At 50.7% G+C, this 134,152-nt stretch overlaps 1 protein-coding gene across 1 annotated transcript; it reads left to right on the top strand.

Moving 5' to 3' along the window:
- Positions 1–12,695: 12,695 nt before the first annotated feature.
- Positions 12,696–74,740, top strand: LOC122373618 (basic proline-rich protein-like). The gene is made up of 6 exons (XM_043351868.1): positions 12,696–12,885; positions 32,778–33,051; positions 56,671–56,779; positions 58,694–58,716; positions 62,026–63,204; positions 74,058–74,740. Exons 1-5 carry the CDS (start codon positions 12,850–12,852, stop codon positions 62,850–62,852), a joined length of 1,269 nt encoding a protein of 422 aa, XP_043207803.1. The 5' UTR covers positions 12,696–12,849; the 3' UTR covers positions 62,853–63,204; positions 74,058–74,740.
- Positions 74,741–134,152: the final 59,412 nt, after the last annotated feature.

Here is a 134,152-nt window from a genome sequence, read left to right as displayed (position 1 = left end):
ATAGGATTATTCCACGCAAATACTGACAAACAATTCAGAAAATATCAATCGTCTTTTTGACAACAAGAACAGCTACACAAATCAGATTCCATGTCGCCTGCTTCGTAGTTGTCCGCTTCGACACTTTCCATTTCCTCATCGGAAATTTTTCGGCGGAATCGCACCCTGTTCTTATTTTGGTAGTCATCTGGAAACAGTCCAGGTAAAAGGTGAGAATCACTATTGCTTGTGTGCTCCCTGACACAAAACAATGTAGTACAACGTCTTAAATGTACAATAAGATTTAAAGTGGTGCATTATTTTTATAAATTAGTTTGTTCATATGTTACAGGATGGGTTTACTAGGAATTTACAAAAGGTATAGGTAATTAGGCAGGTAGATAGGCAGGTAAGTATGCATGCATCGGTATACACAGGTAAATAGGGTAAATAAAAAACGATAAAATATTTGACGGACTGTAGTATCTGACAGCTCGGTAGTGCATAAAAATAAAAAGGTGACTTACATTTGCGAAGGTCGTCTATGAGGGACTGTATTGATAGAATAATCAATGTAACAGAGAGCAATCTTTCGTAAGTCTTATCTTCGTGTGTCTCGTATGCTGTCGCTGATTGGTAATCCATCTTGTCGATTTGCGGTATCGCTTAATTGCCTGTTGTTATAGATGGTGCAAGAAGTGGAAGTTTTTTGTTTAAATCGAAAAACTGTAGGTACTGGAAATTTAAAAGGAAAGGTATTACGAAAGAAATAACAAATCAAAAAGCGACTCCGGCAACTCGATGTACGATTTTGGAATCTGAGCCCGGCAAAGCACGTTTAATAATTAGGAACCACCGATTTAGGAAACCGTTTTTCTTCATTGATTTAAAATTAAAGGAAGAACTTACGGCATTTTCCAGCTTTCTGCGCCAAGGAGCTGAGCGAGCGCGGAACGGGTCTTGTCTATACACCGGAAATATTAGTCCTGCTACTCATCTAACTACCTAATGAGCAGCCTAGTCTTTCTCAACCCAAACTGTGGGCAAATGCCTTTGAGCTGTTATTTCTTCGCAAATCTCCGTTTGGCAAACGGTCTTCTCGGTTTGGAGGTACGATTGTCATCCTTTGAACCTCTAAATGGTCTACTGTTGATGTGTTTTGGTGACCGTCATACGTACCGCCCACATGCTTTGCTACGTTTGTCAAACTGGTCAAAGCTTGAGTACATTGTATTTTGCCAATGACTGAGCGTGTACTACGCTGAGTCTTAGCCCCATCGGTGGGCACCCACCGGACGATGTATTTTCATGTGTCGCCATTGAGTTTCTTCTCTTTCATCTGTAGAACATCTTGAACGATTGGTTCAAAGCGGGCACACTACATATACCCGATACCGGCTATGTTGACGTGGTTCATCACGCAGAACTCACAGGCCTTGGTATGCGAGTACGCATGTGCTTGTGCATAGCCCACTAACTACGCACTCTCACGATGGTAGTTCCAGAGACGAAATTCTTAAAAACTTGCCTTTCCCTGGTAGAAGCATTCGGCTTGCTTCAGGATGTTTGTTAAAAAAGTTATAAGGCATTGATAATTATCATTTAAATTTTATGATCAGCTTCCTAAGTAGGTACTTTTGATCGATGGCAGTGAAATATTATGTGAGATCAAGTGAACATTCAGTTATCTACTTCATGTGACTCAATGTAGGAAACTATAGGTTTACCGACTGTATTCACATTATTACAAGCGGTCAGAAAGAATGTAGATGGCAAATTATGTTTCTTGCCTATAATCAAACCGCACTGATTTGTTGATCAGCAATCGTAATTAATCAGGATTATTTTAGGATCTTTATGACCCGGGTCTTCACCGATTTAACCACTAACAAGCAGTAGGTTCGCATACATAGCGGCTCGGAACAATTTTTCCTATCGTTAACTGCAAACATGGCAGACCATCACTTTTTTACATTCCGCGTCCTTGTCGCCAAACTAATCCCGGCTGTTTTCCTGACTGCGGTCAATCGAACACGTTTTGGGGACGGGCCTGGCGCTCTATTGGCGGAGCGCCGAGGGGGGCGGAGTCTGCGATGCCACTGAGTGTGGCGGCTTAGGGCGCAGATAAGGCGACTCCCGTTTAATACGACACGGGCCGAGTGATAGGGCCATCACTCAAATCCCACCGGGCGCGCCGGCGCCGAGCGGCGGGCCTCGGCTGCGGTCGCTGAGACTGACAGCTGAATCGGCGGCGGCCGCCCGCACCGGCCGGATAATACCCCCCCCCCCCCTACCAGACCCCCCCTGCACCACGGCTCGGACAGATCCATCACATGGAGCCGCGGCCGGGCCGCTAGCGTCGGCTCTTTTCGCCGGCAGCCCGTCGGCTTTTCGCCCCCAGCCGGCGCAATTTGTCAGCGCGCCGGATAATCGACCATTGATGCGTTGTAGCAGTGTCTCGGGTGCTTACAAGTGCCCTCGCCGCTACACAGATCGACGTCCAAACTAAGAATGAAGGTTTATTTTGCGCATGATGAAAGACAGAGGATATCTTTGGCTGTCCTCATAAGCATGCGTTGTTTGCTGCAGACCGATGTCATGAAAGACGTAATTTATTAGAATATTTTTGTTTTTGCAATGACTGCAGTCATTTATGTGGGCCCAGCCTATTGCAGCACCCTAAAAAAGTCCCTTTCCGACCTGAATGCCTCCGACTGTAGCGATATGTCCGTCATTATTTAGTCTTCTCTGCTGCACTTCTATTTCTCGTCTAACTTAGGTATGTACCGGCTCGGTGCACCCGGTACAGTCGTGTACAGGTTGATGGTCCCCTACTCTTTATCCACCGGGTTCCTATGGCTCAGCATTGGCAGCAGCCGCCTGGTACCGGTAGGCTGTGCCGCATGACCCGAGAGTGAAGCGGCACAGTCTACCCACGCTGTTTGACATCGGCTCGGGTCGCCGGGTGGAGCGCTTTGTAGACCAGCTGTCGCGTCAGACCAGCGCGGGGGGAGGGGCTCGTCTCGGTGGTTGGTGTGGGCTGGCGAGTGGTGTGGGGCGTGTTGGTGGACCATGGGGGCTGGGCGGGTGTGTGTGGTCACTTGCTGCATTGCACATTTTGCGTCGCTTAACAATTGCATTCCTGTTTTTGCTAAGCACAATGCACGGAAGACCCAGCTAATATAATTTACTTGTGCATTGTGCAAAACGTGATTTGGAACGGTATCAAGGCAACCATAGGTCTTGTGCCACATGCATGATATTTAGGCAATACGCTTATGAAAATGGTAGATTGATCGGATTGATCCTGGATGTCAATTCGTATGCTAAATGTCGACATGTATTAAATGAACGAATGAATGAATCAATCAATCAATCGACAATCGACATGTAGATATAACACCGTATAAATGGCTCGCAACCACTAAAATCAAACCAGATCCTAACTCGGAAAAGTAGCCGGAGCCCCGATGAGGCTCGAACCGGGACTCCACGTTGAAAGTTTTGCCAATGATCCATCATCATTCCACCAAGCTAGAGCGACCGGCACCCGAAACCACAAAAAAAAACATTCATTGACTTTGCTGCCGACCTCCCGGCCCCGCCGCCCGCCCGGCCAGACTTTGCCCCGGCCGTGGCCACCATCCGGTGTAGCTCAGCGTAGGAGTGCTAGACTGGCAAACTGACTGGTAGTGAGAGGCCCGGTTCGAGACGCTTCGCATGCTGGATGTTTATTTCTGTGTCCGAGGCTATGCGATTAGTCCACTTTTCAGAAAGATTATCTGCTGACAGGTCTGTTTTCTTTCTTTGCTGCAATTCATGAGGAGACCGTATGGACCCTTACCTGTCCTTCCGCACCCCACTTGGGAGATGGGTGTTTGAACCCCCCCCCCCCTGGGTTTTGTGAATATCTCTAAAGCGAATTTTTGGAGGGTGGATTACGATCGGTTCTACGCGACAAGTGACCACTCACACCCAGCCCCAGGTCCGCTCACTCCCTCCCCACATCACCCCCGCCCCACACCACACTCCAGCCCGCCTCATCCACCGAGCCGAGCCAAATAGACAGGCCTGACCCTTACCCCCCCCCCCCCCTCCCCCAGCCGGTGTAACGCAGCGTCCGGTCAAATCGCTCTACCAGGCGACCCGAGCCGGTGTCATACAGTGTGGGTAGGCTGTGCCGCTTCACTCTCGGGTCATGCGGCACAGCCTACCGGTACCAGGCGGCTGCTGCCAATGCTGAGCCATAGGAACCCGGTGGATAAAGAGTAGGGGACCATCAACCTGTACACGACTGTACCCGGTCAGATAGTGCACTAGCAGACCGGGTGCGCCGAGCCACAATGACCCAACTATAGTGCCGTTGGGGAGCCTTATAGCCCCCAAGGTCAAATGGATTCGTGTACTTAGGACTGTCTTCTGTCTTCTGCCTTCAATTGTCTTCTTCTGAATGAAAACGAGGAACTCTGTCGGGAATACACGCTTGCAATCACAGCAAACCCGAAACTGTGGCCGAAGACTGTTACGGTGGCGGAGAAGAGCGGAGCACTGGGGATACTGCCTAGGACATCTTGCCTAGGACGACTCGTCAGGACCGCGACCTGTATGTGCCCTGGTCACGTGCCGAAAGGGGTAAAGCGTCCCTTGTTATTCCTAAGAATAAAAATGTTAATGGCCGTTTAACGATTCCCTGGAAACTGTGATTCAGGGGGTTCAGGGGGTGCCGAAGAGAAACCTTTAGTTGGTCCTGATTGCATTTGCTAAGATAATGGATGTTTGCATGATATTTATTTAAATAATGATGCATGCACTATGCATTGAATGAGCGAAACCGCCCTAATATACCAGCGTTCAGCCGGTTAGGGTGGGCCCCGCCCAACATGATAGGTAGTGCTTCCAATTCCATCAGATAACTGAAGCAGACATGACTTGTGACAGAGCAGGCGTTTTATTGATAAGCAGACTCGCAAAAACAAGCCATGACAGGATAAGAGAGACGGCTAACAAAAAGCGCTAATTAAACAGAGGCTGGCGCGACGCGTCTTATCAGCTGATGGCACCGGTTATGCCTCAGTGGTGACGGGCAGTCGACCGGCAACGGTGACCTTGCCTGAAAGGTGACCTCCCCCAGTTGGATGGTGGTGAGTAATAGGTGGAAATGTCCGCCGATCGAGGTGAAAAAATTATTCAACGCAAACGTCAAACGAAATCAAACTTAAAACAATTTTGATTTGTATGCCATCAGAACCGCTTTTTGCTGCAGAACACAGCGACCACAGGGAAGTCGTCAGCCAGAGCTGGGAATGTTGAACGACAGTTAGGCAATGAGATTTCAAGCTTTACATAGTGTTTCACACATACATTCGCGCTGTCTTTCTCCCTGTCTAGTCTTTCCCTTTTTCTATTTTTGTCTGGCTTCCTCTGGGTCACCAAATTATTAGCTTAGCTGTTAGCTCAGCTGCTCCATAAGTCGTCTTTTTATCTAACGGTGAACACTGAATGCCTCGGAAACCGTGGATGGTGAGTAAAACCATCCACAACAGTCTGCCTTTGTGACACACTCATAGAAGAACACGCTCTCAGTCGTGCCATTTCGCCATTTTTCCATCCGCTCGGCAGCCTGTTTACATCCAATCCGACAGGGCTCTCGGCACCGGTCAACATTCTTATGCTAATCAAATTATGCATATTTCCGATTAACTACGTCCGTATAGGCAGTGGATGTGCACATGTGCCTGCTAAGGGCGCGTTTACGCCTATGGACGGGGTAGTTGGTCAGCCGTACGTCGTCCGGCACTGCAGTCGGGCTTTCTTCAGGTTTACTTAATGACGTCATTGGCCCATTAGTTACGGGCGTCGCCTTCTGAACGAGATGGAGAATGGGTCCTTTGGGCTTTTCAATTACCTGGCTCCTACCGGCGTAAATTGTCGATATGGTCCCCGGCACACACTCTGCTTAATTATGATGCCCTCCAACGGAGCGGTCCCGCTGCACATGCATGGATATCTAGCCAGGCTGCCGCTGCCGCCGCCGCCGCCGCTGCTGGTGAGCTGCTGCTGCTGCTGCTGCTGGTGCTGCTGCTGGTGCTGGTGCTGCTGCTGGTGCTGGTGCTGCTGCTGCCAGGGCATATTTTAACAAATTTTTACTGCGTCCCAAAGTTGAGCAGAGTGCAGGTGCTACGACTAAGGGCACAGGGCAAGGAACAGAGTAGGGCACTGAGGAGGGCAGAAAGTAGGGTACGGCAGGTTACAGGGCATGGCACAGGACATTTTAGAGGGAAGGGTACAGGTCAGGGCACACAGCAGGGCACAGGTCAGGGAACCGGATAGGGCACTGGGCAGGGATGCAGTGGGTCAGATCAGCAGGGGGTTACGTCCCAAGGCGAGGGGGCTGTGTCCCAGAATGGGACGCAGTAAGTGCCTTAAAATATGCCCTGGCTGCTGCTGCTGGTGCTGGTGCTGCTGGAGTTTCCGTTGGTGGATATCAAACGTATCACTGTTGAATACAGATCAACTTTTGAGCTCTGAAAAAGTATATAAGAAGTCTGCTTTAGACTAAGCAAAGTTTTCAAATAATTGCGAATGAAGCATATAGGCTCAATTAACATGCTTAAACCTTAATCATACGCAGGCACCGCATACCAATGCTGCTTAATTTTAATGGTATCCCAGGCACACAGGATCTGTGGCTAAGCATTATTTGTGTATGAGACTATTTATTTCCCACGCTGCCATTCAACATCATAAGGTATCCACTACCCAGTACCCACACTGTCAACTGACCTAAGCTATGGCTAAACCATACTATACTTTCACCGAATCCAGCACTACATACATTCATACTCGCAAAGTGCAGCTGGGGTGCTAGTGTCTTGTGCGGGAACGCAGTCACCGGTATCCGCCTGCGGTGGTATGTTGTACCGCCGTACACGAGACTGCGTGAAAAGCACGGGAGACTGCATTACAGCGTAGGACACTATCCCTTCTTTACCGCCCTTGATCCCAAACTGGTGATATACGTACAGGAAGTTCGACGTTATTTGTCATCATGGGAGGAGGATGAAAGGTGAATTTGTAAAACCATGCCCAAAGTAAACCTTATTCTTAGGCGTTTTTACGGTTCAGATAGCACATTTGTCGAGGCACGGCAACATATCTGGAAGTGGAGACGAATCTTTGCCCGTATTTATGTGGCTCTGGTGTCCACTTATCAGACTTGGATGGCCAGTTCATTACTTCCATGTGCCCTGGGAGGCTAAGTAATCGCAAGTACTGTGTCTAACAAGGTACTCAGTGAGGTACTACCAGCAACTGCGGGCGACATCGACACTGGCCGTGTAATGTTCTCCCACGAACACCAACAGCACACCCTATCTCCCATATCCGATGAACCTCGCCAGAGCTATGCACGTTTGCGGTGCATAATTAATTGCGATCTCTCACAAAACACGGTGACGTCATCGCCTTTGGGATGCGGACCATGCGGACAATGAAGCCATCAGGCGGTCGGATGGTGCACTCTGGTACACTCGCTGACAAAGTGCCCCGTGATCGGGACGGCGCATTTTGTTGTAACCCGGTACGCTCTTCTATGTCAGAGGTTGTACCTTATCATCAGTGTTATTGGCTACCAAACGTCTGGTGATAGCTTCTGTTGCACTGCAAGCCCGGATGAGTCGGTATATTCAATGGAAAATATCATGGAGCTTGACCGGACGTTATGCTTAGGCCCTGCCATGCACAACGTAATTCGCCTGCATCGCTGCTGTCCATAAGGCGGCTTGCTAAAAGACGAACATTTGTCACCAGAATAAAAGGCAGACACGAGTGTCGAGTCGTGAAGGAGCTTCGTTTTACGATCGCGACTTCATATGCCACGAATATCCTTCCCTCGCCTGATCTCTGAAGCATCATTTGTCACTTATTTAAAGCCGGCTATCGCTGCGACTTCTGAGCACTCGTCCTGTCTGCTGGCGCCGGCAATGGAGCCACCGTTTGATCATAGTGTTTAATGGCCGCGGCCTCTGGGTGCATATAGGGACCAGTGTGGCGACGGCAGTCGCAGCGGGGTGTCACCGCATCGGGGTTTTATGACACGGTGATTTTTGCCTCCTTATGCCGTTTGATGGCACGCGATGAATAGGATTCCTGTTAAAGATAGTCATAACATAAAATTCACTCAAAGTTTACTGTTGCAATAAATTGAAATCAAAGAAGTGCACATAACCCAACAATAAAACGCATCGGAGCTTGTCACGGAGTTCATTTTAGCCTGCAATTTGACAAGAGCCGGTCGGCCGGTTAACAAACAATCATACGTGAATGAGATTAAAGGTGTGATGTGGCATGCGGCACTGTCCACCCAGGCATCAACAACTCTTTGGTCGAAGGCAGCGTCAGTCGCAGGACAGTCGACAGTGCCGACAGTGCCGACAGTGCAGTGGTAGTCGACAATGCGACAGTGCCGGTCCTGGCAAACCTGGCTGTCCCAAATCCAAACACCAGATGCAGACGTCAGATAGTGAAGCTGGTACTTAAAATATTTCCTAGGACAGTTTCATCCATCCAGGGAAATAATAGAAGGCGAAACCATTCCGATCAAGAGATGTTTGAAAATATTTTTGTTGTTCGTGTTGTTACTGATGTTCGTCACTAATGTGTAACTGTAAACAGTACATTTTCCCACTATTGTTTAGCGTCAAAGTACACATATTTATTTGATGGTGTAACGAGGCGCCAGGAAAAAATGACTCTGTGCGCTCTTTTGCCATGTGTTACATTAAGGATAACAGTTTCATGCAAATATTAAAGCACACATTATCGCCCATGCAAGAGTTTTGAAAAGTGGCAAGCTCATAACTGTGCAGCGTGCACCAATCGCAACAGACAATTTGCTAGTTGACAGGATAGAAAAAAGTTGGAGGAGTAACTTTCCGGTGTTTTTTTCAGTTTCGTAAAGCACATATTACTACTGTACATTACTGAACCATGCGCTGCTTTAAATGCATTATTAAATTTTCCAGCTCTTTTCAATTTCCATATAATGCCTTAGTTTATTAAATTTATCGCGTGCAAACTTCATACAACAAGCTAGAGTGTTGGTACCAAATTGAATAAAGTCGGTATTAAAAATGGAAGTGTCTAAACGTTGCTTATATTCCTTCCGATACTGGAGCACTATTCTAACAATCTGTTAAATGCCTTATGTTACCTTTAGTGGAATTTTGTCCTTCCCTCACGACACCTGACACATACCTAGATAGTCCATAACCGTCTGACAAATTGTGATTATTGTAAACGTATGTCAGCATGATAAGGAATCTACCAAATTAACGTTGCACCACCATCAGCACGCGAACGTGCTGATACAAATGCCAAGCAAACATATCAGGCCTGTAACAGTTAGATGCTAATGTGTCCTGGTGTGCTGTTGATGCATCGCTCAAACATTTCAACATCTTTCGTTGAATTAGCCAGAAACAAGTGTACCGATAGCTGTCCCTGGCACCAAATGTCTAGCCATCGACCCATCTGAGACCCTTTTTTTAGGGATCTCGCTTACTGCCGCCCCCATCTCCTCACGCTATATGAACGGATGTGTCCCCACCTCGGACACCGATACGCCAACTGTGGACGGCCGGCCGTTGAATCATTCATACTAGCCTATCGCCGTTTCATTAGGCGCCAACAGGTGCTCACGCCGGGGCCGGACAGGTAGGCTCCTGTCGCGTCCGTCGCGTGAGACCGGCGCGACGATAGGCTCATTTACACGGTCCCGCTCCGCGCCGGCGACCGGCCGAAAAACGCCTGTCGCCGCGCGGCGTCAGCGGTTATGTCGGATGGCGCGGCCATTGTGGCTGGCGTGCTGTCTTTCCTGGTGTGCATGCATGCTGAATAGGTGTTCTTACCTGTGTCAGATCTCGACCTTGGGATGCATTAGGGGTGGCGTCTGATCGACGACACGCAACTGCTTCGAACACGGTCCGGCCATAGCGTGGACATTGACGATTAATGTCGGCTGAAATTTTGAAGAGGTGACTACATAATAATCGTTTGTCAAACTTGCGTGAGACAAATCTGTTCACGGTCTTGTTTTCTGTTCTCGTGCATGTGAGTTCTATTGGTTCCATGTAGTTGCAGACCTTGATAACATTGTCTTTAGTTCAGAAAGGGTGTTGGCAGCCGGGCAATGAAGTGTCGCTGTGCTGATCGTTCAAGCGACGTTGTTGAGCTTGCAGCCTAACTACCTGCTACCCTGTGTATCAATGAGGTAGTGACTAATGCCCACCAATCTAATAAACACTTTAAAAACATGGTATACCGGCATGGAAGTCATGCAATTTGATTTTAAAATGATCTGTAATGCTGTGCTGTTATTCACTTTTGAATAAAAACCTAGCTATTGGCGCCTTTATTTATCAGGATCGGGTTATCGTAGCCCGTGTTTGCGCTTGATCCGTCTTCACGCCTATAAAATATAATTTGATCAATGAATTGCGCCCGGGAATATCTTTTAACCCTCACGTCAGCAGTTCTATGGATTTATTCAATTTTTGCAGAACATTATACCTATGCATCTTGGTGATCAATGATATTGATCACCAATTGATCAATGTCATTGATCTCACCCCAGTCATCCCAGATGATGACTTCAGGTATATAAGGAGAGAGAGAGAGAGAGAGAGAGAGAGAGAGAGAGAGAGAGAGAGAGAGAGAGAGAGAGAGAGAGAGAGAGAGAGAGAGAGAGAGAGAGAGAGAGAGAGAGAGAGAGAAATGTTTTTTTTTAATTAACATTCGCATTGGTAGGTACAGCATAACACACACGCAATGACGTAAAAGCGCGTTGAGTGCTTAACATGCGCCGTGCTGGTGGCAAAAATTGACCTCAGGTCCGGCAAGGTTCATGCTGCATATCAGTCGATCCGTATCGTCGAGCTGAATACATCTGACATGTTTTCGCCGCTCTAGCACGTCTCTATCAAAAGTTATAGTAACAAAAACTGCTGGTGACCTTTCATGACCTGAGATGACCTCAGGGGCACACAGAGGAGTCACAGATGATATTTTATGATTCAGTGTGTCATATTTACCCATGAACCGACGTTTGAGAGGGTTTAGAACGACATTTGTCCAAAAGAGGTGGATTTCAATTTTCACACATTGATTTGGAGAGGTCGCAAATATGACCTGACCTTAGGTCACAGATATCAAAAATGTGAGGTAAACATTTTATGCATACTCTTACCAATCGCTGAAAGTTTCAAAGTGATCATTCAGTCGGTGTAGCTACAGCCAGCCTTTGAACTTTTTCTGAGGTAAAGTTACCTGACATGATTTGGTGACCTGACCTTGAACGACCCGGGTCTGATATTACGACATGTGCGGAAAAATGCATAAACAGGTAACCAAAACGGTGGTGCTGCGCTCCGCCGTTTTTTCCCCCCAGCACGGCGCGGGCGAATATAAGACGCCGTTTGCTACCCTATAGGCAGAGGCACACATTATAACACAAACTATAAACTACGCTTCACACACCAAAAGACGCACCACCGTGACATAGGTGTCAAACAAAGTTAATCGGACTCTCACCTCTTACCACTTGAAGACATTTTTAAGAAGGAATCGAAATTTATGAAGCTTCGACATAAGCACGACTGCAACATACCAATCAACATAGCTATAAGGAAGTTTCCAAAATTTCCAAAATTAAATGTTTGATGTCAGAAGCAGCAAGCCGCATAATTTGTCACGATAACCACTAACCAGGCATCATTCCGGCATGCAGATCATGTCATAAACATTTGGTAAATGACTCGCTGTTACACCATTCCTGCACATTCGTTTCCTTCGTGACATGAACCACGAGCATTCTTCCACTGTCCGTGCGGTTTGACATTTACTGCTGAGCTTGTGTTTGTGCTAATGCTGGTTCATCAATGTCGCTTAAAATGCTCTCGGAGCAGGAACATTTTCCTTTACAAAACGTTTTTACGGCTGTAAGTTCGCTTAAGCATAGGCACTCCATAGTCTCCTAAAGTATGCATGCTTGGAAAGCAGCAATAAATTATGGGAAGACCACGACTTTGCCGGATGAGTGTTTCGTTGGTACCTACAGTTACCATGAATAGCAAAGGATACCTACTCGTTATATAACACAATATACTGAACTAATTGCTTTAATTAACTGTTTATGATTTCGACAAAAACAGAGCATACTCGTATGCCCGTCTAGACAGCCTCTACTCCATACTAACTCAATTTCGAAAGTAAATACATCAAATGGATACGCCTCGGGTTTGGTAACTGATGACTGCTAGCAACTTGTTTGCTCGATACCGTATTTCTCCGCTACCGTGCGCACCAATGCTACGAATACGCCCCATACCACAGACACCGTTAACGGCGCTCCCTGTCGGCCATCTTCACCGACTATCAAATCTCCAGCATCTCAACCCATTCCTAAATCCGTGCGTGCCGCCGACGGCCGTCCCACCGTCCCTGTTGGCTCACACCGGAGCGACTGGGGAGCGGGTTTTGCAGGGACTACCCGGCTCGGAATGTCAGTCGGCCCGCCGTCTGCCGGGGATCCGCCGACGGACGAGCCGTCGCCTCCGCCGCGCGGCGGCCGGTGACTTTTTACCTGCCTGGCGGTGCTGCCACCTGTAGACCGCCGCCGCCGCCGAGCCGGGCCGGTCGGCAGTGGGGCGGCGGGACCTGCAGTCTGCCGGCGATCAGCGGTGGGGAGGTGCAGGTGTGCAGTGACCGGCAGTAGCGTGGAGTGACCGACCCGGTGACTGAGAGAGCGAGACAGGGCCGCGGGGAGGGGAGTGAGGTGACAGTGGGAGCCGACATGCGAAGGCTGCGGCTGTGATGCGTTCATCACGGAGACACAGGATCCTGGCAATGGTGAGTGACCGTACGAGCTGACCCGTCGAGCGCGGCAGGGGGTGGGCGGGCGGCAGCGGCACGAAAGGCCGGCGCATCGGGACTAGCGGCCACCGGCCGGGCCGTGGCCGGGCGCCCTGTTGCTCGCTCTATTGGGGGTCAGATTTGTTCGCGTGCCGTGTCAACTTTAAACAATCATAATTTTCACTTGTTTATTTGTTTTTAGTTTTTGTCCGAAAAGTCAAATTGTTACACAAATAGTATGAGTGACTATCAGGAGTCAACTTCTTATAGCTTCTGACTGACTTGGAAAAGGCAATAGCGAAATTTCTCAGTGAAATTCGCGACTTGTCTAGTGAAGAAGCGCGGAGGCGACACGGATACCTCGCCGACTGTGCTCTTACCCCATAGCCGTTATCGAATGCTCGGCACGAAGGAAGGGATTAAAAATGCATTAATTTGAAACATAAAACCCAACTTTCAGAGTCCCACTATGTCGGAACCCGGATGTCGTTAAATGCCGCGATCATTTGCTTGTCCATAACGGTATGTAAATGCAACATCACCGGCTTGTTTTTGCTGAAGCGTTGTTGGACCTGCGATACGCAAGGTCAGCTACATTCACAACGATATACCTACCCCGGCTGAGTATGTTAATGGGCATAGTACTTTCCCACGGATGCTTGAAGACAAATTAAGTAAACCGTTCATAATACGCGTAAAAATTTCAAGCAGTGCGACTAATGAGAATATCTACAATATACATTCAAGAAAAATATCAATCTTATTCAAGGAGGCATGTAACGACTTTCTCTGGTAATGGGAGGAAATCAGAACAAATTATTCAGCTTTTTATGCAATCAACAGCATGACTAGAGAGCCGACAAATGGCGATGGCCGGCATGTCACCGCGCACCATAACCGCATCCAAACTCTGGCTTGCTGACAGGTTGCAATTATATTTCGCTACATTACCGGTGTTTCTTAGTAAGTAAACATGCCATGCAAACAAAAGAATACAGCCTCCTTGAAAATAGGTGGAAACTCTGACACATTGGACAGCTGAATACTGCTATGGATGTTGCAATATGTTACACCTCTCTTGTTTGTCAGCAGCGATAGAAGTACACCCGCCATGGGAGTATTTTCTGCTGCAGTATATCCGGGACACTGGCGGTCGCTCGGGCCGGACCGGCTGTCTGTCCGTGAGACGTCAGACGGCTGTAATTATTTATCGCCACGGCATGACTGCAGCCGGCACCGGTGGAGGGAGCACGACCCTCGTCGGCCGAGAGGCGGCCGGTCGAGACACGGTCCCGATACGGGGCGGGGGGCTAGCAGACCACAGCGGCCGATCGGTGGATCAGAGCGGCCGATCAGAGGATCACAGCAGCGGATCAGAGCGAACGATTAACGGATCAGCGGATCACAACGGCTGATCAGTGGATCGAAGCGGCTAATCAGAGGCTCACAGCGGCCGATTAGCAAATCGGTGGATCTCAGCTGTAGCGCAGGGCGCAGCGTGCAATACGGCATATCCCAGCTGCCGGGTTCGGTTGAGCTGACAGTGCTCGCCCGGGCATATAGGGCCTTGCTCGCCTGGGTGGGTGGCTCGGCAGTTCGGCTCGGATGACCGAATAGATGGTTGGTATCATCACATTAGTTAACAGCCCACTGCATCAGGCCTAAGATGGAAAGTTGGGAAGGTCGGCCGAAGTTTGTCTCTTACATGGTGATTGTTGGTGCTATAAAAAGCTGCCGCGACGAACAGAGTGGCTGTTCCTGACCAGCTGATGTGAGCCCACCATCCGCAGACCGCCCCCTGCCGATCCATGTTGTCAGGGACGGCTCGGCAGAGCGTCCGCACGACCTTCACAGCCTGCAGAGGCGGCAGATCTCCGCGGCCGGGGGATGGAGGGGAACGTCAGCCGGTATCGGCTCCGTCTGAGCCGAGAATAGCATCTCTGGGCACTACCGATATGGTCACTGAATGACAGAAAAGCTTGGTAGTGGGTACGAAGAACTAAAAAGCTTGATTTGGGGCTCGAATAGAGTGAGCGGAGGATGGCCAGCACGAGGAGGGAGGGAGGGGCAGAGGGGTGGGAGGAGACCCGAGTCGTGGCGCGCGGTTTGACGGCCCGGGTCCAGGGACGGGGAGGGGACCGGGCCGCGGCCGAGGCGAGATAAGGCACACACAGTAGGTACACACGGGGAGGGAGGGATCTGCCGCAAAACAGGTCAGGCAGTCAAAGACGCGAGCTCAGAGGCGGCGGACAGTGCAGAAGGGTGGAAACCAAGCGACAGGCTGTGGAAAATGGTCGTGGTCTCGGAGGCAACGGGCAGTCGAGAGAGTGGAAATCGAGCGAATGACTGTGTGATATGAGCGAGCAGTGGGCGAGGACGGGAGACAGGTTTGTGGCACGACAAAGTAGCTGGTGCTCAGCAGAGGGAGCACAAGGGAAACATACATGGCCGGTAAGTCAGGCTAGCGTGCTAGCGAGACTAGTGATAAGGGACCTGCATGGTTGACCCGCTCAAGAGTCAAACGAATGGAATATGCCGTGAACGAACCCAGACCATTGTGCAGAGACGCACTTGGCAAGTGAGTGTACGTATGTATGTATATGTTAACAGGAAAGCCGCAAGGCACATACGAGACTCTAGGCATCAGGAAAATAACGAATCGGCTCGGCTGATATGACATGTGCAGCGATGATACGCACTCTGGCTGGCAGAGTGCGCCGGGGTAGAGCGAGCTCAGCTGGCTATGTGTGCCGAGTTGATCGTATTTTAAGTGTCGAGAGAGAGAGAGAGAGAGAGAGAGAGAGAGAGAGAGAGAGAGAGAGAGAGAGAGAGAGAGAGAGAGAGAGAGAGAGAGAGAGAGGGAGAGAGAGAGAAAACATAGTGGCCCTCGGCTGGGTGTGTTCGCCGGGGTAGGATCGCGATCGGCTGGCTAGGTGAGCCGAGTAGATTGACATGGTATCCCGGCTAGCTGTGTTCGCCGGGTGGTCCCGCTCGGCTGGATGTGTTCGCCGAGTGGTTAGATTTCGTGGGTTTCCCGGCTTGCTGTGTGCGCCGGGTGGTCCCGCTCGGCTGGATGTGTTCGCTGAGTGGTTATTTCTCGTGGGTCTCCCGGCTAGCTGTGTGCGCCGGGTGATCCCGCTCGGCTGGATGTGTTCGCCGAGTAGTTAGATCTCGTGAGTACCCAGGCTGGCTGTGTGCGCCGGGTGGTCCCGCTCGGCTGGATGTGTTCGCTGAGTGGTTAGATTTCGTGGGTTTCCCGGCTTGCTGTGTGCGCCGGGTGGTCCCGCTCGGCTGGATGTGTTCGCCGAGTGGTTAGATTTCGTGGGTTTCCCGGCTAGCTGTGTGCGCCGGGTGGTCCCGCTCGGCTGGATGTGTTCGCTGAGTGGTTAGTTCTCGTGGGTCTCCCGGCTGGATGTGTTCGCCGGGTGGTCCCGCTCGGCTGGATGTGTTCGCCGAGTGGTTAGATTTCGTGGGTTTCCCGGCTTGCTGTGTGCGCCGGGTGGTCCCGCTCGGCTGGATGTGTTCGCTGAGTGGTAAGTTTTCGTGGGTTTCCCGGCTAGCTGTGTGCGCCGGGTGATCCCGCTCGGCTGGATGTGTTCGCCGAGTAGTTAGACCTCGTGAGTACCCAGGCTGGCTGTGTGCGCCGGGTGGTCCCGCTCGGCTGGATGTGTTCGCCGAATGGTTAGATTTCGTGGGTTTCCCGGCTTGCTGTGTGCGCCGGGTGGTCCCGCTCGGCTGGATGTGTTCGCTGAGTGGTAAGTTTTCGTGGGTTTCCCGGCTTGCTGTGTGCGCCGGGTGGTCCGGCTCGGCTGGATGTGTTCGCTGAGTGGTAAGTTTTCGTGGGTTTCCCGGCTAGCTGTGTGCGCCGGGTGGTCCCGCTCGGCTGGATGTGTTCGCTGAGTGGTAAGTTTTCGTGGGTTTCCCGGCTTGCTGTGTGCGCCGGGTGGTCCCGCTCGGCTGGATGTGTTCGCTGAGTGGTAAGTTTTCGTGGGTTTCCCGGCTAGCTGTGTGCGCCGGGTGGTCCCGCTCGGCTGGATGTGTTCGCCGAGTAGTTAGATCGCGTGAGTACCCAGGCTGGCTGTGTGCGCCGGGTGGTCCCGCTCGGCTGGATGTGTTCGCCGAGTGGTTAGATTTCGTGGGTTTCCCGGCTTGCTGTGTGCGCCGGGTGGTCCCGCTCGGCTGGATGTGTTCGCTGAGTGGTTATTTCTCGTGGGTTTCCCGGCTAGCTGTGTGCGCCGGGTGGTCCCGCTCGGCTGGATGTGTTCGCCGAGTAGTTAGATCGCGTGAGTACCCAGGCTGGCTGTGTGCGCCGGGTGGTCCCGCTCGGTTGGATGTGTTCGCCGAGTGGTTAGATTTCGTGGGTTTTCCGGCTTGCCGTGTGCGCCGAATTCCGGTCGGCTGAATGTGTTCGCTGAGTGGTTATTTCTCGTGGGTCTCCCGGCTAGCTGTGTGCGCCGGGTGATCCCGCTCGGCTGGATGTGTTCGCCGAGTAGTTAGATCTCGTGAGTACCCAGGCTGGCTGTGTGCGCCAGGTGGTCCCGCTCGGCTGGATGTGTTCGCTGAGTGGTTAGATTTCGTGGGTTTCCCGGCTTGCTGTGTGCGCCGGGTGGTCCCGCTCGGCTGGATGTGTTCGCTGAGTGGTAAGTATTCGTGGGTTTCCCGGCTAGCTGTGTGCGCCGGGTGGTCCCGCTCGGCTGGCTGTGGGCGCCGAGTAGATAGATCTCGTGGGTATCCCGGCCGGTTGTGTGCGCCGGCCGGGTGGTTCCGCTCGGCTGGATGTGTTCGCCGAGTGGTTAGATCTCGTGGGTCTCCCGGCTAGCTGTGTGCGCCAGGTGGTCCCGCTCGGCTGGATGTGTTAGCCGAGTGATTAGTTCTCGTGGGTACCTCGGCCGGCTGTGTGGTTCAGGTAGTCCCGCTCGGCTGGATGTGTTCGCCGAGTGGTTAGACCTCGTGGATCACCCGGCTAGCTGTGTGCGCCGGGTGAGGGAAGCACATCTGCTTTCGGCTGGTTGTGTGCGCCGGGGTAGATCGAGCTCGGCTGGCTATGTGTGCCGAATAGATAAAGCTAGCAAGTGTCACACTGTCGTGCGGCTATGGTATCCCGGCTGGTTGTGTGCGCCGGGTTGATCGAGCTCGGCTGGCTATGGGTGCCGAATAGAAAAAGCTAGTAAGTGTCACACTGTCGTACCGTGCGGCGATGGTATCCCGGCTGGTTGTGTGCGCCGGGGTAGATCGGATAGTCAGCGTCACGCTGATGTGAAGCCGGAAGCGTCATAGTTCATTAACTAAGTTCAATAAGTTTATCGTTAGTTCATCAAATGCATCATACTGCAAACCCTCCGACTCGGCTGATCGCAGGGAGCGCTGTGGCACCATTTTGAAGCCATTTTGAAGCGCACACACAGTCTTATTGCGTGCAAAGTTATTGGTTGAAAAAAAAAAATGTAGTCTGACCTCATTTGACCCGACCTTAGTGGTTGAAGCATAGGTACAAATCACGTGTTGATGTAACTGAGGTGGTGCAACATAGAAGAGCTGAATTGGAACATATATCTTTCATATGTATAATTTGCAACATTCTTGCAAAATTTCTTCGAATGCGTCAGGTCGCTGGATGACCTCAGGTCAACCGAATTTGGAAAGTGGAATGCATGTAACGGCACTCGAGGAATTTAGCGTGTCCTGGGAGTTTGAATCAAATCGATGAACAACTCTGGTTTTCATGGAAATGGTGTTTTCAGTGCCATTTTGACGATGTACCGTTTTGTGAACTGGTGACCTGACCTGAGGCCAGCGGAACTCAAACTCCCAGGGCAAATGGCAAATGAATGCCCCTGAGTTGAGTCTCAATTTGGTGGCGCTGCGTGCCACGGCACTCGCGCTATTAACGGAAACTCTGTTATGCCGTTGCCGCTAAAACAGTCCAATTTTACCCTGAGTCCGGTTTTGGGACCGGGTGAGCTGACATGGATGACGGAGACCTGAATTTTCAGGAAGGGTGCCGGGAGGTGGCCACGGAGGATATGCAAATTTGGCGGCGCCTTTTTTGCGCTATTCGCAAAAGAAAACCCTTGGGGATGTATCAACCCCTTCTCCGGTCGAGGTCTAAGAATGGCTGACTGTGTACGACGAGTAATTCGACCAAGAAAGTGTCACGCTGCTGTGCAGAGACGTTTGCCGGCTGGCCGTGCGCTCTGGGCGTTTCGACCTGGGCTGGCAGATAGCGGGCTGTGAGCGCCAGGTAGTCGAACTTGGCTGGACATGTGCGTCGGGTAGATCGAAATAGTCAGTGTCACGCTGCGGTGCAGTGATGGATTCCAGGCTGGGTGTGTGCGCAGAACAGACCGCCCCAGTCAGTGTCACGCCGCTGTGCAGAGATGTATTGTATGCCGGCTAGCCGGGTGCGCTGGGCGCCCCGAGTTCGGCTGGCTTTGAGCGCTGGGCGGATTGACATGGTGAGTGTCACGCTGGCGTGCCGCTGTGGTTCCCGGCTGGCTGTGTCGACTGCGGTCTTCCCCAGGGCACGTATCAACAAGACGGTTCAGGTTAGACCGTTTCCAACGCTAAGTCGGAATGTATAACTGCACAACTGCAGGTCGTCACTGTCCCGTCGCGGCGGCGGCCGCCGCTTGTGATCCTGATGGGTCAGGCTTTCGAATGAGCCTGATCCGTCCACCTATCATATCCCTCGCCCGTGTGCGGCGTTCTGTTGTGTCTAACGTGTGGGTAGGGGGCCGGTTGGACCCCCTCCCCCTGCCGTTCGGCTCCTGATTGGGCTGGATATTTGCGGAGGGAGAGAGCGTGCTGCCCGTAACGAGAGACACCGATGACGTCATCAGAGTCCGTTAATGGTTAAGAGATAGGGACTAAGCTAGTCCCACTCTGCACCTGAAGGGAATAAATTTCTTCAACACCGAAGATGCGGGGGTTGCGACCATGATAGATGGTGGTTTCTTAACCTGGCCGCAAACTTGGCTAATTCAACTCAAACTAATGCTAAAGTGGGATGGTCATTTCAAAACTGCTTCGTGACTGTTCTTATTGATGCAAAATTCGACATCAGCTCCAAAACTACCCTGGAAGCATGTAAAACTCGTAAAGCGAACCCAGGTCATCAGACCAGTTTCGGTCGCCAATGGGACGTCATTAGGCTCCGCCCACGCGAGCCTCAGGGACGTCACCCCAAACGGCCGACTCGTCTCGTCTCGTCTCGGCCGACGCCGGCTCTCCCCCAGCAAGACATTGAACGCGACGGTTAGTGTATGCATAGGTTGGACCACCGGCTGGTTTGACTGGATCCGGTTATACTTTGACCACGTGGTGTGGGCGTCACATTTCTGTTGGTTTAGACCCGGCGTCGGCAAGGCGGTCTAGAGGACGTTAACAGGGTCAACATGTCGCCAACTGGTCGGTGCGTGTGCATGTCAGCGCGGCCTCGGTATGGTATCGATATATAACTGGCGCAATAGCGGCGCCTGCCAGTCATGCCAAGTTCCACACGTATAGCCCAGCAGAAAAGCAGCGCGGCAAACTCGCTGACTAGTGCTCGCGTCAAACGCGAAAGCCGGAGATGAGGGGAATCTGTGGACACAGTGGTGCTATTTGCTTACGGCCTGGACGGCCGTAGCGGTGAAACAAGCTACACCGCCGACAAACCGACAAACAAGGGACTAGGGAGGGACCATGGCCTGGGACGGACGGAGAGGAGAGGAGAAGAGAGGAGAGGACAGGAGAGGGAGACAGAGAGGAGAGGGAGGAAGAGAGAGAGAGAGAGGAGGGAGAGGAAGAGAGAGAGAGAGAGAGAAAGAGAGAGAAAGAGAGAGAGAGAGAGAGAGAGAGAGAGAGAGAGAGAGAGAGAGAGAGAGAGAGAGAGAGAGAGAGAGAGAGAGAGAGAGAGAGAGAGAGAGAGAGAGAGAGAGAGAAAGAGAGAGAGAGAGGGGGGTGCGGCGACATGGATAAGGGAACGTGCGGCCGAGCGGGCGGACGCGCGAAAAAACGACCTGGCGTGGCTCATAACGCACACCGCGGCGCCGGCGCGGCGGCCCGGTCAGGCAAGTGCAAACAGCAGATAGCCCGGCACGGCAGGCTGTGGTACTGCGATTAAACAATCTTAGGCGTGACTTCGGGGGCGTATTCATAACTAGACTCGTACATGATCTTACGCAGTCATAGGCTGGAAACACCTATATAACCACATGTACGTACATTCTGCTCCGTTGGCGAGTTTGGCGTCTTGTTATCGATCGTGATATGAACGATAACACGATTTGGGTGCAGACGGCCATTAACAGCCAATACTGGACAACAGATTTGGGGAGCGAACGGTATGAGACACTCAAATCAGTAATAGGGTCCACCTATAAGCTTGATTTGGGGCTCGAATAGAGTGAGCGGAGGATGGCCAGCACGAGGAGGGAGGGAGGGGCAGAGGGGTGGGAGGAGACCCGAGTCGTGGCGCGCGGTTTGACGGCCCGGGTCCAGGGACGGGGAGGGGACCGGGCCGCGAGTTTCCTAAGTGTAGAACTATTCATACCGTCGCCCGTTCGAGTGACGTCATCACTCGGCGCTGGCGGCTAGGTGCATGGATTGGCGGGTCCTTAACTTGGCGAAGAGGCGGAGCCAGTTATCCTGCGTAAATATTTAGTCAGTCTTAATTTTAGCGAGTTCCCTAGCTAGAGAAGTAACTTGTTCTACGTGAATATATAACCGGTGTTATTTCAGTTATCGTTCGTGCATTCGCCCACCTTGGAAGCATATCTCCTACGAGGTGCTTGAGTTTTGACGGTGTGGTTTGTGCACTGCGTTCCGCTTCAGCATTGAGCAAATGTCTTCAGTATTACGGCTGGTGATACTGCCTATCGGCGTTGAATGATGTTTGACACCAATAGGACATAATTTAGCAGGTAGTGCGAATTTATTATTAGCATATTTATTAGCGAGATTATTAGCAGATTTATTAGCGGATTTATTATTTATTTTATTAGCAGGTAGTGCGGAACTATAGTGCGGATAGTGAGTGACGCCATCTGGACCGATGCTGGAGATGGTAGCGCCACCTGCCGCCACTTAACTGCTCGCTACTTGTAACAGTGCCTGGCTGGTGCTTTGTGTTGATTGTTTGAAGCGTAGTGTAGTACCTTATGACGCATAATATAAGGTCACTTTGCAAAATGTGAGGAGCATGGACGAATTAATTTTTCAGACGTTGACGCCTTAGTAATACATAATTGTTCCCAACACAAGCTATGCATTAGATTTTAATGTAATTGCTCAACTTCCCATAATAACACCAGGGGCGCTAGTGCCGCGCGCCGCTAGCCTATCATCGTGCAGCGATTGGTCAGCCGACTGTGAGCCATGACGTCACAGCCTGTAACGTCATCTCGGCGAAGCTTGCGCCAATCATGGACCTTAGGTATGGGCAGTTCCACACTTAGGAAACTCGCGACCGGGCCGCGGCCGAGGCGAGATAAGGCACACACAGTAGGTACACACGGGGAGGGAGGGATCTGCCGCAAAACAGGTCAGGCAGTCAAAGACGCGAGCTCAGAGGCGGCGGACAGTGCAGAAGGGTGGAAACCAAGCGACAGGCTGTGGAAAATGAGACCGCCCCCTGCCGATCCATGTTGTCAGGGACGGCTCGGCAGAGCGTCCGCACGACCTTCACAGCCTGCAGAGGCGGCAGATCTCCGCGGCCGGGGGATGGAGGGGAACGTCAGCCGGTATCGGCTCCGTCTGAGCCGAGAATAGCATCTCTGGGCACTACCGATATGGTCACTGAATGACAGAAAAGCTTGGTAGTGGGTACGAAGAACTAAAACAACCAACACGGAATGGGTAGCAACTGTAAATTATTTAAATGGAACGGCGGCATTGAAGCTGATCCATCACCCCTCGCGACGTCGACAGTTCATTCATCACGGCGCATTGCACCACAGCTGCGTCCTTTGCATGAATTCCTCCGGTGACGTCATTCGCCACTCATCCCCACCAGTGACGTCGGTTGCCGGCACTCGGGTCCGAGATCGAACATCGCACTGCTTTGCATTATCCGCGGCCGACCACAGGGCTCTCCTTCCGGGCGGGCGCTGCAGTCAGGAACGGTTCCCGGGCAACCGCGCGGCGACGCCCGCCATTGCATGCCGGCGGCGAGTTTGCAGGAACGAGGCGGTATCTTCTGCGGAAAGTCCAGGGCAGAGTGTACCATGTGAGAGCGCTAAGAGCCGCAGCGGCCGGCCGGATGAGGCGCCGTCTCATGGCGTGTGTATGTGTGTCTGTCTGTCGGGCAGGGAATTATCTTGCCGGCCTGTTTAGCTACCGCTCGCTCCCGCAGCGCCGAGGGAATTAGCAAACCAGGTCATCATGACAGATTGAGAGAGGAAGACCGACGCAAGCCTGCCTGTCCGAAAACACCAATTAGTAAACCAATTAGCGCGCTATTAGACACCAAATAGCCACCACCAGGGTGCCTTATGTCCGTCACATTAACCAACACGTTAGAGGCGCACTAAAGCATCAATCACCGTCGTTACCACACCCAATCAAGGGCCAGATGGCTGAGCCCCAGTGAGATTCAGATTCCAGACCCCGGCGCGGTGGTTTGGGACAGCTTTGCTTCCTCTCAAACCAAACACGGCAGACACGCTGTCGTTGACTGTCTATGGGTAGAGCCCTACACAGTAGCGGCGGAACACCTTCAATTAAGGGGTGGGGGGGGGGGGGGGGCACCGCCGACTTTTGGTCCCATTCTTTCCATGCAACGCCCATAGGGCTAATGTTAAAATGCCTAAATCAAAGGGGGCACGGTACCCCGGTGCCCTCTCCGTTCCGCCGCCTATGGCCCTACATCCCTTTCTAACGCGTGTGTCTATTCTGTTTCCGTCAGTTCTGTCCAGTCACGTTGTATGTGTCTCGTGGAGCGGAGGCCAATGTTTTCAGATAAGCCCTTGTCCTATTGCTGAAGGAATGATGTGGGAATAATGAAGAGCCAGAGCGACACATCACATGGGTGAGAGACGCCGTTGTGTGGCTAGCGGAACGGCGATGGCGTGCATGTGGTATGTCTAACTGAGGCGCTTTTAGTCAATGGTTGTGTCTGAAAGTGTTCTGAAAGAAATGACCTTCATAGCTCATTGAGCAGGCAACCGGTTTTCGTCCGACGGACGTCTCAATGTCGGACAGACACTCGGCCTAGCTGAGGGCCAGATGCGGCCACTGGGACAGTGTGCTGCAGTCAGAGCAGTCGAGATGGCGCTCTCCCGATACAGTGTCGTCATTCTGACGTCACTTGATCGGTGTAATTGTCCGTATTGCGCCAGTCACGATGCAAACAGACGGAAACTAAGGAACTTTTCCCTTGCTCTCGGGCTAAGCAGCGAGTGTTTCTGAAGACAGCACCTATGTAGAAAAGGTGAAATTTGTTGCCTCCTATTGTTCGGATATTGTCGACTAGGTCCACCAAATTGATAACTGTGCGAAATGATATCAAACCACTTGCGTCCGTCGGTCGCATTTAATGGCTTAATGATGCGTTAACTCGCGACAGCTGACCGGGAAGGAACAATGCAGCACCCTGGCGCTGCAACCGTTGTTCGCATGCATGTTCGCATGCACTATATGACTTGCATGCGCGCGTATACCGGGCTGTTGCATACATCAGCATGGACACCCCGTCATGAGGCCCTTACACCGAGCTCCGCGCATGTAAACAAGCTTTTCATGCACCTCATAAACAATGTATTAGAATGCAGACCGCGTTTGATATCGGCCTTCAGTGTTTTGGCGATTTTATTGCACGGAATTTGAATTGGTAAGCGCGGCATTGGTCTTCACGAACCGGCGAGCACCGTTCGAGAAGATATACAGCCATCGGCAGACCAGCGGTCCGGCGCGGCGGGGCGGGGCGGGGCTGGGACGGGCGGCGGGGCGCAGGTCGAGGGGTGCAGGCAGCGGGCAGCGGGCGCCGGCCGACCGGACGGCCGGTGGCTGCTCGTCCCTCCCCTAAATATCGAGCCTGGCCGCGCACCTGCCGAACACACAATGGGTGACACAATCGCTGCGGAGACGTCGCCTGCCGTAACTCCGGCCCGAGGCCAGCAAATGACGCTCTCTGATCCGGTTGGAGGCTGCCGCTCCCTGCCTTCCGCCCTCCACCTTCAACTGCACCACCCGCCGCTCCCTCCCGCCCGCTACCCTCCGTGGCCTGCTGCCGGACGTCCCAGCCAGCCCGGCCCGGCCCGGCCCGCTGGGCTGCTCTCCAGCACTGTGCAGCGCCGGCGCGCCGCCCGACCGAGCCGACAGGCTGAGCGGAGGTGGGGTCCGTTTACTGAGCGCTGACCTGGGATTGACGACCGAGCCTCCCCGGCGGGAGCAGAGCACGCGGATCAGCTGAACTGGGACGCCGGCATACAGAGTGACAGCGGTCGAGACTGACACAGATGTTTGTTGACCAGAGCTGTCGATGGCATGTGATGGTTAGAGAACTGGTCCAATCACTGTCTACAAAAGCATTACAGTAAACGAATTTTCTGCCTCCCAAATGGGGTCCATATGAGATCACTCCTTGGTTCACAGTTCAGCTGCTCTTTGATAAGTACAGATGAAAAACGGCACCTGATACAGAGCCACTTCAGTGCAAGACATCGAAAGTGACAGTAAAGATTACACCTAACCGGGATTCCACATTTTCACTTTTAACTTTGACACTCCGTTATCTGTTCGAGTGGTATGTCCCGACCCAACCGTGCAGGCCAGCCCGTCTTGGTGACAAGGACGCGGCCCAAATCCTCCCGATACGTGGCAGCCGGCTAGAAAGTCCGCGCAGTCCGGAGGTCCGAGAAAAGCTGACACTATTCTTTTTACACCTGACGCCGGACAGCACTGCGGTGGGCGAAAAAGCTATTTTGCTGATGGGGCGGCAGCCACCAAGGGCAGCGGGTGTCTTTGGAAGGTGCCGCCGCTCACACAAACAATGCGGCAATAAAAATTGGCGGACATCTTTGTTCCTGTGTATCTCGTGAGTCTTGGCGCAGCCGAGAAGCTAACAAGTCTTATTTATACATCTCCGGTACAATTAGGTACAGGAAGAAGTTAACCCTCGCCCGTAAACGGCGATCTGCCACCTTCGCCCATGCAGGGGGGGGGGGGTTGGTGCGACCCCCCCCCTTGGCGTTTGAAAACGGAGCGTCGTAGAGCTTAGCGGAAAAGACCAACGGATTGCTCTCGCCGAGATCTCGCGATTGGTGGTATATTTTTTGGTCCTAGGTCAACATTTGACCTACTTTTGACCGGTCAAAGGTCAAATTTTCGGAAAAATAGACTTTTTTCAACTTTCCGCGGCGATTGCGGCAAAACGGTGGGAGATATCGACTTGAAACCTTCACTGTCGTGTTCCTTGATCAATTCTCTATCGTTTGGTATGTATTTCGTTTCCCTAGCTCTAAAAATGGCGCGTTGGGAGCGCCGGAAGTCGGCAAGGTCACAGTCGGCGGCAGAAATTCGAAAAATCAAAATTTAAATTTTTGAAATCTGATTATATTTTTGGATTTGGAAGGTCCATTTGCTCCCTATAGAAGCTAATATTGCTGCATATTCCCATTGAGGTGACAAGAATTCGCAAAATAGTGGTTCGGGCGCTTTTCAAAAATAGTACCGGACGCTGTTCCTCTTGTGACGTCATAGCTCCGTGACCTGACCTGACCCGGTCAAGTTTCTTATACCATATGATAGCCAATACTTGCCCCAACATGCATGGGAAGTTTCATCACGATCCATCAACCGATGTCCGTACTACCGGCAGGAAACCTCGGGCGTTGGCACTCAGTTTGTGAAAATCCGGCCGGAGGCTGTTCCCTTTGTGACGTCATAACTCCGTGACCTGACATGACCCGGTCAAATTTTTTTATCAAAAGATGCGCAAGGTTTGCCCCATAAGGTACCCAAAATTTGGCGGCGCTGCGCGCCGCCGTTTTTGCACTATTTCCGAAAAACCTCAGGGGGGGGGGTTGCACCAACCCCCCCCCCTACATGGGCGAGGGTTAATATGCAAAATACATTGTGTAATGCTGGTGGAATATAATGTACGGTACGATTTGACCGCGGAACAAGCTATATATTATAGTATGACGCATAAATGATGCAACCAAATCGTCACAATCAAGAATGCGTGACATTTTATGTGCCCGTTGTTTCAAAGGAAGACAGTTTTTTTCTTTTATATAGCAAAGTTTATTCATCTACCATCAATAAACTAACAACAATTTTTCCATGAAAACAGCGTCACAGTGTCGTTCCGTTAAATAATACTCCTCTTCATTCATGAAGTCCTGGATTTTGACCTACCACATTGCATAAACACATGTAAAAGCCAGCACCTGGGTGTCTCGTACTCAAAGGCCTGGTTATTTCTGCCAGTTTCGCCTTCAATGCTATCCCACTCCCACCAAACCACGGACAAGCCTGCATGGCGACACGGTCTCTCATGTAATCTGACTCCGGGGGGGGGGGGGGTGAGCCCTAAGCCGCCGAGCAGGCCGCCCCGTCTCAGACCGTGAACAGAGCTGCGAACACATGTGCCGCCACCATTGTCGGCGTGTAAACGATGCCGATGACAGTGGGATCACGGACAGGCCGACTGGAGAGGCCTGTCACACGGGTCGCCAGTACCCCGAGCGGCACTCACGAGCCGAGGACGCGTGTTCCGGGAACGGTGACGCGTGAGCCGGGACCGCCGCTCCGTCATGTAGCATTTATGTCGGCGATGACAGCGCCGAGGGCGCAGTGAGCCTGCAATGGAAGGAAAACCGCGTGCTTCACACAGTTTTACATTGTTCTCGAGGGTGTCGGTTGACGGTTGTCACGTTGTTAGACCGTAAAGATGACAGTGACACCGAGGAATTCTAGAAGCGAACCGGACCCTTGAACTCTGCTGCTCGCGTGTTCACGTAGCCTCATCAAATTAGCACGGTTGGCCGGGCTCACCTTTTTTCTATAGCCCCGAGATCCCCGAGGGATAATTATCTGAAGCTGAATTTTTCACAAAACATGAAAGATATGTGGTGGATTCGTCTTCTTTATGATGAGTTTCTCGGATCAGCTGTATACTTTCAGCTAGTCTACATATATAGCTCCTATTTGGTCAGCATGAAATAACCAAACCATTTTCCATGTTTATTTCTGCACGGCATATTTCTCTAAGCTTAGCTGTTCCCTGAGGGCAAAACGTCAACGTCTATTTTCAGTTTCTGATTGACAATGTGATCTTGTCGACCACCTCAGGGTTTGCAACTTTCACTAGTCACCACAAACGTCTTCGGTTGCACTTCACCTACCCCGTCACTGTGGTCAGAACATCTTGCTTCTGCTGTTACACTGACAGAACTGTCAACAGCTTTCACCTGATATCTCAAAATATTTTGACCACAGATTTCACTAGATTTTATCCAAGATTTTCAACCCAACTTCTATGGAGCTCACGGCGGAGCCACTTAAAATATTTATGTAAAAAGCTCAACAGATATCAGCGCTGGGTTGAAATATTTTGTCGGACATTCCCTTTCTCAGCTTAGCAGTCACGGGTTTGAAACTTTTATTGAGCGTAACGAGAGTTCCAAATCCATATTTGTGTTGGATTAGCTGGATGAAAGTGGACACTTTTGATATTGTTTTTGTATGAGTGGAAGCGACACTGTTAGGGCCGCTGGAACTTCGATCTAGACTTCGATCTAGACATAGATTGAGATTTTGTAGTTGACGAGCACTGCACAGTGCACATTCACACGAAGACATCCACTTCGGTCGTGAAGGAAACTGATAACAACATAAGAATCGGATGGAATGCTGTTTACCCATGATAAACAACAATGACAACCGTATCAAAGGCAAATACTTATGTGTCACATTTAACCGAACAAAGAGAAGGACAATAGTTGTCATTTATTCATTATGTTTAGCAAGCTGTAAATTGCACTCAAGGGTCAAAAACGTGATTCCGTTTCTGTTTAATTATTGAGAGAACAAGTATTGTTCACATTTTCGGCACAGAGCATAAAGCACAGGTGCAGCAAACGACTACCCATCAACGCTCCATTCAACTATTTGACCGGTTTGAATAATGAAGTTGAATCATTTGTTCTGTACGTGATGTGACCATGCTTGTGTGGTTTTATCCGCATAACTTTGGCTTGAAGCATGGCCGCGGCATGTTTGATCGCCAGACCAGCTAGATAAAACCGAGTGGAATTGCGAACGGATGAGAACAGGGATTATCATTGATACAAGCTCCCGCCAGGTTTCCGGCTGAAGGCGAGCGCTGCCAATGCTGCAGCACGGTGCTATTTTACATCGTGATCTAGTTCTTTCCATACGAGACGGGGTCTGATTTTACCGGCGCTGGAACGCCACCGAGCCCATCAACAGGGGCTTATGGAGAATACCGCGGGCTCGCCGCGGAATGGGACGTGCTGGGGGCAGGGACGGTCCGCAGCGGCGGTGGTATTCTACTCGGGTCAGACGCAGACCAGACAGCGGGGTTGGTCTGGATGGCTTCAGGTCCTTGTCTGATGGTGCCCGACGTTCGTTTGTCCAACGCTTTTTGGGTATTCTGACCAGGCAGTCCTAGCATGATTTGTCAGAATGGGAAGTGAGAAATTCATTGTTTTGTAAGCGCTTGTAACAATTTATATAAAGATAATTTGTCTGCTTCTCTAGAAAACAAAACTCATGTTTTGCCCTTTTAATCGATTTTGGCACATTTTTACCCCTATTCCAAATATTGGTCATCAGCTGAAACTGCCCTTTTAATGATATAACTACGCACGTAGCTAATTGCTGATTACCATTTCAAGTGATATCTTTTTCGCGTTTTCTTTTTTATACACACACTGACAACCATACACACACGAATGGACGGTGGCGATGACATGCAGCTGATGACATACGGCACATGGCTAAGCATGACCGAACTGACATTCCCCAACTGTATTTTTCAATGTCGCGTGACATAGACTACACACTACACAGTACACACTCTCAACCGTAACATATACCTTTAGCCTTTGCCTTTCATACCTCCCAGTGATGTTGCCTGAGTAAGCATGCTCAATTTACCGGCACGATATAACCTTTCCTGATCAGCCTGTCTGCTATGCGGAAAGTTGTATGCACCAGGGATAAAACAAATCCTATTTAGGATGACTCCGTGCACGTGTTTAGAAACAGAGCATCAAATGCCCCTAGCAAATGATTGCTTGGGATGATCTGAACAAGTCAAATAGGCGGTATGGACATTTTCATTTCTTTTCATCATCTACACCTGTCATTTAGGCGCAGCGTCGGGCCCATGGACCCAAGACAATTTTCAATTCTGGGCGCCTTCCATGTCAATCGAAATTCCGGTTCAAAATCAGTCTATTCAAAACGGTCGAATTCGTCGGTATCAGCTGAACAAAACACGAGTAAAACAGGCGTCAGCTCCGTTTGGGCTGTCAGCAAACTGTCCCCACGAGCTGGCGTCACTGATCGGCGCCCTGGCGGGACTTTTTGACCGGACTACTGTCGCATTATCGCCCCAGTGCATCTGTTTTCCTTGTGTTCTGGGCCTTACGGTATACCCTCAGTGCACGACGTCTGTTCAATACATTCCTGGTGGGGTTTGGGTAGGGGCTGTGGCAAGAGCACGGGACTGCACTGGGGAAAGTGCTGGGACTGGGATGGGCTGAGGATAAATTAACTGGCTGGTATTAGGGCTCAGGCCGGAACTGAGGCAGATTTTATCTTCAAATGCCTAAACATTTCAATGCCAGCTTCATAACCCAGCTTCACTGAATCAGCTGTGATTGACTGAGAAGTGCATGGTATCCTTCCGTGCAGTTTATTTGTTTTATTATGATTATTTTCGCTCAAGCCTGTGGTTGGTCTCCCCAGCCACAGAGCTGTCCGCTCCAGATTCCCCTGTCGCTCAGTCGGTCTGAGCTCGGAGAAGCTGCGGCTCAGACCGCTACTGAGTGCAGCTCTGTGATATGGCTAGGTGCAGCTCTGTGAGCTGGTTCAGCACAGCTCTGAAAGCTGGCTCAGCCCGGCACTCCCAGTCCCATGGCCAAATCACTGCCGTTTTCTGGTGCAGTACCAGTAGCGGATGCGATCGCCCCGGTCACTGAGGCGTCCTCCGATACAAAGAACCAACAGCCACGTGTGGTGCGCCGACCGGCATAACGGTATCATCAACAGTGCACACGACCTCCTTATGTCGATTGGTGGTATATCGGGCCGGTGCCCTGCTCCGGGCGTCGCCGTTTGATTGGGTCTACACCCTGATCGCGTGCATCAAACATGTGTTCGATGTGCATTAAGTGCTGATTCCGACAGGCGAAGGCATGCCAAGGTTAAACAAGGGACTTGCCGATAAATTTGTCGCGATGACTGTGCTACATGGGCAACATGACCGCATTGCACGATTGGCATAGGCTTGCAAATGTCACACAATAATTTCAACTGGCAGCCAACTTGACACATCAAACAACATTCCCACTCGAGTAGAGGACACTGGACAAAGCTTCCACCAGAGCGACACGCTTCCATGCCATCCTGTTAACCATTCCACCAAATAGACCAGCCACTGCACGATCCCCAATCTGCGATTTTTCGCCTCCAGATCGATATCACTGGCGTTCGCCGGCAGGACAACCGGCCATCGAGTTCTGTGGAAGAACTGCTGGAAGTCGCCCGCTCCATGGAGCCGATCATCCGCGGATCAGCCGTCCGAGGAATGCTGGCCCTCAGACCGCTTTTCCCCGTATATCGATGGGCGACTGAGCGCCGGACAATTTTTGGCGGCGTCACCGCACGTGAGCGTTGCGGAGAATTTGCAAACGATTCCTCGCTTCCGGTTTGATAAGGGAGAGTCTCATAAGAAGTCCCCAAAATATGCAGGTGATCGTTTAGAATACAGCTCAAGCCATTACCCGAAACGAGTTGTGCTAAAAATAGGCAGAAAAATTATCCACATGCACTGAAGGTTATGTGCAAATTACGATGGTCAACTATCGGAATCTGCACAATGAGCTCCAAGCCTGCAAAAGCACATGTCCAATTTGAAAACACTATTAGGTTTCGGTGTCTACATTTTGCTACATCATTACTGTATTTGACGACCTTGAATTCACCTCGTTACTGGATATTTCAACTCATCCTCAAAGGATAGCTCGTACTGACTCTGAGACTTGAGAGACAGCAAATCGACTTTTACACTTCAGCTTCGGCGGTTGGCAGGGGTGGTCAATGGTCACACCATCACCTGAATTAGCGGTTTTTGAAACCAAAAATTAGAACACCGTGTGTCTCTGGACGCCCTGAGTGACCAATCGAACAGTGACGCTCCGATGAATGTTATCTTCGCCAGCACGCTGCACTGTTCGCCCGGTCAGCAAAAATTGTCCGCGAACGTCTGATTTTGCAACTGTCTGTGTCTGTGTGCAGAAGCGGCGCGGCAGCCGGCCGGGTGGCGTGTTTTGACGCCGACTTTATAAATGCCGCCGCTCTAATCCGCCGTAACAAGGACTGCCCTGCCGAGATGGCCGGGGAGATATCTCGGCAGACGCTGGGACTGACAGCCGGACAGACAGCGGTCGCAGACTGCAGACTGAACGGACTGCGGTCACAGACTGCACTCTGGACAGACTGTGGTCACAGACTGACGGCCGGACAGATCGGACAGATTGCAGGTCGGAAAGACTGTCATGTGCCATATTACATGACAGGATGAGCGTGGAAAGAGTAAATTTGTGCAGAACGAATGCCACTGCGGCTCGTCCTCTGACCCCTCACGTAGGCCTGAGGTTCTCATCATGCCGTGACCCCCTCTCTAACCTGACCCCTCCCCCCCCTCCCCGCAGGGTCCGGCCGCGCTGTGGCTCGGCTCGCTGGCCGCCGCAGCCGCCGATGACGTCACCGGTGACCCTGATGACGTCACGGGCGGGTCGGCGGCGGCGGCGGCGTGCGCGGGCGACTGGAGCTGCGAGCCGCCGCCCGACTTCCGTCTGCTGGTGCCGCCGCCGCCGGTACCGGAGTACATGCAGGAGTACGTGGAGCGGCTGCACCAGGCCAGTGGCGAGTGTCTGCTCTGCACGTGGGCGGCCGCCAACGACTCGGACCCGCTCACCGGACCCGGTGAGTCGCCCAGCTCAGCGGGCGGAGGGATAGTGACACAACTAGCGAGTCGGAATGTGAGAAGGGTACTTATAGCTACAGGTTTTGGTGTTCAAAGTGTGACAGAACAATTAACACGGCGGAATCTATCTCACGTGGCCATCGAGCTAGATAGTCACAGAGTTGGCTCACGGGGCCACGGAGTCAGTGAGTCATTTCCAGAACAAGACCAGTTTCCTTAGCTCGCATTAAAGTATTCTAGATAATTCTCTCCTAATCAGTAAGGAGGATCATGCATCTCGTAATATGGAAGCTTTACTGGAGAACTCGCTTTCATGCCATATAAGCTGCGTTTACCAAGCTCAGACCAGTGAGAATTCCTTTCTTTTTGTTGGAGGGGGAGTAGGATAAGCCTCTGACTCATTCGGATCTGGTGTTTCCACTGCTATTTTCATCCGCTAGTCGTCCAGTGAGGTTTGTCCGTCCATTCATGTCCGTAGGTCTAATCCGTCCAACTGTCCAGCCTCTCCAGCCATGCAGCTGTGTTCGCCGGTTCGGCCGTCCAGCATAGTCTTTAGTTCAGGTATCCAGCCAAGTCCCAGAGTGCTCGTCTCGTCGGTCCAGTCTTTTCAGCTACGTGGCCATCTGACTAACCTTCAAGCCTTGCCCATGCCTTCGAGCCAGTGTCTGTGCACTGTGGTCCACCGTCCGCCGTGTGGCGGCCCTCCAGCAGGGTCTGTCAGTCCAGCCGCCCGTCTACTGTGGGCCGTCGTGCTGCCGTGTGACGGCCCTTCAGCAGGCAGGCTGCAGCACCATCGATCCTATCGGTGGCTACCAGGCAGCCGGCGGGCGGCTCCACCCCGGCGCGGCGCTGCCCCGACATGCACACCGCGCCGTCCCGACATGCACCCAGAAAACAGGCGAAAAATAGGCGCCGCGCCGTGCCAGGTCCACCACCGGCCCACGCCCGCGCGGTAGAATTCCGTGTCGCCCCCGGTAACACCTCGCGCCGCCCCCGGTAACACCTCGCGCCGCCCGCGGTAGCACCTCGTGCCGGCCGCACAGCGCAGCGGGGCAGCTCACCGGACCCGACGGTGTCTCTGTGACAGTTTCGACGGCTGATGGCGATTGCGGTACGCCACTGTCGCTACTAACGGCTGCCGTTCAGATCGCAGCGCCAGATTGGCCGCGCGCCGCGACACTGCGGCGTGCATGGCGCTCTGGCGGCGGAGGTGGCAGGGCGCGCGTTGCACGGCGGGCGGCGGGCGGCGGGCGGCGGGCGGGCGGGAGGGCGGCGGACTGCGGCTACTGTGCAGCTGGCCAGTGCGGAGCAGCACTGTCAGATCAGACCGGCAGATGCCATCTGTGACGGCCAGCGGTGGCACCGATCGTAATGCTGCTGCATTGCGACACATCGCCCGAGATGAGGTCCCGGCTCCCTATTAGATCTGGAGAATTTCGCACAAATAGACTGCCGCATCAATGGGGAGGGATATAAATTAAAGATAAAAATTCTAGCCAGCTATTCATCAACTGTGTCACACCCCCTAACACTTCTCCCAAGGGTAAAAGTCGCATCATATTTGCGACCAGGCGAGGGTCATGTGAGTTCTACCCGCTCGAGTGCCTCCCTCGGCGGAGTGGGCCGCCGGAGCTCCAGCTGCAGACACGGAGAGCCAGCCGCCTCCCCGAGCCTCCCGGCGCCGCCGGCCCTCACCAGCCGTCGACAATTGCCGTGTAATTGTGCCGCCCGGCCATTGTTCATACATGCAGCCGGGCTAATGGTGGCGTTATTACGGCGCTGCATGCCGTGTCACAGCCTGACGGGACGCCCGGCTCGTCGGTGATGAAATGCTCATCTGGTGACGATTACACACCCCCGGCCGGGCCGCAGGCGGATCAGCCAGTGCGTGCGCGCCGGCACGCGCGCTACAAGACGAATGGCGCTGCTTGATGCAGTCCTTAGAGGAAAGTGGGCGTCCACTACGGCGACAATTTGAATATTTATTTCAGCCGGGGATTAGTCGGACATGAGACTGATGTCATTGCACTACCAACACCGGAGCCTTTTAGTGGTGTTCCGCCTACAGGGCCCGGTCGGATTAGCGGCCTGGGTGAGAGCGAGCGTCCTCGCGTGTTGTGCAAGCATTCCTCCGACACCGCCGCGGCAGCTCGGCAGGCCGGCAGTCCGGTCCTCGTGAGGGCCAGACTGGCCCGCTGTGGTCTGTTCAGAGCTCACTCTCGACCGGACCAGGCCACTGCTGGTCTTGAAATCCCCGGTCTAGAGAGACCAGCTGCTGTGGTCTGTTCTACCTCCATCTCTGGCCCCGGTTAAATCAGCCCGCTGGGGTCTGTTGGAACCGCGGTTTAGCCACGCTCCAGTCCAACACGGCGTGTCATACCACCCGACCACGCTGGCGTCGGCCCTGTGGACTGGTCCGTGCCGTATCAGCATCAGACGACACTTTATTTGGACGGCGAGGAAAGTGAAAAGACACCGGTCCGGCTGGTCGGACGGTGACGAGCCGGGCACGTCCGAGGCGGTGGTGGTGTAGGTGACGGTGGCACACAGTCCAGCATGGTCGGCAGCTGACAGGTCTGGTGATGACTGCAACACATGGAGAAGGCGGAAGCTCTTGTTTTCACCCGTAAAAGCTGCAGATTGATTCTAGAACTCAGAGTCAAATGTATTGTATACCGTTGTTATCTGTTGCAATCGCAAACGACCCAGGGTAACCTGGTAACATGCCTTACGGTGGACAAGACAAGATGGATCCTGAACGGTTCTTAACAGGATCGGCCACGGCCTGTTTCAATACCAAATTACCTCCCGTTCCAAACCCTTCAAAACGTGACCGGTCTTCTTCCTCAGTCCATCCACTCCTCAGCGAGAATAAGCCACAGACAGACAGCGCCCACCTCAAAACAGGAAAACGACCGCATATTTTCGGTGGCGGATTATCGCCGAACCGCGGATGAATTCAAAGCGGACGCCTGCGGTGGCTTTCCGTGCCTCACCACCCAGTCCTACACCGGCACATCCGCGAGGGCCCGCCGATGATTGGCAGCGGAGGAAAGACTGGCGACGGCCCGGCGTCGGAGCCGGCACCTCTGTCAGGAAAGTGACGGTGACGGCGCTCCGATGACTGTCCGACCGCCGGGGGTGCCGCCCCGCCCCCTGTGACGTCATACCTGTCACCGGGCGGACCAGGTGGTCATCTGCAGCCAGGGACGGCGCAGTGGAAGGGAGGGGGGGGGGGGGGGGCAGTCGGTTCGGATGACGAATCTGACCAGAGCAACCACAGCCAGCTCGTTAAATTTAATGACATATTTGTCCGGTTAGGCACCGTCTGGTGGACAGATTTTTGACAGTCCGACGCTGGAACATGTACTGATTGCTACTAAAAGGCACAAAGCACATGTGGTATTTTCTCACGAGTTTGTTTTAAAAAGAGAAAGCAAATTGCGTGATGTGCTTACACAGAGGCTGCCGTGGAAATGGCAGCAAAGTGGCACTACTTCAGGAGTATGGTGTCATGAATTTCATCTTAAGTTCGTCAGCGGAGCCTAATCCGATCAGGGGCCGGTAGATGCTGCAGCGATGGGCCATTCGTTTGAGAGTTATTACTGTCTGAAGGATGGCTTAACATTTTCTGATCCGCAGAAACGTGCATACAAAAGTGTTTGCAGCGTTCACTACTCAAAATAAATGTTCGTTTGTCCAATTAAGCGGCATTTAAATCTGACGGGAAAAGTGTAAGCTCCATTGATTACATTTTTCCCCAGATGCTATCAAAGGTGATTTATTGGGAAATTCTGGTGATTGATTATCCAAAACATCTTGAGACCCTCTCGGCCGCACTGTTACGATGCAGCACGAGATAAGGAACTGACATCTTTACACCTGTACTGTCACGCACACAGAGTCACTGTCAGAATTACGTTTCAATGCTCCTCTGACGGCTGCACGTGTGCGGTGGGCGCGTGTTGCAGCGCTCCCCGCACGTTCCGCCCATCAATCAGGACTGGGGCCGATGGCCCGGTGTCCCGGGTCCTCGGTAAGACGCTGGAGACGGTGGGAGGTCCGAACGACGCGTGCTGGCGGCTCCCGCCCCCGACACCGTCCCCTGGACACCCGGCGTCGTGTGGGACACGCAGTGATCGGAGATTCACCATCGAGATACCGACCGGCGCGGTGGCTAGGCTTGAACCACTGTCATCTCAGCTGGATGGAACTGGTCAGATATCGGGGCAGGTGACACTGCTGAAATCAGCTGGTCGTGTCTTGCGAAAGGAATGTGCTAGGATCTGGAGAAATCACGCTGATGGTTAATTTGAAACTCAGTTGAGACGGCTCAAAATCCTGTCCAAGCGCACACATAAACAGCAAATGTACAGATTTGCGACAAGGGCATCGCTTTATCGCCAGCGTCTGAGGTACCATCGTCAAGCAAACCGACTGTGGAGGAGTATGCGGCCTGCGCGTAACTCCAGACTCCAAAACACTCAGCGTATCAGCTCCATCCTGGCCGCAGATCTGCCTGTCTGTCACCACAGGCCGTCACGGCGTCACACTGTGAGTGGACACCTCAGCTGTGTCTCACTGTGCGACAATGGCCGCCCGCCCGGCCGGAACTCGCTGCCACAAACCTGTATCGGGCGTCCACCGCAGCCGGTCCGACGGCACACAGGCATGTCGGGGAGACTCTGTGCGGGGCAAACAGAGCGACACATTCCTTCGTACTAGGGCTTAGAATACAGCACAGAGGAGCCGTTGGCTGTCGCAATGTGGCAAAGAGACTGAGACGGACAGCAATGAGGGGATGGCGAGCTCTTCAGATGAATTTGGCTCGAAGCCACTGATCTTTCCATTTTTCCCGCACACAGAGAGGCATACGTGTGAGTCAATAAAGCTGAAAATCAACACAAAAGTTTAATAGGAACGATGGTATTAAGGACAGGGCACTGTGTTTATTGGTGGTCCTAACAGTACTCAACCAAGTCCTGTTGCACAGTTTTGCACTATGGAATGAATAGTGAAGTGGCTTATACGTCACGGTATGGAGACTGCAGTTTCGCATAACATCTAACACCATAATCGGACAAAATTTGATCGGCCAACGCTGGATTAATAGTTATAAGCACGGCGGAACGCCGCTGAAAAACTAGGGTTGAAGATCCATCTCGTCAACCCAAGACATTTCCCAGCTCTATTTATCACGCGCTTCCATCTTTTGATCCGCTGCCACCCACGGATCCTGGTACAACTGCAGCCCGCTCCTCCGCCGTCCGACCGTCCAACCCCAGCGACCGACCGCCCGGCCCGGCCCGGCCCGGCGGCCGATCGGCGGCCATCATCGGTCGCCGGGCCGATTTACCGACCGGCTGCTAACGAGCCGCGGTCACGTGACCTGTGGGTCAGGGGTCAACGATGCGCGGCGCACGGATTATAAACATCTTCATCAATACGGTGCGGGTCCGGAGCCGGGCTGGAGTAGGCGGCCGGGCGGAGGGCAGCGGGCGGCGGGCGGCGGTGTCTGTATCGTTAGCAAGGGGAGGCGGTTCGGACTTCTCTGGGAGTCTGTGATCGACATTCCGTGCCGTTATCGTTCCCACGGAATACTGGCACGATTTAAATTTCAGGCCCGTGCCGGTCTCTCTCGCAATGATAAAACGACAATCGAGATAAATGTTTTCGGGCCTCTCATTTGTCTCTGCTGGTAAGACCATTTGTCTGGTTGGCTTCTAATGTATTCAAACTTCGGTTAAGGATAATCATGTGATTTGATCTTACCGGCGCACATGTTTGGCAATGCAGTTTTGAAGCCGAGAATGCCGATGTTTACAAATTTTAAAAGCATTGTGGGTGGATACTTCCATTTGGCGTCTAGCTAGACGCGAAATGGAGGTCTCCACCCTATTGTTTTAAGCAAAGGGAAATTTAATGTCGTCTCGTATTAGGCTAGCTGAATTCCCAACAAGCTAAAATATTTGGTGCTGTAATGGCCAATGTGGTTGCAGAATCTCTTCCCTTTAATATTTACATCGCTGGCTAGTGAACTCTGGGCAACCCACATGGGCGTAATAAAAGATAATGGCATTGCTCTGATGCATTGCCAAGGAAGCCATATCACGTTTTATAGCCAATAGCTGAAATGTGTTCGCACCCAGCTTGATCGCTCTCTGGCTGTTTTCCGGTCACTGATTCCGTTTGCAATGGGTGCAATTTCATGGTTGATTGGTTTGATATTCGTATTTGTGGATGAAAGCTACACGAGGCACTTCGTCACGTCTGAACACTCAAACACTGACATGAGGTGGCGTAGAGTAGCTTCCGTATTTATTCGTTCTTTACCCCCTCTTCTTATCTAGCTTATCCCTTTTAGGGGATATTGATGCACAGTGTTTTTCCCTGCAATATTTGCAGATAAAACAAGAAATATAAGTATCCAAATAGAGTAAAACATATTTGAGCGTTTTGTCATTTTGACATTAGATGTAGGATAAAGGTAATAAAAAAATAATGTCGGGCCAAGATTCGACAAACTGCTATCTGTTCCTAAGAAGCATATCATATTTCACATCACAAGAAAGTAACCTTCAAGTTGATTTTAATTTCAATCATATAATATTTCTTTTATTTATGTTCACCTTTGTTTTATTTGAGCAGATATTTCAATGTCTTATGTTACTTTCACATGTGCACAATAAAAAATAATGGCATTGCTGAGCATATACCAAGCATGTGCTTTTTGAGGTAATCGTACGAAACCTCAATCCTCTTCCCTGATTCCCCTTAGTACCACTTCTCTCCATTTCCAGCGCATCACGAGACATCTCCATCCTCCCGTCTGCCCTGCCCGCGATCCCTGACCCGCCGGTCTCTCTGACAGATCCATTGGCCGCTCGCCGGACCGCTGACAGCCGTGGCGGCCCGCCGGACTCGGTGACACCCATCCGCTCATTGATGCCCGTTTTATCGTGTCGTTCGGCCGTCTGAGACGAGCCAGGTGCCAGCTGTGACCAGCCTGGCGGCCGTTCGCAGCCCGCCAGCCGTTTGCCGCGCTCCAGCTGCTCCAGAGCTGACTGGTTAACTCACAGTAGCTCCAGGCAGCGTCCAGTCTCCTATACCAGCTGTTCACTGCAGACTGTCTCTGAGGTCACAGCTCAATTCGGGACTCGGTGACAGGGGCTGGGGAGATTTTCACACCCTCGCTGCCCCGAGGGCACGGTCATCCCACCGAGCTGGCTCAATGGACGGCTTAGCCGGCTGCCAGGCCGCACAATGGACCGCCTTGTCCGACCAAACGATGTGGCTCTTTACGAGGCCGTTTTTGGTCCTGAAGCGCCAGTAAAAACGGTAATCACTCGCTCTGCGGATGTGGAAATTACTCAATCTGTGTGTGCGCGCGCGCGGCGCCGGGTCGTAAAACACCGACTGTCTGCTCGGGGCTGTACTGACGGGCCGCAGCCGCGTCTGAACAGTGCGTGCTGTCGCCGGCGGCGGCCGGGTCGGCGCGGGGAGGTTTTTCTGACGTCCGCCCGCCACTGGTGGCGTGTGACGCGCGTGCCACCGTGACCGCCGTGACCGTGACGTCCGTCACGACTGTCACACGTGACCGTCACGCGCCTGCTGTTCTCACTGCTCCCATGTGTCAGCTGCCAGTGTGACGCCCATCGTGTGGTGTGTGATGTCACATCATCTAACCACAGTCAGCCTGTGATGATGACCCCCAATGACCGCACATGTCACATCACTATACACAGGCCGGTATTCGGTTAATATTCGTGACGGTACTTGAATAATGCACATTATTCGTCCCATTACCGAGTCGGTATCGCTGATAGCTGTCCAGCTCGGACAGGAACATGGCGTATTCCGCCGCCAATGCACCGGACAGACGATCGATTATTCAACGAGGTAAATTGATGAAAAATTCAGAAATGGTTCCTGTCAGAGGGAGACGCATCCTGGATCGGAGGCCAGTGTCTGTTGTATCAGCATGGAGGCCAGGCCCTTGTTTTTATTTTTATTAGGTCTAACGTATACGTTCGTCTTGTGGCTCTGAGAAAGGGACACAACTTTATGCTCAATGACTCAAGCGTGTATTTCTTGTGGCCGTCACGAGCAAGTTACCATGGCAGCGCTAAATACGACTGAAAAACAGCTTCCTTTGAGAACTCTCACGTGTAATACAACCGCCAGTTTGTTGCCAAGGCGACAGCGGCAGACACTGGGCGCTGGACAATCACTCAGGCGTATGACCGGTGACAGTTATGGCCCGTCGCGGACGCGTCTGTCTCGTACTGAGCAGATCACCTACATCACTTATACCACCGATCCTCCCTCAGTATCGCACGACGGAGACGCCCCGGCCCTCTGAACTACGGCCACTTAATGCAAACGTGCGCGCCGGTTACACGCATATATTTCATGGCCGTGCTTTATTGCCGATAAGCGCGCCGCTGCGGCAGTTTTGACAACACTGCGCCGCTTAAATCACAGCGTTGGATGTGCCGTGGCGGGTGGACCGGGCCGAGGCCAAATCAGATGCAAGACGTCATCGGCTGTGCGCCGCGTCCGTGTGCAAAATGTAAATAGCGGCGGTACTAATCCATCGCAGTGTCCGGGTGACGCCGATAGTGTCTGGTCGACCGGGACTCGTGCTTCAATTGACCAGAGAGAAGGGGCTGACCGAGCGGGGCTGGAGCTGATTAGTGGCACCAAAATGTGCATCTCGACAACTTCCTGCGACACTCTGACGGCTGTGTAAATATACGGTTCGTTTTTATGGCCGAGCCGACTCCAAATAAGCCGTGTGCCGCTGACGATATAATAGCTCATGGCGAAAAATATGGAGACCGTTTACGATGCGTTGGTTTTGTTATTCAAATTCAGCGCTTAAAGTCTTATGATTCACAATTTAGCACACATCTAAATGGGACATGGATGTGTGCATTTCTCTATTTTGCATTTTCCTGATGTAAAATATTGTCAGAACAAAACCGGAATCACAACTATTTTTACTTGCAAAATAACATTTTAAAATTAAACATTGATTTTATTGCAAAGTAATTGTGAAGGAAATGACACAATGAATTCATGTCCTACATACATGGCGCCTTTCGATGGTGAACTGCTCGTTTCACCGCGTGGCTATGTGGCATCTTAGGAAAAGGTTTGTGATTACTGATTGACTTTTTACGATAATCGATACCGATTTACCTGTTGACCTGGACTCTACCTACTGGATCAGTAAGGTCAAGACTGGAATGATCTATGCTGTTGGGTCTGCGTAATTCCTTCATCCTGTTGGCACTTAAAAAGTTTCGCGCTGTCCCCGCGGAGTCGAGCCATCATCTATTCGCTGGACGCTGAACTTGGTGCGCGGCAAGTTCGTAAAGTTCGTCAAAGTTTGCTCAAGCTCGTACCGCGTGCACCGGTTGCGGAAGCTGCGGTCGGGTGGTAGTTCTACGCAACACGCTTTGGATTGCAAATACCGCTGCAAACCATGCATTGGGCCGTTTTGGTAAAATGTCTTAAAATACTCGTATTTGCCACAATATGTACCTACTCGCTTCTAGATTTTGTCATCTATTCATCAACATCATAAGCTGTGGTTATTTTTGGAAGTGTTTCTTCGTTCTGCAATCGGTTGGAGAGTTTGAAGGATTAAATTTCACCCAACCATAAACCACAAACAAACGACTAATTGGATTATGTCATTTTCCAAACACAATAGGTTCTTAACCTTTGTACTAAACAGGGCGAATGGTTTTCCTCATACCTACTGCTTTTTTTGTCAGCGATGCACTATGCCATCTGAAATTGGTACTATTGGTCTCAAGATAAGGGCCCAGGTGACCTGTAGTTTTGATGCGGTGAATACCATTGCCCTCGCCACAACTCGGGCCGAGTGCACCCCTCCTCCCAGCCAGCGCCACCCCCACTCGAGTTGTGGCGAGGGTGAGGGCATTCACCGCATCAAAACTACAGGTCGCCTGGGCCCTTATCTTGAGACCAATAGTACAAGTATAATAGCACTTATTTAGCATCATGTCATATTGCTTAGATTACGTCATCATTATACCTACATGACGGTAGACGTACCTATAGGTATACCTTCTGACTTTCTCAGCAGCATCATAGAGCTCTTTACGACCGTCATGCATTCATGTTATATGAGCCTGGTCCTACCTTGTCTAAAATCCGTGACGTGTCCCCTGTCCTACCTCAGCCTTAGCATCCAGCATCGACTACCGATCTTACCTCACCTCTCATGTCCACCCCTCCCCAACTCTCCCCACAGCATCCCTCCCTCTCTCTCCCCTGTATAGGAGCTGCACCCACCCGATGCTGGACCATCTCTCCCAGTCCTGTGCAGCTTTGTACTGCTTCCAATGGCGCCTGGGCGGCGGCGGGCGCGCTGTGGCGGTGAGAGGAAATCACACCTCGTCGATCCGTGAGCCTCTCAGATGAACCTCTAGCCTTTCCCCTCGGGTATATTATACACTATGCCCTCCTGGATTTTTTCCGCCGCTGTGCTGTCCCTCTTAAGCTCTGAACAGTTGTCTTAATTGTCTCCCTTGCATTATACCTTCGATTCCAAGACCCTCTAAAATCTAAATCCTCGGTTATGCTTGTCCAAGACTATCTCTCTGGATACCTGGCTATGACCGTCCAAGACTGTCCGTCTGGCAGTCCTTAGCGACTGGAGCGTCGCTGGCGTCGCCGGGCTGCCGCTGAACCGGCCCGGCCACCTGAACCGGGCTGGACCGGGTCGAACAAACATGACCGCATCAATCGTCCGTCCCCGGCGCCCTTTGATGCGCCGCTGCGGCTCCGCGGCTCGCCGCTGCACCGTCCACACAGCACACTTCCACGTGTGCAGCACACAAGGGCACATAACGCCGGCCGCTTTTTACCCGCAACTGCCGATGCCGAGAAATTAATCACGAAGCTCAATAGGCGCATCCGGAAAGTATGTGAATCTACTGCGGGACACAGTCCAGCCGGATGCTTGTCCCAGCGACCGGCCTCACGGCGAGCCGGAGACTCCGCACAACTATTTATGTGAGCGTATTATTATTGAGGGAGATGCATTGCAAATATCCAGGGGCGTAGGCAGGGGGGGGGCCACTGGGCCATGCCCCCCCCCCCTTGGGCGCCGAAGGCGCCCTTTGCGATTGGAGGGCGCCGAAGGCGCCCTCCAATCGCAAATGCAATTGTGATTTAATCGAATCGAAAAACAATCGCGACTGGAGGGCGCCCTCCAATCGCGAATGTGTTTACAGGGAAAATACAGATGGAGGGCGCCCTCGGAGGACGCCCATTCCAAATACGCCCTCCAAATACGGTTGGAGGGCTCCCTCGGGCGCCCTCCAACCACATTTGTAGGCTGTAGCTCTCTAAGCGTAACGGTGGTCGCCTATGTAAGCCGCTGTCCCGTAAATAAGCGCCCTCTCACCCGAAGGCGCCCTCCTGTAGGTCGCCACCCTGCTACATATTGCCGCCCTTCTGCTGATCGGCGTCCTCATAATTATTGGCGCTCTCCTACCTATTGCGCCCTCATGTGAAATTTTCAAGGCCGCCTTTCTCCTTTTTGGCACCCTATTGTTCAGTGCCGCCCTCCTACCTATTGGTTCCCTAGTCCTTCCTGTTGAATGTTAATCGGGGCCCTTCTCTTATTGGCGCCCTCGTGTTGATCGCCGCCCTCCTAACCACTCGCACCCTCCTGTTGATCACCGCCCTCCTATCCACTGGTACCTTCCTGTTGACCAGCGCCCTCCGCACAGACGCCCTCCTGTTCGTGTCATCCTCTTGAGCAAAGGCGCCCTCCTCACCATTGCCACCCCCATTTTAATCGTCACCCTTCCGCTCATTAACGACTTCCAGTTGATGACCGCCCTCCCACCTATTGGCGACCTCTTGTTGATCGCCACCCTCCTATTGGTGCTCTCCTGTTCCTCGCCACCCTCTTACCTGGTGGCGCCCTCCTGTTGATTGTTGATCGGGGCCCTCCTACCTATTGGTGCCCTCCTGTTGATCGCTGCCCTTCTATCCATTGGCGCCCTCCTGCTGCTCGCCAACTTCCTACCTATCGGTGCCCTACTATCGAAACTCGGGATGTTGATCGGGGCTCTCCTACCTATTAGCGCCCTCCTGTGGATCGCAGCCCTTCTACCTATTGGCAACATCCGTTGATCGCTGCCCTCTTATCATTTATTTACTCCTTTGGCATGTTTTTCAACTTAGTCGTTCTATTGCGCATAGTTGATGTCTTGCCTGTGAAAACTGCCACAAATGAACGTGCATTCAGCACAATGAATGAAGTACCTATACCTACCAAAACTATCTACGCTCTACGATGCATAAAACACGTCTTTGGTCTTAACGGATTGATCCTACTTTACGTGCATCATGGCATCTATATGGATTACGATTAAGTATTGTCAACAGGTTCGGCCGCAACAGCAGGCATCTGAAGTTTCGGTGATTGAAACTGGTTATGTGGGTACACTGTATGCATCTGTGAGAAGGCTATGAAGGCTGGTCTGAGGTAATTTGGATGATGTTTACGCATCTCGCGCTCCGGTATCAATCCGATACGGTGATCTGGTGCGTAGATATGCCACCGCCAATAAACTTTTATACATCGACACCCATGAGCCAAGCTTTCTATAAAGTTTGTGTGGCAGCGGCCCGACCAAACCTTTGGTATTTTTTACACCTTCAAATTTGGTAAAAGAGCGAGAGGAGCTTTGAACGGTGATCGTATAAAAGGCGTGCCTAAAAAGCGGAGGAAAAGGTTGTTTTCAAAAATTTCGCGCGCCTTCGGCGCAGCATTTCAAGAACACTTGACCTTTTGTGACCTGGAGTATAAAGAATACACACGATGCAAAATCAATGCAGCACGACCTATACGAGGTTACGCAAAAAAAAACTGGTGGCATGGTAAAAAACGCCTCCCAACCCCCCCCCCCCACCCCGCTGAGCGATTTTTTATCTCGCGACCGTATGGCGCCCTCCTTGGGTGAGGTGGCGCCCTCCAAACCCTTGGCCCCCCCCTTCGCGATTTTCTAAATACGCCGCTGCAAATATCGGCTGGGTCCGCGGCTCGCGGCGCGTCCTTGGAGCGCGGCCGCTGCTCGATGACAGCCGGTCCGGAGCGCAGCGCGCGGCGCCCGGATGCCATCTATTAGCCGTGATATCGACATTCCCCGCTGACCGGTGCCGACCAGCTGAGTAGCCGGGCTTATGCAGCCGAGGCGGACCGGCTCCGGACGGACGGCGCGGCGGGCAGCGGGCGGGAGGGTGGGTGGGGTGCAGGGAACCAAGGGGCTGTGGCTCTGAACTACGAGCCGAGGGGCTGTGGATGGTAGGGCAGGATGGCCGATCGGTGGATGCGTCCAGCGACTAGAGTTTCCGTGGGTGTCATGCTTCTTTTCCTGCTGGTCGTTATTAGCCTAAATAGCTGGAAAACTGCAAAAGATAAAGCGTCCATGCTGAGCCACTGGGCAGTTGGCATCACGCTCTCTGGGAGTGACTCGACCACTTTCAGGGACCCATATGATCCGTAGGTCACCGCACGACCTGCCCAGTGTCCATCCCTGTCACCCGGTGACCAGGTGCGCCGTTCGGACTGCACCTCGCCATGCGACCTCCCCCGCGGAGCGCAGTGGACTGTTCCGACCGGTCGGACGGCCGACCGCCTGCAAAACCCGGCGACAGACCGACCGCATCCAGCCGGCCGCGTCCAGCGCCGCGCCGCGCCGGGCAGACGGCTCGCCTCGCGCCGCGCGGGCGTTGCGCAATGCACAGTGCAAAATCGTCCCCGTCTCTGTCCGGAAAGGCCGCCAGGTACGAGGCCCAGTGCGTTATGACGAAAGGCGAATGGTGAATGTTAGGGTCCGTCTGGGGTGCGGAGTCAGTCAAAGAATAGTCCGTGCCGCCGAGGGGAAACCTGAAGGATAGGTGTCAGATAGCTGGTAGCTTTATGGAAAGTGTCACCGATTGTCATTTGCCATCATTCGATATCTGCGCTACTCTACGACCATATTTTATCTAGATAGGTAACAGTTAAGTCGGTCAGCTCGCTCATAACATTTAATAAAAGATTGAACGTGGACCAGCTTGCATTCAGTATAGCGTGCGGCTGCGGCGGCGAGTCCAGGCTACAATTAACCGCACACATCGTATTTTTGACGTTCACAGTAACAACAACCAATTCATTCCAAGTATCCGAAGCCATCCAACAATGCCTACTTCCTTCAATGCTGCCAACATACATGCGATTCGTGGACGGACGGCGTTCAAAAGAAGTTCGCGCTTGGCCTACACACACTCCACTCTTGACAAGGTCGTTTCGTTGAAACCACACGGAACAGTAGGTGTTTGGTCGTACTTTGCTGTCAGGCCAGGCCACGCAACGTCTTCTGTCGAACTGCCGTTTATCGTGGCCACTTCTGCCTAGATTTACGAGCTCTCACGAAGACACGTCGTGACAGCCTCGCTCGGTCGTGTTTTGATGTTCAAGCTATCGCTACTTTACGTACTTTTGTTTGGAACGATTGACGTTGGTCTTCCATGAAATGTTTCAAGTGTGTACACACTTCCGACATAGCACACTAACCTGAAAGCGGTAAAAAATCGCAGCACGATATCTGTGTCTCATTGGTCATTTGTTAATCGTCAACTATCATGTCTTGGTAAAGGAAACATTTGCCTGTCGGAATCCCGGTCGATAAACAGGCAGAGGCGCAAATGGCAGAGGGCTCACTCGTCGCGAGATGACGTCCACCTGGCCAAATTTAATGGTCGCGTCCTCTCAGTCCCAATGTGCGGTTAGTACCGGATCAAGGTTATTAGCGCACTATCACTCTTGAATAGAAAGTTGGCCCACTGCAGTCTCAGCGGCTGCTGTTGGTTTCAATGCTTTACGATCTGAGGTGTCGTTAAATTGAAGGTCGTGCTAATTTGCGGTGAAGATAACACGGCTTTTCAATAATTGCTGTTGGAAGTAACTACCTGCATTGTTACAGGTGGAATATAAAAATGCGTAACGTCTTATATTCCTATGGGATTTACCCACAAACAGGGTTGGAATTGACTGATAAGATATCGTTGTGAGTTGAAGATGCGAGTTGCGACTTTGACTTCCTGATCAAGGGGAAACTTGCATGAATAGGTAGATTGCTGTTTTTCATAGCAGTACATTTTTGTAAGAATCAATAACTTCTGGAAATTGCTAGTAAGCTGCTTTTTCAAAAGCTACGAGCAATGCAAAGAATGTGTAGAAACAAGTGAATGGCATCCGTTCGATACAACATTTGACAGACGTTAATGGCTATCCTCAGTCAGAATGCCGCCCACAATCGCCAGAACTATTGCAACATGATAACGCACACAAGATTGATGGATAGAAGGTAGGCCGTACCAAATCCTTTTGACGCTTAGATGTTCTCCCCGTCAGCAGGCTGGCATTAAAATTAGACTTTAGCTATAAAATTATCTTAATTCATGTAGCTACCAGTTTAGGTATATTGGAACAATCACTCTCTCTCTCTCTCTCTCTCTCTCTCTCTCTCTCTCTCTCTCTCTCTCTCTCTCTCTCTCTCTCTCTCTCTCTCACTCTCTCACTCTCTCTCTCTCTCTCTCTCTCTCTCTCTCTCTCTCTCTCTCTCTCTCTCTCTCTCTCTCTCTCTCTCTCTCTCTCTCTCTCTCTCTCTCTGCCATCCGGTTTCACACCGTCCTTAGGTATGTCATCTATTATCATATGGGTTGTGGCTGCCTCCACATTCGCGATGAAAGCTTTAGGAAACATCTGCAACCATATAAGTTATCAAGATGTCACAGGAAAAGAGAAATCACCACCCAACTCCTTATTTAAAGCCACAGCTCAGTGTCTGCTGGGTCTTCAATCACTCCCCAAAAGGCAGCAGCCGCCAGGCATTTTTTCACAGGTCGATTCCGTCAAGATGCCACAGGCGTCGGCCAGTCTATTGTTTACCACCGAGATGTTGGAGGAATACTGTTTCACGACATTGCAGCCCCGTCTATGAATCGAGAGGTTGTCTGTCGTCCTGTGATGTCGATTTGTTTCGCCTCTGTTCATCTCGGTCCGAGAACCTGACTGGTGAATCCTCTGAACTCGTCCGTTCATTCAGAACAGATGAGATCTGTTGGCTTCCGTTCATCAATAACCCTGCCTTCTTAACTAGAATGCAACATCTTCGAGGGCACCTACCCGCTCCCAGAACGTGGAACTTCCAGAGCAGTATCCCCCCCCCCCTCCCACCGATCCTTATTTGAGATAGCATCACCGTGGGGCGTCAGTTCCTGTACTCCGACCGCTGCGACCGGGGCCTCCGACATCCACCGCAGCATTTCTCGAGTAACGGGACTGCGGGACGCGTCCCGAGCCACCGTCGGCTCCTCACAGCTGACCGGGCCTCGGTGGCTGGGACCACTACCCGGCCGGAAGGGTTTGTTTACTGTGCGCTATTTGTTGGCGATTACCGGACGGGCGGCGCCGGCCGAGGCCTTGTAATGCGAGATAAGCTGCAAGTCTAATGAACGTACGGGACCGCTGCATCGTAAATAGGCCGCCCGGCTCCGGGAGAGGCTATGACTGGACGGAGCGTTCCACGGAGTCCTTGTGGGGTACATAGCTGCGGTCGGGATGCCCCTTTGACAGCGGCCGCAGACCGCGGTTGGACACTGGACAGTTCCTCTGTTGTCCTTGTTTATCGCATCATAGACAGCGGTTGTTTCCGGTTAAGCTGAGGTAATCTCTCGTCCTAGGAATGGGTAGGCGGTTAGGAGAATCGCTATCTGCCTGCACCAATTTATTGGACACGTTGGCAGATGTAGCAGCCATGTAACAGTGCTCACAGAACAGACCACTCCGGGAGTTCCGACCGTCGCGAATATACGTTTCAATGGCCATCTTTATGTTATGGGTCACCACCACGTCATCATCGAGTACCACCATCTGTTTGTGCAGCGTGCTATTTCTGTGACCAACTCCTGCGCTCCGTCACGCACATGACATACCCCCTGTAGCCCATCTCTCAAGAGTTCGTCCCCACGCTCAGTCCCTGCAACTCATCCCGTTGACCCAGCACTGCGTCCCGGTCTGGTTCAGGACCCCTATAGCGTCTACCATCCGCTACCGACCGGAATACAGCACGGGCCTATCGAGACGGCCGATCGGACGGCGGCGGCCCGGCCGGCCGCGCCGTCCCGGATCTGGGACTTCGGCGGTACACCACGTCAACCGCCGCGCGCGCTGACCGCAGCGCGCTGTCCGGGGTGGGGGACTGAACTCACCATGCAGCATGATGTCCGGGATGGGGGACCAAGACAGCTAAAGCAGTGCTGACTGGCTTGGGGGACCGAGACTGGACGGCACCACGGCAGCGCTGACTGGGGTGGGAGGAATGGGGACCGAGACAGGAGTCGGTATCTGCAATAGCGCTGTCCTGAGCACAATGATTTACACTTGGACAACAAAAGTACCCATTGACCGACGATAGATATAACCGCGCTTGTATGCAGCCGTTGAGTCTATGTGTCACTCCTCAGATCTCTTGATCTACCCTCACATGACCCCACATGGCCCCACGATCTCATCCCGTTCCTGCCCACGGCCACCAGCTCGTCAAACGGTCTGTCTGGACCGCGGTCCTCCAGCGCGGCCCTATCTCTCCCCGGGATCACAGCTGGCTGGGCGGCGAGGTGTCACATTACGCCCCGTCAGGTCCCGGCGGCTGACCGTCTCAGACACCGTCGGAGGGCTCCGGAGATAAGCGGAGGATGACGCGTGGCTGGGTGACTCCTCGGTGGTTCTAGCTAATGACCGGGACAGCGCCGGGGAAACGACAATTAGGACGATGTGTAATGTACAAGGAATTAATCGATAAACCTGTGGTCGTGCTTAGAAAGACTGGCGGTGAGGTAATGACACCGTCTCGTTGATAGTGGCGCGAGTTGAAAAGTGCGAGGTCAGTTACGTCATGTGTTGCGCAGTTACAGTTCAGCGCAGCAGACGGTCCGACCGGAGCCCATCCTCTAGCCCATGTCTGCAGCGGACAGCCCTGTCAGTGGCCCTCTGAGCCGTCCTGGCATCTCGCCGGATCCGCCGGCATTGTTCGATCGGTGACAGACAGGCGCGTGGCGGTTCGGCGCCGGCCGCGCTGCCCGACCTCTCTGTCCTGTCGGCAGGGACAGGTCCCAGACAGGCGCGTGGCCGGCTGACCCCGGCCGCGCCGTGCTGACAGCGCCGGCTGCAGCTGGGGAGACGGCGCCGCGGGGTCAGCCGGCCGCGGTGACGGTGTCAGCAGCCGGGTCAGCGGTCTGGCTGCACCGTCAGCGGCCGGTCAGCGCGGCGCGCCGCCAGGTGGGACGACTGACCGGCCGGCCGACCGGCCGCGTCAGCCATCGGCCGCGCTTTATGGCACATCTCGGAACCGATCCGACCCCGGCAGACGAGGAACAGGTGATGTACAGCCACTGCAGCAGGGTGGCGATTGGTCCTGGTTTTACATCGGCACAGAATAGCGCCCTGGCACTGTGCATTTAGTCCATTCTCCTTTCAGCGATAACATACATCAATAGCTCGATAATTGCAGTTGGCCTGCAGCACTGTCTGCAAGAGTTGAACCACATCTCGGCGCGGCACTGCACCGCTGCTTCTCCCCCACATCCGCCGCTGAGAGCCGGGCGACGCCGGGCTCCGGGGGAAGGTGGGGGCGGGGGCGGGGCCGGACGGGGACCCAGCCGGGCCACTCCTCAGCAGAGGGGCCAGCGGCTCTCTCCAACAGATACACGTCTGCTGCTTCGATGATTTGTTGCACGACGCTGCAGTTTAGCATGGATTGAGTGCTAATTATACCGATCGTCTTGCATGTCGGCGCCTCCTCACTCTTCTAACTAGACGGTTATTGTCTGAAAATTTGGCATCGGCCTGCACACGGTGTTGCATGTCCTCCGCCACTTTCGCTTGCTCTGAGTGAGCGCGGATTCATCACGCCTTTGTTTGAGGTGACCGCAGGATGGTCGGTTTGGGCCGCCGTTTACTCGTGCGTACCGGCCTGGGGCGCCGTCAGTTTCCGGAGGAGTTGCGGCGCCGCCTGGCACCTGTTGGGCTGTTACATCCAGTTAGTGACCAACAGAGGATGTTACAGGGATAATGCCGTGAGTCACATGGGTAAAGTCGGCCGCGGGTTGTCTGAGACGAGGCTCAACAGAGCTTGTCCAGGTGCTGCTCACTGAGGACATTCCGATGTGATCATCGCGGAGAGACCGCAGGTGGTCGGTCTCTCTCTCTCTCTCTCTCTCTCTCTCTCTCTCTCTCTCTCTCTCTCTCTCTCTCTCTCTCTCTCTCTCTCTCTCTCTATCTCTCTCTCTCTCTCTCTCTCTCTCTCTCTCTCTCTCTCTCTCTCTCTCTCTCTCTCTCTCTCTCTCTCTCTCTCTCTCTCTCGAAGAATGCCTCGCTTTGCCCTAATCATCTCAGTCTTGGGTACCGACATCAGCCGCTACCCCTACACCATCAGCCCATCAGCCTCACTTCTGGCGCTGGACGGAGTCGGTTCAACCACGGACCGGCGACGGTCTGCACGACAAGGGGCGGCACCGGCGGCATTCCTTCCGACACGGCAGGCGCTATTGAGCAGAAATCCACCGTGCCGGCCCGCCCAAACAGTCGTAACGCCCCCGCATACCGTAGGCCGGCTTGCAGAGCCGCGGTCTATCACCGGCACAGGGGTCAGGAATCCATGGCGCAAGGGCAGTGACATGTATTTCCGACATCGTTCCACCATCACATCATGACACCTCAGCCGACTGGGTGACAGTGGCTGATGCTCCTCATCGCAGGACAGATGTACGGACCGTGATACGTGAAGCTGCTCAAGAAGAGGAAGAATAAATGACTGGAGATGTCTGACTTAGAGTGCCTAGCACTACAGTCGCGTTCGGACGGTCTTAAATCTATATTTCCGTATTTTGTACAAATATTATTTATTGTTAATGTTAGCGAGGATTAGAAGATTTTAACATTGCTATTCCCGTCTACCAGACATGACTGGGTCGTTAGTCACAGATGCTGTAAAAAATAATAGCTGATGTTAACATTCTGCACTGTGGAATGTCAATGGTCTAAAAGAAATGCATATAAACTATGTTATATCAACTATGCACTAATGAACCTGACTGACGATCCCTGAAACGAGCAGATCGGCATGCCTTAGTAAAACCCAAGACATCACCTATTGTCCTGAATAAGGCCGTGGCTAAAACAACCATTGCATACCTGATACCCACTTAATTTTTAAAAAATATCGGTGTCAACCGCGGCCAAATTCATGACAGAATCGGACAGAAACTTGCTTGATCAAGAGTTTCAGCCTTTCGATGAAGTCTGAGCTGTGATAAGCTGCCAGCATATGCCGTTCCAATCAATCCTCGTCAGTAGCGGTCTGGTGTGACCTTGTCTCATTAGGAACAGGAGACATTTTGCAGCACTCTGTGGGTGGGCGATCTATGAGTCTTATCGTGCTGACCGCAGCTCTCGTCAGCGACTGTTCAGCGTCCGCGCCCCGTACCGATAATATCGGCTAATCGTTACCAGAGTCCGGCCACCAGCGCCGCCGGCGCAAATGGCGCTCCCGTCTCACACATGGGCGCAGACATTTTTGATGGTCCTCTATTACATTTTTAGGGACGGCTAAGTGTGTAGTTGATGGTGGTAATCTGCCGATCTGACAGGTCTGTGAACGGACGGCATATCTGGTGTCGCTGACGCATTAGGTGCACCGGCAGCGGTTTTTGAAGGGCCCCGTTCGTGACATGTCGCATCTTCTAATGACGAACGGCATATTTGTACGGTCGTTGGGCGGCTGGTTGGACTGTGCGATTCGCCGCTCGTATGTCGCGACAGCTGTGATACCAAGCTCCTATTTTGACCTGATCTTCCATCGCGGCGACGACAGGGCGTCACCGTTGGTCCCTCAGCCGTGAACAAATGCCATTTGTGAGATAATAGGGTTCATTCATTCTTAGCGGAGTGTGATGGCTATGTGGGCAGCCGACAAGACTGATCATTTCCCGCATCACTTGACAAAGAGCGCCAATACCACTAATTATACATTGAAACTGAAATTTCATTTCGGGTGTGCTTAGACCCACCTTTTACTCAAGCTCTCCAGTCCGCTACGACCAGCCAGCACGCCTCACGCCTTCTCTCAAAACCCTTTCTCTCGCCATCGCCATCGCCGAGTCTCCTATCGTGGTCCCCTCTCCCTCTCGCCTCTATCAGTCGAAGTGTTCCGTGCTGTGCATGAGAAGCCGACGGCAGCTCCGTGCCGGTGCCGGAGAGTCTCACCGATCACCGGACAGCCGACAGTGCGGCACTATTAATCACACTCACACTGCACTGGTGCGGGACGGTCACCACCCGGCGGGGTACAGGTCTCGCGGGTTTTAGCGGTAGGTTTTGCACCTAGAAAATTTAGTGTACTTCAGGCTATATCTTCGTCGTCTTAAGCTTTTAAGTGTTGAAGATGCGTTCGACTTGTTGGGTAACAAGCCGGCCATGATCGTGTAAAATGGCTTCATCGTAGATCGATTAGTTTCTGAGATATAACCGGAAATGTAAAAGTGCAAAACCTACCGCTTAATCTCGCGAGACCTGTACCTCACGGTACAGAAGGGTACCCCGAGGTATGGAGGGTACCGCGGGGTACTACAGAGGGTGGGTACTGTGGAGGGTACAGAGGGCACCGTGAGGCAAGGAAGGTGCCGCGGGGGTACAAAACACATTTTCAGCCTTACAGTATCCTCACGCAATATACGCCTACTTTGTGCTCACAAGTCACAGGTAAATAAAGTGAGTGAGGAAAGTGAGTGAGTCCCAAATGCACTGGTAGAGTGTATAAGTCCCACCATGAAGTAGTGACTGACCATGCTGCGAATCTCACAGCAACGAAGATCGGACTTAAAAATGCAATGCTAAAATAGTACCTCAGACACGTGAGTTAATTCGCCAGTAGCGAAACCCCAGGTGTTGCAGATAAGCGAGATTTATCAGACCGGGTATAAGCCGTGACAGCGCTGTCGTTATGATCAAACAATGCAATATGCAGGTATCCATAGCCCAGCTGCATGCATGATGAGGATTGTTATCATGCGCTGGGGGAATAGGCAGCCGTTTGAGTTACGTACCCGGTCGTTAAACCGTTATGCACGCGGCGTCTGAACTGGCACGTGTCTGTCCCGGTCGTCTGTCCCGTTTGGGGAGCGGTGAGTCCATTGTCTGGCGACAGTAGCCGGTCCGGAGTCGTGCCGTCCCTGGAGAGCCATGGCTCTCGACACCGGCCGCCGCCGGGGTCATCCGTTTCACGGCCGGCGCGCCCTGAGAGCGGTGTGAAGTCAGTGCACGTGGCGGACCGTCTCACCGGTGGAGACAGCTGTGACCGAGCCGGCAGTGACCTCAGCCGCCCGTCCCCTCCACAGGGGCGCAGAGGGGACACACACCTGACGTGAAACGTGTCCGGTCTACCCCGGTGGCCACCCAGGCAGCGGCCCGATCTGACCCGCCGGCAGGGGTCGGACCAGCCGGTAGGGCCGCCGAACGACAGCGCTCACTGCTCAGACAGGCACACATTTGAATTTTCGACACTATCAGATATCGCGCTCCCTGGAAGTCATCCAAGAGATCTGCCCGCCAGAAAAGGCAGCGAATGGGTTGTCACGGATGAATAGTGGAATCTTAACGTATCAGATTGGTCAAATAATGTGTGTCATCAATTTCAATGGTTTCTATCCAAAAACGGCTTATCTTGGAGTTAATACTGTAAGATATAACTTTGATCGTTTCAAGTATTCTGTATAAACTTACTGAATTTTGCGGAGACTAAACCTGCAACTGAGTATTTTCATCCAGGACAGTTGAGATCAAACGGACATCGGTAAGCTCGCAGTTGGCAAATGAGGTCCGCAACACAACTCAGAACGTATGTAGATGAACTACCGAGCTGAACCATATAAATCGACCGCTGTCTCGCTCAGACCCTACCCTGCATGAAAGAACGTGTTTATTTCGGGGGAACCGGGAACGCGGACGGGGTGAACGCTCCCGCTCAAGGTAAACACGTGCAACCGCCCGGTATTCCGGAGCGGAGCGGCGCGCAGTGGCCCGACCCGGCGCTCGGGGAGCCTGTTCTTCTGCCGCTCGGTCAGAGGCCGGCATCAGTCACTGTCGCCGCTCGCCGCCAATCGCGGTCGGCATCGGAAGTCGGACACAATTAGCGTCAGTTTTTCCGGGGGCGCGGGCCAGTGTTCGTCTTTGGAGTCCCGCTCATTAGTGGATGCAGCGGACAGCGGCGGCAGCGGACAGCGGGAGACAATAGCGGACAGCAAGCAGAGAGCAGCAGCAAGTGGAGTTGGACAGCACTGGCCGGACAGTGGGGGATGGAAAGCATAGCCTGCTTTCAGCATGAAGGAATAGCGGCAGCGGCAGAGCTGGGTCGCCTGCTGACATCCTCCAGCCCCCTGACTGTATGCTCCAGCCCACTGACTGTATCATCCAGCTGTATGCCCCAGTCCACTGACATCGCGTTTCCCCCTCTGTCCCTCAGAGGAGGCGGCCGGCGGCTCGTCCTCGTGGATCCCCGTGCTGGTGGCCGTGGCGCTCCTCTCGGCTCTAGTCGGCGCCGTGGTCATGGTAGTGCTCATCCGGTGTCGCAGGTGAGGTCAAAGGTCAGGGCGGGGTCAGGGGTCGCCGGGTGACGGCAAGGGCCAGACCTGGAGATGGTCGAGAGGTCAGGATCCAGGGGTAGAGGTTAGATGACCAGTGATAGTCACGTCAGAAGCTAGGTTCGGGGTCAGCCGGTCAGATAAGCTTGTAAACTTATGATGTAAGGTCAACACTAGCTTTCATGTTACGGGATCTGCTGAGCTGATAGGCTCGTTTTTTGAATAGGATGACATATTTCTGCTAGTTTGTTCCGCTCACCTTTGATAGTGCTATAATTATTCATTTCGTACACCATTTTAGTTATATCCAATCCCATGTTTGAGTCTCATTTTAAACCTCACTTTCCAAACTAAAGTCATGGCAATGCTCACTGCAAAACATCATTAACGACCATTGAATGTGCTGGGACTATTCCTAGACGAATCAAACTGCTTCAAGCTTGCAAAAACATGAATGAAACCATATTTAAGTATTGCGGTAGAAGGAGGCAGCTTCGCATAGATTCTACCCGACATGTGTCCCATACTGCCCAAACGCAGCCTTTGGTACAGTGCCGGCACCACACCAGGCAAATCGAAGACACACCGGGCACCGCTCGACCTCCCAAACATGTAACCACACTTTAGCGTCGTCACGGCGGGCTGCAGCTACAGCCCGATACATCACAGGAACCGGCGGGGCGGGCCTATCAGAGAGACGGCCACACAGGCCGAGCGAGCAGCTGGGGGAGGGAATGCAATGTGGGGTCGAGTCGGGGCCGAGTCTGGGGCACCGCTGGACCGAATCTGAGTCGAATATGAGAGCTAATCTGAGTTGAATCAGGGCTGAGCTTGTTGACGATGCTGGGTAGGAGGAGGTGCTCGGGATAGCCTTCCCTCACCACTGCAACAAATTCCCAGGGTTCCTGGTTCAGCTGTATTCCCGATTGACAGAAGCGACAGAATCGGATGCATCAACGCTTCCAGTCCCTGCTGGTGACAGGAGTTGCTGAGCTGCTTGGCCTGTTCTACACCGCTGACAGCATGGCTCAGCGCTGTTAGATGGCCGATATTGGAAATTTACAACTGAAAACGGTTGGAGAACTCGGCTCACCGGTGTTCAAAGTGATACGTCTGCTCAATATGATGGGCAGAGTTAGGCCATCTGGCTACACCTGCATGACCTGCCAGACTACTGGATAGCTGCAGACGATTTAGACCTTGATGATACCCTTTTGAAAGAGCACAGCACCTCATTACTCATTGCTAGCTGCTTTTGCCAAAGGAGCCAAAAATTCACATCATGGAAATTAGTGGATATAATTTCCACTCGCCCCAATTTTTGCAGAGCGGACAAACCGGACTCTACATATAAAGAAAAATTGATGGATTCATTTTTGAATTCGAGTTCCGATTGACACCCACACCAGCATCATCTGAAGGTGGCCCCTTCAGCATCGAACAAAGCCCGCTGTGAGCTGCCGTCAGCTCTCGGCACCCCTCGGAATGCGCCGATGACCGCGGTGTCCGGCTGGTGGCCGGCCATTTTTACGCCGCCGGTGATCGCTCCTCAGCTCTCGGCCAGCTTTGACGAGGGCTCCCTTTCCTGTGGGTGGGGTGGCGTCTCACACACACCACAGACAAACGTCAGCGGCCTGGCCTTGCCGGGAAACAACAATACACCACTACCGCAGCTTACCGCGAATTCCCAAATGCTGCCTCCTCCGCTGAGTAGGATTAGAGGTCTGAATCAGCCGGAGCCGGAGCTGCCGAATGGCGACAGGGTGTCCGGCAAATTAAATGATTTCAAGGCTGACCGTAAATAACCGGCTGGCAGTAGGACAATCCGATGTCCCGTCTACATGTTGGCTGCGGTATTTTGCACGTCCACACTGATGATATATTTTGACCGATCCTCTGTTCCAGATGGCGGGTACTTCCATCAAAAGGTAAGCGTATTTCAACAAAGGACCGTCTTCACTGCAGATATTTTGTGGTGCCTAATGAATGAACAAAGCCTACATGTGTAACTCCATGCATAGTTAACCAGCTTTTTCTTCGATTGGAATCGATTTTGCATTGTCATTTCACCTAATGAATGCAGTCTGTAATTCAATGCTGGTATTGCAAAGTCTTTTAAGGCAATGGAATACCTGACCGTTGTAGTAATTTGTAACTGTATAGCTCGCATTCCTTCACTGGCCTCTGCGATTTCACCGACAGACCTGACGACCCGCGGGTGGCCCATCAAACCAGCCACTGTCGTAGCTCAGTGAGGTCGGGTAGGGACGAGGGACTGTGCTGGAAGCACATACCCTCGGCGCCAGTAGCGGTTACAGTCGGCAATTTAATTCATTAAACGATCGGGGCGGTTGGGTGTTGATACCCAGTTCCATGTGGGTGTTGAAACCTACCCATCCTGAAACAGTTGGAGTGATATAATCAGACGCTTCCCAGTTTACAAACAGGATATAGACTCCCACAATTACAGCAGCGGTCCTGCAGGGTTAGCCCGGATGCTACTGGAACATTTTTTTGGACCGCGAGGTCATTTGATGACTCGTGACCAGGCGTGACAGAGGGTGGCCGGCCCGGGTTCTCTACATATGTAGATGGTCCAAAGACCTCGATGTGCCGTCCAAAAAAAAAAAAAACCTCCGCCAATCTACGCCGTTAGTCCCTTACTTTGTCAGTATCTTCTGTCGGTCAGTATGCGGTAACAGTGAGCGGACCTGTTCTGACCAGGTGTGTGGGACGCTCACCCCTGCACCGGCGCCCGCTGGCGTGCCGAAGTGTCTTCCACCGCCGCCGCCGCCCCCACCCCCCTGGGGCCGGCCAGGCGGCGTCTGTACCGAGTGCAGCTCACCAGCACCGGAGCTGCTCGCATTCGTCAGCTGAAAACGAGCGGCAGCTAAATTGGGTGTCGCGCCGCGCCGGCCGGCTTATCCCAGTCGGCTCATAAATACTCTGATTTAGTGTCGATTCGGCCATTTTTATGCTAATTCGAGCGGGCGGCTCGTCGGGCGGACGGCCCGCTGCGCGGAGCCAGAGCTGCGGCCGGTAATGCGGCTCGGGCGCTGCAAACCGCTGGACGGCCGCTGTCCGGGGACACAGTGTCCCGACCCTCTCCGGCAGTCCATCAGCGGCTCATGGCCGGTCCCTCCTCCGCCAGCCGGACCTCTGACATACAGCTACTGAGTGGAGACTCGGAGCTGCTCAGTGGCGAGCGCTGCAGGCTGGCTGCTGCAAACGACTCGGGACTGTCATATGGAGCTTCACTCCGCGCCGGCGCTGGACCGTTTGACCTCGTCTTGTGACCGCATTCCTCGCATCACATACTCGCACCCTGTGACTGCACCCGTGTCTTTGTTCTGCACCAATTGGTTCTGTATCTGTCTCCCATGCCTTCGTCTCTCACCTCGTCATACATTCCGTCCTTGAGTTCATGGCTGTGAGTTACCATCGATGCCTATGCCTAGCTCCTCTGCTGTTCCGTGTATCCTTACCCATGTCACTGGCATGGGACACTGGTTGGAGACTGTTCGCTCTTTGTTGGCGACTCCTGTTGTTCGTTCCATGCTGGCCGTTCTTTCTCCGCTGCCCTTCGACTGTTGTCCGTCCCCATCTGGCTGTTGCCTGCAACGTCGGTCCGCTTCTGATCGTTCGCTCCTGCCTTCTGACCGTCCGCTTCTGACCGTTCCCTGCCAGCCGTTCCGTATTTTTCTTTCCATACCGAGCGTTCCCTACCGACTGTCTTCTCCTAACCATCCAATCCTGTCTGTTCTCTGCAGTCCGTCCGTCTACCTCTAACCGTCCTCTCGCTGGCCGTTCGGCGCCGTCTTTGGCGGCCACTGAGCCGGCCGAAATCGCCACTCTCGGCGGGCGACCGACACAAACACGGGTGTGCCGGACGGTAACTCAGGCGCTCCGGCCGGCGCCTCCCTGACCCCGCCGAGGTCAGACGACGCTCAGAACGACCGAGCTGACCTCAGAGGACGTCTGGGGACCTAAATGTCCTCGTGGGACGTCCAACGTGACCGCGGTACCCTAAAAAGTGTGCAAGAGGGACCTGCAAGAGGGTCTCTCCTATTTTTCGGAAAATTTAGAGAAGCACCTCATCAAAAGGGACTCTATCCCCAGATAAGACATGTAACAGGTAACTGTCTCAGAAAGGACCTAAGCTGGTTGCCAGAAACACGCAGTCCATGGAAGAAGTGACTACATCATGTGATGACTCCACTCGACTCCATACGATGACCCTCGGCTCCACCGGCCCTATCCCACCGCTGCACCGCCTCGTCCCTGTCCTGTCTCGGCCCCGTCTCAGCTCTGTCTCGGTAATCCGGTGCGACGAATTGACGCCACTGGCGGTCGGTCGAACGCAGGTGACGTCTTTATTGCCTCGCTCTGGGAGCGCCACGGACCGCCCTCTGTCCGGTGCATACCGTGCGGAGGGCCACTCCTGACGACCTGTCACGGGGGAGATAGGGGGAGGGAAGGCATGCGGCGGGGTCACACGGTGGAACGCATAGATGATGATACTGCTGGGAGACTTATGTATTTATGCATTTTTTTAATGAGCCGTCGGTTAAATGCTAGGTGTTAACTAGTCATATGCGTTTCATTTACTTCTTTGCGCCTTTTCTTGATACTAAAATGATTCATTCATTTGATTAACGTTTCTGGAAACAGAAACGGAAACCTGAGTAGCTTTTTATTCGTTTAAATAGACACGCCCTGCCCAATAAGTCGTTCACAATGGAAAAAAAGACCTAAAAACGATCATCATCGAAGACTGGACCATCTAAATCATACCAATCCCCAGTGCGGGCCGTCCTAGTCTGTAAATACCTCAGCTCGGCCCTCCGAAACCCGTCCGGACCGGCCGGCTGCGGCCGGTGCCGGCTCGGGAGCGGGTCCCGGCCGGACCAAATATCGTGTCCGCCGGCCGATAACCGGCCACGAATACAGCCGCCTAATTAAACGATGATTAACTCCGGGAGACAAAATGGCCGGATGATTAGGGACTGGTTTGGTGCGGCCGGGGAGGCGCGGACCGCTCCCTCCCTGCCCGGCGCGGCCGGCCGATCAGACACCGATCGTTGATCAATGTCCGATGATCGCCAGCCGCGCCGCACTGTGCACTCCGTGGCCAAGGTGCGGGCTCCTCTCCCCTCCCTCCCCGGCGGCTGCAGCCCGGCCGCCCACGAGCGTCTCTCTGCAGCGCCGCGCGCCACTAATCGTCTCTGTTTCGGCAGGTCTGTGCCCGCTGGACTCTGCTGACCAGGCCAAGGAGAGCCCGCCGCCGCCGCCCGCCTCCAAGCCGCCCGACGACGGCTCGGCGGTGGCCGGGGCGGGGGCGGGGGCGGCGCCGGGCGGCTGGGCGATGCCCTGGCGGCGCTCCGAGCGGCGGCCGCCGGCGCCCGGTGAGCACGGTTTCGGCGGCGGCCCGTACTCGATGCCCGACCAGGACAGTGTGGTGTACGCCGAGCTGAACAGTGTGGGCGCCAGCCGCGCGGCCGCCCAGCAGCCCTACCTGCTCAACACGTACAGCGAGATCGGTGAGCCGCGCCGGCTGATGCCCGACGGCACGTACGAGAACGCCGGCTACCTGGTGGACGGCCCGGCCGGCGGCGAGTCGGCCGGCTCCGACCCCAGCAGCGCCTACTACTCGGACGCATCGGGCGGCGAGCCGACGCGCCTCAGTCGACGGGGCCGACCGCGCGCCGGCGCCGCGCCCCCGGCGGCCGTGCGCCGGCGGCTGCCGCTGGCCACGCGGCCGGCCGAGCCGCCGCTGCAGCCGCTGCCGCCCGACGACCCGCGTCTCCTACACGCGGCCATCGTCGAGCCGACGTGCAGCTACGACGTGCCGGCCGAGGCGGCGCCGGACGCCGACTCCGGACCGCGATCGGGGGACTCCGGGAACCGCTCGGGCTCGGAGCCGGCCAGTCCCGAGCGGCGCCGGCCTCCGCGGCTACCGCTGCCCCGGCTGCCGGGACGGCGGCCGCGGCCCGCCCCCAAGCGCACCTCTCCGGACCGGCCGCCGCCGCCGCCGCCGCAGCTCTACTGCTCCGAGTACGTGTGACGCCGCCAGGGGTGCAGTAGGAGGACGGGACACCGTGGTGCGGACGCCCAGACGCCCCCAGGGATCGTCTGAGGCGCGTGATACGGACGTGATAGGCCGGCGGCACGCCCCGTCCGCCGGCCGGGCTGTGATGGTGTCTCTAGTCAACCGTCTGTGTCGGCGGGCTCAGAGCCAGCGACGTGGTCCCGCGGACCGTCCCACCAGCGGGACCATCCACCCGCGGGTCACAGGCGGCTGGAAGGCGCAGACCGACCCAGTGGGGAGGAGAGCGGACCCAGGATACCCTGAGAGCGGACCCAGGAGCCACAGGAATCGGACTCTGACTGCACCAGAACGCAGCCCGATCAATCAGGTAAGGGTTAGCCTTGTCTCTAACATTTTATCTCTAGCGTAGATAATCAATTTGTTGATGAACAGTCTCAAGAACCAGTTCATAAAAGCAACGCTTTGATCGTTTCACTGAACTGCTTCTCAACGCAGTAATTGTGTTTGTTTGTTTTGTTTGTTTTGTTGGGTTAGGCCCTTTCGGTCCAATTAGACCATTTCAGAGCCGGAAGGATGATAGGAATTAGGAGGAGACATTGGTCTGGGCAGGCACCCTAGTGAGTCGCCGGGGCTGAGCCCGTCCAGAGGACAGGCCACCCAGCCCCAAGGCACTCACTGCACCCGGCTACGGGGTGCGCTCCCTCGGGAGCAGCGGTGCCGCTCCAAGGGAGCAGCCCGCATGAGATAAGGTTGTCTGTCCAGCCCGGAAGGGGTTGCGGCGTGGAGGAGAAGGATTTCAGTATCCTGAGGATAGAAGCACGGAACGGTGGGAGTAATTGTGTTCGTTATTGACATTTTTGTGTGAGCCTAGCAGGGTTGTGCTTGACTCATGAGTTGAGTCAGAAATTTGACTCAACTCTGACTCAAATGAGTCAGATTTGAGTCGAGTCGGATAAAATGTTGAGCTGTTGAGTTGAGACAGAGTTGAGTCGGACAAAAATATTAAAGCATTGAGTTGAGTCAGAGTTGAGTCAGTAAAATAACTTTTGACATTGAGTTGAGTCAAAAACATTTAGGAACATGAGTCAGCTGACTCATCTTTCTAGAAACAATCTACATAAGCTTTTCATTCTCCCCCTGCTTAACAACTTAGGCCTGGCCCTGCTGCAGGATTTTTTTCACCCCCCCCCCCCCCGCTCAACAACTTTTTTATCTAAGTCAATTTTGAGTCAACTCACTTGACTCAACAAAAAATTTGAGTCAAGTTTGAGTCAACTCATATTTTCATTGAGCTGCTTGAGTCATGAGTTGAGTCAAGGGAAGAAATCAGCTCCTTGTTTGAGTCAGAGTTGAGTCAGGGCTTTCTGAAGTTGAATGATGAGTCGAGTCGGCAAATTTTTTTTGAGTCGAGCACAACCCTGGAGCCTAGTAAGAAGTTGAAGTTGCGATTGAATTCCGGCTACGCATTGTCAGAAATGGATTCCTTTGTAATCGTCTTGCGGAGACAGCATACCTATTGGCTACTGCCGAACATCCTGTATCCAGCCTACATACTTTGGCGCGCATCACTCGAATGCTTCAGGATTCTTCTCTTCGAGCTAGATTTATTGGGTGTGCTAGTAGCAATGTGATTCCTTGATTGAAGAATTTCGATGATGAAGGGAGTCATTGATTTTAATAGGATCAAATGTCAAAAATATGTGTGATGAATCTAGTGTGCCAGGAAACTCGCTTGTCATACCTTGTTGATAATGATAACGAGACGTATGCAATTACGTCAAGACTAAGAGAAAAGATAGGGCTTATAGAACCTAAGCCATCAATATGCATGAATACTACCCGCCAGACAGAGCATCCGTAAGGGGTTGTTCTCATAGTTCGAACTTCGACAGCTGCATGAATATCAATTGGAGAGGGAGGGTAGGTTATGACGCGTATGCATACCTCCTACCTCCTACGTTCATAGAAGGACATGGCTACGGCCTACGTAGAAACGACGTGGCTGGGCGTTGAGGAAAGATGCTAGAGCATAGAGTGGAGATGTCCATGTCAGGCTTCAGGCAAGCTCTCATTTGAACTAAGTATTTTGATTTGCCTGGACAATGGACGACCAAAGCATGAGACCAGCTCAATCGAAGAAGTGCGCATCAACACAACCTCTCCTTTCTTGTTTCCAAGACACGACAATGACAACGTTTAGGTGGCTTCAAGGACAGTTGACAAGTTAATCCTTATCTCTGAGTGGCTGAGTCGAGATAGCCTAACCTCAAACGCGATTATTTCAGCTGCAGACAATTTAATTAGGTAAAAAATAAAGAATGACATGTCTCCCGGAAGTTGAGCAGTACGTAAAACCAATACCAAACGAATAGTGTTTGTTTATTTCAACAACCTGCAGTTACACGACAACTTGTAACCGTTACCTTCTAGCGCACCAATATATTTCCAACTTGTTTATTGCTTTTGATTTAAACTCATTACTCAATGACCCTAAAAAACAGGCATTCCTTATCCCGGCCCTACAAGTTGTAAGCAAATAACACGATCCGCGCGACACAAATAATACATCGGAGTCAAATTAGCCATCACCGCCAGTGTCCCGTTTCGCCCGCATGACGTGCACTGTCCGCCGCTGGGGCCGTGTCCTGCCACCCGGATGTCACACCCTGTGGCCTCTAACGACCCACCCGGGCTCTGCTCACGGTCCGCTAACAAGCCGCCGCCGGGCAGCGGCCACAAACGGCGCCCTAATGCCGTGTCGCGGGTCGTGAGTGCCGGCCGGCCGTCCCACGATTAGCGCACCCGGCCGTGATGGATGTGCCGGCTCGCCGACGCGTCTGTCAATAGCGCAACCGTAGCCGGTCGAGTGGGAGGGCGGCGCCCGCCCGGCGCCGCCGCTACATGTTACGCCGGTGAACCCTCTCATTTGACCGGCCACCCGCGGCCCACAGCCGCTGTAAGTGGCGAGGAAGGCATTCCCGGGATGAAAAGGTACTCTGGCAGGTCATTTGAAATAAAATGTAGTCGTTGAACAGTAGCTATTTGAGGTGTTTTACGAATGGAACCGTTGTCCGTGGTGAGTTTGGTAGGCGTGAAGCTGTGACCCGGAACATTCGGAGTAAATTTGCCATATATCATTACTGAGCTACTGGTATGCCAGTAAATTTTCACCATCACCGCTGCAAATATGCGGTATGCACATTATCCATGTGGTTTGTAAAGTACAAGTCATGCAAATGACGGTAACAAATCCGTCTCGATAATGAGTTTTGCGTTGAACCCGTTCCATTTTTCTTTATTCCTCTCAGTGCCTATAAGGGCTGCCCGTATTGATAAGTATTTTATAAAAAAAAATCATTCAAGTAGGTATCGACAGATACTCTGCGAATATCAAACACATCATAGTATCACGCAGCTGCAGATAAAACTTCAGCATGCAAATCCTGTTTTACACGTGCTTCAACGTCTCTCGGCTCTGTTTGGGTCTGTCTCGAGCGCGACTCGAAGGTCTTACTTCTGACACGCTGACAGCGGGAAGTGTTTGGATTCCTGAACCTCACACAAACAGGTCTCGCTGTCTGCCGGCCCACTCAGCTGCCCGAGGCACGTGCCACGCGGTGGTGCTGTATTTGCAGTTGGCTAGCTATCTTGCTGAGTGATGGGCAAGAAAAACACACTCTGTGTTGTCATAAGGTTTTGCTGTAGACGAGGAAGGATGAGACTGCCTATTTGACGGTGGCCTTTGTGTAGGGCTGTTGTTACAAAGTGACGAATTCTGCATCGTACTGCTCCTAAATAAAGATTTCTATAGCGATGTGGCTTGGCTTCTCTTAGGACTTGCTATTGAATCACTGCATCTGTTTTTGGTATGCACGAAATGACAGCAGCTTAAAACACTGCTTGAGTGATCCGTGTTCAGGCCCTATGCATCCACGTTTCAATGAAACGCGAATTTCGGCACGATTTACATGGCAAGCAACGGAGCTAAAGGCCTTTTGCGCTGGTGGTCTGTCATAAACAAATTGCAACTCTATGACACAATGCCAGTTTCATAAAAGCCACTCTTAACATCTACTTTACGCATTGTTTGACACTCGAGCTACATGGCCCGAATATGACACTTTCCTTTGTCGAGATAAACAATTAGCAAACCTATTGTCCAACGTATACAATGTTGTGTTGAACACCCGTGCTTAAGCACGATCAGTGATCACATTTCGGATACGGACTTAAAAGCGTCACGTTCAACACGTCTTCGGTCAGGAGCGGTTTGGTGTGACGGTGTCAGCCCCCGGTCCCGGTAACCAGGGAGTCACGAATCAGGCCCACTCACGGCCGGGGCTCGTGGGTGCCCGCTGAGGTCACGAGTGCCCTGTTCGTCACGGTGTAGGACCTCTTTATTTCAGACCCCGGGCCCCTGAGGCTCGCAGACCTCTAGACCGCGGGAAGAGCTGATATGATTTGTCAGATAATTTAAGCGTCGGCCGCAGCTGTTGCCTTGAACTTGTGATGACAAAGCCATACGTTTATCTACGATCACGAAGGAAACTGTACGCTTGATTCGTTCCTTCGCTTACATACTTTCTTCGTTCTTGTGTTATGATTTACAAACAGATTAATGCACACTCATTGATTTATTCAACTGTGATGGGATCAACAAGAATGATCAGTGATCGTTTCTTCAAAGGGCTTAAAACTATGCGTGCATAACACACTTTTCATGCCATGCGTCGCTCCCGTCACCTATCGCAGGCTGTTGGCCACGCGTGCCCAGTAGTTGGTGGCCAGTGGCTGCGCCCCCGACCGGCACCGGAGCTCGTTTGTGGTACCGCGCGCTGTTACACACCATTCCTTACCACAACACTATACTTTGTTGAATAAACTGCCCCCGCTGCGGCGCCGGGCATTGAATTTAGAGCCGCGGTGAGTAAAGGGTGCTTCCAGTGCCCACTGTCGCACAATTACCGATAATTGCGCCCGGCCCGCTGGGTGGCCCAAGTGTTAATGGCCCGCGCCCGGACCCCGGCGACCTTATCGTGTTATATTCACGTTTGCAGGCAGTTATTTCCATGTCATTTATGTCACATCCTTGCAAATGATGTGGCCGGTGTGCAATTTAAAGCTCGTATTGGCGAATGTCGGGCAGTTTGATCGGCGACCGCAGTAGTTCGGCAGCGGGTTGGTGGTTGAGGTGCTTCCAGATTGAAAAAAGAAATAATCGAAATGCAGTGTAGCGTAAATTATTTTGCCCCTAGCTTTGTGATTGTTATGAGTGATTCACATTCGGGAACTTCTCTTCATAACTATTCATGCGGGCCTAGGTACATACAATACGTAAGTGTGCGATGATTTCGGGGCAATGGGCTTAAAGTGCCCGAGAGTCGGCTTCCGTAACTGGCCCTGGGACATCAGGTCAATTACTGCAGAGGATAAGCGCTTCTGACTCGAACATACTTCATACTTGTGATGCATGCACATCGACACTTTGTTTTGAATTTAGCTCTGTTTTTGACAGTTCGGGATTTTAAGCATTATATCAGTGATAAATGGGCGAAATTCGCGTCCATGCTATCTTGTTGTTTTGTCGCGACAGGAGTATTTGTTGACCAGTTTTTGTCAGCACTTGATTTCGCCACACAGTTGTCAGCGTTTTTGCTGACAGTTCTTTCCCTTTCGACGATGATTTATGTCTCAGTTCTGCGAATGTGGAACATGAACTTTTGAAGACATACGATATTCATGTGCACGAGTGATCAAGCTCTAAAAGATTTAGGGATGCCTAATGCCTTATCATGTTGATATACACTACAGTACCTATATGCCTAATAAAGATAAAGCACTGCGCACTAGTGATATAAACTGTGATGCTGATAGCATACCTAATATTCTCACCGAATATCTCTGAAAGTTAGACCAAAATGACACTAATTTCCATAGCACGGAGCTACAAGATACAGTAACACCAAATCCTGTTAATTGTCTACGATAGTTCAGACTCCTGTGAGTAGGGGCGCTACCCCAGCCCACCCCGTGACCTGCCCTCCATCTCCGGTCCGTCCGGCCGCTCGGAGCGACGCTCCTACCGAGCGACCCGCCCGTATCAGCTGAGGCCGGTCACCCGATCTCCGCATAACAGGCCACTACATTAAAACGCGCCCATTAGAGACGCTCACATTTCCATAATGAATGACCCGGGCCGTATTTTAACCGGCTCACAAACGTATGCACATTGTACAAGACATCCCGGATAAGCTCGGACCCGGTTAATGAAATTGTGGTTCGCTGGCGTCATATGTTCGAAACATACATTCTGACCGGCCTACTGACTCCCACGAACTGTAGATCCACCCATTGCCCCAGCTGGTCGAAGTGAGCTAATCGTTTAGTCATGAACGCTAACAAACAGTTCGGACTCTGTTGGTACAGCTAAAGTGGCATTGAAACCCAACTGAACAGTCTTTTCATTTATTTAAGCCACTGGACCATTCGTTACGTTGGACATTAAAGATCTCCGTGGTGTTATCACTTGAATAATGATCAACAAATCACGATTAAAATAAATATTAAAACAATCATGAGTGGAGACCTCCAGTTTTGTGGCCCTCGCTCTATCTTCATTTCAGGCGGGTAATCGGGTCCGGGTGCATACTGCCCAACTATGAGTATGTCAAAACTGTTCTTATGTAGGTACTCGGAATACGCGCTGCACCTACAGTGTCAAGGGAAACACCAGGTCACTCTGTATAGTACATGTAATCACAATACCTGCGTGCAAAACCGCCGCTCGTGGACGGGAGCACACTGTGTGGTATAAGTCTGTCACTACACATGCTGCAGGGCGCTCCAGCACGGGCAGCGCCGGCTACAACGCCCGGGCGACTTTCCCGGCCCGGCTAACGGTAAACCACTGCCTTGTCCTCCATCGCCGCTCGATTCGGCCGAACCGCGCCGAGCGCGACATGTCTTGCCGTCCGGCTTCCCCCGCTATCTGCCGGTGGCATCGCATTCTGACGGCACCTCGCGGCCATCATAGGCGGGCCGCTGTCACTGGCGCGCGCTGGGTGCCGCACGCTCCCCGTGTACCGCGCCGTGCTGGCGTGTGTACCGCTCGCTATCGCCGACATCACGCATGGTAACTAGCATATATCTCGCCAGCAAGTGATTCGTCACCGCCGACGCTGAGCGCGGCTCGGCTGATCATTCGGCGGCAGCTGCGGCGCGGACATGGCGCTCCGCGAGCCGCGGAGGTCCAGCCGATCGGCGCCGCTGTCCCGACGACCCCCGATGGGGCGATAGGTACACCGGTGGAAGGCGCTGTGGCGTACTGTCGAGCACCGCTCGGCACGGGTGGTCTGCCAGACGACATCAGTGACATCCTGTCACCGGCGGACTGACAGAGCAGCCGCTGTAGGACCGAGAGCGGAGTCGGCGACATGGACTCCGTTCCTGGAGATGACGAGCGCGGCGGGCTGGACGTGACACGTCACTGACCAGGTGGTGGTGATGTGAGGATGCTGGCGTCACCGTGCCGGCGCAGGTGGTCTCTGAAGGTGCCGCGTCTTCGGAAAAAGCGCAGCCTGCCCGTGTTTTGGTCCGCGTGGGTAGTTAGTAGTTACATCCATCGAATACAGTACAAATGGCCTGTTTCAAACAGATCAGCTCAACGTTTTCCTTTTAATTTCTAAGTCACGAATCATGGTCTGGAGCCTGGAGGTGCAGTAGGTATTTTATGCCAGGATTTGTGAACTGATTATGCAGCAATGAGTGAAGAAAGTGCCGACCTCAATAGGCAATAATTGGTCAATTATTGTCACGAGAAATGCTTTATTAGGACACCTCATGGGACCATCTTTGAACCATTTCTGGTCGCTTGCGATCATCATTCTTACCCTCGGCGAGCTTGCCTGTGACAGCTGAGCCCACTGTGCTGCTGAGGACTTCCGTTGTCATCTCGTGTGTCAGTGTCACCTCCAGAGTGACACACGGTCACCGGAAGCTCCCCATGTTACGCCGTGCATCAGTGTCACCTCCGCAATGACAGTTGACACACGACCGCCGGAAGCTGCCTGCATACGGATACCCGCCGGACCGGAGGACCGTCTTCCGACGTGAATGAATGGTCCGAGAGACACCCGTCCGACCCGGCCCCCACCTGCACAGGCGTCTGACGGGTGTCGGGCCGTCCCGAGACGACCGTCCTTCCGGAACCCGCAGCTCCGCGCGACACGGCGGGGCTCAAACGAGCTTACCCGTGTCGTGCATGAAAATCGGCATTCCACGGATGACACCCGACTTTTCATGTGCCGGATCGCCGGCCGGATCGTGTTGTTTCCATGTATGAAGTGAGATGCAAATGCTAAACAAATATGTAACAGCCGGTAGACAAATAAGTCGGCGAAGTAGAAAGAGGAACGTGAGCCGGCCAACACGATCCGAACCTGCTGGAAGTCCTGCTGAACCATTGATTCGGTTGCTGAACTTGATGATTTCGTTGTCATCTTCCCCAAGCAGGTATAGCGACTGAAGTGATTGCCACCTGGCATCCGGTGCATTGTCATTCTGTCACCCTCTCGTCCGACTGTCTTTCCTTGGAGAGTCTTCAACGTCAAGACCTGCGACTTCAGTCGCACCTCAGTACAGGAGTGACGCGACAGCGGGGGCGGGGCGGCCGGGGACCGAGCTCCGGCTAACCCTGGCCACGGCCGGCGCTCCATCCGTCTCTGTTTGCCGACCGCGGGCACCACGTGACGGCGGCGGCCAATGATTTATACCGTCCGTCCGCCCATCTAAACTGCCATCTCCCGTACGGTGCATATGTGACCGGCGCTCCCAGCCGCGCCGCCGCCGCCGCCGCCGCAGCCGCCGTTCGGCAGAAAACTCGACCCGGTCCGGTCCTGTGTCCCCATCGGTGCAGGCTCACGTCTGGCTCATGCAGATGCGCCGGCTGACCGGCAGGTAGCGCGGCACAGAGCAGCCCGTCTAGTTCGCGACTCTGCCGCCAGGGTGCGGGAGGGCTCCTAATTCACACACTCGCCGCTAGACGGCCGGGCACGTCAGACAGACAGACAGACTGGGAGCTGCTCCGATGATGGTGTCTGCTACCTCGAGAACTGCAGGGCGGTGGAACTATGGCCAGCCCCTCTGGGCATCTCTCGATACGTCTGTGGCAGGTCGGACCCGGAGAGGTCTGCGAGAGTCCCCGGCGAGATCCACTCTCCCACGGAGTCCAGTGTCGCCGGGACCTGCACCGGTCACCGGTGACGGCGCGGAGCGACCCGTGGGCGGGGTGTCGGACACGCGGCAAATGGGCCCATCCATCGCCGGCCAGCGTGCGCCGATCGTATCTGCGTTAATAAAGTCCCACGGCCGGGCCGGCTTCATTCAGAGCGGGGCCGCCGACCGATAGCTGGGACACAGCCGAGACTAATTTGATCGCCGCGCGATGGATTTGTACGGCCGTTTCTGACACATTCAGTGTTCTCTGTGAAATATATTCCGACCTGAGCGGCTACTGTTTGGCATGCACACTAATTAGATAGCCTTTGCACGATACTTGAGAACTGGAAACATGAGAACCGAGCATCGGATGCAACGAGTGAGTGAGAGCCAGTGAATACATTAAAAAGCACCGTGCAACACTCAGTACACTCACTACAAGAGTCCAGGAATACTTCTAGAGCCCTCTCAGAATCCCCTCAAACCCTCGATTATGGGCCATCTTTACTCGATTCTCGCGCTGGCTGAGTGGCAGACAGACTGATGACCACGTCTGACCTCTGTGACCGAGGACGAACAGCGGCCATTCCACCGCCTGTCTCGGCATTCATATCTGGTAAAATACGACAGCAGCAGCTCCCGGTGGCGGCAGGCTCAGAACGTCCGTCCCTCAGCGCTGTACCACGCGACCCGGCTGCAGAGCCACACTCGCTGGCCGCTGTTCATGCAGGAATTAGTCGCCCTTTGTGTGGCTATCGTGTATTGTATTTTCTTTTCCTAGTCTCATGCATATTATCGTGACAGGTAACGTGTCAATGGTGGTTGTATTTGCACTATCGTGAACACATTCATACTGGCAGTCCTCATTTCAATTTGACTACAACAAAAATACGAGCTCTTGGGTCGTAAACTATGATCAGTACCCTCCAAGCACGGATCAAAGTGTACTTATTCTCCATCTCTATATCTAATAGAGCCCCTTGGTCCCATGTCACAACTCATTGGAACTGAATGATTCTGCTCTGGGCGCACCTAATGTTCCTGGTCTGCGGCCACTCAGATTAGGACACCGGTTACGTCTGCCGACACCTATCACGCCCTCTCCATCATATTTCGGTCCCATCTTGACATCCCTCCCCCTCCCAATCCCCGCCCGCCCCACGAGCCTCCCACACAACACACATGTCGCGGGCGTCCCATCACGGATGGCACATTACTCTGTGTCTGGCGCCCTGGGTTCGGAGGCCGGTGGTCTGGAGATGATCCGACCGCACCTGGCTCACCTGCTCTGTGACCCTCGCGAGGACGAGACCGGACGACATTTGTCAATTCAATCAGTGTAGCGGGCTGGTGGGACAGTGGGCTCCTCCGCAACGAGCAGACTCGCTCCCATGTAGAGCCGGGGCTGGCTGAGAGAGACTCATGGTCGGTCTGTTGTAATTTCATGGACTAATATTTTGAATATGATAATCGGAGCGGCTTTTCAATGACAGAAGCAGCGGTTTCGAAATGATAAATTACGCATTACGTATGGTGCTGAGCGCAACAAATTAAGCAAAATACCATCCTTACAGACAAGTTTTGGGTTAGTCATGTCGTCTTCTTTAATTATAAAATTATTAAAGCGCACAAGGCATGATGTATTATTTCCATTTTCCATATTTGAAGGTACAATGGTATGTTTAGCTGCTACACATATGTATTATCCAAACTAAGCACATGCAAAGTAAAGCATGCCCAAAACTACATATAACCCAGCTCGAGCGAATGGTCAGCTGTCCTCAACCGAATCCGGATATAGCTCAAGAAGAGGTCAGTATATGATCATATACTTACAGTATTCGCTGCTGTATTCCGAATACCAATGGCAGTCAAAGAATAAAACGGGAGTCTGAAATTGAACTGACGTAATACTGTCCCGTCAGGCATAACGAGCACACACCCAGCCAGAATTTAATTGAGGTGCTCTCGACTGACTGTGGATTTCTGTCCTTTCTGTTTCAGGGTTCCGGAGGAGGCAGCTGTGACTGTCTGGGCTGTGGGCGGCAGACAGCTGGCTCACCACCGTCGAGCGCAGAGATACGCCAGCTGCAGTGACCCCACAGGTGACCTGTGACCTGTACCGGAGGGTCATCAGTCAGTCATCAGCAGGGCGCCGCCTCTCCGATTGGGGGCGACGGGGAATTCTGGCCAGCCGCGAGAACAGAGGACACAGTCCAAGGTGCTAGGGAGATTCGGGAGCAATCCTGGAACAGGAGAGGCCTCATGGAGGAGCCTCAGAGTCTAGGATTGCGGTATCCTAAGTGAGAGATCTTTCAATGCAGTCCCCTTAGCTGGTGACTGCACACTCGCTACAGCGCAGTCATATTTCAGATGAGATAGCCGTGCCAAACACCTTTGTAAACAGCCTCTGGTTGCTGACCTTTTCTGGGCAAGGCGATCAGAATAAATGAAAACCTTGGCCGATTCTTACCGCGCTCAAAGGCACCTGTTTTGATCAATCGCTCCATTCCCAAACCTATTCCGCTGCATTCCACGCCATATCAAAATGTTGTGCTGAGCTGTGAACTGGTATGCCAGCTCTGGTTATGTGATAATATGTGATTGCGTCAAATGAATGTATGTATATAGTAATACTGAATGTTTCTATTTTGAGAGTGCGTCCGAAATAAATCCAAGTGACGTTATGGAACTCTCTTGACGGCATGTTTTGGGATGGAACATGTGTGCTTCAACAGAAATTTAGCGGCAGGCACGGACGAGGTTTGACATGCCATCGGAGGTTCATATTTTTCAATTCACTGTCCATGACATAATAATCGAAATTAAATAAATTGGGGCATTACCATCAAAGTTAAGAAAATGCTAGCTACATTATCCAGAACACTGATAGACGACTTTAACTTCGTTATGATTGTTGGTCTACGCACTCATATCATCGGACACTATGAGCTATTCGAGAACACCATTTTTTTATCTAACGATTCATTGGAAAATTCTACTACGTGGCGAAACTAATATACAATTGTAAAACCTTACCAATAATAAGGAAGATCAGTGCATTGCGGTAATGACTGACTTGTCTCTAGAGGAATGCAGGCTGTAGTCTTCAAACGTCTTACATTTTGTTCTGTTTCATGTCGTATTACAAACAGTACAGCATGAAGTTTGCATGTCAGCTATTCGTTTCGACTGGATCATGCTTAACATTCGTGTGGATAAAACAGCTCTCCGGACATGTGAAAACGAAACTTTTCAGAACTTTTAACCATTACAGCGGGTGGTCAATCAAACATAAATATTGTCACGGCAGATAACGCAAAACTATTCAAACTCCATACCGGATACATGCCCGCCGCTGTGTCATCTTCGACTGAGGACCCGCGGTCTTACACACCCGGAGCTGAGCCGTCACAGACGCCATGTCTGCCGCGGGGGCCGTCTGACGCGGCTGTGACATTTGTGGCGTGTGCGCAACACCTCGCCGCGGCGCGGTGCCATGTCCACATTATTGATGGCTCATCAGTGACGGTGGCGGAGACGGCGGCGGCGGTGGTGGCGGCGGCGGCGCTTGGGGACGGTCCTCCGACACACGGGGCCGACAGGATCAAAGGGCGGCCTGCCGAGCTTGCAGGAGGTGCAGGATGTGTACATATGAGGATGCAGGATGTTGATGATGCTTCGCGAGGCGCGATCCTCTATGTCCGCATGGGCCTAACCGTTTACGATAGACACGTGATTTTGCACACATAACCCACAGCCCGGTCGGGGAGCCTTCAGTGCGATAAGCTGTTTGTGTTGGCACTGACTTTCAGATCCTTTGCATTGGCATCGTTCGAAGCTTCGGAGAAAAAATCAGATACGAGTAATGTTCTTGTCATTGGTTAATGGACCCATTCGTCAAATATCTAAACATATTCCGCTTTAACTGCTGTATCCAGTCACCACTATTTTCGCCGAAGCATGCACTTATATGGAAGATGCAGCTATGTAGATGCCAGATGCTTGATGCAGCCAATAGCGCCCATGTTTATGCACTGTAACTTCTGGCTACATTTCAAATAAATGCACGCTCGGGACCATACCTGCTATATAGAAACCGTGAGAGCACACCGTCCAGCTCACTTCACCCATTCCGAGCACGCGTGACGCACTGACGAGACTAATTCAATCGTCGCGGTGTGCGCGTGTTCTCCAGTGTGCGAGCACCCTGCTATCGCAACGCATCCCCCAGTACAGCGGCGAACAGCGCAGTGGTCCGCCGCAAACACTGCATAAATGTATGAGTCGTGCCTGGCCCTGCGTGCGTGGTGTGTTTCAATGGCCACCGGAGCGGATTGTTTCAGTCATCGGCGGATCCAAGTCGGGGAGACATTTTTGGCATTTTCCCCCTTACGCAGAGCCAAACATTGAAGAAATTATGAGGCTTTCCTAGCATAAGAGGAAAGCTTGCATGCGAAAACATTCATGTGAAGCAGTTTGTTTTGAATTGTACAGCAGCTCGTAAGGAAGTGCATTCCGAGGAGTTTTCGAAAATCGGAGAACCTATTTGCAGTGTTATGCTCCCGTGCTCCCTTGCCCCGGCCCGCAGCACTCCATACTGCACCTTTGTGGATCCACAAATGGTCTCAGCGGGCTCACTGGAAAAGGGGCCTTTTGAGAATTTTTTTTGGACGCATCGACTAACATCGACGATTTTTTTCGCCAACATTTACCGTCCCACTCAGCATTGCTCTCCATCTTTCTCCCCAGCATCAACAATTTCCTATTCTCCCTCACCACCACCCTATCTCTAGACTGCATTCCTGCAGATTCGACTTCTCTGGGAGCAGTCTGACCGCCGACCGGTTCACCGTCGGAGAAATAAAACAGAAACGATTTCTCTGCTATCGGCACCGATCACGGGCCCGGCTCTACTGCCGCCGCTGGTTGCATGAATAATGTAACTGGGATGGTGAACGAGACCGACAATATAGTGAGCCGAACGGCGGCCAGACGCCCTATAGGACGATACTTTCTGGGTGGGGCAGGTGGGGCAGGCTTCGGAGGCTGCGGGTGGGGAAGGTTACGTGCCTAGTCTGTAACGGACCCCGCCATAGGTACAACAGCCTCCGAGGTTGGTGACAAGAATTTCTTGACGGTTAGGTCCTGAAACAATCTCCCCCTTTACATATTGTCCCAGTAAATTATCCCAGGACTGCTCTCGATGAAACACCTTATAAAACGCAGCTTTGCCGGTCGATCCATTTGCGGCTATTCGTGTCAGTCTCTATCACCAAACGCTGATGGGTCGGCCGGCGTCCTGCAGAAGTGAGGGGTCTGTTTCAGGTCTAGACACAAAGGGACGCAAGGAGGGCGCTGGCCGCTGCCATAAACCATCTAACCGGCTTCCCAGTGCCGACGATCGCTGTCGGAGGCTCCCGGTAGGTACAAACGGACGTCCGGCAGGGCCGCCGAAGGCTGATTTGAACCCTTCCTCCTCCTCCTCCTCCTCCTCCTCCTCCTCTCTCTCTCTCTCTCTCTCTCTCTCTCTCTCTCGCTCTCGCTCTTTCTCCCTTCAGCTGTTGAATCTCCTCTCTCTACCCTCCACTCAGCAGGCGACCCTTGGTGTATTTTTGGCAACGACAAGAGGAATGTTGACGATGCGACAGCCATGCGGCGTTGTGCTTACAATGTCGGTATCTGATCGGCAGATCAGTTTTCGGCATTTCTGGTCGTCTCTGTCATACGGATAATGATTGCTGAACATGGTCGTGAATGTTTAACCTGATCATGGACGTTCCCGGCTCATTTTAATGATAAATCGTTTTGAAAGGGCTGGCCAGACGCTATACATTCTTTTTCTTATCGGTATTTACGTTCCGTGAAATCTTTGGCCGACGTCCATGGCTGCCACAATATTCCTTTATAGGTATTCTGAGCGTGCGTGATTAAGGAATAAAATGGATAAAATAGCAATGCTATTTTTTATTCGTATGAATGATTTCGACCCTAAAATCTGGCCAGTTTATACCTACAAACTGAAATGTTGCTTAGCGTAAGTGTCTTCCACCCACCTTTTCCAACCCTCCGATGCGCTGAACGCTTATAAGAAGCAGTGCGACTGCGGTCCCTGCAGAGGATGCGTTTCTACTCAGCATTGCAGTCTTTCACACTCGTTATAGGACCGGCTGTCAATCTGACTCGATCGGTGTCAGTTATCGCATTTCCAGATGTAAAAAGATGTTTTTACGATAAGTTCAATATTTGCAGTGCTTAGATTCTACTTAACCTTTCTGCAATTTAGCTTAACGGAGGTTCCACTGAATTCATCCTGGTTTTAAAAATGAGCATCGGTGTATGTAGGTATTCACTTTCATTGACTGCCTATCTGAACGCACCAAAGAACACCCACTTCGCTAAAGCGTGCAGATGCTAATCTGGTGTGAAACCGGTGTCTTACACGTTCTATATTACCTTACGCAACACAATGAATTCATGCATGCAACTCTTAAGAACGTCGTTACGGCGAGTTTTCCCTTTGTGAAAATGTTGAGCACGGACCGGCCTGGACTGGAATGTGGGACTGGTTAGCAGACGCTGTAGCTTCTTACCACCGCGCACATAGAAGATAAATGATCGGCCGCTTTATAGGTTGTTTCGCTGGGTCGGGCTGGGCGGCTGGGGGTTTATTTGGCAGCTGATGGATGTCCGTGTCATACGTAGACACCATATATGAGCGACGCATGGGTCAGCACTGACTTCAGAGCATACAATCAGTAGCCACTGTCGCAATAAGCAAATTGCAGCATGCAAAGTCGAACCAGATTTAGAAATAAACGCCATAAACGTACGCATTTATCTCATAGCACTTTCAAAGCAATTTGGATCCATGAATAGATACATGTGAATTACCATGCGCAAGTTACATTAAGATCGATAGGTATAGGTATTATCTTGTAGTTGACAGGACTTTGGGGTGAGTTTGGCCTTTGAAATATATGATCTATGCTGAAGGATAGCTAATCTGTTGCAAAGGCCCTACCTACAATTTTTGGCAAGATACGATATTATCAAAGGAAAGGAGCTATTTTCCAATGACAAATGCTAACATCAAGATACGCGGATATCATAATTCAGAAGCGTCTGCATTTTCATGTTACTCGGTTGATTTTTTTTTTGAAGACATTTTTGCTGTTTTAGCATGCATTGGCTCGTGGAACCGTGTTTGTCGATTGGTTTTGATGAAATTGCGCGTCGCTGTTGCTGCATCCACCATCCTAACCGACCCGCGCCATTCAGTATTCTAAACGATGACAGAAATGGCCCACCGTGGGGCGACTCCGATGCCGTTTGGCCGTTAATTCAGCGACAAAGCAGGATACAAAGCGCTTATTTCAGACGTCTCACCGACGCAACGGCAAATCTGCAAAATACGTTCGAAAATAGTTTGGGGTTTGCCGGTGATTTCAATATAAATGGTTCGTTGGTGCCATCTGGAGAGAATATGAAGTGTGCATGTGGATGAGAGCCGAGATTCGCCTCCGCTATTACCGTTATTGGCCATGTGTTCCCATCAACTCGACTTAGAGGATTGCTAAGCGCCAGGCTGTGCGTTTCTGAGTCATATATCAGCAAGGACTCGCACCAAACTCACATTGAAGCTCAACCGCGCCTTTAATATCATAAAATATATTGCGAATGCTGGATATATTATTGATAACTACGCTGGGGATGACGGCGAGCGCTGGCTACGCCCTTCGGATATGCGATGTGAGGATCGTTCAGGATTAGTTATGACACTGTGACTGCCATTCACAATGGCACATGTTCTTGTTCACCGTGGGCCTTCTTGGTGCTCATTCAGAGAGGTTTAAAATAAACAAACGCTCGAAACGCCAAAAATTACACATTTCCCTTGACAAACTACTACGGATGTTTTGTTTTTCGTTTCTGATCACATACATACATTTTGGCAAACCCAATAAAACACATTACAAATTTCTACATTAGATGTCATAGAGGGAAGCTGTAGCATGTTTAGCACAACGTAAGCTTTGACCCAATATTTTAGGTTAAGCCGTCTCAACGTACATGATCATTTCATATCTCGTATAAGGACTATGATTTGCATACCAAACTGTCTAAACATATCACACTCATTGATTTTAAGCAGATGAGTAGTCAGATGGTTCAGCGCTCCTATCCAATCGGAGATCGCATTGAAAGCGCACTTCATCATATTGTCCTTACGAAGGCATCCTATTACCGTAACTTATGTCAGGACATGGTTATTGGTTACAGCCCCGCACGCTGGATGAAACCCGGCCTTATCCCCGACCGTTTGACTTCTCTGAGCTGTTTGAATGATAAAGTCGCCTTCCGAATCTCATGAGTGCCACTCTGTACGGGCTATCACGCCATCTGTGTCCCGCTTTAGTGCTCCCCGTGTGCTATACTGGGCTATGGATAAGAGTCTTAGCGCTTGGACATCGTACCGTCAAGGGCGAGGTACGCCCCTCACAGGACGACCCGCTGAGAGCAGCGACTAGGCCGAGAAAAGGACTTGGAGAATGGAGATGTTCAGCACCACTAGCCCGGATGACAAACGTCGAATTAGAATGGAGTTCCAGGTGCGAGAAGCGTGAAACATGATATCCAGAGGAATGAAGGGACCCGATATAATATTCACCGGAAAGGTGGAAGTACTCGTAGATGGGATATAGGAAGGAGAACTCACTATCTGAGACATTGGGCTGAGGCAACGAATTAAAGTGATCATCCCACATGAAAAAGTCGTCTAATCAGCTCAAAAGTGCTGTTACGAACGTCGAATTAGAATGGAGTTCCAGGTGTGAGAAGCGTGGAGCATGATATCCAGAGGAATGAAAGGATATTCACCGGAAAGGTGGAAGATCTCGTAGATGGGATATAGGAAGGAAAACTCACTATCTGAGACATTTGGCTGAGGCAACGAATTAACCCTCGCATGTGTGCGGCGTTTGCCAGCTTCTAATGTGTAGGGGGGGGGGGGGGTCGGTTGGACCCCCCCCCCTTGCCGTTTGGCCCCTGATCGAGCTAGAGCTTCGCGGAAAAAACGAGCGTGTTGCCCGTGACGAGAGGAAGCCGATGATACCCAATTTTAAGGTCCTAGGTCATTGGTTGACCTTCCAGGTCAGGTCAATGACCCAAAGTCGGGAAAATCGGGACCTGTTAGAAAGTCGTAAAGTGTGGCTGCTAAGAGGTTTTTCGGGGTGCTGATCACGAATATCGTGTTAGTTTTGATCACAGATGATGTCTTGAAGCATTTAGACCAGGTCGGGTCAGGTCAGGTCAGGTCAACCAGTAGGCGTCGTGACGGGTATTCGTAGTACGTGTCAACCGCCTCTGACAGCTTCGTAACATGTTACGAAGTCACCAAAACTACTTCGTAAATGTTCAAATGGTTGCTAAATTCGAATTCAGCTCCAAAAACTAGCCTAGAAACATGTAAAACTCGAAAAAGTGACCCGAGGTCACCCGAGGTCACCAAAGGTCAATGACCTGACCTGACCTTCAGGTGACCTTGACACACACGGGAGTAACATCAAATCACATGTTTGAACGTTTGAAACCACGAAAAGCTTGCAAACACGCGGCTAGTGCGAGTCGACATACGCGAAATCGCGATTCCGGCCAAACATGGTCTCGGAAAAGAGGTCACAGGTCAAAGGTCATTTGGGTCAGGGTCATGAAATTTTCAGGGTAGGTGTAAAATTGATTAATGCGAGGGTACTGAAAGTTTCGTTGCGATCGGCCGCTTTTTACGCGAGTTATTCGCGAAAAACCATGGGGGGGTCCATCCGACCCCCCCCCCCCCTACACATGCGAGGGTTAAAGTGATCATCCCACATGAAAAGTTGTCTAATCAGCTCAAAAGTGCTGTTAACGAAAACTGAAAGAGCATCGACCACACTGGATTGGCTTTTTGCAGGGAATATCCTTACATTTTTTTCAACCATTTAGGAATACATTGAGCCTGAATGGAAGCCTACGCTGCCATCTGATCCACAAGTTTATGGCCATGATGATTTATGTTGCGATCAACATACATTTTGTCGATCTGTTTGGGTCTAAAAGAGATCGTATAGATAAAAAGGTCTTATCCTTGCAAAGAGACTCGATTGCTATGTCAAACAGCTGGAACTGCAGTGGTTATACCGTTTGCTGCCTAGTGCCTAGAATCCTATTATGAGGATCCATAAACAAACGGATGAAAATACCTAAATGAATATGAAATAATTTACATCATTAAAAGAGATTAGGACACATATACATGTGTATATGTGTATATGTAATACGTTAATATTGTATGATAATATAAAATCGCTGCTGTGCTCCGTTATCAGGTACCCCACCATACTACTCCAGTGGTGCTGTGGACGCAGCCTGTCTCGCGGAGCTGCTCCGTCCACTAACCGTCATAGCGGCATGTTGCTGCCCTGTTTGCAGCCCTGTGCCGACCGGCCGGCCGCGGTGGTCTGACCGGCACTAACTCCGCCATCGACGCGGCCCCTCTGACAGGTTTTACTGGTGCTGGGAGGGGAGCCATGCCGAGGCGGCCGGAGACGGCGGAACGGAGTGAAACATGGCCGGTGCTGGTGGCCGTCATGGGTGGGGCTGGATCCCGACTTCTGACGGCTCCTCCAATCTGCCGAGCTATGTCAGTTGTTGAGTTATTGTGTTTCGCTTCTGAGCTGTGTAGTCCTATCATAAGGCCTTAATACTCGCCAGGCAACGTTTTCGTGCCACCCTTTCAGTCGGTTCCGGGGCCGCCGGTGTACTGTTTATCTAATCGTGATTGCTGATGAACACATCTCAAACCTGGACCTAGCTTCGGGAAATGAATAAGCAGGAGCTCACAAGTCACATGTCATCTCACATCTTACACCGACCGGCACCCCCGAGATCGACTTACCTACACAGGAAGGTTAAACCTCCCCGTCCACCATTGATATTGCCTTGACGAGTCTTCGCTCGATGCCGAGCCACCGACTGTGGATCGGGCACACATAGCGCCACCTGGCAGAAGAAGCATACACTAGCCGTCAGGTGGCAGCACAGTCTGAAGTTCCAGCGATCACAGATGGCGCCCTGGTCAAATGACCGTCTCGAAGGGGTTACGGACAAAAGTACCTACGTATCGCTAAAGTACGTAGGACAAAAGTACGTAAGCAAAAGTACGTAGGATTAAAGTACGTATCGCAGAAGTACGTACAGTATAAAGTACGTATGGACAAAAGTACGTCAGGGACAAAAGTACGCATCGCAGAAGTACGTACAATATAAAGTACGTATGGACAAAAGTACGTCAAGGACAAAAGTACGTATCGCAGAAATACGTACAGTATAAAGTACGCATGGACAAAAGTACGTCACGGACAAAAGTACGTATCGCAGAAGTACGTACTGTATAAAGTACGTATGGACAAAAGTACGTCAAGGACAAAAGTACGTATCGCAGAAGTACGTAGGGTATAAAGTACGTATGGACAAAAGTACGTCAGGGACAAAAGTACGTATCGCAGAAGTACGTAGGGTATGAAGTACGTATGGACAAAAGTACGTATAGCTAATGTACGTAGGGTAAAAAGTACGTATGGACAAAAGTACGTCACGGACAAAAGTACGTATCGCAGAAGTACGTAGGTATAAAGTACGTATCGACACGTACGTATGGACACGTACGTCACGTACAAAAGTCTACGTATAGCAAATGTACGTAGGGTATAAAGTAGGGTAGCCTTGGGCACGACGCCCCAGATAATTTATTTTGCTACATAGGTACCTACCTACTTTTGTCTCACATCACCTGGAAGGCCAAATTTGTGCTCAATGTGTTCTTTGGACATTTAACTTTAAATTCCACCCCTCAAATTCATTCACTTATGATCGGACTCCCAGCTCGGAAGTGCTTTGTGAAGCAACTGCAAATGGGACATTTTGCCCCAACCCCAGGGCAAAACGCCCCACGGCCTGAGGCAAGAAGCCCCATACACTAGATTAACCTTCGCGGGCCCGGGGGGGGGGGCGTTTTTCGCCCCCCCCCCCAGGCGAATATTTGCGATAGCTCCCGAACGCTTAGGGATAGGACGCGAAACTTTCAGTACCTTTTCTCCCATCAATTTGACATCTTCTGAAGTAAAAAAAAATTGGACCTAGCCCCATTGATGACGTCACAAAGTCGATTTTTCTAGACCCCTGCACGGCAAACTTCGGTGTCACAGACGCGAACTTCAAATAGCTGCTAAAAAATAGAGTTTTAGAGATAAAGACAAATTACGAGCATGGTTGTGTAGCATTTGACCTAGAGACAAATACAAAAATAGTTTTAGTGACCTGAGATCAGAGGTCAAGTCAACGACCCCGAGCTGTGGTTTTAGTTTTTCGCAAATAACTTCAACAAAAATGGTCCTAGAGCTACGGCAGTGGTACCATCGCATTTGCCTTGTCAAGCCGCGTCGAATGATATATATTTTGTTTGGAAAAGGGCAAGTTTTATGTTGACCTTATGTGACCTCGGAATGACCTTAGGTTGACCTTGACACATCAAAAGTCGTTTATGATGGATTCGTACCCGCTGATCACGAACCTGGCATCTATTTTCCTCTAAGCCTTTATTTAGAGCCTCCGGATGGCAAAATTGTCTTATTTATTATTACTAACTTGAATCAGTGAAATAGACTCTAGCAAGGACTCTCTTCTGTGACCTTGACCTTTGAGCAGCCTTGTATCGTAAGATAAACCACAAATAGGGACCTGATAAGCCTCAAAACATTTCAAAACATCTTGGAAGTTGACACACAAGATGTACGAAAAAGTGCAAAGTTTGAGGTCAATTTTTAACATGACCTTGACCTTGACCTTTGATGTTGAGCATATTTTCGGAATTCTCAGATTCTCTTCTTTCGTTTGACACCCAATTTTGCCGGTTTTATGCATCCTGCCGTCCTCTAGAACGCTCACTTTGAGATCACAACACATGTGCCGGTTTTTGCCTTTGACCTTGACCTCTGACCTTGAAAATTGACCAGAGGTAAAAAAAATTTGGGTGCTTTAGAATCGTCTCATAAGGACCTTTCGTTTGGTATCGCTTTTGTTTGCGTAGCTCCCTTATTTACGGAGTTAGACAGGGGGGCGAAAAACGCCCCTCCCGGGCTGCGGTGGTTGGAATTACCCCCCGGGCCCGGCCGGATTAACAGAAGAGAGGATCTTTCCCCAGAACCCTGCCAGTTCCGAGAAACATCGGTGAGGCGTTTTACCTCGGCGGGGCGACTTGCCCTGGTGTACCCTACGTGTGGACAAAAGTACGTCACGGACAAAAGTACGTACAGCAAATGTACGTAGGGTATTAAGTACGGCCCTCCAGCAAAAGAGTGGTTGGTTAGCCTATGTGCTTTTGGTGTAATAACTTCGAATGACAGGGACACTCCTGTAAAATGACTCAATAGAAATGAGAAAAGGGTTCGTGCACACACTTCGGCAATGGTTATCAACAGCCATTAGACGTATTCGTCAATGCAGATCGCTTATTTTGATGTTGGCAACCAACGTACCCCACCCTTGGGTTAAGTTGATCAATGTGTAATACCTTTCTTATTCTTTATTTAATGAGCATTTGTTACAGGGCAATGGCATAGCAAAATTTCTTGATGAGTAAATGGGCGAAATGGACAAAGCTATATCATTTGGTATATGAATTTTTCATGAGTTCCCTGTAGTATGGCAACAGAGCAGCAATAAAGAAAAAGTGGTTCAACTTACACTACTACACCCTACTTCTAGCATACGTACTTTATACACTACGTACTTTGGCATACGAACCGTACGTACTTTTTGCATACGTACTTTTTACATTACGTACTTTTGCATACGAACTTTTGCGTACGAACATTTGCGTACGTACTTTTGGCATACGTACTTTATACACTACGTACTTTTGCATACGTACTTTTGCGTACGAACATTAGCGTACGTACTTTTGGCATACGTACTTTATACACTACGTACTTTTGCATACGAACTTTTGCGTACGAACATTTGCGTACGTACTTTTGGCATACGTACATTTTACACTACGTACTTTTGCATACGTACTTTTGCGTACGAACATTTGCGTACGTACTTTTGGCAAACGTACTTTATGCACTACGTACTTTTTCAAACGTACTTTTGCGTACGAACATTTGCGTACGTACTTTTGACATACGTACTTTATGCACTACGTACTTTCGCATACGTACTTTTGCGTACGAACATTTGCGTACGTACTTTTGGCATACGAACTTTATCGCCTACGTATATTTGCGTACGAACATTTGCATACGTACTTTTGTCCTACGTACTTTAGCGATACGTATTTTAGTCCTAAAATCGTCTCGAAGCGACGCTCGGCTCAACCCCAGCAGACAGGGCTTATGTGGCCTCATTTTGCACCGCCACCATAGCTATGCCAATTTAGTCAAAACACTTTTTAACGCTTAGGTCAGGCTGAGGTATAAAACGGTCAGCATACAATGTTCCGTTCAGAGTGGCTAGTCGATTATCCTCGCGGTATTTCCTATCTACCGTTCTTCTTTGTCTTGTTTCGCCGCGCAGCCAAAAGATTCGCAATTAGATTCTTCAGAAAAAACTTACTATTCGTCGTGCAACGATATCCAGAAACTACGATAAAATATCTTGTTGGGTAGGAAAAGCAGTTCACAATTGACTGCAAACAAAATATTGCAACACAATGGTAGTAAAAAAGAGTAGCCCAAGTGACTCGATACTCAAACTACCAGCAAGTCATTCGTCGTCTTCCATTGCCCTGAATTTCACTGTCCAACCATCAATGTGTCACCGTTGATTCACTTCCTGAAACACCTTAGCACTTTAACCTCCCCCCCCCATACACACATATTTACCTACATCAGTTACACCGATATCCCTTTTCTACCACAGCACCGTAACACATCACCGCACCACTCCCCCTCCCCCTTCGGTCACCGACTGACAGTTATTCTGCGCTACATGCCCCGCAGCGGTTGACCCGTGTGACCTTGACCGACTCGGCCTGGAGTGTGATCTCGTATCCAATCAGGGAGCGCGTCGTCCGCCTAGCAACAGGACGCTGTGAGGAAGTGAAACATATCAGCTGTGGAGAGGGTATCGGCGGGGCAAGGGATATCGTTAAAATTTTGGAACGCAGTTTGGTGACTCGTCTATGTGTGGATTTAATGTTACAATGAAATGTTGCCGATCATTGAAAGGCCTGAGGTCACTTCTACTCATCACAAGAAAAAATATGTTTATAAAATTCCATCAAGTTAATGTTTCATATACATGCAGAAATAAGGGGTAACCACAAATCGGACAATACAATAAACGGATTGTGCTATGCAGTATGCACACATTTCAGGGGGCTGTGTATAAAGGTAACCGGACAAAAGATCGTAAAGCAGAAGATCGTATGGCAGAAGATCGTAGGCAGTTGATCGTATGCAAAACATCGTAATGGATAAAGATCGTACGACATAATGCTCGTATGGACAAAAGATCGTATTCGCTTAAGTTCGTCAAGGAAAATGATCGTATGTCAAAAAGTCGTAATGGATAAAGATCGTACGACATAATGATCGTATGGACAAAAGATCGTATTCGCTAAAGATCGTCAAGGAAAATGATCGTATGCCAAAAAGTCGTAATGGATAAAGATCGTACGACATAATGCTCGTATGGACAAAAGATCGTATTCGCTAAAGATCGTCAAGGAAAATGATCGTACGCCAAATGATCGTATGAGATAAAGATCGTACAGTCAACATATGGTATTCACATGGCAGGCACCGTTCCGTGCTTCTATCCTCAGGATACTGAAATCCTTCTCCTCCTCGCCGCAACCTCCCTCCGGGCTGGATAGGCAACTTTATCTCATGCGGGCTGCTCCCTTGGAGCGGCACCGCTGCTCCCGAGGGAGCGCATCCCGTAGCCGGGTGCAGTGAGTGCCTTGGGGCTGGGTGGCCTGTCCTCTGGACGGGCTCAGCCCCGGCGACTCACTAGGGTGCCTGCCCAGACCAATGTCTCCCCCTATATCCTATCATCCTCCCGGCTCTGAAATGGTCTCATTGGGCCGAAAGGGCCTAACCCAACAAAACAAAACAAACAAACAATCACATGGCACATGGTGCAGCCCAACTCCAGCGCATACAAAGCTTATCAATTTCTATGTTCGCTTAGTAAGTGGCCGTCGTAAGCTCGACCATACATTGATGTTATTTCAGAGCTTAGATGGCTCAATGACACCTAAAAGCAACGCGTTGTATATGTGCCGAATAAATGAATGTATGTGCTGCCGTTTTCATGTACCTATTTGAAGTGAATACAACTAAACCCATGTTCCTCCCCCCTCCCCCACCGCCTGGAAGGTTAAAATGTTGCTTAAGCGGCTGAAGTAAACGGCGTTAAAAATACTTTTTCCTTCGCACTGTTACATTTTCATGTAGAATCGTCATCGCTTTACGAGTCATCAACAGATGTTTATCGCGTTATCACTATCGAAGTCGCAATCCTCCTAGTTATAGGATCCTAGTTTCAATCCAATCCTAGTTATAGGAGTCATTGTTATCGAAGGCCGGTTGAAGATGTCAATTGTCCATTATTGGTAATAACCACAAACAACTTGTATGCGATCATTTCTTTTGACAAAATGCAAAATACAAGCCGTTCAAACGACAAACACCCGGCCAGTTTCCCCGATAGCCTGCCTGCATCCTAACGAAAGCTCAATGCCCGCGGCCCGCAGACCATATCATGCCACTCTGTTCGCTCTGGCAGCTTCTAGTTCTCTGCTCATACTTCCAGCCGTTATATTGAAAAGACTTCGCTTCGCTCGCTGCGCTCGCTCGCTCGTAACAACACTATTCTATACGATTATTTACTTTACGAACGTAACGTTACGATCTTTTGTCGAGCGCTCTTTTACAACATATGATCTTTATCTTACGATCATTTTCCTACGATCTTTTTTGTACGAGCCATTGCTTTACGATCTTTTGCTTACGATCCTTGGTCGTACGATCTTTTGCGACATACGATATTTATCTTACGATCATTTTCATACGATCTTTTTCATACGATCAATTGCGTTACGATCTTTTGCTTACGATCTTTTTGTCGTACGATCTTTTACAACATACGATCTTTATCTTACGATCATTTTCGTACGATCTTTTGCATACGATCAATTGCTTTACGATCTTTTGCTTACGATCTTTTTACCGTACGATCTTTTACAACATACGATCTTTATCTTACGATCATTTTCGTACGATCTTTTTCCATACGATCTTTTGTCTTACGATCTTTTGTCACGTAATCGTGTATAAATATTGCCGTGCTCTGTAATGTTCAACACCAGGTGGTGCTAGTGCTATGCAGGTGGCGCTGAGGTCAGGGAGCTGTGGGATCCCTATTCGAGATCGGCTGATCAATTGTCATCTACCCACAGGCCACAGCTCACAGCTTCCTGTTTCAATAGAGACTCTGGGACATTTGCTTCGAATGGCTTCAGATATAGTTTCGAACGGTGTCGAATTTATTTTGTGAGATGGCAACCTTGCCATCTCAAGCAAGCAAATGCATTCCTTGCCATGCCAAGAGGGCTTGAAGGGGCTAGTTCAAGCAAATTTCTGGTTCAAGCAAATTTCTATTTGCTTCAACATGCTTCCTTGCCTTGCATGTCTTGCCATACTATTGACCCTTGGGTCAAAAGTATGAGCTTGATTGAGGATGTGTCGTATCTATACTGACCTCCGTCATTTCCCTGTTGACGGTGGCGAAGGTCGCATGTGGCGCTTCACTGGACTATAACTGAGTACACTGACCCACCTCATGAAGGGGTTGGCCCTGAAGACGACTTTCCATATCACCCGAACACGGTCCACAACGGGACGAAACTTGCATAGCTATGTGATTGGCAGAGGTGAAGACCCTGTCCCTACCACCGGTTTTGTAAGATTATGAACGTTCGCTACCGGTAGGTAACACAAACACACCGATTACGTACCTATCTGGTCTGACCTCAAACAATTGCGATATTTGTATCAAGCGGAAGATCAGATTTGGACTATTCACTCAGTGCCGTTCTATTGGATTATGCTGGAAAGAACGGAAATCCCTAAATGATAAAAAGTGAATCACCTCAAAAGCCAAATTTTCACAACATTTTTAGATTGTTAGGGTTCCCTTCATCATTTCGTAACCCTTATTACATTTCTACAACACTTCTTGTGTGTGCGGGAGTCAGTACCTATTAATTCAAACCACCTAAAAACATAATAATTGACCTTCCACGGCCTGTCTGACCCGACACTGACCTGACCTGAGCAGTGACGTCACCGTAGACTAGCCGACGCCCAGTCCCGAGTCCCTTAGCTGTGACGTATTAAATCTCACATTCAAGGGTCTCAGGGAAGGGGAGACGGTTTTGTGACGTAAGTGGCACAGGGCAAATCATTGAATGGGTTCTACAGTCAATCATGTAGCTCTTCACGACTAAGTGACAGATATCTACCACCACTTACCAGATAGGTACCTAAAACTAGCCTCTTTATGCCCTAGTCGCCATGATTTTCGCGAGCTAGCTTAAAAGTCATTAGATAACAAGTTGGACCTCTGTCATGCCTCTGTCGCCATGCTTGTCAATGCTGCGGTGTTTTATTGCGCGGCGTCAGCTGGCTTTCCGTGGCGCCAAGTGGCGTTACGTGGTGCCGTGCGGCGTTCGGCGGAGCGGTGGCGTTCTGTGGCGCACCGTGGCGTTCGTGGCGCGCTGCGCCGATCGGCGGCGCGGCCGCCGGGGCGCTGACCGTCCCGCTCCGCTCAGCTGTTGCCACGGCCGCCGGGTTTTTCCTCCTGCGGCAAAAACAGAGGATCGATGCTCGGAGCCGGGAGAGTTTTTGGCGGCGGCGTGCCGACCGAGGCCGACGCGCCGCTCCGGGGCACCTGGGACCAGATCTGGGTCCTCGCAGACCGGACCGGCCCGGGTCATACCAGACAGACCCTGGCGAGGGCAGATCGGCGGGATGGTTGGGTGTTAGAGGGGTTTAGGGGGCACGAGACCATCGAACCGGAGAACAGGCGAGGCTTTCAGCTCCATACACCACGAGTGGAAATGGACATTTGCCTGACAAGGGGACTGAACAAATGGAATCGACAAGAACGCAAAGCGTAACACGTAAAAACAGGTTTATGAAATCATGTAGGTCATTCTCTATCCCAAAACATGGCGCTGTCTCTCCACGATGGATTTTGTTAGGCTGTTAAGTGCACTGGTTCAATTCGAACGGGGAATATTTGTTTCTGGTCCCTAAAAAGCTGTTTCTGGCACCTAATTGCTGATCAGCCCCAAAATGCTTATTCGACCCTAATATCTGAATCTGGCACCTAATTGCTTCCACACAGCCTAAAGTTGCCAGATCGTCTAGTTGAACTCCGTATTTGCTGTTTGCTGATTCAGCACCAAAACCAAAACATCCAGCACCTATTTTATTCCACGTTTGCCTACCTAATTCGCATAATCTTCCTGATTTTATGTATCCTAACAAACATGAACGTTGCATTCGGTGATGTCAAGTGCCATTTTTGCCAGTGGAGATAATGATTAATGCCATTTCTAGCCAAAAGAGAATCACTAGCCAGCTATGGCGCAGCATAGCAAGACGCTCCTATACCAGCCCGCTATGTAGAGACTAGAGATTATTGCACCCTCAGCCATTTTAACGTGAAAAGTTTGGATCCGTCACTTCCAGCCAGGCTCTCAGGTCATAAACTGGAGTAAAGCAAAATGTCAACTCTGAACAGACATGCCACGCAACCGGCCCTCTTTTCAATATTATTAGCTTTCTGCAATCATCGTCTGACTCCATCTCGATCAAACGCAGCATCCGGTTTCTACAGGGGCGTTTGACTGACCGGCCACACAATAACCAAAAACAAAATCAAAGCTTCATGCACACATAAGTAAGAAACGGATGAAAAAGGCACAACCACGGCACAACTCTGCGCGGCAAACAACGGACAATGTCCCACGCAAAAGATCTCGCGTTTCTTCAGCGGCCTTGAACGGAATGAAAACATTACATTTCTTTTTTGGAGCTATTTGATGACGTCAAAAAATACAATACCCGTTTTAATGGTCAAAATCGAGGCAATTACTCACAAAAATGTTTCCCTTTAAGCATTACAAATAAATAATTTAAAATATTTAAATGACATTGTTTTTTTCAAACAAATCAATTCTATCAATATTATTTGCTTACTTAAACGTCATATACAATGCTGAGATCACTACGGGGCTGTCTTAGAGTGTAGCTGCACTGGCAACCTTTAGGCTAGACTCCAGGGGTCATTATACCAGAACAACATGATTCTACCAGCCAGTAGTTCATTTTTCTACTAGATTGGTGCTACGCTCAGCATTTAGGTGCCAGATTCAGAAAAAAGAGTAAGGCGTACCGATGAATAGGTGCCAGAAACAGCTAATTAAGGTCATTTTCCATGATTGGTGCTGGTATCCACCAAATAGGTGCTGAGGACCAATTTTGGGGCGAGTCAGCTTTTAGGTGCCAGAAATAGCTTTTCTGGGACGCAATTAAATGGCGTCCAATTCGAACAGCTCCTAACGTGCCATAACCCCCAACTGTAGCTAACCATTCAAATCCGATAAAATACGACAGCTGCTTCTTAATTAGCCTTCCTCCATGCTACAGACCCACTCTACCCAAAATCACACAGCGCCTTTCTCACCCTTTCGTCATCAAACCCACCAGTTGGATACTTTTCTCTCACGGAACGACGTGAGCGAACTTTTGAGGTGGCGCAGCTGCGACGAGGCCGGCGCGGAGCCCCGGGGACGGTTTCGGCTCAGATGCGACAGTGGCGCGAAGGCTGTGGCTCATTCAACTCGACGTCAACAAAAACAAGGCACGCATACCAACCGCATTTAAAACGTTTTCGCAAAAACGCCGTCGGCGCTGTAGCCGGAGTGCCGGGGCGCGGGGGAACAAGGCGGAACGAACACAACAAACGGGGAGAGGGCACACATGGAGCATCTGCTGGGAAGGAGGTTGGAGGGGTCTACGTCAAAGCAAGGGTTAGAGAGGAGAGCATTTTGGCGGGAACGGATGGCCCGGCAAAGGCTCATGAGATTGGAGGGCTGACGGCCTTGGGCGCGATGCGACCGTTGAACGGTTTTAAGGGAGCTTAACTGAGCAATACGTTTCGAGGGCTGCTCCGTTGTTCACTACTTCTAACAACACAACGGATCAATCAGCTAAAGAATGCAGGAAAAGGTTTTTTCCCGTCTCTTGGAATCTTGATGGATGTGTAAAAGCAGCCAGCATACGAATGCAGATCGTAGCACTCGGGATCGAATCCTAGAGCACATGAGGGAAGCGTGCCAGCTGTCTAGAAAAGAGTGGGACCACCTAACATAGAAAAGCGCGGGAGTAGCATGTAGCTGGACTTCCCAGAAGTTTAACACTTTTCTTAGAGGTTACCGCGTTTGCGATGACGATGGACTTTAGTATGTGGTAGGCTTTAGCGCTAGATGCAGCTGATCCGTACACAAAACACAGAATTACAGAGGAAGGAGGGCCAGAATGCTGACCGCGCCCCAACCGTCGCCGCTGGACTGGGGCTGCAAAAACGGGCCGATTCACTGACAAAAACGGCGGGTTTTCGGAGGGGTGTCCACCTGGAGAGGAGAGGGGTTCATCGGACCCCGCTGGGAGGCGGGCACGGTACAGACGAGCCGCAGGGAACCGACGGAACGCCGGAAAACACGGCGGCCAGGCTCAGAGATGTGACAGTAGGGCAGAGAGCAGGGCCTAGTTCATATAGAAAAGCCAGAAAGCAAGTGTCACTTTTCCAAAGTGCCACCTTTCAAAGGGACAATTTTGGTAACAGGCATTGGTGCCGTTGTGTAATGGTGTGTAATCATATCTAGAACTGATCATACAGCATCGCTTCATCGTCAGCAGTTTCCAGGGGTGAGCAGCCGCTGCGGATCTGCGAGACAGTGGTCTGTCCCCATCGGTCGAGGTCGTCGTGGCCAGGGGTGTTCTCCAGATGTGGGTGATGCTTGGAGCGATCGAGGGTGAGCCGGCCGGCCCAGTGTCTGATGGCGATGCGTGCACAGGCCAGGTCAACTGGGATCCGACGCTGGTCGCCTGATGTTGCCGCGATGTTTGCTAGGCGGTCCGCTTCTTTATTACCCTCGACCCCCGCGTGGCCCGGGATCCACTGGGGACTGATAGCTCTGCCCCCGGCCGCGGCAGAGTGCAGGAGAGCCCAGATACCCTGTGTCACGGCCGATTCCTGCGCTGCCGGGCCTCGGCTGAGCAGTTGGAGGCCGGACAGGGAGTCCGAGCAGAGCAGGACAGACTGAATGGCAGCGAGGGATGGCTCCGGCAGTCCCAGGAAACATTTTATCGCCTCCGACATCGCCGCCAGCTCCGCCTGCATGCTGCTGCATACGACATCTGCCGGTATGGTACATTTGATCTTGCGTCCCTCACGGTGCAGTTCGAGGAGGGCTCCTCCGCCGCCTTTCTTGGTACCGTCTAGGGCAGATCCATCAGACCAGATTGTGAGGTCTTGATTTGGGTAGGCGGCCAGGGCCTCCAGGGTTGCAGTCTTCCGTAATTCTGGTGGGTCAGTCCTCTTGGTAGGTTTCGGAAGCTTCAAGCCGAAGTGGACGTTGGTGTTGTACTGCTTCCACGGTGGTTCTCCCTGGTGCAGTGTTAGTGGGGCTACGAGCACTCCACCCAGTCCAGCTTCCTCGCACACCCACTTCCCCACTCGTCGGAAACAGGGTCGATGCTGGAGGCCAGCAACGTCCTCATCTGGCGGCGACGGCGCCGGCACTCCCACCTCCTGGGCTTCCTGTTTCTTTCGCATCCAATGGAGGTGGGCTCTGTACTGCAGTCTAGGTGGCGGTGTCTTATCAATGAGCTGCCGAGCGGGATCGTCCGGAGGGAGTCGCGTCAGGCGTCCATACTCCCGGCCTGCCAGCTCCTTGGCCCGTACTGCCAGCTCCGGCTCTCCCTTCTCCAGCAGCCGCATGCTGGTACTATTCAATCTCTTTTGGACTCAGACGGGCGAGTTGGGAGAGCTCCATATTCAGCTCGTCGCGCCCGTCATCATCAATCTGCATTCTGCAGCTTTGTCTAAAACGGTTCCATGTGTGTTCCAAGAGCATCTGATGGTGTCGAGCCACATGCCTGTTGAAGGTGTCACCAAGCTTCAACTTTATAGGGCAATCACTAATCCATGCTCCTTTGATACAAATGAATTTTCACTTGCAATGTAGTCCAAAGAAAATGCACTTCACACAAAACAGGTTTATGAGGAGGCATTCGGTTTCAGATCATTTTTGTAGGTACTGTTTTGTTCCTGCATCGTCTATCGTGTGGTCTCGCTTCGATCATGGATTGTTTTCCTCAAATATCTAAGATATTTCACTTTCTTACAAAGGTGATTTTTGCCCTTTTTCATAAACCACAGCTGTTTATTTTCTTTCCCAGTCTTCATGACAAGCACAATCCTGGATCATTTTTTATCGCTAGCCAAACGCACGGAACGACTAAGCTGAACCCACGCTGACTTTCCGTTATTCATAGGAATGGATATTTACTTGAAATAAATAAAAAAATATACAATTTGAACTATAAATAAGACCAAAGCAACGATATTTAGTCAATTCAACGCCAACAGTATTTGGATTTAAATGCCGTCGCAGCGCCAGAACACGGTAAAAATGATATAAAAATATCCTATTTCACGTGATTCATCAATCTGCTGTACTACTTCATCCAGTTTGACCAAATTTGTCAGGTGATGACTTGGACTGTCACGTTCTCAATGTGACTCACATGTACCTCTGCTAAAACGATTTTAGCATGATCCGACTCAGAAATGTTCATAGATCATGTTTGATTATTTTCCCTTCTCTGATTTGCATACGACGGAAATAAAGTTAAATGCTTTAAGGACAAGACGACTTTTTCCACTCATTTATAGGTAAATGACGTCACGGTGACGTCATCGGCTGCCCGAACATTGCAAAACTTCAGCTTTCAATTACGCCATGTGTTTGTAGCACAGGGACAAAATCTCAAAACAATATCTCAAATATCAACGACGTTACACTGCAATTCATTAAAAAGGTACCATTCTCCAAAAAAGGTGAACCACGCAGTTGCACGTGCTCTGGAAGTGGTGCAACATTAGTTAGAGGTGCGCACCGGTCAGATTCGGATTCAGCGGTCATTTTTGTCCCAGAAACCACCCTTTGCTAAGCTCTACCCAATTTTGCGTTATTCGGCCCAAAGTTGGGCCTCCTTCCCCTGACTACTAGGATAACGGTTAACTTTGTAAATTCAGTGACATGGTAAATCAATGCTCCCTAATCATCTGGACACTGAGCGATGTTTATTTTTTTACGAAATACGTATCTATAAACTATGTATGGTTTCTGCAAGACATTTTCGAGTCCATATTTTTGCAGTCACGTTTGGCCAACTTTAAGTACTTAGGCATCCATCGCATAGGTATGTCAATGAGGACAAAAATAGGATTGTTCAGTCGAGCAACGGTGACGCTCGTTGCCATGGCGAAGTTTTTACATGCCTACTTTTTGTCTAAACATTCACGGTAAGCCATCCGGATCGTTACATAATGACTACCGGATGACCCAGTTGCAATGAGTGACATGGGACTTCCATAGGTAGGTGTGTGATGGAAATAGCGATATGAAACATTCGCCGTCTGTACATTTGGAAAACAAGGATCGCCAGTCCGTAACTCATAAGGTTCAAAGTAGGCAACCACAATGGGATGAATACGTTTTCTTCCTTTCAATGCTGGAGTGTAATTAACAATGGTTAAAGTTATATATTATCTGTTGATTCACTTATAATTTTGACTGAGATCTATCTTTTAGACCGGCGCGGTGGTAAGAAGAATGGAACTTGGTCTGCAGGATCTGGGGACGTATTTACTCAGATGATGGGCAATCAGGTCTTTTATCGAGAAGAGTCGAGCTTCGCTATTACAACTGCATTTACTTTCTATAAAATATCGTAATAGCTGGCGATGCTTTAGGTATAGAATGAACAAAAATTAATTTGCATGTTGGACTATGAGCATGATTTTATAGAGCCTCGTTGTCAGTTTGGATTACCTACCTATGTAGTGTAAGCGTAACTGGTGTATGCCATTTAACAAACAAAAAACAAAAATGCTTCTTGAAACAACCCGAAAACTATTGCGAATGCTTGAAGACATGGTATAGGCGTTGCCAAGTTTTAGCGCCAAAAAGTTAGTTATACGGGAGTAATACGGTATTTTAGATATGGGTAATAACTTGACGCTATTTTTTGACGAGCCTGATGTCCAAGGACGATTGTTTCGAGTTCACGGTTTCTTTATATCCAGATTTGCCATGTGTGCATCCATAATGACACGTGTATGTATCGTTTGCTGATAGTTTGATCTTCAATTATGTTTTTATGTACTTGGTAATGTTCGAAAAGACGGACAAAGAGAGCCGGAGCTCACGCTAATCAAATTCAGGCACCGATGTCCACCGCTGCCGTCTGATCGGGCAGTGCCGATTGCAGGGGGGTAATCGCGGGAAGAGTTCGATGCCAATGTTTGACGTGCCCATCTGAAATCGGACCGTCTGCCTGTTAATGATTTTCAGACATCTGTAGTTTCCTGTAAGTTTTATGGGCGTGTACATTGCAGCGTGCGCCACTCCAAACAGTGTCAACTCCCATATTTGTTTCACGAAAATAATGAATATACCAATGTTGTTGATTTTAAATAATGCTTTTCGCAAGACGCCTTCCCACAATTCAAAACTTTTACTTTGAGCCGAAAGTTGCCCCACCACCAACCTTGAGTGAAATTCATAAATGTCAATAATCAGCGAAAGTAAAAACGTCGGTCAAATTCGTCGCCCTGTCAAGCAATCATTGAGCACATGACTCACCCGCTACCGTCCCAAGATGAGGTCGTGGCATGTTCCCATCGGCACTAAATCTTCAACCACGAGGCTCGCGTCGTCACAGACCTGGCGCTCACGAGGAGCGGTCACCGCGCAGCCGCCTACGGTGCCTCGCCCCGGCTCTGGTGACCCCGCCGACGTCAGACCGGCTCTGCCGCTCCCCAACCGCGGCCGCCCGGTCAGTTCGCGCTGCCGCCGCAGAGTGGCACTGCAGTCGCGCCGCTCCAAAAACGGCCGGCGGTTTTTGCGACGCCGTCGAACCTTGCAATATAGGGAACTGGGTCAGTTTTTGTGGGCGTCACTGTTATTGATTTCAATGACAGCGTGCAGAACGGTTAGTCTGCTCCAGCGATAAAAACAAAGCCGGCAAACAAAGTCCAGGGGAACGTATGACTTATACGAGTACCTACCTATAGCATGACTTATACGAGTACCTACCTATACCTAATAATGGGATAAACTCAACAAAGGTCGTTCTATTAATGGTGACTACAGAAGATCAACACAATAAAAATACATGATGATATTGTCAATCGTCCTTCAGGTAAAGGCAGACATCAAAGAGGTAGAAAACACGACGTGAAATTTAATGTAACTATAAATGTCCAGCTAGAACAACGTGAAATTCTTCCACATTTTTAAGCATTCATAACTGTGTTTATGAGACAGTCAAAGCCAAAACATGGTTATTATTTTTTTTTCTAATCATCTAATGGGTGATAACATTTTTTACACAATTGAAACAGTTATTGCTCTGGAACAAATGTATTTCACTGGCAACAGCCAAGCCCTTCCTATGATCGCAATGTTCTTTTCTAGAAGACCGATTTATCACGTAACGCATTTTACAGTACATGACATACATGGAATCGGAATGGAAACCATCGCTCGAATTTTGCTTATCTCAACATTAGTTGAGCATCCTTACTGCTGAAACTCCCTGCTGGAGCCTCCTGTAAATAATGGTGCATATTCATTTCCTCTTATATCATAACTTTGTACCTATATATCACACACACTAGCGATTTCAGGGGAGGGGTGGATTTGGGGCAAATGCTTCCCCCTCCTCGCAGCTCCGGAAATCGACGGAAATTTGTGTTTTTCGAGAATGAAATGAAAACTAAACAATTTTTTTAATGAGGAAAAGTTTGCTTTAAACTGCACAGCAGTACGTAAGGAGTCGAAATCCGGTGAGTAGGTATTTGGATTAAGGAGAAAATTATTTAGGGCATGCCCCTCCGCAGTGTCCGCTCTGGATCCGTCAGTGGTAATTTTGTATACGGTTTTGTGACCAAAAGATGATAAGTTTATTAGGAAACAATTCGAAATTGGCACTATTTGTCTGAATTGAGCAGTATATCTTTTCCAAACAAACATGTGGCCTCTAATCCACTTCCTCTGTCAATAACCAAAATGGTATTTACTATGGTATTTAATTGAGAGGTCAGAGCTAGGACACCTAAAATTATATTGATTCCTTTTATCGTAGCGTGGCCCGAGGAGCAGCCTGACTCGCCGATAATAGCCGTTTTCCCGACGGGCTGGCTATCTCAATCTGGCGAATGCACCTAATTTGACCAACTCTGCACCAAATCTCTTTGACAACAAATATCTTCACATCATGAACTTATCTCTGTGTTTTAACCGAACATAATGTCCTGATAATTTGAAAAAGATGAGGCCTATAAGCATCGGTGGAACCCAAACTGACAACATTTGAAATGCAATAAACCTAATTTGACCAACTATGCATCAAATCTACAACCTTATCTGCACCAAATGTGTACTAGATGATCGTCGTAAAACGGCTATTAGTTCGTATCCAACAAAAGACGATAAACGTGCGAAACTCAAATATTTTAGAATGACGTCTGTAAAACAATGCCAGCTACACTGACGTGCTTATTGTGTATTGTATTTCAGTCGCTGTTGCGTTAACCCTAAGGATATACGATTTTATCAATATATTTGGACATAACTACAAGCGTCCTACCATGTATACGTTTACAAATGACTCAAGTATAGTATAAACAACTAATCGAACTTAACATAGACTTACTGAAATTCGTCCGGCAGTTAAACATCACACGAACGGGAACGGAAAACAGATTGTGCTATTTATCGCAACAGTGTCGCTGTCTTTTGTATGCAACATTGTAGGGATTAAACATTTGCGCATTACCTTCAGACAAAGTTGGTGTCACGTAATGTATGGATGCATGAACATTTCCATGACTTATTCAGCTCCGCGGATGTCTTCATCACTGATATCAACCCTTACCGCCACCGTCTCCGTCTCCGTCACCGTCACTGTCTTCGTTCACCGACTGCCACCGTCACTGTCCCACCGCTACTGTCACCTTCTGACTGTGGCCGTCACCACCACTGTCACAACACCGTTCCCTACAATCCCGAGGATGTCCCTCCATATGTCCCTCCAGCGCTCGCTCAGCGTTCAGTGCCGTCCGATGCGCCCGGCAGTACGGAGCTCACGGATCTGTCCAAAACTGTCCGGGTCCTGGGGTGGCCAGTACGGGGAGGGTCGGGGGGGGGGGAGAGTTCAGCAAGATGGCCGCCCCTGCACCAGTCAGTCACCGGATCGAGGCTGTCGACTGAGCTGCAGTCGGCCGGTCACTCGGCTGGAGGACGTTACGTTAGATCGGGATGACGTTACAAGTTTTGTTTGGGAGAGAGCTGTAAACTACTGTTGTAGTAAATATGGCCGCGATATGATTTCGATTGGTATGGAGAAAAAAGTTCAGCTTGTATTGTGAGTAACCCGAAATGCTTCTTCCATAATATGACGGTGCGCCCTGAGTTGCATAATGAATACATATAACGCGAATTTGGGAACATATCGAAGAACAGAAGCCCCCATTGTCGCATCTGCCGTTGCGGCCCAGTGGCCTTCCCTCCCCTGTGAAGGTTAGTAGGGGGAGGAGCATTGCCGCGCCGGTCCATGCGTCATCGGGGGGGGGGGGGGGGAGGAGCATCGCCGCGCCGGTCCATACGTCATCGCACCGCGTCCAGCACGGCACCGTGCAACGCCAAGGTCACCGTGGCCCGGTCGAGCGGCAGACTTTTCGAAATTCAAACGTGCAACGGCAGCTCGGGGTGACCGGTACCGGGCGGGACGGCGGCTCCGGCAGGGAGCCGTTGTAAGGTGCGGTCTGATGGTGATCAGGGAGCGACACTGACAGACAGACGGGTAGGCAGGCGAGCAAGGGGCAGGGGGCAGGAGGGCAGACGGGCAGACGGACAGGCGGGCAGACGGACAGGCGGGCAGACGGGAGGACGGGAAGACGGGCAGGAGGACGACGGACGAACGGGCAGACGGACGGACGGACAAACAGGAGGTTATACGGACAAACGGACAGACGGACGGACGAACGGTCAGAAAGACGTACGGAGGGACAGACAGATAGTCAACGGGAGGATGAAAGGTTATTCAGAACTGGAGAACCCTTTGTGTCAACACCGCACTGTATACAGACGAGGTCGTTTAGGAGAATCTCGCGATAACAAGTAACAACCTTTAGGGAAGCTGGTCAGCCAGCTGAACGGTGAAAAGGCCATTTGTAAACACATCATTTTCGTCGGCTAAGGAATTACGTAAAGATACCTGCATTTCCCTAGAGACTGTTGGTATGTAAGGAAGCATGCACGTAAACGGTCGGCTAAAGCATACCTATTGGAGATTCGAATAATCTATTTCAAATTTCCACGTTACTTTTTGTTAAGCCCACCTCAGAAGCGATTAGCGAGGGTCATGATAGACATAGATGCGCTCTCGCTTTCATTATTGACCTTACGTTACAATCCCGTTTTTGGACAACACACTGCAGTGCTGATCTAGAGCTCAGCATTTGCTTTCCAAGCTTGTCTTATCGCTACTTGACATGAAATGTGCTCATGCACACCAACATTTTCCACCATTACAAAAATGAAATAAGTTGGATTATATGTTAACTGTCTTTGATGAAGCGCTCAGCACAGCGAGCCTGAGCGCCACCTAAGCGAGAGGTACCGCCGGTGCAGGACGCCCTCTGCTGGGTAGGGACCGAACCAGTGATGAGCGCTGCTGCCGGACTCAGGGTGGCTTTCCTGTGTGAGGGGAGTCCGTATTTTCTGCCGTTTCAGCATGTCATTTTTACCGTATGAGTTCGTCGGTCATCGCTTAGAGATAGCGAGCTTTGCACATCATACCAGTTTAAGAAGCTCTTGGCATCCAAGATATCATCGAAACGCAGCCTTTTTCTACCACTTTATGACTAGGAATCTATTATCTAATGGGGCATCAACAGTTATAGGTAGTCTCATCGGGAAGGGCTCAGCTGCTTCCCGGTGGTCGACTCAGTTTTATGCATCCATTCCCTTTATCTTCTTATCCTATGTGGTCCTGTTATGGTTTTGAGTACAAACTTAATGGAACAGAAAGCCCAATCAACTAATGGAGTGGGCATGTGGATACGAGTGATATGACAGTGTTCCCTCGCCGGCACAGGCCATTTTGAGTCCTTCGACGGCACAAGGGGGGGGGGGTACGACCCCCCTCGCGTTTGGCCCCTGATCGAGCTAGAGCTTCGCGGAAAAAACGAGCGTGTTTCCCGTCACGAGACGAAGCCGATGATACCCAATTTTAAGGTCCTAGGTCATCGGGTGACCTTCCAGGTCAGGTCAATGACCCGAAAACCGGGAAAATCGGGACCTGCTAGAAAGTCGTAAAGTGTGGCTGCTATGTGGTTATCCGGGGTGCTGATCACGAATATCGTGTTAGTTTTGATCAGAGATGATGTCTTTAAGCATTTAGACCAGGTCGGGTCAGGTCAGGTCAGGTCAGCCGGTAGGGGTTGTGACGGGTATTCGTAATACGTGTCAACCACCTCGGACAGCTTCGTAACATGTTACGAAGGCACCAAAACTACTTCGTAAATGTTCAAATGGTTGCTAAATTCGAATTCAGCTCCAAAAACCAGCCTAGAAACAAGTAAAACTCGAAAAAGTGAACCGAGGTCACCCGAGGTCACCAAAGGTCAATGACCTGACCTGACCTTCAGGTGACCTTGACACCCACCCTAATCCATGGCAGCAACATCAATTCACATGTTTGAACGTTTGAAACCACAAAAAGCTTGCAAACGCGCGGCTAATGCGAGCCGACATGCGCCGAACCGCGATTTCGGCCAAACATGGTCACAGAAAAGAGGTCACAGGTCAAAGGTCATTGGGGTCAGGGTCATGAAATTTTCAGGGTAGGTGTAAAATTGATCATTGCGAGGGCACTAAAAGTTTAGTCGCGATCGGCCGCTTTTTACGCGAGGTATTCGCGAAAAACCTTAGGGGGGGTTGCATCAACCCCCCCTGTGCCGGCGAGGGTTAACTGATTTCGGTAGCAGGTGATGGTGATTCAGGTGCAATACAATAAGCAGGGCTTAATGCAGATACTGCTTCGTAGTTAGGAGCCGCCACCCCGACCTCGTGCGCTTCCATTTACCGGTGTTGATTTAATCTGAACATGTAGCGTATTGCAGGTGCCGGTAAAAAGTGGTCCAATGCCCCAGGCTCTTTGGTTACCAGTTAAAGCCACGCGGGCTAAATGCCACACGTAGGCCACGAAGGTTACATGCAGCCCTTGGTGAGCTGCGGTGCACTGAAATGTGTGCATTCTGTTAGAGACACTACTGGAGCCTGGCGCTAATCTTTATCAGGATGTTGACGCTCAGCGTCGTTTCCCCAGCGCCACCTCCAGGAGGAAGCTGACGGTGGCCAGGCCGGCGCCGGCCGCCAGCGCCAGGAAGGCCGCGCTGAGGTCATCCACGGTCAGCGGCTGGGCGGTGGCGTGGTCGTCAGCAGCGTGCACGTCCTCGTACATCCAGTGCTGGACCAGGCCGGCCTGCAGCAGGCGCAGCACGGCGCGGTCCAGCAGCGGCCGGAAGCACGCCCCCGCACGGATCGGCCACGCCAGGCCCGTCAGGTAGAAGCGCGCCTTGGAGATGTAGTAGCGCTCGCCGTTGGGTCGGTCGGCCACCTCGCGTCGCAGCATGGCCAGTTCCTCGATGTAGGCGGTGTCGGACCTGATGGGCAGCCCCCGCAGGCGGTTCTCCACCCCGAAGAAGCTCAGTTTCTCCGGGATCCGCGCCATGACAGAGTTGGTGCCGCGGAACGTCTCCAGGTACTGGCTGACGGCGATTTTGTGTGCAGCCTGGGCACGGTACGGGGAGAGCGCCAGCTGTTTGAGGCTGTCGATGGGCGCCGGGTACTGCGGCACGGACAGCTGAGAGGTCAGCAGCGTCTGGTAGCAGATGGTCAGCGTCAGACAGAAGGCCAGCCAGGCACCCAGCAGGAGCCGGTGGGCCAAGCCGGTGCCCAGCGGCGGTCGCAGCTGTATCGTCTGCCGCATCAGGGCCGCCCAGGCGGCGCCCACCGCGCAGGAGGCGGTCACACCCAGCAGTCGCAGGGTGAAAACAATAGACAGCAGCGCCAGCAGCAGCAGCAGCCACGTGGAGGCGTCGAACGGCGCCGCGATCACCAGCCAGCGCGGCAGCGCCGCCGGGCGCAGCATGAAGAACGACACCGGCTCGATGTGGAACGGGTACACGTAGTCGACGGCGGCGCTGCGCTCCAGCGTCACCGAGATATCCCCGACCGCCATATCTGCCTCGCCTTCAACAATCAGCCCAATAACGCCCGTCCACGACCCGTCCGGACGCTGAGAGCCGAACAGACCGTCCGTACTGGCCGGCTTCAGCAGTGTGTAGCTGAAGCCCAGAGCAGCCGACACAGTGCGCAGCATCTCAGCCTCGACACCTATGAGATCATCCGGGTTGTTGGGGTCGACAGTGATGTACGGGGTGTCAGAGTCCACTGTAGAGGCTACTCGCAGATGGTGGCCTTGCAGAAGCGCCCGGTTCCTCACGTAGAGCGGCCCCGCCGACTGCCGCGCCTGCCGCGAGTCGAACAGAACCCTCGGCTCCATCTGCTGACGCACGCAGTCGATACTGTGTCCCAGCACCTGAACGTCATCTGCTCCTCCTTCGCCTACCAGCAGAGACGAGATCGTCTGCGCGTGGCTGTACCTCACCAGACGCGTCACGGCCGAGGCGTCCGGCTCGCGGCGACTCTCGACCACCACCAGCCGGCGGCAGCGGGTGCCCCAGCCGTCCACAAACGTCTCGGGGTCGTCCGGATCCAGGTGACTCCAGGTGGCGTCCCGCAGCCAGAAGATGCAGACCCTGGCTGTAGCGTGTCGCACGGTGATGGCTTGGGCGTGTGGTGCCGATGGTAGAATGTTGTCCTTCAGTTCCACTAGCTGTACAGAGCGGCTGTGACGACTCAGCAGCGACCAGAGGCCGGCGGGCTCGGTCACCGCTGCAGCACTGTTATCTTCAGACGCGTCAGGGAACAGAGGAGCGTCCTTTACCAGAACAACATCTTCGTCATTGCAGATCTTCATCAGGATGCGTGACAGCTGACTGATGTTTGATTTTAACTTCAACGTGGAATGTTCGTTGGTGGAGGGTACGAGGGATATGTTGGGTGCGGATGTTAGGACGCAGCCAGGGGTCTGGGTGTCGCTAATGTCATCACAGACATCTGACGTAAGCCTCTTCTTAGGTCGCTCGGCAGTGTCCCACGAGATGAGTTCAGAGTCATTCCAAAAAGCTGTCCCACGAACCAGCGCCCCCCTGGGATTCGTTGAAACGCTCCCAGCAGCAATATTCGGCAGCAGGCTGTTTGACAGCAGCACCACCACCACCTGCAGCAGCAGGAGGGATGTCTGCAGAGAAGGTAACAGCGGAGGGTGAGCGGCCTGGCACGACATGTTGTCTCGAAGAGTGTCAGCGGTGGTCTGTCAGTCGTCACCTGCACAGGACTGAACAACTTCGCCTGCGACACAACTCATTTATCCGCCGAGGTCCGGACTGTATTTACCGTGCAGCATTGAAACGGCCATCGGGAGGTCGTTTCGGACCGCTGGGGTTGCAGTGTCATTGCAATGATCCCCCAACACTATCAAATAATGGCCCGGCCGGTCACCAGACTGATTACTGCTGCTGCATCAACGCACCTTACCAAACGCAGCGTTGCAGACCAGCCGTTGAAATATGCACGGGATGATTTGTGCGCCAACGTCCGTCAATAAGATTCAAGTCGTAAATGATATTCGGCTGGTGGCATGGATAAATTGATGCTTAGATTTGCATGGACTTTTGTGAAGCTTTGGTATGTTGGTTACAAATGGCGGTTAGGGTTAACCTTCGAAGCGTTCGATAGGGCTTGAAATATTTAATATCAAAATGACATACTTAATCCACAGCAATGTGCAGCAACAGTCGCAGTAATACGAGCCATGGGCAACAATTTAGCAGGCTGACGCAGCATGCTTTATTTGACAGCTATTTTATAACGATTTGTTACTTACACTTTGTGCTTTTATTCAGAGGTGCGGAGCCGATGGATTTTCAGTGACTCCGACTCCGACTCCAGCTTCCAAAAATCAACTCCGACTCTGACTCCGACTCCGGGCAAAACCGTCGACTCCGACCGACTCCGACTCCGACTCCCGACTTCGCAGCCCTGGAAGGTTTGTTGAGTCGATGGATGTTCGGTGACTCCGACCTAAACTCCGACTGTGACCAGAACTATGGACTCCAGCCGACTCCGACTCCGACTCCAATCCCTGGCATTGCTTTACTAAAAAAAACGTGGGTGAGTTCTACATCTTATTTTGGAAAAGTAGCTAAAAATGTGAAGGCCAAAGCAGCCCAAAATTTTTTTAACTTTCTAGTCTCTTTGAGCCTTTCTGTCTCTTGATGAATATCAATGCAGGTACGACATTTTATTAACCCTCGCCGGACCTATTGGTTTTCTACATACGCTCCGGCCGAGGGGGGGGGGGGGGGCGGGTACGACCCCCCCTCGCCGTTTCGCCCCTGGTGGAGCTAGCGCGTCGCGGAAAAAAACGAGCGTGTGCGCCGTTACGAGTCGCAGAGATTGGTACCCGATTTTAAGGTCCTAGGTCAACCGGTGACCTCTGAGGTCAGGTCAAGTGCTTCAAGGTATGGTTCAGTTTTTGGTGAACAACTTCGCAAAAAACGGCCTCAGAGCGCCGATTTTGGTAGCATCGTGCTCGTCTCGCTCAGGCGCGTCGAATGCTATACTTTTTGTCCGGGTCAGGTCAACTTGGGGTGTTGACCTCAGGTCAAGGTCAGGTCAGCACCCCCAGGTCACGAAATTGGTCGAATGAGGTCATGTCGCATATCATTCGATTCGGCAGGTCTTCCTGAGTCCATTGGTGGCTTTCCCGACTCGCTAGCTCAATCTGATCAAGAGTTATTGACGAAAAACTAATATGACCTTGATGACGTCATAAATGACGTCACGCAAGGTCAACATTGCAAAAGTGACGCATCTAACCTTGCAAGGAGTGCATAAAATCACGATTCTGTGTGCTTGAGATAGTTGGAGATCGTTCCCGGCGCCAGAATAGCAGTTTGAATTTTTCCCCATTGACTTATAATGGTGAGGTCACGAAAATGACCTGACCTCATATGACCTTTAGGAAAAATCCGAGATATACAAGTTGTGGGACTCATAATGGATACTAGATCCTGCAAGTTTCATTTCCCTGTGACATCTCCTCTGGCAGTGAGGGCGTTGCGAAGTTGCGACATCTGAAGACCGTGCAGAGGTTCACTTATGACGTCATAGGTCAGTGACCTGACCTGACCCAAAAATGCGGTTGGTATCAAAAGATGCGGCTTGGAGCAAAGGTCAGGTATGCCAAGTTTCAGCTTTCTATCGCCAGTGTGTTCGGAGCTATCGCGAAAAAACCCTATGGGGGGGGGGGCGGCACCCGCCCCCCCCCCTCGGCCGGCGAGGGTTAAATCCACCTCACAAAGAGAAATGCTGCGCACAATTATGGACTAATTTTATTCGGCTGCATATGTTTTTCAGCATAATCTTTTTGCAATAGATGAGATGTCCTCAAATCAAGTGTAATCACACGCCGGAGCTAAACATTGGACTGAATTGCAGTTGACATGGGTGGTCCAGAGTCCTATTTCTGCCTGGTATATGGACACCATTGACCCGGTGACCCCTTCCGGCCGTCGGCGGTGACCTTTTCGATTGTGACGGCTCAGCTATAGTTGGAAAGGTCGCGACTCGGCCGCCACCGATGGGCGTTCACTCTTCTCTGGTCACCACATACATATATAGCTAAGGAGTCAGTTGGGGCTGCAATGGCTATCTTGGTCACATGGCATCTGGCATAGCAAATATAATTCAGCACCGGGGCTGTCAAACCCAGGGTACTTGTCAAACCGATCTCAGTCAGGTGTCGTTTTGGTGTTTTTTGCTTCTGAGCGCAGGTACACTCCCCTGTCGTCCGTATCGACAGCTGTTAACATGTAAGATTTATGACTTTGAAGATTCCTAGACCACGTCAGATAGGTACTAAGTGTGACAATATATAATTATATACATATTATGCATGCATGCTATGCACCAACAGAAAGTCGGTTTAGAACAATTTTGCATACTGTTTTATACGATGCTTGCTTTTTCGTGCCAAGAATTTGCAAACATAACAAAAGAGAACTTGTTGTCTTATGCTTCAGTATGTTATGATTCATTCTTCTATTCCACAGCAGTTAGAAATAGTGTCCATTTGTGATGCAAATATCCAACCCGGGGCCAGCCAGGTGGCCCCAATACGGGCCCTCTGGGCTGCTCGCGTGTTTGCTCACTGGCGTGCTGAATTTATTCCCGGCTCAGAAGACTCAGGTCACGTGTAGAGATGAGACGCCAAAGTTTCAAATGAACGGCTCTCGGCACTATCTGAACGTCAGACTACCAACTCGTTCAACTGAATCGTCGGTAATGCGCGGTTCTCAACGTTTAAATAGATAAAATACCCGGCCGTAACCTTCATGTGGTATTCAATATGAGCAATGAACTCAGGAAAACTTTGATAGGCCTGATAAACGTTCATGACATGCATGCGAATCCTTCAAATGTACATTTCACAATAAACTTGTAAAAATATGATCTGCTTCCCCATAAACCGAGACACAATGATGCCCCACTTAGTCTCCCTTTATGAGCTTTTCTGACATTGTTTATTGGTTTCGTTGGGTTAGGTCCTTCCGGTCTCAGGAGACCAGTTTTCAGTGGCGAAGGGATGATATGAATTAGGGGGAGACATTGTGCTGGATGGCCACCCTGGCGCTCCGCCGGGGCTGACCTAATCACATGGACAGGCCGCTCGGTCCCAGGGCGGCGGAGCTGGAGTCGGAATCGGGGTCGGTCGAAGCGACAGTTCTGACCACAGTCGGAGTAGGAGTTGGAGTCATCGAAAATCCCAAATTGACTCCGCAGCCCTGCCAGGTCTGCGGAGACGGAGTCGGGGTTGGAGTCGGTAGGAGTCGACAGTTCTGCCCGAAGTCGGAGTCGGAGCTGGTTTTTGAAAGCCGGATACGTAGTCAGAGTTTGAGTCGGAGTCACCAAAAATCCATCAACTCCGCATCCCTGCCCGGTCCCGTTAACAGTCACTCCACCGCCCGGGAGCATACCCCTTGGAAGCTAGTAGTACTTATGTCGGATGAGGGTTTAGGTTCTAAAGGTATGTGACCAAAGCAAAACTTTGGTACTTATGAAAACAGCGGTTTCCCACCGACGTCGAGTTAGGTTTTTACCCAATCAGAATTCCATCACCGTATGTTCACTGCTCAGTCGCCAGTCTATGTAGGTGACGCCACAGTCGGCGTAGTTCCGAACATCGGCACCAGGTGGCACTGCCAGCGCCGCACAGCGCCGGACAAGCAGCGCCTGAATGAGGGACGGGACGACCAGCCCGGGGTGATGAAGTTGAAGTTCGCGTCGATCGGGGGTTCGGTGCGAGCAGGTAGCTTCTGCTGCTCATTTCATAGCTAATCTGAAAATAAAGGAACGGTTCATAACTCTTCGGTGGGGAAAGGCACGACTCTCCATTCTTGCCTTCCTCAGGACAAATCCATTTGCAATCCCCTCTCACGTCTCCCTTTCCGGGCTAGCGGTCACCCCACCAGACAAGCAGCAGTGAGGGTAAATCAACGTCAGGATTGCATACACCTTCCCCGGGGTGACCGTTTGAGCGGCAGGGCTGACTGTCCCAACGGGGCAATCCGGTCCTTCCATAGGACGGTCTCTGCCGCTGCGGCGCACCGCCGTCAGTGGTCCGCACCGTCCAATGTCTCCCAGTCTGCCCTATCCCATCGTTCCATCGCCCTGCTTTTAGAAAAGACTTTCGGCCTTTTCAGACTGAAAGACTTTTGCGACGAAAGAAAAACAAAAGCAAACGAAACGAGGATATGAGCTCGTGAAGCGTAGTAAAACCAGAAATAAAACTCTGATCGGCCACGGCTGGGTGATATACATTATGCCTGCATTTGTCATCAGGCATCTATGGTCTGGTCGCCTGGTGATCTCACAAAGTTTCAACTATTTAAAGACGTTTTAGAGTAAGAAATTATTCCAGGTCTAACTATGAATGCAGTCTCTACTCCGCTGGTTACACGATACACCATATAAAGTTAAAGTTGTAATTTGTTAAAAAAAAACAAAGGTGCCGTTTTCCAAACTAAAGCCTAAACTAAGCATTCAGCAGGGGTGAAATAACCGTAAGTTTTCCATGAAAATGCCCTGCATTCGAATTGCTTTTTTATTTTCTCGGTCGCTCGCTCTGTATCTCATTAAAGTTCGGAGAGCCTGCTCGCTCCCCTCATGGACAGATGGAAACGACAACCCCAAAACAGACAACTCCGGGGTCGGCCTCGCTCTTTTCAGCGTGGACATAACCACATGAGTTGCCGAGGTTATCATGATTTACCATCAGAGAAGGTCGCATTTAACTTCAACGTTTTTAACGTCATTATTTTCATGCATGGCAGGAAACTACACTGAAGAACTATATATTACTGACCGGGCCGACGAAATTATTTGGAAACGAGGTTTGCAAAATTGACGGAGGCCCGAGTGCGGAGCACGAGGGCCGGAGTCAAATTTTGCAAGCCGAGTTTCCAAATAATTTCGTACGGCTGAGGTCAGTCAAGGCCCTATATAGAGAGGTCAGTAAGATTTTTCCTACATGCCGCATACCTATAAAAATGTTTTGACTGGTTTTGGTGACACTTATACAATTGTTTTTTTTCCATAATTTCCTAACAATGATTGCGCTACTGCTGTGGATAAAGCTTTGAAGGAAATTCATCGAAGAAAATGCATCAAAATACCTTACTTCAAACGGAATCGTCTATGAAAATATTACCTACATCAGAATGGCACAACAATTGGATATCCAAGGAACATAATGCATGGATGATTTGTCACGACATAAGAACAAGAAGAAGGTGTACTATTCCTAGTGATTAAACGTGAATTTTCCAGTCTTCTTGCAAAAATCTTTGCTTTATATATGTAATCGTGCTGTATTGATGTCCTATGGCAAAACGTTCGTGAAATGCATTATATTTTCCATATTTTACATGTTTGTTTCGAGGAAAGGACTATACAACTATCAAATAATAACTCAATAAATAAATAAACGTAGGCCCAAGGAAACGATGTACATATAAAACGAAGATAAGACAACAAGCGATAATGGATTTCGGTAAATAGGCGCATATCTAAGCATAATTTTGGCTTTGTAACCACTACAAAATATTTCAAAGCCCTTTATTAGCAAAGCAGATATTTTTTACCAAAAATGTTAGTTTTCTAATTTTGCCATGCAAATATCATGCAATAATGATGTCAATTATACGTTCCCTGGGTGGGCTAATGCGATAAGCTCTATAGTTCAGAGGTCATTGCCCTGGGCAGTAAACCCAGGCAGTAAACTTTTGTTTCCTGCCCGGCCTATCAAATAACTTGGCATTTTGACACCGACAGTTTCTTGGTCATAGTTTTACTGCCCGGCTCGTGCTGTGCTTAAGACATACCCCGGCATGTAGGAATATATAGTGAAGAATTGCCACTACTGAGAGCCAGGGCTGTGATTTCGGAGTCGGAGTCAAAGTCGAAGTCGGTGTAGAAGCCGGCGTCGGAGTCGGAGTCAGTCGAAATTGAAACTGTTGCCGGGAATTGGAGTCGACATTGCTTGGCTTCAAGTCTTTCTGTGAGCCTATTCGGTTGGAGAATCTAACGCTCGTTATTCGTGGGCCGTTACTTGAATACACTACGCAGAGGTTGTCAAAGCCAAAGGCGCCATACTGTCACTCCTAAGGTGGGAGGGGGGGGGGGACAGTAAGCATGAGACAGAAGACGAGGCTTAATAAAAACAACAACAAAAGCTATTGGTGCCGCCAGTTTACATCGACGATTGCATCGTCCCATTCCAATACCTTATCAAAGGATGACATTGAAATTGACTTGATATACGAAATCCTCATATTGAACTACAATCATAGTCATGTAACCGAAATGGGGTTGCAATTTTCAAGTAATTATTGAATAGATTGATCGCATAGCATGCCTGGGATGCAATGCATCTAACGTTCCAGTTTTCAAGCGTCGCATAACAAAACACCCGTCGTTTCAATACCTATGCTTACGAGCATATCGCTTACAATTTGACAAATGTTTTGCACTATTCGCTGTCTTTGCTGAGTCCCCATTGAATTCCAACCCGTGTTTTGTACCAAACTGCTGCGACTCTCACGCGCTGGCTTCAGACATACGCTGCTGCTGCCATCTATGGGACGGGATGGGAAACGGCTGTCGTGCGGCACAGTCTAGCTTCAGGCGTCTACTACTAGCGCCATCTAGGAGAGTAAATTGAAGCTTCTGCTACGGACTAGGACGAGTAGCTAACGCTGCCGTCGCACTGTAGGCCGGCAGCCTGAAAAAGCGCTAGAAATTCCCCCAAACTGACTGTCCGCAATATGAACAAAATAGGTATCATTTAATCCAAATTGATCGAAGAATACGATTCCGATGCTAGTTTTGCCCTAAGGTCAAAATTGAGGTCGTCAGTTGTCACCAAACACAAAACAATTTAGACTCTCTATAGGCCACCACATTTACCGATTTTATTGATGATCTTTAGTGGTAATTTATTAGTTGACCAATCGTCGTTTTGAACGAAATTTCCTGTCAGACTAGTTTAGGGCACTGTTGTTCACTGTGCCAACATCATTCTGACATATTGCATCGCTTTTCTGCAAGATAAGCTAGCTGTTTGCAAGCAGCTGCAAGACGTAATTTAAAATCATATCCAATTTTTTAATTAGACTTTTATAAAAACGTTATTTCGAGCAGCTAAAAATGAACATTTCATACTAGCCTCTGATTACTCATCTTTTGTTCCATATAGGTGCTTTGCTGCTTTTCCCTGCTACTTTTCGAGATATGCGCCAGTAAACCACATGATGTAGGGGCAATTGTCACCTCGCCGCTCTACTGAAGGCCCGGCGCTCTTTAAAACGCTGGAAGTTGTGAAAAACAAACGCTTATAATCTAAATGAAATACATGTCCCTGAGCTCAGAATTGATCAACGCACACAATGCTGTCAACATTTCTGGGCCAAACTCAAAAATTCAGTCATTATTAACCCCTAAACACAAGTCAGTGATAATCAACAACAACTTGCTCTTTAGCTAGACTTTTTGAGAAATGTTATTTCGAGCCGTTAAAAATGGCCATGCCATACAAACCACCAATCATCTTTCTGTCATGCCCTACTCGCAATTTTTGCTAATGCCTGCTACTCTTCGAGGTCACGTGACCTCACCATTAAAAGTGAAAGGGGAAATAAGGAAACTGTTGTTTTTGCGCATGGAATGATTTCAAACTATCTCAAGCACACGGAATCGTGATTTCGTGCACTCCTTGCAAGATCCGATGCTTTACTTTTGCATTTTTGACCTTCCGTGACGTCATTTATGACGTCACACCGGTCATAGGAGTTTCTCGTCAATAACTCATGATCAAATTGAGCCAGCGACTCGGGAAAGCCACCAATGGACTCGGGAAGACCTCCCGAATCGAATGATATGCGATACGACCTCCTTCGATTAAGTTCGTGGCCTGATGGGCTCTGAACTGACCTTGACTCGAGGTCAATACCTTAAGTTGACCTCACCCGAACAAAAAGTATACCATTCGACGCGCCTGAGCCAGGCGAACACGATGGTGCCAAAATCGCTGCTCTGCGGCCATTTTTTGCGAAATTATTTGCCAAAAACCGAACCCTACCTTGGGCTTTTTGACTTCACCTCAGAGGTTACCGGTTGACCTGGGACCTTAAAATCGGATATCAATCGTTCCGCCTTGAAACGGCGCACACGCTTGTTTTTTCCGCGAGGCTCTAGCTCCATTAGGGGCGAAACGGCAAAAAGGGGTCGTACCAACCCTCCCCCCTCGGCCGGCTGAGGGGGTGGGGGGTCCGACAATAGGTCCGGCGAGGGTTAAGCAGCCCCACTTCGTTTTTAGCATGTTTGCTTGTCACTGAGATCAACAACTCAATCACAAATAATTTCTAGCACTTTTCCGGACCCCCGGCCCAGTGTGCGTCGTGCCAAGAGGAAACAGGCGGAAGGTATAACGGTGGTAGAATTTAGAAATAACGTTGGAGAAGGTATTCATTCACCTGGACCTTCACAAACATGCGTGGGTATTTCAACAGTTCCATGCACGCACAGCACGCACAAAACTGAACTAGGGTTATTTGTGTGTTATCTCGTGGCCAATTTAGTACCTGATCCATGCGTTTTCAGGGATATTGTATTTTTGAAGCTGAATCGGAAGCGGAAGAGGACTGATATCAGGTAACATTAAGCAATCGGAATACTCTGAAGGCCACCATCCCCTTACCCTTAGTTCTGGTGAGACCTAAGTACATGAACCATGTACGCCAGGCGTCTGGCTTGCTGTCTGACTAGGCGATGTCTTTCCAGACCCGTCTGTCGGTAACCAAACAATGTAGCCCCGCCGGTGCTGTATGTAAAATGTATGACAGCTACGCTGAGCGGACCCACACCAGGGAGGGAGCTCTGTCTCATACGCACTGCGGTCACTAAATAAGGGGTCACTTTGCAGGGCTGCGCGGAGTCAGAGTCGGAGCCGGAGTCGGTCGGAGTCGTCAGTTCTGCCCGGAGTCGGAGTCGGAGTCAGAGTAGCCAAAATTTTACCGACACCGACTCCGGAGTCGGAGTTAACGCTGCATGGCTCAGCGTCCTGCTCTGCACCTGTTTGCGGCGATAAAAGCATCTCCACTATGAGCTTTATTATCACGGAATAGATTTTAAGGCAAACGTCCGGAGAAAGAGCTGCAGTCGGAGTCGGAGTCGATCTTTTAAGCCGAAGTCGGGGTTGGAGTCGGAGTCAACCGAGAATCCATCGACTCAGCAGCCCTGTCACTTGGATCCTCAGAGCAGTAAACGATCATTGCTACGCCCATCGAGTGGATGACGACCGATTCGGTCATTTGAAAGGCATCAGTCACAGTGCGACAATGGTCATCACCATTGTCATACAACGTACGCACAACGGTCACACGACGGTTATTCGTGACGCCTGGACGGTGGTCATGCGGACATCGATGGATATCCATCGGTCAGACACCATGGACTCTGCACAGTGCACAGGACGGTCACCATACTGTAGTAACTACGGATTGCCAATGAACGCCGCCGATCACCAAAAGGCTGTGTTGCGTACAACACCCACGGGGTACTACGATAGTTGCGCCAAATGAGCTCTCGCTGAGACGATCATCCACGGCGAATGTAGGGCCAGGCTGATCGTTCAGCGATCTTCTTAGATTGTTGAGGGATGTTGGTCAGGCTATTCAGGGCACACGGCGTACGCAATTTGTTCAGCCTCTCAGAAATAGGCACACGTTGCAACGCTCACCGGAGTCCACCAGTCTAGACCCTAGGGTAGTTTCAGGGCACAAAACACCCATCGTCTCAAAACTCATTATTGCAGGAAGACATGCTTCATTTACAAATAACAAAACTCATAAAGCAAAACAATAACGGTAAAATAAATGTAGCAACAAATTAGTGTGCAATTATATGCCTACGTAATACGTGGCCAGTACTATCCGTGCTAAACGTAAAGCCATAATCACGCCCTACCACCACAAATAATAGAGTGTATGTAGTATGACAAAACGTTTGTTCCTCGATGCGCACATAATGCACACACAAAAGCAGCGCTTTCTCACCAACTGCACACTCCACTGTCACTTTGAAGGTAAAATCCTTCCACCATTCAGCACCGAGTTTATTTAGCGCCGCCATTCAGCACCGAGTGTATTCTTCAGTTTCCAGTCCCTAGAGACGGCCGCGCAGTTACGACAGTCGAGCTGATGTTCGTCACCTCTCGTAGCTGTTTCTTGACGTACGACCCTCCGTCTCTCCGATCCGGACCACAGTCGGCGGAGACGCTGTGCTCCAGCGGACGATAACACGGGAGGTGAGGCAGCCGAGTGTACAGTTTGTTCAGATCACAACTATACAACCTACTACCTCACCTCCGAGCCGACATTAGCGAGGCTCTATATGACACGAGCTGCGACGAATTGAGCTAGATCGGTGGTATTTAAATGGCGCCATGGATCTATCCGTGTCACTAATGCATAGTTACCCACTTAGTTTCCTAAGTGTTCCCGGCTTCATGTCAAAGTTCGTCTTTACACACAGCAGAGTGGAGGAGAACAAGGGGCTCCTTAAATGATGGAAGCAATGTGGTAGCGTATAACCTGCTTATGGTAGCCATTTGATGCAATTAATGAAGTCCTGCGATGTTCACCTGAAATAATGTTGAATTAGGAAATTAATTTCGTTCAATATCAGATGACGTGCTTTGAAGGATCACGAGCAGGGCATCGTAAAAATTAAATTTTAACGATGCAAGATTGTCATGTATAGGTATCAGTCATGGATAAAAATGCCTATGTAGTTGCATGTAACTTGTTTCCACAAGGATAAATAAATAGTTTTCTTATCTAAGAAAAACATATCATTTAGTCACCGATAAACTTTTCCAGCATCACAAGCTAAAGACACATCAGTGCTTAGGATTGAAGTGATTGGAAAACTCAAGTACATTACTTGGTCAACTATAATGCGTCGAAACTGTGGGTGGAGGACATAACATAATTGAGAATTATGTACATAGACACGTTGTCCATTTCGCAGCATGGTACCAAACACAGATAAAAACGGGGTCTCGTATACTCGTATGCGCGATGATGATCTTATGAGAAAGAAAAAGCATCGTTTTTGAAATGAGGAATTTTTGCTCTGTTTGTTGACGACGTGGAAGAAAAACTAAAACATGGAGTCCTAGCTTCAAATGTCATTATTGACCTTAAAAGATGGCAGATTGGCAGGTTACCTATACCTATAAGTATACTATGTCGATAAATATATCAGCAACTCACAACAAAAGAACGCGATTGAAATGTCTCGCGAAGAGGCGACAGACCACACTCGAGGTATCAGCTGCTATTTGTTATTTTGTTATTGTGTGACTTTCAGAGTAACTTGCAAGACATGCAGTCAGGGCTTCCTGACAGGGAAAATGAAAATACTCCCCTCAAAATAAAGCTATATGTGGAAAGGCTGGGTCAACAAATCAATACCCAACAGCATCTTGCTTGTGCTATCTACATTAAATGCACACACATTTTTAATATAATGTACAGTGAACACGTTAGATAATGTGTTTCTGTTTTTTTAATGAGCTTGAATGTTTAATGAAAGGATTTACAGGGCTGCCGCCCTGAACCCACACTAAACAGAGCTTGTTGCACAGGCTCGGACCCCTATCGGCCAGTCCCTATCGTCAGCGTTCCCAGAACGCATGAGCGCATTCTTTTTATAGCGTGCTATCAGTTAGGAGGGAATGGAAATAGCTGGAAACGTGGTAAGTTTGGATATCTCAGCATGACAATGCTGTTGATAAAATAAGAGCAAACAGTTATCCAAAAGCTGTAAAATTAATAACACTATGCATAGACTATGCCTAAAGCTATGAGCGCAGCTAAGCGGCCATGATAGCCGCTGGCCTTGTCTCTCGTTCAGCCTCTTCGGCTTCCTAGCTTATCCGGTGTCTGTTCCGTTCAAAAGGAGCGGAGAACGATCCATGTCGTCACATTTACCGCCGAGTTTCACTCATCCGACCCAGTTTCACTTTTTGCTCTCGTTCGCTTTGTGCGTGACATGCATATTCCTATATATTTTTCACTTTCACAGTAACAAACGGTATCTATAGTTGAAACGATTTTTATGTGAGGATTCGTCTGAAGACCGTTGCAAAGAATAACTATACACATAATTTGACATTAGTTGCATCGACTGTTTTTATTTGATGATGCAGTAGGCTCTCATTCCGGCACGAGGGTGATGCATGCATTGCACCTCTATAGCGGATGTGGTAGATCGAATGACAGGCCGCACGGTGCGGGTTCCGAGAGTCAAGAGGCACGAGGAGTGTGTATTTTATCACGCCCGCACGAGCTCGCCCAGCCGTGCCTGTGACGGAAGGCGGACACTGGAGACCGTCAGCGTGGCGTCCGGTTCCCAGAGATCGGCACCACTGTTTTGAAAATACTGTAAATGATAATAAAGTCGTGTCTTCGAAAAGCGTATCAATAGTTACGCCGAACTGAGAGGTAGCCTGTATAAAAATAAAGTTACTTTAATTGTCCTCATAATTCGTTTTCATATAATAACCAAAAACATACCTAAAAAAGGATGGGCAAGTAACATCACTGACAGTGCACAGTTACAGCACACAAACAGATTTAATGGGAACACCGAGATGTTATAGGCCTCACATGTCGCAGCAGACACATAAATGCCAATAAGACTCTGGCTTTTGTAAAACAGAAACAGTCGCATATGATATGGCCTGCAGACAACTACCACTGCTATGGACTGGTAGGTACTCGTTACACTGGTTTGATGAGGATCACGGATACGACTCAATTTTCAATCACCAAATGGAGCTTAACGGAACATTTGGAACACGTCAGGATGTCGATATGAACTCCTCCTCAGCATTTAGACAGTTAGCACCTACTTTTGTTGCTGTTGCATGCTTTTACGGAACGGTTAAGCTCGTTGTTTTGCGATATTGATGGAAATGATCCGGTAATGGCCCTGAATAGACGCACATTTGCAATGCATTTGTTGCAATCCAAACGCAGCTTCTTCGTTTTAGTTTAGCCCTAAGGAGATTAAATATTTTTATTTACTACAAAAATGCCGACGGGAAAATGCCGACGGGAGAATGGTGGACGAAGTCAAAAGATAAAGCGCGCTACACTAAATGACAAAACACGTACAACATTGTACACTTACATCACAAAATAATATAGCCAACATTAGATAGGGAATACGAATGTAAAAGGAGAAGGAAAATAATCATTACACAGGTGCTTGTGGGTGTGACTTTAAATCCTTCCATTCAATAGGTTCGGGCGAAAAATTTATAAGACGTAAATTAAAAGTAAATATAAAGGTTAAGATAAACAGATCGGATGGAATATATATGGAATGGAAACCGATAAAAGTAAAAACTTTTATGGTATTTTACCATTGAAAACGTTACAGAGGAACATGAAATCATAAGTTCTACGAGCTAAGACAGATAAAAGCTTTAAATGAAAGAAAATTGTATTGTATTGTATTGTATTGAACAATCATGAGCGATCCACGTTCTAAAAGTGCGTGGCGGTTACTGGTCTGTATATGCCACGGACTGTGAGCGCGAGCCCCGGTAACCATTTTTATTATTTATCTTCATACAACGGGCCAAGTCCCCATTTACAGGACGGCTCCTGTTCCTCCTTTCCTGTCCCCTCCCCCTGGGTTACGGCTTAGGGTTACGGGTTACGGCGCAATGGCCAGCCTCACTTCTGGTAACGCGGCTGGGTACGAACTTTTAGCCACATTAGGACCTTGCGTTCTTTGCGGTCTAGCCTGTTGGTATGGGTCCGAGCTGCATCGCCCCATATCACACTGACATGATACAGCGATGCTCCAGATTCGAGCGAACGCACTAAAAGTACGCTGTCAGTACTAATGCGGTTTTCACATACCCTCTAGGGCTCGCCGTCCGAAACGACCTGAACAGGACGTCCAGTGCTCATTTGTTTGCCTATTTGACTGTTTGATCGATATGTCGGATAAAGGTAACTTGCTGTCTAATATCACATCTAAATCCCTAGTGTTGTCAACCTTTCCGACTATCAACTATGTTTTCATCGGAGTTTTCGATGTAAGTTAAGTTGAGCTCCATAGGTTAGCCTCTTCTTGTATGGAAAGAATCATTAGGTATATGAGTGGTCCTGGAAGGTCAAACTTTCGACGCTCATTCATTTACCCAGTGTTAAGTTATTTCTTTGCTTATATTTTTCTAGTGTTAGGTCCTTTCGGTCTGATGAGACCTTTGCACTGCCGGAAGGATGAAAGGAATCAGTGGAGACACTGGCCAGCCTGGTGCACCGCCGGGGCTGAGCCCGTCACGATGGACAGGCCACCCAGCCCCGTTAACGGTCACCCCACCTCACATCAGCCTGCTCCTGAGGAGCTACTCACGCCCGATGAAGGTGACCGTCCAGCCCGGATCGGAGGTTCGATACATGGAGGTCCTGGGGATGGAAAATGACTGAACGGTGCATTCACTCAACGATTCATTCTTTTTGACTAGCCATCACTGAAATGTCAGGACTAGTCCCAATGCGAGGGTATGTGTCAGAAAGCGGTTCTGTTGTGGCATCTTTTGTTATCAAGCAAGTTGCATGACAAGCAAGTTACTCTGTCTGTACTTACCCGTTCCTACCTATAGAAACAAACGAACGGAACGCACAGGTAATGACAAAGTGAGAGGCGGATTACATGCTGGGCGCCCAGATCAAAGGAATGACCGGCGCATCGTATCTCAGCTACATAACAGGGATTACATATCGAAACTAGCGGTGCCAAGCGGACAATCCGCATAAATCACGCTTCAGAGCACATACCGTGTCAGTCTCCGCAAAATTGCATCAGCTTGTGTGGTAACACAAAGGTAGAAGTAATTTTAGACATATCGGTCTTGGAGACATAACGGAACATCAAGAAGAAACATGTTTGAATCTTGATATTCTACCATCTACCGGGTGTCCCAAAAGTAAGGTCATGATTTAAAACTTAAATATCTCGAGAAGTAAGAGTCCGAATCACTTCCAATTTTAACACGTGCAAGGTACATCCATAAAATTATTTTATTGCATGCTTAAACCATTTTTGATCATAACTACACCGAGCAGTAGGCATAAAACTGAGAAGGTCGAAATTCAACTCTTAAAGAGGGTCCGTCATTAAAACAAAGGGTAAATACCGCCCAGTTTTCGGCCCTAAGCAGACCCTAGCAGCTCGCCCTATCTCTGAACTCATGCATAGTTTCGCCTCAACCGGTAAAACGTCAGAAAAAGGTATAATGTACGCACAGGGCATGTATACTTAGCCACCTGTGCTTCGAGGTCCTGAGGACGACAGCGGGAATCGGGTGACAGTAAATCAAGAGAGGTGGCCGAGAGTCCTCCCAGTGGTTCTTCCGCTCGTCGCAACGCAGCTGTGCCGACACCATCAGCCAGCAGTGGTTTCAGCAGGATGGAGACTATGCTTGCACCGTCCTGAAGATCATGCAATTGTCTCCGAGAGTGGATGTGAGATCCCGTAATTTTCAGTCAGGGCAACGCCATTGAATGGCCTCCGCGGTCACCTGACGTTACACCTTCATATTTTTATTCTCTGGATACACAACAGAAAGATTGTCTTTTAGGACAACCCAACGAGCCGGGAAGAACTAAAGGATGATCCCTTCGAGCAAACATAGGCGGCATCTCACCAGAGAATCGCTCCAGAATAGTGGAGGAAGTCAAACGTAGTCTATTCATGCACGCGGCCCGAAATGGTAGCCATGTAGAAAAGCAGCAAATGTGGGGCTACGAGCCAATGTATTGACTCATATGTATGTCAGAATAAAATTTTATAAAATGCTCTTTCATATGATGTCCTATTTATATCTATCCATCGCGTATTTTTGGCAGTGTGGCCAAAACAAATGATGACCTTACTTTTGGGACACCCGGTATGTAATCTCATATTGTTGTCTGCATGCATCATCCGTTGGTCTCAAATAATTTCACAGCAAGAGAGAAGTTTCTGTTTCAATGCAACGTGTACCTTCACCACGTGGCTAATGACATAGGCTTCTGTATTACTGTATTACTGACATACAGGCTGCTTATATCCTAATGCCAATGCAAATCTGAACTAAACGCATTTATAATAATCCGTGCGTTTTCTAACATCATCTGCGTTTCCGCGAGGCATCCCACTCCCAGTGAGGACCTCACACCGGCTGAGATCCTCCGTCTCATTTCTCTCCACACCCACCCAATCTCGGCGACTGTTGCGGAGCGTCCCTCCCTCCCCTCCCCTCCCTCCCACCTGCTGTCGTGCAGCACGCAGCCAGTGGGGTAGGTCAGTCCCCCCCCCGCTGCAGACCGCCACTGCAGACGTTGAGTGCGTGCGCAGGACGGCGGCGCACCACGCATATGCGTGGGGCAGGTCGGCGGCCGCAGCCGGCGCGGCGGCCGGCGGCGGGCGAAAGCACGTCCGGTTCGACACCCGACGGTTATAGTGGCGAGAGCTGACGGTGCTGCTGAGTCCTCTTCAGTCCTCTTCAATATTCTCTAGTCCTCGCGAGGAGAGTCCTCTTCAGATGGAAATGAAGGAGTGACTACGTGTGGTTGCATATCAAGTTTATTGTCACTTACCTACGAACTTGGGGACATCAGAACGGTTTTAACTGACTGACACGTGACACAACTTTTGCTGCATATTCCTGTGCCTACTGAGAACATGAAATTGTCTCTATGGAAATGTTTATACATATTTTACTAATTACTCTTGCGGAATAACGCTCTTGGCTGAATCAACAACAGTCACACAGTCTGTCCGGAAAGATAAAATCATATGAGCAACCAGGGGCGCGGGAACTACTTTCCGACTGGGGGGGGGGGGGCACACCATAATAGAGAACAACCTAAGGTACCCCCAAATCTAGTTTTCTCACCGGTTTTAGGCCACTTATTTTTCACCCCTCGGCCTTTTCAACAAAAAAAGAAAACATTTGCAAAAAAGTGTGGTATTCCGTCTCAAAGCTGTGGGGGCACCGCCCCCACGGCCCCAGAGTTGGGGGGGGCAGGCTGCCCCCACTGCCCCCCCCCCGGCTCCCGCGCCTATGTGAGCAACAGTTGCGTTCTTAACCGCTCATCCTGTTCCGTTGGACCGTATCATGAAGAAGCCCAGGCGTAGTACGAATGCAATGGACCGCTGTCAAACACAGCAACAAATTCCTTTTTGACTTAGTGTACCTGGGCTTTGTCATAAAACAACTTACTTTTATATCATCCCCTTTCAAATTTCTCGCCCTGCTTTTGAGACGATTTCGTAACTAAAACCTGCGAATCACGGACGATCTCTCGAAGTCCATGATCGATATGAAGGGTCGGTGGGTGCCGGGCGGCCGGTAGGGCTGCGGTGACGGTGTCTCAGCCCGTCTGTGACCACGTGTCCGGCTCGGGCGCGCCCTTCCTCCGCGCGCGCGCGTCGGTCGGCCGGCCGCGCCAGGCCGGCCCGGTGGCAAAAACTAGCGCGCGCCGCGCCGGCCGCCGCCTCGTCTAGACAGACGTCGGCAGGGGCGCACTGAGGACGCCAAAAACGGGCCACCCGTCACAGGGGCGACCCCAGGTAGGCCAGAAGGAAGGTGTGACGGCTGCTGCTGCCACGCAGAGCAGATAAACAGCTGCAAACAGTTTTAAGCCGCGTATGTTCAAATCATCTCCCGTCGGAAATCAATCCGGTTCGCTTCCCACGCCGTATGTGAGGCGTTATTAGCTCTCGGCAGGCGGCTCTCCGGGACCGAGGAGCGACCGGAGAGGAGAGGACAGGGAGAGGGGAGAGAGGACAGGGGAGAGGGGAGAGAGGTGAGCCGGGAGAACGGCGAGGGGAGCGCCGGCTGCCAGCGGGAGCGGGGAGCCGGCGCCGCAAAGATGGCCGCCGCACGTCCCCGGCACGTGATGCGTGTGAGCGCCACGTCGCCACGACGGGCCGGCGTGTCTTCAGAAGACCACGACAGCATTCGGTTCTTTCATTTTAAGAAATAATTCAGTTCGTGATAAAAAATAAAGTAAAATATAAGCAGCCAAAATTAAAACGCAGAAGGTCGTGGGTGACATTTGTAACCAACCTGGCTAGGCCTGCGGAGAAGTAAGATTTTAGGAAAATGGCGAATGGAAAAAGTTTATTGGGGTACAACTGTTGACCTGGTACGGTGAATGTCGTCCAAAGAACTAACTACTATAAGAAGTAAACCGTATAATATATTTCTGCGGTTTGCAGTTCGTCTTCCTCTGGGACTAGCCACCAAATACGCTCTCTGTTTGAAGTACGTTTTCTGGAAGCTGGTACTCGCACCGCACTAAAAAAAAAAAAACAACATTTACAGGGGACTATTTATCATGGCTCTTTAAACGTTTGCAATGTCTACAATCAAAAGTTTTCAGGTCTAGTGAGAAAAGCCAGCACACAAAAGAGCATGCGCTCTAGAAGATCCGAACCTCGAGCAGCTATCATACGGAAATGGGAGATATAAATGCACCGGTAATTCTGATTTCTGAAATCACTAGCCGCAGGAAGAGCATACGATATCGAATTCGTGTGTTTGAAACAACAGCTGAATGCAATGCACGCTACTTGATTCTGCAACCTACATGGCGTTGTGAATCATCACCATCACCTGACCTCAAATTCTGAATATCGTGGAATTTTACGTGTATTTGCAGTTTTTAAACACAACAAATTTGTTTTTTCGTAAATCAATGATTGCACCATTTCAGGGCATAACTATCACACAATACACTTAGGTACATCTTCTGTTCAACGCGAAAGTTAGCATTCAACAGGCACACGATTTCGATTCGCCTAAATAATTTGAATGATAGCCACTAAAAGTTACAATGATAACGTCTAAAACACAAACATAGATAAAAAAGGCGCTATTCACTCACTCCTGACCAGTTCCAGGCTTACCAACAGCGCACGGCACCAATTTTCGAGCACTACCGACGCCAACGAACCAGCACGTGCGTCCGAGAACAAAGGAGGCGACGCGCCGCCCTGAAGACAGCGACCCCCGGCCTACACCCATAGAATCAAACTTGAGACCAAACACACCACAAGTTCGGATCTACGGGTTGAGTCCGGGGGCGGCCGGTGGGGGCGGCGTGCGGTGTCGGGCGGCGTCTGGCGTCCAGAGAAGGTGCGCGTCGGTCGCGGTGGCGCGCCGGCGACTGACGGTTCGGCCGGCCACACCGGGCGGCGTCGCCCGCGCCGCGCCGCCCACTTTTTGTCGAATTCCGCCGCAACCCTTTCGGCTTTTTGCTCGACAAAGGCGAGCGGAGACGGCGGGGCTCGGGCGCGTCCTCGCGCGGGCGGCGGCCGCGGCCCGACCGGCGCCGCGCCGCTCGAAAACGGCTCCGCCGACCGGCCGACGGCGCATGCGCGCCACGCCGCGCCGCTGCGCCGACGCTCGTCGTCCGCGGCCGGCGCGCGCGCGACGCTGCTCGGAGCGGCGCTTCGCCGAGCTATACAGGGACGGGCACGCAATACGCAACATAGCACAAATCGGACTCGATTTAAAGTATAGAGCAAAAAAGGCAAGCAAGAAACCAGCAACATTTTTAAAAGCGAGAAGAATCAGAAAATAAGTAAAAACAAACAAGAGCAGAAACTACGTAAAGAAAATGCCAAAATCGATTTCTTGGTGATCTTGAAAATCAGACGCCAACAGCAACATTGCTCTACTTTGTCTTGCCCATTTCCTTGGTGGTGATATATAAAACGCCACAACAAAACCAGGCGAGCCGTGCGGTCCGGGACACAATTGGTCGGAAGTTCACATAAACACCGTCTGGGCACCACGACTCGCCAGCGGCGCTCCACAGGGCACGTTCCGCCGGCCACGTACCACCGCTCGCGCGCACGTGCCGCGTGGTGGCTGGCACGGGCTGACTGGCGCGGCGCCGGCCGGCGTGGCCGCCACGTCCCCTCTTCCCGACCGCGGCACCCCCTCCCCGGCCGTCTGTCGTGTTTCGATTGGTCAATGGCCGCGGCGAACGGCCAATGGTTGAACCCTTCCCCAGGGAGGGGTCGGGGCTGGCACGCCGGCCGGCCCGCCGCACCGCCAAGAGCGCGGGCCAGGGTCAGATTGGGGGCAGAGGAGGGGCGGGGCAGGGGTCCTGGTTACACGGGGGGGGGGGACGGACTTGGTAACGGCGGAACAGCCTCATCAGCTGAGAGGTAGACCGCCCTCCCCCTCTTCGGCCGGAGGAGAGGGGCTGAAAATTTGACAGCCACCGCAGCAACAGAGGCGGCAACATGCAAACCCTCCCAACGTCGGTGCATGGAGAGACGCATTTGATATATAAATGAATATCGAACAGCCGGATGAAGTCAATATCAGCCGATGGAAAATATAAAACAATATTGCATATTCCTCGGCACAAGTTAGGTATCCTAATAGGTAGGTACACTGAGACATTTAAGAGAGTTTAGCGTAGTGAGGAAAATCATATTGATGATTATGAGCATATTTTTAATTGACCGAATCCTCAATGTAATCTGAATAAAATGACAAATAGCAAAAATTCGGGTATATTCGATCACAGATCTTTGTCAACCGATACCAGCAGGCGCCACAATTGTAGATGTCAAAATACTTTTTGTTCAGTACACATGCACAACAGTAGATATGTCCTCAGGGAAAAGATTTATGGTTGGTACTTCTAAAAGTCGCAGCAGTCAAACATAATATGTACAGGGAAAGCAGTCAAACATAATATGTACAGGGAAAAACCTATACACAAGATTAAAGTGCGTGTGTGCCTAAGCATATACGAATTTAAGATGAAACAATACTTGCGGATCAATTAAATGGGCAGCAAGTTACACTCTTACCCTGGACAAAGTTAGGGCACATATAACATTTACACTGTGCGAAACAATTAAATGAGCATATTATACATAAATGAACATTATATACGTAAATGAGCATACATGAGCGTATTATCATACTATGACTACTCATACCCTGGACAAAGTTAGGGCGCATACAGCATCTATGAAAACGATCTACACAATCACTTTTTAACGTGGTGAGCTCTTGAAAATGCTACCCTACTTTGGAAGTAGCTGCCAGGAGGTGCTGTTATCGTTAAGAGCTGGCATCCTATCGCGGATGGTGATGGATTCAGCAATCCTCCTGTCAGCTTCATCCTTACATTTGCGTACGATGCGTGCTATCAGAGTCGTGTCCGTTGGGGTCAGGTCTGGGTGCTCGTGCGCGAAATGTTCACCCATTGGTGTGCCTAGTTTCTTGTTGGTGCCATCTCGTAAGTGTTCGTTATATCGCAGTCGTATTGGCCTACCGCTTTCTCCTACGTAAGTTTTGTTGCACAGACTACATTTCAATTCGTACACTACGTTTTTCGTGTGACACTTTCCCCGCAGCCCAGCTTGACATGCGTGGCAGTGCTGTCTGCCTGAAGGACACGGTGGGTCTTTGAGAGCTGACCGCACTAGCTGTCTTTTGAGTGTGTTTTGATTTGTCCATGCTGCAAGGATCGGAAACCCTGATGTTTTCAGCACTTTTTGGACCTTGGAGGCCACTTCATCATTTATGAATGGTAGTTTGACGTAAACTGTTCCCCTGCGCTTCCTTTTGTCCCTCTGCACCCTAGCTACCCCCCTGTTTGCACGAGAGCATTCCCGTAGCATGACACTTTTGATGAGCTTAGCTGGATAACCAAACGACCAAAAAGGCAGTCTTAACAGGACATGTAAAAAGAGCCATTCGGATAAGTTCCGACATCCCAAGTAGGGACAAGAGCCTAGAGGTGATCACGTCCCTATTTAAGCTGAACGGTTATCCAGCTAAGCTCATCAAAAGTGTCATGCTACGGGAATGCTCTCGTGCAAACAGGGGGGTAGCTAGGGTGCAGAGGGACAAAAGGAAGCGCAGGGGAACAGTTTACGTCAAACTACCATTCATAAATGATGAAGTGGCCTCCAAGGTCCAAAAAGTGCTGAAAACATCAGGGTTTCCGATCCTTGCAGCATGGACAAATCAAAACACACTCAAAAGACAGCTAGTGCGGTCAGCTCTCAAAGACCCACCGTGTCCTTCAGGCAGACAGCACTGCCACGCATGTCAAGCTGGGCTGCGGGGAAAGTGTCACACGAAAAACGTAGTGTACGAATTGAAATGTAGTCTGTGCAACAAAACTTACGTAGGAGAAAGCGGTAGGCCAATACGACTGCGATATAACGAACACTTACGAGATGGCACCAACAAGAAACTAGGCACACCAATGGGTGAACATTTCGCGCACGAGCACCCAGACCTGACCCCAACGGACACGACTCTGATAGCACGCATCGTACGCAAATGTAAGGATGAAGCTGACAGGAGGATTGCTGAATCCATCACCATCCGCGATAGGATGCCAGCTCTTAACGATAACAGCACCTCCTGGCAGCTACTTCCAAAGTAGGGTAGCATTTTCAAGAGCTCACCACGTTAAAAAGTGATTGTGTAGATCGTTTTCATAGATGCTGTATGCGCCCTAACTTTGTCCAGGGTATGAGTAGTCATAGTATGATAATACGCTCATGTATGCTCATTTACGTATATAATGTTCATTTATGTATAATATGCTCATTTAATTGTTTCGCACAGTGTAAATGTTATATGTGCCCTAACTTTGTCCAGGGTAAGAGTGTAACTTGCTGCCCATTTAATTGATCCGCAAGTATTGTTTCATCTTAAATTCGTATATGCTTAGGCACACACGCACTTTAATCTTGTGTATAGGTTTTTCCCTGTACATATTATGTTTGACTGCTTTCCCTGTACATATTATGTTTGACTGCTGCGACTTTTAGAAGTACCAACCATAAATCTTTTCCCTGAGGACATATCTACTGTTGTGCATGTGTACTGAACAAAAAGTATTTTGACATCTACAATTGTGGCGCCTGCTGGTATCGGTTGACAAAGATCTGTGATCGAATATACCCGAATTTTTGCTATTTGTCATTTTATTCAGATTACATTGAGGATTCGGTCAATTAAAAATATGCTCATAATCAGGTACACTGAGACGCCGAAAGATGCAGAGCAGCTAGCTGGCGACAATGAAGATACAATACTAGATGTCTGGGTTTGCTTTAATTGTGATGAGAGCCCGTCTGATTTCCTACTTTACAATGATGCCTTCAAGATGAATTCCGTGATGATGCTACAATGATGCTACTCTCCGAACTCCATGACTAATTAAAGCTCTGAGATCACAACTATGTGTGTGAATACCGCTGTGGCCATACTGAGTGCATCCCCTTTCAAGGTAGCGTACAGGTGCGGCAATACAAATTGGACCAATTACGCGGAGCTGTGTTTAATTAACTGACCTAGAATGACGGCAGCGGCATAATTTACGGCCATTTTCATCAATCTTCTTCATTTGTGGAGCCTCAAGGTCGGTGACCGATGGCTGTTCCCGAGTGCCGGTTCCCGACCGGGGTCGGACCAAAATGGCGCTCAGTGATGAGCGGAGGGGTCGGGATGCCGATACGGGCACGGTACTGGTCCTAGCAAGTGGATCAGTCTGGCATACAAGTACACCATCAAATCTTGATCAGTGGCCAGCATAGCTAGATGCATTGCATACGCACCGATTAGTTCAAAACTAAGTAAACTGATGGACTTGGCAGCGCAAAAAGGCTGTTGTGCTACAGCGGTGCTGCAACGCCGTCTGTCTATGAAAGTCCACTTGAGAGGCCACACGGGAAGCGGTAGCCAAGTTATCAGCCTCCTTGCAGGCTGCTCCTGGCCAAAATGGCCCAAAATGTCAGGCCTAATCAAAGCTATGTAAATGGCCTAAGCCTTCGGATATTCTAATTGGTCAATTGTCGTGGATTAGATGCGGTCAAAAATCGATGAAAAGCCTGGAATCTGATTCCAAGCCTATTTTGAACTTCACAGTCCAAGAAATCACCTACGACTCGAGGCCGCAGCTGATGTCTCGTGCCTCGTACTTACAAAGCTCAGTCCTATAGGTTCAAACATATAGCTCAGTTCTATAGGTTCAAACCATTGCACTCAAGGCAGGCATTGGAACTCATCAAATTTGATTCATCTTATAAAGCTCAGTCCTATAGGTTCAAACATATGGCTCAGTCCTATAGGTTCAAACCATTGCACTCAAAGCGGGCATTGGAATTCATCAAATTTGCTCTTAATTATTCACACAGTACACATAATAAAGAAAATATGAAAAGCAAGTCCCTCTTATAAGTCCAAGCTCTGAAACATCTCGTTGCCAAACGCAACGGCTCCACCCACCACGTTCTAAATAGGTACTTCGTTGTTAGACCCAGCTGAGGTGGCGACACGGTCCCAGAGACTCCCCGGCGGCTCGCGGCGCTCCCCGGCGCTCCCCGGCGACTCCCCGACGCTCCCCGGCTCCCCGGCGACTCCCCGACGCTCCCCGCCAGGCCCGGTGGCCAGTCGCCGCGCCCGGTAACCAGCTATTGATCGTAGCCCCTCACTCGGCCCACCGCCCGCCCGGCTGGCTGGCCAGGAGGGTCACAGGAGACAACGGCCCGTCGGAGACCGGGGACCGGACCACGCGGGACCACACGGGACCACGCGGAGACCAGGGACCGCTGGACCAGGGACTGCAGAACCAGTGGAGGTCGTGTGGTGACCACTAGAGATTGAGAGCTTCAAGAGCAGAAAAAACTGCGTGGAACACGAGAGGAGACAAAGAGGCGACTGACGGTCCAATCCAGACCACGCGGGGACCGCAGCGACTGAGCTGCGAGGGACCACCGGGACTAGAGACCGCTTGACTATTAGAGATGCTCGGGGTCACCTTTGACCATGGAAATACGGGTTCAAATGGACCACACGAAGAGGAGAGAGAGAGAGAGAGAGAGAGAGAGAGAGAGAGAGAGAGAGAGAGAGAGAGAGAGAGAGAGAGAGAGAGAGAGAGAGAGAGAGAGAGAGAGAGAGAGAAAGAGAGAGAGAAAGGGAGAGAGAGAGAGAGAGAGAGAGAGAGAGAGAGAGAGAGAGAGAGAGAGAGAGAGAGAGAGAGAGAGAGAGAGAGAGAGAGAGAGAGAGAGAGAGAGAGAAGGAGGAGGAGCGGATCACCATGGGGACTGATATGAAGCTGTGGTGGCATAAACTATAAGCTGGTTCTAAATTCAGACCCAGGTGTGCCTTTGTAGTCTGAGCCCAGACAATAAGCCGGACTTATGCTGGAGTGCAATGGACACAGTATAAAGGAATAGACTGCCAGATTTAGCAGACACCTCGAAATAGGATATGGTAGCAATGACGGATTTGACGGATGAATTTTATATAAACATTCCAAGATTTCGCATCTCTATTCTCAATTTGACAAGGAGAAGAGAGATATCCAGCATACACTAACGAGGCGAGATCTGAAGTCATCAGTAATTACATCATAGAGACTAAGCGACCATGGCTATACGACCATGCTCTTCAGAGTGCCGTTCTGATCTGACCCAAAGGTAAATCTCTTGATTGCCTCGTTTATCATCAGCGCTTGTAGCTCACCACACATCACCCAAATTTTACCCTCCTGACCACCTGGTCAGCAAGTGCCGCCTCACTCAGTACTCCTCACCACCCACCGTCTATCGCCAATCATCCACCTACCACCCACGCCTACCACTTCCCACCGCCGACCCAACTACCACCCATCACCGTCCACCACTAACCCACCTAGCGCACACCTCACACCGCCCACCGCGGTTTAATAAACTCCATCCACTGGCCATCCACCACCCACCGCCTATCCAACAACCTTCCACCTCCCACCACCCGTAATCCACCAAACACCACCCACCACCCATTTCCCACCACATATCTTCCACCGCCTCCCACCTACCATCCACCTCATACCACGAATCATCCACCTCCCATCAGTCCCATCACCCGTGGTTACTTCCCGTGGTCATCGGGCAGCCCTCTTAAATCACCCACGGTCTGTGGATGCCGCCAGCCTTATGTTCGGCAGCACCCATTCCCTCGATCGGAGCAGCAAGTGCTGGGTGGTGGGGCACCGTTCAGTGGACAGTTGCGCTCGTTTGACCCTCCCCTCTCGTCGGTCCTGATTAGGCGAAGACTGTACGGACAGCCACAGAATATGCTGTAAGGCATTGATCAAACCCCAACAGCAAAGGGATAGTCGGACAGCCACAGACGCGTGAGACATTTGTCAAAGCCCGACCACAAATGGGTATTATCGTACGCTAGGATTGAAAACGGGGTGTGGCAGATGCCATGTATTCCTGTCATATTGATATGACCATATGATAATGCTGATAATACAGTGAACAGTTAATGTGCAGCAAAGAAGAGCTCAGGGATACAAAAAATAGGTGTACTGTACAGGTTTACTAATCTCTGTTCGAGTGAGTGAAATACAGCATATCCAGAAGTCCTGACGATTGTTTTGGACGTCATTTAACGCGCGCTATGATTAGTGGACAATCAGCCAATCACCGCATGAATGACCCTTCGTTGACCGTTCAGCTGAGGGCCGTGCAAATATGACCTTGAAATCGTGTTAACGTTCAGTGATGGGTTCGAAGGTGCGCCTTGTCGCTGGCTGCCTGCGAGCAGCGGCCAGGTGCGACATGAACAAGACGTGAATGAACGGGTGCGACATGAACAAGACGCGAGTTGTAGCACGATGTGGCGTTTCTCGGTGAACGGTTCATAAGGTAAAGGTAATTATCCGACTAAGTAATTCCTCAGAAAATGTCCTCATGCCGTTACAGTCGCGGTAGGCCAAAATTGACGAAAACGCAGCAACATGTCAGTGGCAACGGAAGGATGTCCAGAGGTCTGGTGGACAGAAAAAGTCATCTTCGACGCCAAAGAAATGATTAACTGGATCAACTCGAGGGTCAAGATTCCTTATCTGGAGGGTCACTTCGCATTTCAACAGCACGCAGCGCCCTCCAACATCGCCGCTGCCGTCTAAACTAAACTGACAGAGGAGTTCGGTGGGCCGGAACATCTGTGGTGAGGCCGTTTTAGGCCCGACCTCAGCTCACTCGATTAAGGCGTGCCGAGCACTCTGCAGAATAAGCTCCGGGCCACCTCTCATTGCGAACATAAAGTTGCTGAAGACTTGCTCTATGGGAGGGTCTGGAAATGTACAGTGTGTCTAAAAAGAATGTACCGTCGCCACTACGTGGCGCTGGTGTCGCGAGCCGGTAGTTGGCTGAATCCGCACCAGACCACACATTCCCAGGCGCTAGGTGACAGCTGCGCAGCGGCCGGTAGTAGCGTAAGCCCGAACCTTCGTGACACGACCCCGGGGGGGGGGGGGGGGGGGGAGGGAGGGGAGCGGGCGGGGCAGCGCGTCAGTAGGGAGGGGTGCTCCAGCAAGCTGGCAGTTGTCGCGGCCAAAGGTCAAGGGGTCACACACCAAGCGAACGGACGCTGATGTGGGTTCGTGGGGATCATGAACTTGTGTGTGGTAGGTGCGTCTTGCGATGCACGGGTGATACGCCAGGTCTAAGCCAAAGGATTCAGGGGAGAGCTGATGAAAACACCTGGTCAACTACGGCGAATAATAGTGCTGAAAAATGGAAAGTATGGGTCAATGCAAGCCTTCATGACTATAAACAACTTTTTGAGGACGCAAAGGCCAGCATTGAATAACGATATCCGGATCGAAATTATAAATAATTAAATGCCGAACTAATAGCGCTGCAAAACCCTCCTAGTAAATTATCAAGTCGGATTATACCCACTTGAATTAAACTATCCTAAATAAAATTGTTAATCAACTTTTTAACACTGACGTTCTTTATCATACGA

The sequence above is a fragment of the Amphibalanus amphitrite genome, unplaced genomic scaffold, assembly GCF_019059575.1.
Source record: "Amphibalanus amphitrite isolate SeventyFive unplaced genomic scaffold, NRLGWU_Aamphi_draft 001523F_arrow, whole genome shotgun sequence".
NCBI lineage: Eukaryota > Metazoa > Arthropoda > Thecostraca > Balanomorpha > Balanidae > Amphibalanus > Amphibalanus amphitrite.
This window is presented reverse-complemented; position numbering and strand designations above follow the sequence as displayed.

Coding starts and splice junctions, on each gene's coding strand:
- LOC122373618 (XM_043351868.1), top strand. CDS start 12,850: ATGCGTTCATCACGGAGACACAGGATCCTGGCAATG. Junction 12,886..32,777: donor GACACAGGATCCTGGCAATG/GTGAGTGACCGT, acceptor CCCTCCCCGCAG/GGTCCGGCCGCGCTGTGGCT. Junction 58,717..62,025: donor GCGGGTACTTCCATCAAAAG/GTAAGCGTATTT, acceptor CTGTTTCGGCAG/GTCTGTGCCCGCTGGACTCT.